General features: G+C 41.3%; 1 protein-coding gene across 2 annotated transcripts; it reads left to right on the top strand.

Annotated features, from left to right (window-relative positions):
- Nucleotides 1-28744: 28744 nt before the first annotated feature.
- On the top strand, nucleotides 28745-105147 carry CCND2 (cyclin D2). Of its 2 annotated transcripts, XR_012242938.1 has the most exons (6): nucleotides 28745-29268; nucleotides 31888-32103; nucleotides 41355-41514; nucleotides 65965-66113; nucleotides 96293-97269; nucleotides 97404-105147. XR_012242938.1 is itself a non-coding variant. In XM_073621253.1 (5 exons), the coding sequence occupies exons 1-5, from the start codon at nucleotides 29074-29076 to the stop codon at nucleotides 96446-96448; spliced, it is 876 nt and encodes a 291-aa protein (XP_073477354.1). In that variant the 5' UTR covers nucleotides 28745-29073; the 3' UTR covers nucleotides 96449-105147. The 2 variants fall into 2 exon arrangements, 1 of the variants encoding a protein (XP_073477354.1); XM_073621253.1 differs by having other exon boundaries at nucleotides 96293-105147.
- Nucleotides 105148-144179: the final 39032 nt, after the last annotated feature.

Here is a 144179-nt window from a genome sequence, read left to right as displayed (position 1 = left end):
TCAATTCTGGTGAATGGGATGGAACTTCATTGATGATAAAAAAAAAAGTTCAGCATGAAATACAAGCAATGAAAAAATGTGTTTGAGGAAGTTTCATTGTGGCATTTGCTTAAATGTTTTATTTTATTTCATAGTGTTTTGTTACTTCTTATAAGGACGCATTCACTTAATGTAAACTCCATGCAAAGTTATTGACAAGACTTTGAAAGGCATGGCAGAACCACAGCCCTTACCTGCCGAGGGCTACGAACCGCCTTTTTCTTGAAGGTTTGTTGTTGCTGATAATCTGGTAATCTGGTATTCTGGTTGAGGCTGAAAGATTGCCATTGTACTGCAAAACCATATGAGTGCTTAAAGTAGCCATTTGTATCACAACTGACCAACACAATGTAGAATTGGGTTCTGAGCTTTATCCACCAAAGGACATTGTCTGCATGGAGTTTGTATTTTATCTTTGTGGTTGCATATGTTTCCTGTAGTGTTTCTAACTTTCTCTCATAATCCTAAAACATACTGAGAGGTCAATCAGCTACCACCCAAAGTGGCTCTGCAAATGTGTACTGTGGTTGGCACTTTTTCCTAGCAGCAAAAGGGTCTTTGGTTCAAATCCCAACCATGACACTACCTGCCTACATCAGTTTCCTCCCACACTCCAAAGACATGCTGATAGGTTAATTGGATCCTGTCTAAATTGGCCCTAGTATGTGAATATATGAATATGAGTTAGAGACCTTAGATTGTAAGCTCCGTGAGGGCAGGGACTGATGTGAATGTACATATGTAAAGCGCTGCTTAAATTGACGGCACTATATAAGTACCTAAAATAAATATATGTGTACGACTGAGACAGGAACAATAGACTGTAAGCTCCTTTTGATACAAGACTAATAGGAATAAAAAGAAATTTCACTACGCTCTCTGTTTTTTAACTTCTCCCTACATGTTTGGCTGGATTGTCTTCAATTCACATAGTCACCTGGTAGCCATCCTCCAATTATGTGTGCCAGCTCTCCCCACCTGCTGTGGTGTGTACCTGCTTCTACAGCCTCCTGGGTTATGTGACATGGTATCTCCAGAGGCTGGGGGATCAGGGGCATGCCATTCTCACCTAGGCAGTGGATGAGGTGCTAAAAAAAAAAAAAAAAAGAGGTTTATATTGTGGAGGGGGTGGAGCGGGGGGTCTTTAGAGAGCTGAGCAGATCTATGGAGTAAAGGTCCACTTTAAAGTGTTTCTAAACTCATGAACAAAAATGTAATATACTGCAGCCTATGAGTCCTTTGATGTGGTAGCTGAGGTAATTTTTTTTTGTTTCTTCATATTTACCTAATGATCCTGTCAGTAACACACATCCGGTTCTAGGGGGACAGCACTCACTCACTGTATTGTATCTGTTTAGGAGCAGGGACAACAGAACAGCACCAGTTTTCCTCATCTCTATAACATAAAAGGTTGGAGGTGTCCTATAGTTACATAGAGCTGGGCAGGGCTGCTAAAACTACTTGGGATATCAGTAAAGCACAACATAGTCCCTTTAGTGGCAGGTAGCTATCAAAAGCATGCAGCTATGGCAGTAGAGGAAATAATTCTGGGAGTTCTTGCTTGAAATATTCTCTTGTTTATGCTACATTTGTGTGAATGAGCTGGACGTCGATTACATGTAAGAACCTCAGTAGGGGTTCCAAGTGATTCATTGCAGGAGCAGCCTCCTAAAAAGCTATGGGGGCCACAAGAAACCTCCAAAAACCTGTGAGGGGGGGGCCCAAGATTTTGAATTCCTAGGCACCTCAACAGAGTTTAATTTGGCAATGATGATCACATTGGAGTGGCCTCAATTAGTTTTGGGAGCCGACAGTCTCCCATAGCTTTCAATAGGGCTGCCTCCTGCAGCTAATCGCCAGGTACCCCCACTGGGGTTCTTGCATGTAATCAGTGTCAGGCCCATTCGCAAGTGTGAATCTGGCCTTAAGCTCCATTCAGTCTTCTTAGATGGCAAACCCTGCTGTACATTACCCATATTTGGAATGACTACCACCAGTCACCACATTCCATATCCTTGGAAAGATGAATACTGGACTGACCATTGACCTATCAGATGCTGCTGACAAAGAGGAGGCTTGGGCATCAATAGGTTGGTGGTGTACAGTTAAGGCAGTAGAGGAAGCTATGAAATTCTGGGAGCTTAAAATATCCTCTTCTTTAATCTCCATTCAGTTGTCTTATAGTAGATGCCAAGCCTGCTGTACATCACCCATATTTGGAATGACTACTGCCAGTAACCAAATCCCATACATTTGGAAAGACAAGTACTGGATTGGCCATTGAACCTCATCAGATACTGCTGACAAAGATGGGGCTTGGGCCTCTATAGGTTGATGTTGCACAGCTAAGGAAGTAGAGGAAGCTATGGAATTCTTTGCTAAGCTTGGTTGCCAAATCCTGCTGTTTATCACACGTAATAGGAATGACAACAACCAGTAAGCCCATCCCATATCTTTGGAAAGACCAATGAGACCAATGACTAATACTGGACTGGCCAAATAACCTATCAGACCCCAATGACAAAGATGGAGCTCAGGCCTCTATGACTAAGCACCTCGTCTAGGGTACACAATAAATTCAAGAAACTAAGATCCTGGTAAGGGTTTGAAACAACGCATCCTTGATGTTTATGTGTCTGGTGGCATCTTTTGTGGTTGACCTTGATGCTTTTTGGCTAATATAACATATCTGGCACAAGTCAAATGTACAAAACATGTTTTACTAACTTCAGATACTATATTCGAAAAGCATAAAACAAGCACATGCTAGACATAGTTTATGGATTAAATGTATGTTTTGCACACTACACATAACTTAATTTTATGCTGATCTCTCAAAGCTTGCGTTATTGTGGGCCTTGTATACCCAGAATGGCACTGCTAGTGGAGTATTTACACTAATTTTGCAAAGGTATTTTGAACACACAAAGTAGATCTTTATCTTTTGTGTTTATTGAGAAATATACACTATAGTACCAAAAGTAATGGGACACATGCCTTTACACGCACATGAACTTTAATGGCATCCCAGTCTTAGTTCGTAGGGTTTAATTTTGAGTTGGCCTACCCTTTGCTGCTATAACAGCTTCAACTCTTCTGGGAAGGCTGTCCACAAGGTTTAGGAGTGTGTCTATGGAAATGTTTGCCTATTCTTCCAGAAGCACATTTGTGAGGTCAGGCACTGATGTGGATGTGAAGGCCTGGCTCGCAGTCTCCATTCTAATTCATCCCAAAGGTGTTCTATCGGGTTGAGGTGCAGGCTAGTCAAGTTCCTCCACCCCAACTTCGCTCATGCATGTCTTTATGGACCTTGCTTTGTGCACTGGTCCAAATCATTTGGTGAAGGGGGGATTATGGTGTGGGGTTGATTTTCAGTAGCTGGGCTTGGCCCCTTAGTTCGAGTGAAGGGAACTTTTAAGGCATAAGCATACCAAGACATTTTGGACAATTTCATGCTCCCAACTTTGTGGGAACAATTTGGGGATGGCCCCTTCCTGTTCCAACATGACTGCGCACCAGTGCACAAAGCAAGGTCCATAAAGTTATGGATGAGTGAGTTTGGGGTGGAGGAACTTGACTGGCCTGCACCCAATAGAACACCTTTGGGATGAATTTGAATGGAGACTGTGAGCCAGGCCTTCTTGTCCACATCAGTGCCTGACCTCACAAAAGTGCTTCTGGAAGAATGGTCGAACATTCCCATAGACACACTTCTAAACTTTGTGGACAGCCGTCACCCGAAGAGTTGAAGCTGTTATAGCTGCAAAGGGTGGGCCAACTCAATATTAAACTCTTCAGTCTAAGACTGGGATTCCATTAAAGTTCATGTGCGTGTAAAGGCAGGCATCCCAATACCTTTGGTAATATAGTGTATCTATTATATTGTGTCTGGAGTTCAGCCTTAAAGCACCCTACTCAGTATTGTAATGTATACTTATCTTCCCTTCACTCTGTTCAGTGTAAAATCATCTTGTGTAAGTGAGTCTGTAGAATTGTAGCTTACAAAGATCTCTATGGCTCACCGCCTGACAGTGTTGATTGGCCCACCGCTATCATATGAAATAAGTCACATGCTCCCTCTTACCCAGAAGTACTGGGTATTTCTTTTAGCTCCTGGCGCTAAACGAAGCAGCAGAGGAGTGAAGAAAACCTAAGTATATGTGGTAGGCATTTTGGGATTAAAGCAAGCTTGTTGCTTTGCCTTGGATTGTCAAATCACAGATGTAAGCTACAATTTAATGGCATTTGATATGCTAAAACACTGTGGGGTTGATTTACTAAAACTGGAGAGTGTAAAATCTGGTGCAGCTGTGCACGGTAGCCAATCAGTTTCTAACTTCAGCTTCTTCAATTAAGCTTTGGCAAACAAACCTAATTTTGCAATCTCCAGTTTTAGTAAATCAACTCCAGCGCATCATACACTATTGCCATGTTTAACCACTTAGATATTGGGCACTTTCACCCCATTCTTGCCCAGGCCAATTTTCAGCTTTGAAAGAGCTTTTTTTGGTGGTATTTATTCACCATTGGCGTTTTTATTTTTTGCTAAATAAACAAAAAAGACAGAAAACTTTGAAAAAAAAAACATTTTCTTAGTTTCTGTTGTTAAAATTTCACAAATAGGTAATTTTTCTTCTTCACTGATGGGCAATGATGAGGCTGCACTGATGGACACTGATGAGGCTGCACTGTTGAGGCAGCACTGATGAACACTGATGAGGCTGCACTGATGGACACTGATGAGGCTGCACTGATGGACACTGATGAGGCCGCATTGATGGACACTGATGGGGCTGCACTGATGGGCACTGATGAGGCTGCACTGATGGACACTGATGAGGCTGCACTGATGGACACTGATGAGGCTGCACTGATGGACACTGATGAGGCAGCATTGATGACCACTGATATGCTGCACAGATGGGCACTGATGAGGCGGCACTTATAGGCAGCACTGATGGGCATTGATAAGCTGCACTGATGGGCACTGATGGAGCTGCACTGATTATCAGGGCACTGATTATAAGTGTAATCAATGTATTTACTGTGCCTCCACATATCGGCTCTGTCTCTGTGTGAAGAAAGGAGAGCCAAAAACCGGCAAGTCTGTTTACATTGTGACATCTGTGATTGGACACAGGTTAACACATGGTAAAGATTTGCTGCGATTGGCCCTTTAGCCTGATCTGTGATCTACTGTGTCCAAGGCACACAGTGATCACAGAGCACTCTTGGAACTGGAGAGCGGCACTGTAGCCATCTATCAGTTATAGCGTAAATGGAAAGCAGTTAAAAACAAAATATAATGCTTTCTATTGTTTTAATCTTTTGTTGCATATCAGTGTTGCTGATCTCTTGTAGCCTTTTTGTTGCCACTTTCTGCCTACATGCATTGCAGCAATGGCTGCATGGCATTTCTCAGGACAGGTTCCCTGATGGTGACAATAGTGGACCATGTCAGTGTAATCTGTGTGTTGTATGTAATATGTCCCATCAAAAGCTTTGTGAGAGGTGACGACACAGGAGGACAGTTGTCAGATAGAGACACGGCATTGTCACCATATAACTGGAAGCACCTGAACTAGGCAGGATCATCCGGTATTATTTTAATGAAAGATGTAATCGGCCAAGATTTAGACTTTAAAACTCATTTATGCTGAACCCAGCTCCTCACCAATGTTTTATTTTCCTATATACATTTCCATGTGTGTTACTTACAGCAGGAGATGAGCTTTAAATACTCACTTTCTGGAATGAAATGGAGTCTTTAACATAACATACTTCTATTTTTCTGGTTTACTGGTCCTTTCTACTAGAAAGTACAAGAAATGTTTTCACAGAGTGTTATTAGCTACCCAAGTGATTGCATACATTTTACACACTTTAAAGTGTACCTTTCATTAAAGTTCAGTCTGACAGACTTACTAAATCACATTATTTTTTGGCATTAAAAAAAAAAATCCCTCATTTAGGTAAAATGCTGCCCCATAGCACTCTTGTGTGAGCTAAAACTTGGGCAAAATATTGTAAGAGAAGTTACAGGAGTTCAAAATTCCAATATGAGTAGCATTCAAAATATAGTTTGTACATTGAGCATTCAGCCTATTTAATAAAATAAAGAGAAGACATTAAACTATGATATACTCAATTAAAGTGACACTAAGCCTCGTACACACGATTGGATTTTCTGATGGGAAATGTGTGATGACAGGCTGTTGGCTGAAAATCCGACTGTTTGTACGCTCCATCGGACAACTGTTGTTGGATTTTACACAGACAAATGTTGGATAGCAGGTTTTAAAATTTTCCGCGGTCAAATGTGTGTTGTCTGATTTTCCGAGCGTGTGTACACAAGTCCGTCATACAAAAGTCCAAAGTACAAACACGTATGCTTAGAAGCCAGGATGAGCCAGAAGCAGTTGGTCTTGTAAACTAGCGTTCGTAATGGAGAATTAACCTTTGTGACGCGGCAAATTATGAAATCTCGAAATGCAGCACACATTCTCTTCTTCTTTAATGGGATAATAATGAAGCTGCTTTGCTGGTAATACTGATGGAGTTATTGCAAACAAATTTTCAAAGGCTTTTTTTTCTAGTGATATCAAAAATAATATTATTATGCTTTTTTTTTTTTTTATTTGGGCAAGTTACCACAACACCATTATCCTGCAGTTTTTAAGATCAAAGAAACTATCTTGGTGTCCCTTGTCAATTTTACATTGTATTTTTTTTTAATGTAACTGCCTACTCCCAAACTGTTATTTGAAGTAAAACACATAGCCAAGTATTATTCTACACAATTTTTTTATTGTGCATTAAAAAAAAGAAAACAAATACACTTAGACATGCTATCTGCCAATAGAACGTAACCAAAAAATGCATTCTATGCATCCAAAAATATAGAAAACATACCAAATCAAATCATTATTATTCAACCAAAAAATAAAATAAAAGCCTCATGCATGTGTCCTGCTTCTTAAAATAGGGGGTCACCAATGCCAAGAGTTGGTGAAAGCAGGGGTCCGTCATCCGGGGATAATTCCGAAAATCATCCGGATTATTCTCCTGGAGCTCCCGCAGCAAAGGCATATGACATAATTGGTCACGATTAGTAAAGCAACCAACTTTTGGTCCAAGAACTCCTCCTCCTGTTCCTAGACTGGACTTGGGTCAAAGCAATAACTCCAAGACCAATAATAAATAACACGTTATCTCCTCCATTTCCGCAACATGTCTGGTTGACGAACTGCCGTTCATAAACTAACTGAAAAGCACAAAATTAAAAGCGCAAAATGAAAAGCGCGAATCGACACTCACCAAACTTCTACTAACACAAAATTAGCAGAAGGAGCCCAAAGGGTGGCACTAAAGAGCTGAAAAACCACGTAGTACATCAGTACGTTAGTGTTTGTTGGCCGACAATTCCTTGCCGTTTGGATGCACGACAAAATCCAGGCACACGCCTTCGGACAAAAGTCCAAGGTTTTGTCTGCGGAAAATCCGATTGTGTGTACGAGGCTTAAATGTTATCCTTATTCTTCAAAAATAATCCATACACATCCACTACTTATTGGCCCTCTAATCAATTTTTTATTAAATTATTTCCTATTGTGCTTCTCTGCTTTCTTGTAACGTCCTCTATGAGCTGCAGAACCTCTCCTTTGTCCCCCTCACTTCTGTTTGTTTGTAACAGGCAGTGCACCTTATTTGCGGTCATGTCCAATGCTCTATGTACACTACAATTCCCATATCCATAGTCCATTTCGGTGGCTGTGTTCCTACATACAGAGGGACCATGGTGAACTTCACCCTCTTAACAGATCCGATCACAGCAGCAAAATAAGACCCAGAGTTTAGTGTCACTTTGTTTAGTGTTTAGTTTACCCATTGGGATATGTGTGTGTGTGGGGGGGGGGGGGTGGATTTAACCATCCAATAATCACTGTGGATATTTCATGTCATTGGAGACTGCAGGGTGTCTATTGTATTCTATCAGGCAGACAATGGGGCTGATTTACTAAAGGAGTTAAAGGAACTTTAAATAAATAAAATAAATAAATAAACTTCGCTCTACCTATATAAAACTAAATTCTCTGTAGAAAAAAAATTAAAAATAAACTCTTACTTACTAGTCTGTTTAGTCCGGCACTGACATCCTTGCAGTTGATGTTCTCCTCGTGCCACTCTTTTGTGCTGCCATCTTGAAACTCCTGTGCCTATTGCATCCTGGTTCCCGCGAATGTGCAGACACTACAGGTTTCTCCAATGTTATTGGGAACTTGCAGAGACCTGTGGTGTGTCTCTGCATGTTGACATCGAAATTGTGCGGGACTTCTACCCCCTGAAAAACTGCTTCCTGTGAAGTGTGACGTGGAAATTCCAGGAGGCGGTGGGTGGCCAATCTATGTCATCCTGACCTAGGCAAAGAATAAGGAAGTACTGTGCTCTACAGAAATTTTTTTTTTTAACTGTCTGCAAATGTTTTAGAAGGAGGGGAGAAGGAAGCAAAGGTGCGGAAGTCCATTTCACAAGTTAAGGTCCACTTTAAGAATCTTCACGGAATTAATTGTGTCAGTGTTCACTGTTAAAGCGGAGTTCCACTCGTTTTTATGTTTATTAACCAGTTCAGCCCCGGAAGGAATTGCCCCCTTAATGACCAGGTCATTTTTTCCAATACAGCACTGCGTTGCTTTAACTGACAATTGCGCGGTCATGTGACGTTGTACACAAACAAAATGTATTTCCCTTTTTTGTCACAAATATAGCTTTCTTTTGGTGGTATTTGATCACCTCTGCAGTTTTTAATTTTTGCGCTATAAACAAAAAAAGACTGACACTTTTGAAAAAAAAAAACTATATTTTTTTACTTTTTGCTATAATGAATATCCAAAAAATAAATTAAAAAAAAACTAATTTCTTCATTAGTTTAGGCCAATATGTATTCTTCTACATATTTTTGGTAAAACAAATTCGCAATAAGCATATATTGATTGGTTTGCGCAAAAGTTATCGGGGTTTATTTACTAAAGACAAAAAGACAGTTCACTATACAAAGTGCAGCTGCCCTCTGCAAGTGCAGTTGCTCCAGAGCTCAGTAAATGAGGCAAGGCTTCACTTTGCAAAGAATACCCAATCACGTGCAAAGAAATAAAAAAAAAAAACAGCATTTTTGCTTGCACATGATTGGACAATTGCAGTCAGCAGAGTTTCCACTCATTTACTAAGCTCTGGAGCAAGTGCACTTACAGAGTGCAACTGCACTTTGCAAAATGCAGTCTTTTTCCCTTTAGTAAATCAACCCCATAACATCTACAAAATAGGGGATATATTTATGGCATTTTTAAATATTAATTTTTTTTTTTACTAGTAATGGTGGTGATCACCGATTTTTAGTGGGACTGCGAGATTGCGACGGACAGATCGGACACTTCTGACACTTTTTTGGGACCAGTGACATTTATACAGTGATCAGTGCTAAAAATAGCCACTGATTACTGTAAAAATGTCACTGGCAGGGAAGGGGTTAACACTAAGGGGTGATCAAGGGGTTAATGCGGAGTTCCACCCAAAAATGGAACTTCCACTTTAAGTGCTGGTGACCCCCTGACATGCCACCTTTGTAACTTTTTTGGGGAGGAGCGGGTAACCTGTTTTTACAGGCACCCAGCTGCCACTTCCTCCCCTGGTGCCATGGCACCTGAAGGAAGATCACCTCTCCCCCTCCCTCCCTGCATTTTTCTGGGACACGTCAGAAGATTGCCTGGCCATTCACAGTGCGCAGTCCAGCTCGCACATGTGCAGTGTGTGCCCAGCTGTGAAGCCACAGCCGGGGCCCACAGTTAGAATGAAGGTGCCGTAGAGAAAAGGGGGAGAGGAGCGAGGCTTTGTGCGCCCGCATCGCTGGACCATGGGACAGGTGAGTGTCTGATTATTAAAAGTCAGCAGCTACACTTTTTGTAGCTAAAGGTAAAAACAATGTGTCTGCGCTAGAAGAAATCGCTACGCTCAAAGTGCAATATTAATAAACATAAACAACATAGGTATTGATATAAATGTGCATGCGTGAAAATACCCCTAGGTGCTAAAGTATAAAGTGCACAGTGCTATGTAAAACACAGAATGTGAGTGATCAAACAAAACAACATATCAATTAAAATATCAAATAAAATGCAAGAGGATATAACAAATAAATGAAGTCCAAAACCGTGTATATCCAATGATATAAAAGTGCCCAAATAAATTAGTCCAAAGATTTGGTGAATTTCACATATCCTATCTTCCAAAGTGTGCCACCAAGAAACATGCTGTGGTGTCTTCCAGCCGCCCCCGCAGGTGTATATGCTCACCTTCCTATGTGTGACACAGCGATTAAACTATGTCGAACAAAGCCTTGGAGCCACTCCTGTGCTCATTAGGAACCAGCTGTGCAAACTCCCAATGTTCTCAAATGGAGATGGTTTATGCAAGAGAAAAAAACTCCATAGCGCAATATGTAGGTATAAAGGATTTTAATCAAATAATTAACTCCCCTAGCTGGGGTACTCACATATTGTGGGTGCGTAAGTGCACCATCCTTAACAAGCATAAAACGGTCAATCTCTCGGTGTGGCGTGCGGTGTGGCGTATGTAACGAAAAACTCCTTCTCTCTCTCTGCTGACAGCTCCGTCCAGGCCCCTCCCCTACGCGTGTTCGGCACCGGGACCACGTGCCTTCTTCAGGGGGAACACTTTTTGTAGCTGCTGACTTTTAAATGGGTGGAACTCTGCTTCACGTGTTCCCCAGGGAGGTGTTTCTAACTGTGGGGGGCAGTTTACTGACAGGGAGTAGAGAGGGATCAATAATTCTGATCACTAGGAACAGCAGATGTCCCTCTCCTCCCCTGTCAGAACGGGGATCTGTTTGTTTACATTGACAGATCTGAACCCCGTTCTGGCTCTCTGTGGAGCGATCGCAGGTGGCTGGCGGACATCGAGGGCCGTTGGCCACATGCATCGGCTCTGGCACCGGCTTGCTATTGCTCTTAAAGCGGCCAATGTACACCTAAGGCAATTGGTGCCGCCGGGCCAACATACCGCAGTATAATGACGGTGGCTGCTCGGTAAGCGGTTAAAAGTCAGTAGCTACAAAACATGTAGCTGCTGACTTTTAATAAACACATACTCACCTGTCCCACGATTCAGCGATGTGGCTGACCGAACTCTCGGTTCTCTCTCTCTCTCTCATCTCCCCAGCGCCGGCACTACAAGTGTGAGCACCCGGCTGTGATAGCTTCGCCTCCTCAATGGTGACATGTCCCAGAAGATTGCAGGGAGGGGTTGAGGAGAACTTCCGCTCGAGTCGCCCAGGCGAACTGAGTGGAAGTGGGAGTGGGTACCTGTCAAAACTAGGTACCCGCCCCCCCCAAAAATGATGTGGCATAGGAGGGGGGGGGATGCTTAAAGCGGAATGTCCCCTTTTGCTAATTAAAGTAAACATTCAACAATTTATTGTGAAAATATTCTTAACTCCTTTAGTAAACCAGTCCACCTGTCTTGGGGTGAAATAAGAGGATCAGCAAGACACAACTATACAGAACTAACAAGTGGGAAACAGCTTGCATATGTAATAAACACAATACATTTAAAAAAAAATATAGTTCAGGACATTCACAGGTATTTAAAAGAGCACAAATAATCCAAGGCTTTTCTCACTAATGTTTTGAAGGGTCACAAGCCTTGATAAAGGTGGTCTGTGACCTCCTGAAACATTGTTGAATAAAGCCTTGGATTATTTATCCTCTTTCAAATACCTGCGAGTGAGCTCAGTTTAATTTTTACTTGTTGGATATCTCTTATGCCGTGTACACACGACCAGACTTTCTGGCAGACTTGGTCCATCGGACAATTCGATCGTGTGTGGGCTCCAGCGGACTTTCTTTCCCCAAAAGTCCGACAGACCTAGAAATAAAACATGTTTCAAATCTTTCCGACGGGCTCGAGTCCGGTCGAAAAATACGCTCGTCTGTATGCTAGTCCGACGGACAAAAACCGACGCTAGAGCAGCTATTGGCTACTGGCTATCAACTTCCTTATTTTAGTCCGGTCGTACGTCATCACGTACGAATTCGTCGGACTTTGGTGTGATCGTGTGTAGGCAAGTCCGTTCATTTGTTCGAAAGTCTGTCGGAAGTCCGTCAAAAGTCCATCAGAAAGTCCGTCGGAAAGACCGTCGGACCAGTCCGGTCGAAAAGTCCGCCCATGTGTACGCGGCATTACAGTGCGCACCCAGGACTTTATTAATCTAAAATGTGCAGGAATCAGTTATTTTAATTTTTTATTTTTACATGTAGATAGAAGTTTTGTTAAAGATTAGCAGGCATTGCTAAGGCTATTTAAATGAAATGGCAAACCATTAAAAAGCATATAAACTCCTTTAACCACTTAGCTACCCGGCCATTGTCAAATGACATCCACAGATGGGATCTCCCATCCTGGGTGGATGTCATATGACGGCCTGGGCTTCCCGGCCGCCTAGGGGGCGCGCGCGCGCCGCCGGGGGACGCACGCGCGCGCCTGCCGCGTTGCTCGGGACCCAGTGCGTCCACGTCCTGTCAGTTGAGAGGAGACCGATCTGTGTTCTGTGATCTGTGTTCCCAGTACAGAGGAACACTGATCGGTCTCCTCCCCTTGTACGTCCCCGCCCCCTACAGTTAGAATCATTCCCTAGGAAACATAATTAACCCCTTGTGTCCCCCTAGTGGTTAACCCCTTCCCTGCCTGTCACATTTACACAGTAATCAATGCAATTTTATAGCATTGATCGCTGTATAAATGTGAATGATCCCAAAAATGTGTCAAAAGTGTCTGATGTGTCCGCCATAATGTCGCAGTCACGAAAAAAAATCGCGATCGCCGCTATTACTAGTAAAAAAAATAAATCTTTTTTTTTTTTTATTTAAATGCCATACATCTATCCCGTATTTTGTAGACGCTATAACTTTTGCGCAAACCAATCAATATACGCTTATTGCGATTTTTTTTACCAAAAATATGTAGAAGAATACGTATCGGCCGAAACTGAGGAAAAAATGTGTTTTTTTTTTTTTTAAATTGGGATATTTATTATAGCAAAAAGTAAAACATATTGTGTTTCTTTCAAAATTGTCGCCCTTCTTTTGTTTATAGCGCAAAAAATAAAAACCGCAGAGGTGATCAAATACCACCAAAAGAAAGCTCTATTTGTGGGGAAAAAAGGACATCAATTTTTTTGGGGTACAATGTCGCACGACCGCGCAATTGTCGTTTAAAGTGCGACAGCGCTGAAAACTAAAAATTGGCCTGGGAAGGAAGGGGGTGAAAATGCCCTGTATTGAACCGGTTAAAGATGAGCAAGGATATTATTACGTTTGCTTTATATATAGTATATTATAACCATCAAAAGGTGAATGTTTTAAAGTAATGACACCTTAATTAGTAACCATGCTTAAAATCTTCTGTATGTGACATCCTTAAAGTATATATTTTTTTTAGGTTTGGATAGAGTGGAGATGGATTAGATCACCTGTCAGTTTTTATTGCTCTCTATGCTTCAATTAAGGGAAATTCACCCTCTTTATTTGTCCTGTTTACCATTATCATTGAAAGTGAACAGAAAAAAATTCCCACATTTTGGGTTGTCCCCAGAAAAGTAATAGAGGGGAAATCTTCCAATGGGGACACTAGTTCTGGTGAACTGGGGTTCCCTAAGGGATTCTCTTAAGTTGCAGGGATTTACTCTCACTTCCTGTTTGTCTATGGGATAGGAAATGAAGGCAAATCTCTGAAATAGGACACAGATGGTGAATAAAATCTGATAGGGGTTATAACCCTTCCTTGCGCTATCCAAAAGGTAAAAAAAAGTTTTGGCCACAGTTCTACTTTAATTCCCTTATTGTTAGATGACAAAGACTATATAATATAAATATATTTTCTTTCATTTTCTTCATAGAAAACGTAAAAACAGGTCATATTCCAGTATCCTGCATCCACACCAGTCAAATATAAATTCTGTTCCTGCACTTTCCCTGGGTTATTTATCATTGTTATGCCGTGCCAACATATTATGCCACATTTTTCAAAGTACACAGAGCCATTAAAGCGTATCTGAACCCAAGAACAAAAATATGATATTTTGCAGATAACCAGTCCTTAGATGTGGTGGCTGCATTCTTTTTCCTTTTTCAGGCTTTTATTTTATTTCAACTAGTAATTCTGCATTTACACATTTACAGGGTTACAGGGTGACAATGCTGACTCTGTTGTAGCTAAGTTGCGACACCTTAGGACAGGACTACAAACAAAAGTTCATTGTTAGGGTTTACAGGCATACCCCATTTTTAAGTACACAATGGGGTTTATTTACTAAAGCTGGAAAGTGCAAAATCAGGCTCACTTCTGCATAAAAAACAATGAGTTTCTAGGTTTTATTACCAAAGCTTAATTGAACAAGCTGAGGTTAGAAGCTCATTGGTTTCTATGCAGAAGTGAGCCTGATTTTGCACTTTACAGCTTTAGTAAATAAACCCCATTGTGTACTTAAAAGCAGGGTATGCCTGTATATACCCTTTAATATTTACTGACATTAACAAAACTTACAATCTAGTGCCCTACCATACCCATACATGCATACCTATGCACACACTAGGGTCAGTTTTATAAAACACCAATTTACCTACTACACAAACCTCATACATCTTGATAATAGATACTAAAAGGAATAAACATAATACAACTAAAACTTTTTTAGTGGCTAATGATACTAATGTGTAATATTCTGATGTGGAACGTACTTCAAGTTACTGAAGAAAATTTGAACTCTCCTCCCTTTAATTCAAAATGATTCCATACCACATTGTGTGATCATAGCAGTGCGTTACCAATGACCACAAATCAATAGTCAAGTATTGTACCGTATTAGCCATCAATTAATGCAGAAGTAAGGAGTTTAAGTGATACCCTTTATTGATGAACTTATGTTGTTAAAGATGTAAGCTTTTGGGATTTCTTAGATCCCTCTATCAGACTTTATACAATTCATTGAGTAATGTGTAAAGCCCAACAAAGGGACCTAAGGAATCCCAAAAGCTTGCATCTTTAACCACCAAAGTTAGTCAATAAAGAGTATCACTTAAACGTCAAACTTTCTGCAATCACCACAAACAAGAATGCTCATTATGAGCCATGACAAAGTGATAATTATATTATTGGTTAGGGGGCTGCTTAGTATGCTGCCACAGAGGGCGGGATTCTTTCTTACCCACCAGAACAGCTTTTACTAAGTGATAGTGAAGAAGTGAGAGTCCGGCACCAAAGCATCTTGAATTTAAAGGAATCATTTTGTTTCTCCAATAAGACATAACAAGGAATCAATTCCTTGTAAAAGATTACAATCTTTTACAAGGAATTGATTCCTTTTTGTTTATGCCTTGTTGGAGAAATAAAACGATTCCTTTAAATTCAAGATGCTTTGGTGCCGGACTCTCACTTCTTCACTGAACTAACAAACAGCAAGTGCCATGTGAGTCCGGGCACAGGTGTCTGGATCTTATCCTATCCATATTGGAATTTGGGGTAGTAGCACCTTTACCTCTTCTTTGGATGCTTTTAGTAAGTGATAGCTTCCACCGTCATAGGATAATCATACACAACTGGTTGATATAGGTCTCCGCACATGCTGGATATAACTTAACAATGCATTTCATAGATAACTGCATCTATTGACAAGGAATCAGATTGATTACAGTCCACCCAACATATAAGTAACATACAAGTAACAAGCGAGAAGTTCTCTTTATTAAGTAGACATAAATTACGTTGTAAAGTTTATACAAATAAAAAGAAAAGGTATAGCTCACCATTTCTTGGATGGGTGGTTGCCTACTATTTCACACATCTAAACTTTGTATTTTTTGTAAAAGAACACCTATCTAGTAGGAGTAAGGGAGTATCTCTGGGATCTTAGGAGAATGTACTTAACAGAGGAGAATCATTTTGGCTGTAAAAATAACTTCCTTCCTTAGCTTTTTACGGATTTATTCATTATGGACTTTTGTTGAAATTTTTTTTAAGCAAATTGAGAGTAGTGTCCTACCTGGTAGATACCAATTCTTTGTAATAGACGACCAAAAACGTGTATTTGTATGATACAATTTAACAGCTAGATGATTCCAGGTATGTTTTTCATTAATTGAAGAAATTACCTATAAACCTTTTCAGGTCTTTGTATACCCAAAGTTTTGATGCATATTGAGCTAGCCATCACATTTACTCAAAATGCTGATTACTTTTTTTTATAAAAGAGTGGGGGTTTTTTTAGGCAAAAAATAATAATTTAGGAACTTTATTTACGTCCTGAGCATAAGTTACTGTTTGGCTACAATTGGGACAGTTATCTACTACTGCGGTTCCTTAGGGTACAAACAAAACAAATATATGACTTTGTGTGAGTGTTTACCACCCATCCTTACCTTCCATAACACAAACAATATGGATCCTATGACTTTTTAATAGTAGCTATGAGCTTGTGATCTCAGTTAGGAAAAACTTCACTTTTACTCTTTATAATGTAGCAATGTTGTCTCTTCAATAAGAAGACATTATTGTTATATATTTATGTTGTTTACACAATAGCAAAAATAACGGGTTAACATGTTTTAGTAATTTGGCATAGATAACTGGATTCTAGACTATGTTTTCTATGACAGCACAGTGATAATAAAATGATAACTGATTATGCTCCCAAGATGGTTGTGTAGTTGTTTAAAAACAAATGCTTAAATGGCCTCTTGCATCACTCTCTCTTGTATATTATTTTGTAGTGTGTATTGCACACTTGGCAACTATACTATTAAGAGAAAAGAAAATAAAAAAAAACATTAATCTTAAAACATACGGCAGCTGACTTATGTTAAGCACCATGATTTTGGAGTCAATGCAGACTTTTAGATGTTTAGTTAATACTGGTGTATTTAAGAGCATACTAAAACCAGTATTGTAGTATGTGGTTAATGACATGATCATGTTTACATCCCATTTTTTAAATACTGTTAAATATGTTTGCAAAAGTTATAAGACATGCACTGTATTCTTTAGGGTTTGCTTTTCTATTTCTACATTAGGCAGCCACTGTTGTTTGTTTGGTGACGCAAAGCAGGTTTTATGTATCATATGGTTATATAGTTTGTATGTAGGGAGACTGACACCCCAATGTCAATCCTCCTAGTGATGCCCCCTAGAGGTGGAAACAAATGAACACTCTTTCCCTACTTTGTGTAGGTAGAAAGATGCACTTTTATGTAGGAAAGGTTAAAGATGAACTTAGCCGAACTTATCTACTAAAATTGATCTGTTTTGAGAAAAACATGTAACTGAATGTTTTTTTTTTCTTAAAAAACAACACTTGAACTGTAAAAAACAAGAGCTGAAATGCTTGTATTGTTAACTAAACTTTTGTCAGTTGTTTAAACTGCTTTAATTTAAACAAAAGACTGTATAAATCTTTGTATTTTTTGCTAATTCTTCTTTAAAAAAAAAACAAAACATAAAGATCTATATGTGAAACATATATATATATATATATATATAAAGTGAAGCAATTTATCAAATCATAGAAATGTAAAAAAAAAATTGTGTAGATATACTGTAGAGATATATGATATAAAAAGTTAGAAAAAGGGTAAAATAATGCAACTATGCTGTCCATAAATATTCCTTTGTAGACAGTAAAGCTGCATTAGGGTTCGTATATTAGCATACTCTTCTATTAATTTAGACGTGTGTGTGGCATAAAAATGAAAAGTACCAAAAAAGGTCAATGCTACAGTAATTGTTAAGATGCTGATATCATATAATGTGCATTCAGATGATTAAAAATGTTTTTGAATCTCAGATCCCATAAAAGCAGACTAGCAAAATATTTAAGAATATTTTTACACAATTACACCTACTTTTAAATATTTTCGTCACAACTTTAATATATGAGTTTAAAACATATATTTTTTTTAAGTTTGTAAAAACAAATATAAAATAAAAATTTATATATAATTATATTTCCCACCATGTATTTGTTTTCTACACTATACTTCCAATATAACTAGATTGCAGCCTTTAGAAATGTGAAAATGTGTTTTTAGTTTACATTTTTTACCAGCATTTTCTAGACAGGCAAACATCTAAATTACAGGTAAAGGGGGGGAGGGGGGGGAACAGTTTGTAAGGTTAAAAGTTCATTTTTCAAGTTCCTTCCCAGGAAGTTTACAGAGCAGTCCTAGTGACCTTTGCTCACATGGGGCCTTAAGGAATGGCCAATGAAATGCCTAAAAAATCTTAATACAAAACATGATTTCAGGTCTGGTTTCTAAGCAAGACAAAAAAACATGCTAAAGATGAGGACATTTCCAATAATATAATAACTTATAATTGCTCTGCAACCTATATGATTACCATTTTTCTACACAATGAAATTTAAATTGTGCATTTTTTAAAGCTAATTTTTGCTAAAACCACACATGTATTCACAACATGCCATAAAAAATGAACTCAGAAACCTTCCTTTTGTTATTTTTGTAAAACATATCAAATATTTTAATTGAACTTTCAGCAATAATTAGATAATATGCTTAATTCGGTGAGTTTTTCCAAAATAAAAATGTTTCTTTTTGCCCTAGTCTTTAACAAATTATGTAAAGACCGGTTTATTTATTACACTTTAGTACACAAGGTGTTTTGAGGTGGAAATTCAGCATTTTGTGCTTATTCTTTTATTCTTATTCTTGTTTATTCTTTTATAGTTTATAGTTTATGAACTATAGTTTAAAAATAAACAAAAATGTAATCTCTTTACCAGTGAAAAAAGGACCTACATGTAAAACATGAATTATTTAATTGCCTGCTGTGGCATTAAGGAATATATATATATATATATATATATATATATATATATATATATATGTATATTATTATACAGGATTTATATAGCGTCAACAGTTTACGTAGCGCTTTACAACTCGAGGGTAGACAGTACAAATACAATACACTTTAATACAGTAGGAATCAGAGGGAATCAGAATATATATTTAATAGATTAAAAATAAAATGATTTAACTAAGATCATAAGTAATAATAGTTTTAAAAACGCTTTGCAAGTGGTTTGGAAGGTGATGAAGCATTTTGAGGAAATAGGTTTGAGGATTAAGATAAAACAGTATTAATTTTAATAAAACATTTAGTAATTTATAAGGTACACACAAATTCTTATGATTAAAAGGCTACTGTATATCAAACTACAACACCAAAAAAAAAGTTTAGTTTCTTAATCAGAAGTAGCAGTTAAAGTAATCAAGCATATTCATTTTTCTACCACTTTGAGCAACATTTAAAGAAGAAATGGAGAAGAGATTTTAAGATACTGCTATGATAGATCAAGTCAAAACCAGGGGTTTTCCATGTGCATTTGTCAGTAAATGACCCTATTTACCATTTCATAATGTACATTTTATCTCTGTGTGTTGAATAAAAAGAAACACCACAGCACAGGAAGTGGAGGAAGGTAGCAGGAACAAAATCTTCTTGTTTATTCAACTCAATTGAAAAAAAAAAAATATTTTAATACAACAGAGCAGGAAGAGCCTGGTGATGTGGCATGTTAAGAGTTAAGTTGTGGGGGAAGTTGCACAAAGTGAAAGTTTGCAATTAAAAGGAAGGAAATAAAAGACTTGCAGCACTCTGCTTTACCAGAGTTGATTATCCTTCAAAACAGACCTCATTAAAGTGCCTGACTCTTTATGTTTGTTTGTAATTTTTTTTTTTCCTTCCCAAAGGTAAAGAACCTATAAAAATAATGTGCCCTCACACAAGAACCTATTTTCTGCCACGCAGCTGGTGTTTAAACTTATTTAATTTAAATTAAAAAGCAATGATATTAACACCCTATTTAGTTATTCAATGATAACAGAGCCTTTAGCTAATAATTAGCAGTAAATAAATATATTTATATGGAAAAAATGCACAGCATATGTATAATATAGGTGTTTATGGACAAAATTAAATGAAAAAAAGTTAAATAATATCAGAATTTAAACAAAACGTCAGCTCTATAAACTTAAAATTGGTGCGCATCTGTCTAAAAAAAAAAGGTAAAATTTGGTAGGAACTTTATAATAGTCTTCAAAAACATTTTAGATTATTTGAATGGCACAGGATTTTAATTTATAAATAAGGCCTTAAGGAGGGTGTGGAAAGAAAAGTATGTTTCTCCAACTGGTGCATTTAGATAATATGGAATCTGACTGGTATTCAGGGTCACTAGACATGTTGTTAATTTGGCTAAGGATTTGGTTCTAGATATCCGTTGAGAGATCAAACCTTCTGCCACCCAGACAGCATGCTAATCACACCCCGGAAAGAGAAGCTTGTGAATGGGCTTTGCTTAAAGAAAAAAAAAAAGAAAAAGAAAAAGATGACTATCACCCTTTGTTATATAAAACAAGATATAAAATTGTCACTGCGGAGATGCACAAAGCTTCCCTTAGTAGAAATGTCAATGCTTACATAATAAAATAAGGAGGTAGTATTTTTTTGTGAATTTTCCACATAATGCATTAACTGCAGGAGTGAATAAATTAATCTTTAAGGGGGTTTTCTCTCTTTTTTAAACATCTGGGGGATGAAACACTGGACAAAACTGATAGCACATCTGCTGCCTACAAAGCTGTTAATCATCAGACTTCTTTACACATTGCCTATGGGGGATGTATATATCATTTATAACCCATTTGTAGGTCCTGTCAATGTCAGTTTAGCTATACTTAGACACTACCCCATGGGTAGTCATTTAAACATCATTTGTTTATGCAGCAAAACTACTAAGAAATCTTTTTTTTTTTTTTTTTTTTTTTTTTTTACAATCTTTAACAGTAGCAAGACCAATAGGCAAACTTGAAGACATATTTATTGTTCATAAGTATTTTTTTTTTAAATTATTATTTGTTTCTAATAAAATCTAAAATTGCAAATGCATCTGTGCAACACCCTACATTTATTCGATTTGTGTGTAAAATTATCAATTAAAAAATAAAAAAAAAAAAATAAAAAGAGAGAAAAAACACACACAAACTTTCAAGCTGGAATGCAATACAATAGTGTCTCTGAAGTGTTAAACAACCCACTCCCTGTATATAGGATCAGTGAGGCAATAGGAAAAAGGAAATGAAATGGGAACTTGAGAGTATTTTAGAAAAAAAAAAAGGAGCATGCTGTCTGAATAGGTCTAAGTTCATTGCATTTTGTTCATAAATGCAGCCTATGGGAAGGGAGGGGGGCAGTGGATGGTATGTTCCATTTTCTCAATGATGACATGCATTTATCAATGGATTGCTGGCAGGACAGGAGAGGGTTAACACATAGCTCAGATTAGATTGTGCTGTCAGACGTATAAGTTCCAGCTCTTGTAAACCACATGATACAAGGGGAAAACCTTTACAATGTGTGTTGTACAGCAAAAAGTACAAAATGCTACCAAGATTTCACGTATTTCATGTTCTTTGAACAGATTTTTAATGCTGAATGAAATCCCAGACATGGCGTAATAACTTTATTAATATATCATCGTGTTGCACATGTGAACCTGTGACGTTGCAGAAATGCAGCTCATTCAATAACAGATGGTAGATATCCATTAAATACTGTGAAAAATCAACATAAAAGGAAATCCCACAGTTCCTACTTTTTTCAACCAAATTTTTTTGGATGCGAATGTCAGGCATACCGCGTCGCCGGACATTCGCCACAAACTTTTGTTTTGCAATTCTTAGCCTATTATCTTCCTAATTTTTTTTTGTTTTTTTTTTCTCAACCTGTTAAGTGATTACAAATGTTGTATCTAACTGATAGCAAGTGTTTTTTTCCCCGTCGGGGTTACTGATATAGAGAGAAAGCTTTCTCCCAAAAAAAAAAAAAAAAAAATTGAGTCTGCCCAGTAACAAACATCGCGCAGTAGCAAGCTCAGTACAACTATTGGCTATGCAAATACAGAAGGGGGGAGTCACACGGCTGCCTAAACGGATTCTCACACTTAAAGTGGTATTTTTGCTTTTGCTCTGCAGTACAAGGGAGTGCAGAGCAAAACCAGGAGTTGAATATTTTCACTGGTTTTAATAAGTTACTTCTGTTCTGAGGAAAGATTTAGCTGGACATTTAATTAACTAGTGGTTTTTTTTTTTGTTTTTTGGGATTTTTTTTTTTTTTTTACGACATGCAGGTTGGCCTGAACAGGTATTAAACAAGACGTGTTTAGACCTAACAAATTATACACACCCGCTGTACAAATATGCACTTAGCATGGGTAATTCAGGGTGTCACTGTTTTCATTCATGGAATCTTATCAGTGAAAATGGATATTTTTACAATTAAAAGGCAGGGAGGTTCAAAATGGAAGAATGTACCATCAGTTTTTTTATACCTATAGATTCTTATTATTATTCAGTATTGATATAGCGCAAACAGTTTGCGCAGCGCTTTGTGGACAGACAGTACAGTTACAATACAATTAAATACAGGAAGAATCAGAAGGCCCTGCTCGTTACAGCTTATGTATATTTTCCTCACTGTATTTTAAATATATTTTGTATATTTTTTATCATTTTATTTTTTTAATGGTATAGTGCAAATAGTGTAGACAAAAAAAGTGATAGCAATATCATGGTAAAAAATGCCCTGAATTTCCTCGAAGTCACTATCATCCCCACCATGCTCGGAGTAGATAATAGCAGCTACTGACAGTCACAGTGAAATTTTCCAGGAATTATCCTTGACAGCCACAAAATATACTCTATATTTGCAATTGCAGTCTCATGGCCATAGGGAAAACAAAAAATCAAGGGATTTCCAATGCCAGCTACATATGCTAACCATTGTTAGCGCATGTGTCAACACACATTGGCATGTGCCAACTTTGCACATGTGTCTTTATTCTTGTTTTTCTTTTCCCTGATTGGCTTACAGGTAGTTAGAACCTTTCAAGGTCAAAATAGTAAACTTATTATGTGGGAATCCATAACAATATGACATCAATTTTTAACTAAATTTGACTATTTTGTGAACAGAGCCCTACTAATACCAAGAAGAACTAAGATAAGACCATCTAGGGGAAATTTACTGACATATGCTAACCATAAACTACACAAGTGGGCCTTGGGTATTTGGAGCAAAGATGGGTAAACCACCTTTGAGTCATCATGCTCCTATAAAGTTCAATGCTTTGTACTAAAAACTAAAAACCCACAAAACCCCAATTCATAATATTTTTAGTGTAACCTCATATTAGATCTTTATTTGTTAAAACAATTGTCTTCTCCAGCTAAAGACCAATCAAGAGCAGTGATAATGTGAAACATGCAGTGGCCATTGGCTACTAATGAACTTTTAGCTTTCATCAGTTTAGAGCACACAAAGCAATGCAAGATGATCACTGATTGGTTGCCTTGGGTCAGTGCATTGTTCTCACTAAATAAGACAGTAGAGTAGAGAGAAGAGAGTAGATTATCATGGTGGAGAATGTTTATTTATCAAAGTAATGTTTGAAAAGGAAGTACCGGTACATGTGGCTCATATTCTTAAATGCTGCCACACCACCCTGCTTTTCAGTTTGTCAAATCAGTGAGACAACACCGGTACCCCACACCTAAGACATAAAACAGATAAGCTGAACATGGATTCCATTGGCCACCAGTGATTCAGATGTTCGATAGTACAGCTTGAAAGCCTAATTTGAATCGTTTTGATATTAAGCCCCAATAATGCCAAGACAGTTTTGCTCTTGTGGGAATCATGAGAATTGAAACCCAAGCCATTTTTCAACAGCTGAGGTCACAGTTCATTGGTCTACACATTTTATCTTCTCAGTACGGGGGGGGGGGGGGGGGGGGCATACAGAGGGGAACACATTTTTAACAAATTTTTATAAAATACAAACAACTTTGATCATTTTTGGATCAGCATGTCTTACAATAAGATGAGAGTGTGGTTTAATTAATTCACAGTTTTTCAGATGGGGTGTACTTTTTTTGTTCATCAGTAGCCTTATACCGGAAATACAAGTAATGATAAACAATTGATTATTCATCTGATTTATAACAATAAGAAAAGCTGGATTCAAATTTGACTGGCTGTTTTATGTATTATCCCCTTTTGAAGAAAACCAATGTTGATAGGTTGAAATGCTTGATTGATCAATACAATCATTGCCTGGGTGAATTTATTAAATAGTATTGTTGGTCTTTGGTTTAGCAAATTCTCGTAAAAAATTATGTGCGCAAGATTTTTATAGGTTTTTTATAGGTTGGACTTGATGGACTTGTGTCTTTTTCCAACCTTGCCTACTATGTAACTATGTAGATATATATATATATATATATATATATATATATATATATATATAATCTAGAGGCATTTTTCTTGTTCTGGATATACTGTAGTACGGAAGGGATGAAACCCTTGTCATGTTTTTATTACTGTCTGTGTCAACACTGGGAAAATTGACCCTATGGGGGGATTTACTAAAATTTGGTGCAGCGGTGCATGGAAAGCCAATCAGCTTCCAGGTTTTATTATCAAAGCTTAATTGAACAAGCTGAAGTTAGAAGCTGATGGGCTACCATGCACACCAGATTCTGAGTGCTCCAGTTTTAGTAAATCTCCCCCTCATATGACCTGATGGAACCTGAACCGATAGAGAGGAAACATATAAATCTTAAAATGTTTATTTGTTTCTGGTCAGGGACACAGGGGAAATCTTCCAATGGTAACATTTGTACCAGTGCCCCACAGGAATATTGGGGAGATTTACTAAAACTGGAGCACTCAGAATCTGGTGCACCTATGTATAGTAGCCAATCAGCTTCCAACTTCAACTTGTTCAATTAAGCTTTGAAAATAAAACCTGGAAGCTGATTGGTTTCTATGTAGAGCTGCACCAGATTTTGCACTCTCCAGTTTTAGTGAATCCCCCCATTCTCTCCAATGGGATCCACACAGCAAAAAAAAAAAAAAAAGAAGAAAAAGAAAAAAACTTGCCAGGGATCTACTCTTTTCAAAACTAAAAGAAAAAAAAAAGTTGAGGCTTCAGATATATTGTAGGAATGAGTAAATGTTGGTAACCTTTAGCAACCAGATTAATAAATTGTCAGATAATTTGATTTCTCACTCATTCTGTTGCATTGCACACCTTCGCTGCTCTCAGTGCCACCTTGCTGAATAAGCCAACTTGTCTACAAGTAACGCCCATGTACTGTTTAGTGAACATATGTATGATTGATAAATGACATCCAGAGTCCATTTATGTCAGCCAGCATGCTAAAACACACGTGCACTGGTGTACATTGTGTGGGGGTATTGCAATGGATTTTACAACATATCACACTGCTTTTTTTCATATTCGTGTGTGACAAAATGACACTTCATTCAACTCTATGCGCTGTAGTATGTTGCGACGCATTGTAAACACGCTGCATCTTTATGCAGTGCACCTGTATGGAGCAAACAGGGCACCTAGAAAACAGCTGTTTTCTATGTGTCCGTGGGATTGATTTACTAAAACTGGAGAGCGCAAGATCTGGTGCAGCTGTACATAGAAACCAATCAGCTTCCAGGTTTTATTGTCAAAGCTTAAATAAACAAGCTGAAGTTAGAAGCTGATTGGCTACCATGCAGAGCTGCATCAGAATTTGCACTCTCCAGTTTTAGTAAATCAACCCCCTTGTGTTGAACCTATGTAGCACTATAGACGTGGTGTGAACCAGTCGTTATCCTCTAGGATCACATTGCTTGTCCATTGTGCGCTTTGTTGCATTTAAACATGAGGCATTTGGTTGTGCTGGTAAAAGCACAGCTCTGAAGAAGGGGGTCCGCCCCCGAAACGCGTTAGCGTGCATATGTGGGGCCGCAGAAACACTTGGATTTACTTGCTGTATACTTATGCACCTTTGTGAGTATGCATTTTATTGGTTGCTTTTTATATCAATAAATTCAGTTTTTACTTGGATAATGCACTAGGGGTTTGCGCCTTCCCCTTCTTTGTTTTTACATTGCTTGTCCATAACTAAACACATATTGGATTTTAAACCAATTTATTTTTAAACGTACCTATAACCATTTTTTTATATATAAAGTAGAGAGGGAGGTTGGATCCTTACACTTAAAGTATAACTAAAGGCAAAACTTTTTTTTTTTAGCTTTGAATAGAGTGGAGAGGGATTAAAACCCCTGCCAGTTTGTATTGCTGTCTGTGCCCCCCATTAAGGAGATTCACCCTCTCTATTTGATCTGGTTACCATTATCAATAAAAGTGAAAAGAAAAGAAAATCCCACATTTTGGGTTGTCCTCAGAAAAGTAATAGAGGGGAAATCTTCCAATGGGGACACTAGTTCTGGTGATCTGGGGGTCCCCAATGAATTCCAGTAATTTGCAGGGAATTCCTGTCACTTCCTGTTAGGCTATGGGACAGGACTTGAAGGGAAATCTCTGCAATGGGACCCAGACGACGAAAAAAAAAAATCTGACAAGGGTTATAACCCTCCCTTTCTCTATCCAAAATGGAGAAAAAAAAAGTTTTGCCTATAGTTCTACTTTAATCAGAAAATCGAATGAAAAATACTGCTTTTGAAGCAACCGTACGTCAATCTGCTAATTAGTACACAGGTTTCAAGAGCCGATCATGACAATTCATGTGAAATTATCCGATGGGACAAGCATGAAATTTATTATACCAGATTGTACAATTTTCATTTAGGGCTGGTTCACACCGCAAAAACGCACTCCAGATCTTTTCCGGATGCATTTCTGCATGGGTTTTTTTAAAGTGTTTTTGACACGTTTCGGTGTGATTTTGACGCATTTCTGGATGCATTCCAGATACTTTTTTTTGTTTTTTGTTTTTTTCACTGTACTGGGGTCTGATGCGCTTTTGATGCGTTCCAGTGCATTTGGGTGCATTTTTGATGCATTTTCCACGTTCCAGTACAGTTCAATGCAGCATGTCCTACTTTTCTTTTTTTCTGAAACTGACCACACTGATGTGAACAACGCCATTGAAAACCATATAACTTACTTTCCATGCAAAAAAAAAAAAAATGCACTGGACTGCATGTGGTGTGAACTGGCCCTTAAAGCAGAGTTCCACCCATTTAAAAGTCAACAGCTACAAAAAGTGTAGCTTCTGACTTTTAATAAACAAACACTCACCTGTCCCACTGTCTAGCGATGAGGCCGCCTGAAGCCTCGCTCCTCTCCATGGCGCCGGCATTATAAGTGTGGGTACCCAGCTATGACTTCACAACCTGGTGCACACTGCGCATGTGCGAGTCGCGCTGTGCATTGTGAGTGTTAGCAGTTTTATCTCTGCTGTATGGATCTATATTAAATAAAGGAATCATTTTTCACTGGAGTGCGACCATCCAGACTTTTTTTTTGTTTTTTTTGTTCTTTGCATATGGTTGCATACTGAGCCGCACCCACACCTGAAGAGGGAAGAGACCATTGGGAACAGACACCTGGAGCGGGTTCTCCTCTGGTGCATTGTGAGTGGCCGGGCAATCTTCTGGGACCTGTGACGTGTCCCCAGAAGATCGCAGGGAGAGAGGGGGAAGAGGAGAACTTCTGCTTGGCGCCGCTGTGCCAGGAGCGGAAGTGGGAGCTGGGTACCTGTGAAAACTAGGTACCCGCTCCCCCTGAAAAAAATGACGTGCCAAATGTGGCATGTCAGGGGGTAAGGATTTATTAAAGCGGAAGTTCCACTTTTGGGTGGAACTCCGCTTTAAAACAATACTAATACACTATTATTATTATTATAATACAGGATTTATATAGCGCCAACAGTTTACGCAGCGCTTTACAATATAAAAGGGAGTCAATACAGTTATAATACAATAAAATACAAGAGAATTAAGAGGGCCCTGCTCAGAAGAGCTTACAATCTAATAGGGTGGGGCAGGTGGTACAAAAGGTTGTAACTGTGGGGAATGAGCTGTTGGAAGTGGTAGGAGATTAGTTGGAGACGTGATAGGCTTTCCTGAAAAGAGATGAGTTTTCAGGGATCGCCTGAAGGTAGCAAGAGTAGGGGATAGCCGGATAGATGGAGGTAGCGAGTTCCAGAGGATGGGAGAAGCTCTGGAGAAATCCTGAAGACGAGCATGGGAGGAGGAGATGAGAGAGCTTGAAAGCAGGAGGTCTTGAGAAGAGCGGAGAGGTGGATTTGGGTGATATTTGGAGACAAGATTGGTGATGTAGCTCGACACTACAACACATTACATCACTTCCAAATTTGTATTCTCTCGTACGAGAATTTTCGTAACTTTAATAAACGCTTCATTTTCGATATGAGATTAGCATGCTGAAAAAAAAAAGGGGGGGGGGGGCGATGATTCGTCGGGTAATATCATTGTGTGTACTAGGTATTATGCAGCAAAAGTAAGAACCCCGACGTCTCCAAACCCCTCACCTAAATGTCTTTCTTTTCAAAACTTTTTTCTCTACCTCCCACCTAGCCTACCCCTTGCAAGGCAAAGCGACTCCCAAGAAGAGTTCTTTTCCTGCTTGCAATTGATAGCACCTACAAAGTGAGACTTAATTTTTTTTTTTTTCTGTATAAGGCAGATGGGGGCGTGGTTAAAAAGGGAAAAAAAAGTGTAAGAGCTGTCATGTGTGCCCTTATACTAGGGCCTCCTGCTTGCTGAGTGGAGAGAGAGAGAGAGGAGGAAAAAAAAAAACTTAAAAAGTCTGGCCAGCTGCTGTTCTACATAATAACACCAAGTGCTTGGGCCAGCCCTAGTGCAAGCTGCGTCACTGTGCAGCCAGGGAGCAAAGTGGGGAGACTGGTGTGAGCCTGGTGTGCACTGGAAACAATAGATCTCCCCCTTACCCCCCTCAATCTCCTCTCTCGTCCCCCCCTCTTGGGCTTGATCTGCACCCGTGGAAGTGGATCCAATACTGTCAGCTAGTGAGAAGCCGTGGAGGAGGCGGCCAGCATGGAGCTGCTATGCTGTGAGTTGGAGACTGTCCGCAGGGCTCAGACTGACCCCACGCTGCTCTTTGATGATCGGGTCCTACACAACCTGCTGACCGTGGAGGAGAGGTATCTGCCCCAATGCTCCTACTTCAAATGTGTCCAGAAGGACATCCAGCCCTTCATGCGGAGGATGGTGGCCACCTGGATGCTGGAGGTTGGTGGATTTCCATTTTTGACATCTCAAGAAAAAGAATTAAAAAAAAAAAAGTTTGCAGTTTGACAGCCTGCTGCAGATGTATGGAAGGATTGCAATGTGTATGTGGCATGCAGGATCGTCCCCAGGATCCATCCACATTGGCCATCCCTGCATACAGATCTGGGCTGTCATACACAAGGAAGGCATTCTGTGCAGGATGCAAGGATAAGCAGAACCCCCCCTTCTCTGTGCCTGCTGCTGGGATCAATGGCTGTGTTGTGGGGCTCGTGATCGGGGTGCTCCTTCTTTTGTAGGGTGTCTGGAAGCCTTTATATTGTACTGGGAATCAGGAGGGTGACATGGACACGTGTTGCAGAGTTTAATGAAACTCTTTGCAGCAGCAGGAAAAAAAAAAAAAAAAAGTTTTGTTGGCAGGGATCGGCTGGAGCTGATCGGACTTGTTGGGGGGTCCAAGGAAGGGACTAAGGGGTGCTGGGGAAAAGAGAGGTCCCCCTTCTACTTAGTCCACGTATGCACACACAGGCTTCCCCATGCATTGCCTTCTTTGTGACATGTTTCACCCCCCCCCCCCCCCCCCCAGCTCTAAACTGCTCCTGGGCACAACGTGGGAGATGTCTCCCTAGATGGGGGGTCACTCCTTGCCCCCCTAAAAAGGAAGGGGGGGTTGGGTACAGGTAAAGGGGGACCGACTTCATTTGCTAATATGACTTTTAACCCTGCCATCATTCCATGTGTAGGGGTGCTGAGTTTCTTAGGCTTACCTTTTTTTGGGGGGTGCAGTGTATAAGATCAGCCAGATCACCCTAAAGAGTTCATCCTCTTTTAATTAAAGGGCCGCCGGGGGGGAGGGGGGGCTTTAATAAAAAAAAATCAATGCAGATTGGGGGAGCTGTGAGTTTGATCGGTGTAGATTGGGGTGCCTGAGATTGTGGGTGGCCCGATCCTTCAGTAGATGGCATCTGGTCTGTGAATAGCGTGCATTGCTGGTGTAGGGCCGTGAGTTAATGAACCCGGCTGGTTTTGGGGGTGATCTTGAATTGAACCCCTTAATTTAAAAAAAGAGGGGGGGGGGGGCACCGCTGATTTAGTAGCAGACCCCCATGCAGCACCCCAGCCCCATCCCAACCTCACCCCCCCCTCCTCCTCCTCCTTCCTTCCTTCCATAGCAGCCATGCTCTCCTGCAACCCTGGGACCTCCAGCCCCCCCTTGCTTTCATCGAGACTTTTACCCCCAAAACGTGCCCCCCCAGTCCCCACAATTGTCGGTAAAGATGCAGGGGGGTCTGATCTTCCATCCCCCGCAAAAAGCGGGCGTCTAGGCATTTTTTAAGTATTTTTAAATATTTTTTGAAAAAATGACGAACTCAGAATTTGTCCAAATGGCTGGGGTGGAGTGTGACCTGAAATGTGTTTGTCTCTCTCTTTCGCCTTTCCCATGGAGCAAAGAGGGGCTGTGAAGGTGAACCCCAGTCTGGACACATCATAATGTAACATGTTAGAAACTTTTATATTAAAGATTTGTCTGATTTTCTGCCGTATTCAATGCATTATTTAACCATGTCCCCTCCCTTTCTCTCTCCCTCTTTCCCTTTCTTGCTCTTCTTTCACCCCCCATTCCTACCACTTTCTTCTCCATATTTTGTCATTTTGACCCTTTAAAACTCATTTTCCTCCCTTATTTTGTCATGCTTCCACTGCTTTTTGTATATTTATTTTATATTCTTTTTTTACTTTCCCTGATGCCTTTTCTGTGCTTGCCTCCATGTTGTCTCTTTATACTTCATGCTCCTCGTCTGTCTTTTTCAATCCATTTACTTCATTTGCTTACCTTTACACTTACTTTTCCGCTTTATTTTTATAAACTGTTATATGTTTGCCTTCTTCTCCCTGTACATGTTACCCCGTTGCTGTTTCACCTTTGCCCATATTAACTTTATCATTTTCCTACTCATGCTTCTGCATGTTTGCCTCCATCTTGCTTCTCTACCTGCATACTTTGCTATTTGGATACTTTGTCCTGTTTGTTTTTTTTCTTTAACCATTTACTCCTATATTATTCCTCTATTTTGCCTCTAATCTCCCCAATGTTTGCTCCATAACACCTTTCCATATTTCCATATTAATGAACTTTTTTTAACTCACATGTCTGCTCATGCTTTGCATCCTTGCCTCCATGTTGTAACTTTTTTGTTGCTTTATTATATATTTCTTTTATTTATATATTATTCTGTTATTATTCTTTAACATATGGCCTTATTTGTTTCTTTTCATCAATATTTCACCTTTTCTAACCTCTATGGCTTTAAATGATATAATTATTCTTTTAACCTCTACTTGTATCTATTTCAACACAATTAAATTACTTTTTGATTCTTTCATACCACCTCTCCATATTGTTTTGTTATTATTATTACATGTTTTGCTTTATCTTTCTTATTTCTGCATGCTTATGCCCTGTTTTCTGTGCACATTGTTTTATGTTATCTTCTTTTCCCCTTATATTCTTGGCATGCAATTTGCCCCTTTCAATACTTTCTTATCCTTTCTTGTACCCCCCCCCTTCCCCCCCCCCCCCATCTATACTGCCTGGCCCCCTTCTGTTCATTTTTTCCATAGGTCTGCGAAGAGCAGAAGTGCGAAGAAGAAGTTTTCCCCTTGGCAATGAACTATTTGGATAGATTTTTAGCTGTGATTCCCACCAGAAAGTGCCATTTGCAGCTTCTGGGGGCGGTCTGCATGTTCCTCGCCTCCAAGCTGAAAGAGACTATCCCTTTAACCGCAGAAAAACTTTGCATATATACTGACAATTCCATCAAACCCCAAGAGCTGCTGGTAAGCAGCCCCTGTTACCTAAAATAAATATGTACAGAATTTTTTTTGTCCTTCCATGGGAAAGGTATTTCTGGTTTAACTCCCTAGGAAACTTTCTTATCATGCTCAGGGTCAGCCCTTTAAACATTATTTTTTAAAGCCTTGCTTGCTTGGGATTATGATTTTTTTCCCCTAAATATTCTAGCACAAAACATATGTTCATATGTCTCTTTTTTAGGTATGTATTTATAATAGATGATGTGTATACAGTATATATTTTTTTTCTATTCTTGGGGAAAAAAGAGTGACTTTTTTACAGACATTATTTTTTTAACATGCAAACTTTTTAAGTTCTTTCTATATACCACTTTGAGATATGTGTTTATATAGATAAAACTTGGAGGTGAAAGCAGTTTTATTTCATATGGCGTTGGGCTCCTCTGACTCTTCTGCGGTATCTTCTGCCACCTAGTGGCAGAGACTGGATGGCAGCTATCCAGAACCTAGTGGGATGTATATTAATTAATTTATGTAAGACTCCGTCAAAGCATTTATTTAAAAAGAGAAGTCTTTGCTCTTTGTGACTTGAACAAAAGCAACCCTGCTTCTAAGCTCTCTCTAAGCTCTCCACCTAAATAATAAGCAGCCTAAGTCAAATAGTCTCTGGTCATCAGGAGCATTGTGGTTGTTTCATGTTATTAGGGGCTGCACAGAAACCTTTTTTTTATTTTTTTTATTAAGTAGACAGGCACTGTCTGCAACACTTTAAATGAGATATGTGTATGAAGAAAAAAGGACTTTATTAACTGACACTGATAAGAGATGAGCTGGTGTGTATCTAGTATTTACTTTTTGTGGTTCATGACTTTGACGTAATAAGTGGCCACACATAGATCCAAATATTTTTAGGTTTTCACATATGTGTGGATGTTTGAGGCATTGGGAGGTCTATATGTTATGTTGGAATTATGTTTAAGTTCTAATAGCAGTAAGCAGTCAGTCAGGTGCGAACTGATATTATCAGAGTTATCCTACAACAGATATGTTTTTAAATGGCTGTTATGCGATGCACATCCATTGGCGCTGCTTTGTTAAGGCTATGTTTGTGTGTTTTCCATATTTCAGATAAGACCTAGCAAGTTGTGCAGTAAATGCTTGAAACAAAAATAGCCAACTGGATATGTAGCGTGGCTGGATCTAATATTAGGTTTTATATGGATGAAGATACTATTTTCATAAGATCTTCTTGGGTCCTTTTATCCCTTTAACTCCTGGTTATATGTAATACATGTTGCTTCCATTATTTGCCTGATGAATGTAATGCAGTGCTTAAAGTGTTACTAAAGCCACAACAGTAAAATCAGTCTGTATATGCAGTAAAGCATGCTTTTTATACTTACTGTGGAACCTAAGGGGTTAATCCTCCGCATTGTGTAAAAAGGATAAAAACCCTGGCTTCTCTGATCCTCCTCTTCTTCCACTGTCCCCTAATAATTTCCTGATAATACAGAGTCTTTGTAGTCAGGTTGCACCTGCTCAGTTTGGTGTGTATTGCTAGAGAGTTTTTTTTTTTTTTCTTGGGAGGATGCATGTGATCAGTACAGGGCCAATCAGCACTGTCCAGACAGAGGGTTAGGGGTCTTGTAGTCTCACTCTCAGACAGAAAACTCCTCCTACATGCTTTAACCAGTACTTGGCTGGACACTGATAGAAGTAACAGTCAGTTAACTGCTGATAAGAAAAGCTATTTAGCAGTTTATATTTACTAAAATAATTGCATTTCCATGTTCTATGTACCGTGGGAGATCAGATATAGGTAATGCAGGGTCCTGGGTTTAATAACACTGTAAACTGTACTTGTCATCGGGCATGGATAGCTAAACTGGCTGAATGCATAGCATACAAAGCCAAAACCCATGTGTATCTCCCCACAGCTCCTCAGGGGCCCCAAAATTTCATTGCATACTATTGTGCAAATCTCAAACTTCTTAGCAAAAGTCGAAAGAAGCCTCACCGAGGTTATTACTAGTAATTACTAGGGGGAAGTGTGAGGGGCGGGCCATCCCTCGACTCATGCCGCTGAAAAAGTCGTGATTTACATATCATTGTACCCTTGGATTTTATTTGTATAACCCATTATGCTGATGGCTCTATTCATGGATGGGATGAACATATTTGACAAATGAGGCCAGTTACACCTGTTGTATCATAATGGCTACTTACACCTGATGACAGATGTACTTTCAAGAAGACCTCTACCTTCAACTCAAAATGGAGAAACAGGAGAAGCAGCCTTTTTGGACATAGTTCTTTTAGACAGAGATTTGCACCATGGAGGCAATGGGGTCTGTTCTGAGACAGAAACTATGGAGCATAAAATATTCATAGTGTGGGTAGGGAGAACTTTTCTAATTATACATACACTGTATTAAAAGAATTATTCATTAAGGCAAAGGGGGAGATTTACTAAAACTGGAGCGCTCAGAATCTGATGCAGCTGTGCATGGTAGCCAATCAGCTTCTGATGTCAGCTTGTTCACTTAGGCTCTAACAATAAAACCTGGAAGCTGATTTCTATGCAGCACTGCGGCAGATTTTGCACACTCTAGTTTTAGTAAATAACCTCCAAAGAGTCATTTGTAAATAGCTTTCTTGACTTCTTAAAGAGAACTGGTCGCATTTTCACTAACCTGTGAAACACACAGCACCTAGTACATCATTTATATTGAGAAAGCTCCATGCTTGTGCCCCCTTTACCTGGTTTGGACACTGTAAAGTCTTATCTGTATTGTCTGCAAATTCTTTTTCTCATCTTTCTCCTGGGATGCTGAGGCCATTGCCAGTGAAGCTGCATGCATTCAACTTTACAGTTTAAAAAGGAACATAAAACCAACACGAAGCCATGCTAATTTGCAGGTCCATCATGACTATGACTAAAGCAAGTCTTGAATCCAGACTGGACTTCACTGGAGTATTGCACACTAGGCGCTGTGTACTTAACAGGGTACTGAGAACACAACTGGTTCTCTTTAAAATTACCTGTTGACTCATAGATTGGATTGACTGGCTTTGAATTCCAGAGTCATTGTCCACACTTGCTGGGGTGAGTTACTGGAATCTGCACATCATCTTTGCTCTTTGAACTGCCTTAGTAAATAACACCCAACAGAGTGATAATTTTGTGCTATCTTATGTTGTGTGCAAAAGAGCAATTTTCTGTTTACTGTGAAGTTTATTGTATATGTAACAACAGCTACTCATATATGTACAGAGTGCATTCTGACTTGTAAAATACCCTTTTAGAGCTGTTGTTTGTTCTGGGGGACGTGGTCCCTTATGAGTAAATGCACATCTGCTCATTGCAGTTTTTTTCTAGCAACCCCGATTGATGTTCTAGAGCATGGGTAGGGACCTTAGCTCTCCAGCTGTGGTGAAACTACAAATCCCATCATGCCTCTGCCTCTAGGAGTCATGCCTGTGATTGTCAGGGTCTTGCAATGTCTCATGGGACTTGTAGTTTTAAAACAGCTGGAGGGCCGAGGTTGCCTACCCCTGTTCTAGAGTGATCTGATTTATTAATTATAAATAATGCATATGCACATATATATATATACAGTATAATGTAAATGTACAAGGTGCAGCAAACCATAGCAAGCAGTTTCAGTTCTGTGCAGTCTCAATAGTGAAAGATGAATTCTGATTGGTTGATGTGTACTACTAAGAATGTGTTTTCTTGCCATGAGCTACTATTTCTTCTACTTTAAGGCCTACTATCTCTGGTCTATTACTTGTCTTCATCTATTGTTGCACTACAAGTGACATGACAGGCTGTCATTCTAATTTTCACTATGTAGTAAAAGTTGGTTAGGAAGTAAAATTGCTGTCTGGGAACAAGTGTGCAGCCAGTGAAGTATTAAAACTTATGTCTGGCATTCTTGTTCCAGGTCGATGAGTCACTAGTAAAAGCAGGATCAGTTTGATAGATCTGGAGCCTTCTTTTAAGCTGAGTGCACACTGTTGCTGTGCCTTAACACACACGTGTTAACATCCATTGTATTAAGATTCATTTTAATGGGCTGTCTTAGCACGGCAAAAAAAAAAAATGCATGTACGTAGTAGTACTGTACAACACAGTAATGTGTTGTGGTGCGCTGCAATGCACATCCACTGGCATAGTGCATTGGGGGTACCAATAATGCCGCGTACACACGATCGGAATTTCCATCAGAAAAAACTTGGATGGTTTTTCCGACGGAATTCCGCTCAAGCTTGCCTTGCATACGCACGGTCACACAAAAGTTCTCTGAACTTTCAAACATCAAGAACGCGGTGACGTATAACACTACAACGGGCCGAGAAAATGAACTTCAATGCTTCCGAGCATGCGTCACATTGTTTCCGAGCATGCGTGATTTTATGCGCGTCCGAATTGCATACAGACAAAAGCATTTTCGGATAGGAACTTTGCCCGACCGATAAATAGAGAACATGCTCTCTATCTTTTGCTGGCTGGAATTCCGCCAGGAAAAGACTGATGGAGCATACACACGGTCGCATTTTCCGACAAAAAGCTCTCATCTGAGTTTTGCTGGCGGCATTTCCGATCGCGTGTACGCGGCATAAGAATAAATGGCACTGCAGCAAAACAACAAACATAATGCAGTATGCTTTAATGCACTGCAGTGCATTACTGCGCATTGTGGTGCTGTACAAGCATGTCTGTTGGCAATGGTGTCATTAGGAATGAATGGTACCATAGTTTGCCAATGTGCAAACCGCTTTTTTAACTTTTTTTATGGTAGTGTAAGGCTTCATGTACATAGGACGTTTATACAATCTCTCCTGAACGATTTAACTTGACAGTAACCCACGTTTAAAACGGCAGTTTGAAAAACGCCTGTAAACGAAACGCGGCTAAACGCGAGTTGCCTCTAAACTCAGCATCTGAGCCCATTTTTTTGCGTTCCAAAAAAAGTCACAACTGCCTAGAAACTACAGTAAACGAACCTGTGCACATGTACTGATAAGATAACATAGAGGAGAGTTCAGGAGCAGTTGAAAAAAAATGCTCAACTGCTCCCAAATGTCTGTTTAGCAGCAGCAGTGTACATTTTAAACATTCAGGGTTCAAACACACCTCTGCAATTTCCATGAGCCATTGAAATGCAGGATAATGCATGTTAATTGCAATGTATTACAACACACTGTAGTGCATTATCATACATTGTGGTGAGTTGTGTCATAAAAAATGCTGCATGTCTGTTCCTTGGTTCATTCCTGTGTGTTAAAGCAGCCAAATCTAACATGCAACACATGTTTGCATGTGCCACAACACACCTTAATACACAAACATTAGTAAAATGCAGAAGTGTGAATCCAGCCTCAAGTTTTAGAGGAAAAGTGTTGCTGTTGCCCATAGTCAGCTGTTTGCTTTTATTTTCACACCTGCGCAAAGAAGATTGCAATGCAAATAGTAATGAGGATGTGAAAAGTGCAGTAACCTATGGCGACTCTACTGCTGCCATACCAGCTGAAATCTGATTGGACGTCGTTTATCAGAGTCTGTTAAAAAAAAAGTCTGTTTCTTATTGCAACATATAAGAGCCCTCATTTTTAATTTCCCAAGCTGCAATGGGAGAAGAAATCCATATCAGGTTATTATAGACTTTCCTTAATCACTTGTCTACCGGGGCAAATTTTATATTTTTTCATTAATTTTTGTTAAAATCAGCATTTTTTTTCTAGACATTATTGTAAACACCCCAAAAAGAATATATATTTTGTAAAAGAAGAGACCCTGGAGAATAAAATGGTAGTAGTAGCAATTTTTTATGATGCATAACATTTGCGCAATTTATTTATAAAACACATATTTTCAGGCAAAAAATACACTAAAGGAATTTCAGTGAAGGCAAAAACAATATTATATCTAATTTTTGTTGATATAAGAGATGGGGTTGCGATGAGCAAATAGACACCAAACATGTCTAGTCTTAAAATTGTGCACACCAGTGGAACCCCAAAAAATGATGGTACCCAAAATTAGGCCACTTTAAAAGCCTTTAGGGTCTGTTCACACCAGGTGCAGTGGGACTGCGTTGGATGGCTATTCCAACACAGTCCTACAGCACCACCAGTGGAAAAACAAGGCAAAATGCCTTGGCTCCAGTGTGGCTGGTTCTCACAACTGCGTAGCGATGGAGAGGAAGGTGTGCACAGTGCAGCCAGTTAAACTCTGAAATGTCACTGTGTGACATTTCAATAAAGTTCATTTAAACAAAAGAAAAAAGCGTGAACGGTGTTATTGGGGGAAGTTGTTTCTTGTATCCTGGGCTCTCCAGTGGAATGGGAGAGTCCAGGAACCCTGGTGATTGGGGGTGGGTTGTGCGTCTCTTTGAGAGTCCTGTAAAAGTGATCGATCTAGAGCTGCCTAATCACTTTTACCTCTTAAAGCCAGGATTAAGCTCACAACTGCAGTAGCAGCAGTTAGCGTGATATAATCACTTACACAGAAAACACCCTTGAAGAGCCCCCCGCACTGCAAGGGTTAAATGCTTAGGTCTAGGTGAAGAGGAATAAGCTGTAATACCTAATTCATTGCTTCAATGGGCTTCCTTCATGGTGTGTGATGCCCCCCTGAAGCCACTTCTCTTCAGCACTTTGGCCTGTAGTCGTACGCTGATATCACATAAGGCAGGATTAATAGCCCTGCATTATATGTGGGACAGTGAGGGACCACATTGGAGTGCCACAGAGAAGAGGTGAAGTGAAGCCTGCTGGAGTGTGAAAGACTAAATCTTAGACTTAGCAAACAAGATATTTTCTTAAAATTACAGCTGCCTGAATATTTCAGTTTATTGTGTTGTGTTGATGTGGACATTCATAATTAGGTTGAAGTGTTTAGATTTTGGGACAGCTTCTCTAAAAACATATATAAAGCCATTTTTTTTTTAAATTAAGCAGTGTTAGAACCCCTTTTTATTGCTTTTTGTGTCCCTGCTGGGGAGAATTACCCTCTCTTTTTGTCATGGGGACCATTGTCATTGGTACAGATGTGGTGTGTTGGGAAATCCAACATTTTAGAGTTGTTACAGGAACAAGGTGGTGAGGGGCAAACTTACAAGGATCTTAGCCATCCTCTACTCTATCTAAGACTTAAAAAAAATAGGTTTGGTGAAACAGCCACAGTCTACATATTAAGTGCCATTGCCAATCAGCCAGGTGAGACTTCCTGAAAGACATAGACAGTGTAAATTGTATCTATACCCGAAACATTTGTAGTTTTGGATGGATTGGGGTACGATTAGTCAGGTTTTACTGCCAATGGAGGCTCTGTTGGAGAGATTTCTTCCCTTGTCTTGTAAAAAAAAATTGTCTCTAAAACAGGAATGAGGAGAAATCTCCCAACAGTAACACACACAGACGTAAAGAAGTTAAGTAGGGGAGTGCTAGCTTGTTATTGCCATCTTTTTCCTTGTTGCAGATTTTCCCTAGCTTCTTGTCTGGTAAAAGATTGTCCGTAGAACAGAAAGTGAGGGGGAAACGCTCTAACCAAGCCCCTGAAAGCAGTAAAACCTGACGAGTTCTGTGAACATGAGCTTTCCTTTAGCACAGAATTGGTCTGATTAGTGGTGAAACCCCAATCAAATGGCACGTCATGCCAAAATAAAAAGGTAAATCTAAGTAGAAGAGTAGCAGGGATTTTTACGGTGCAAAAAAAGTCCACAAAAAGTTATTGTTTAAAAACATATATATATTAATAAGTTCAAGGTTAAAAATACATAAAGAAATATTCACAATAATAATATTCAAATATGGTGGTCGGTAAAAGCAGGTTTGTATAGAGTAGATACATTGCATATTAACCCGGGTTAATGTGCAATGTATCTACTCTATACGAACCTGCTTTTACCGACCACCATATTTGCATATTATTATTGTGAATATTTGTTTATGTATTTTTAACCTTGAACTTATTAAAATATTAATATATATATATATTTTTTTTAAACAATAACTTTTTCTGGACTTTTTTTGCACCGTAAAAATCCCTGCTACTCTTCTACTTAGATGAGCTTTCCTTTTTTTATCCAAATCTAAAGGAAAAAGTTTTTGGTATAGAAACACTTTGGGGGAGATTTACTAAAATTGGAGTGTGCAAAATCTGGTCCATCTGTACATAGAAACTAATCAGCTTCCAGGTTTTAATGTCAGAGCTTAACTGAAAAATCTTAAGTTAGAAGCTGATTGGCTACCATGCACAGCTGCACCAGATTTTGCACTCTCCAGTTTTAGGAAATAACCACCATTATCTACTCTGAAAGAAAGCGAGTATAGCCATGGAAGAGTTTCTGACAGACATGGGTTCTAATCTCAATGTTTGTTTTTGCTGGTGAAGGGGCCACAACTTGTAAGTAATCTCTCTGAAGGCCAGTACAGCAATGGTGGATATCTTCAAAGACATGGGTTTTAATCCTAATGTTGACTCTCACTGGTGAATGGGGTTACTGCTTGCAGATTAGGGACTCTGAAAGCTAGTATAGCCTGGGGAGACTTCCTGAAAGGCATTGGTTCTATGTTGATTTTCGTGGGTGAAGGGGCTGCAACCTGCAGATGAAGGACACTTAAGGCCACTATAGCCATGGAAAGCCTCCTCAAAGATATGGGTTATAATACTCATGTTGACTCTCACTGGTGAAGGTTTAAAACTCTCAGGTTAAGGACTTTGAAGGCCAGTATAGCCTGGGATACTTCCTGAAAGACTTTTGTTCAAATCCCAATATCATCTCTTGCTGGTGAGGGAGTTACAACCTGCAGATTAAGTACTTTGAAGGCCAGTAAAGCCATGGGAGGCTTCCATAAAAATTCTGGATGTTATCCCAATGTCAACTCTTTGTAAAAAAGTTTTGGCTTTACATATATACTTTAAAACAAATGTAGTAGTCACAAAAAAATTGAGAAAATCTAGCATATGTTATCTGCCATCAGATGATTTAACTTAAGCTGGCCATACACCATATGATTTTCTTATTCAATTTTCTTTAGATTTACCTTCAATTATCTAGTGCAAGGGACTACCTGATTGCATACAAATTGAAAGTGTTTTGGTTTGCCCTACTATTATATGATTTTGGTAAATCTAAAGGAAAGTTGTACAAGAAAATTGTATAGTGTATGGCCAGCCTTAGTACTAATACTCAAGAATGACTATTGACATGCATGTAAGTTATGACTGGATAAAAGACTCAGCTTTGTGTTGGCATTATTTCTAGGAATGGGAACTGGTGGTCTTAGGAAAATTGAAGTGGAACCTTGCTGCTGTGACACCACATGACTTTCTTGAACACATATTACGGAAGCTGCCTTTACCTAAAGAAAAGTTGCTTATGGTCCGAAAGCATGCACAGACCTTTATTGCACTCTGTGCCACAGGTGGGTCCCATCCCTTTATATATGGCATTGGTCTATTCTGATTTTTTTTGCTACAACATAATGTATTTTCTATACATATTATTCTACTTTTTTTTTCTTTTGGTCATTGTCCCATTCAAACCCAAATGTTACTGCACAATTATTAGAAAGAATAACTGAGTGTAATTTTATATGCAGTTCGCATAAGTACCTGAATGTGATTTCTTTATTGGCCTCCTGCATTCCCCCTGCACACGAGGACTAAAAATGACAGGCAGAAGAACATCACAAGAGCATTTCGGTCATTGTTGCATTGCAGATGTGTTATAAGCGGGAAAGAGAGTGCTTCTCCTCCATCATTGGCAAATCAGGCTGAGGCCTTATTGGCTGAGGCTTTATTCCTAAACAAGCTGTGCTTCTGCTGCAGTGGAAGTCCAGGGCCTGGTTATGTTCTGGATATGTCTGCATAGCACTGCTTGTGAAAATATCATCTTTAAAGTATATCTAAAGCAATCTGTGTGTCATTGGTGAGATTTCCCTTTACTTCCTGTCCTGTATACTCAACAGGAAGTGAGAGGATATCTTTCCATTGTGAGGGAATTCCCCTTTTAGACCATTGTCATGGGAACAAGTGTCACCACTGGATGGTTTCCCCTCTATTCCTGTTCTGATGGCAACACAAATTTTAAGGATTGAGCTTCATTTCCAGTGACACTGGTGATAAGGACAATTAGGGTGAATCTCCCTAACAAGGACAAAGACAGCAATAAAAAAAACTGTCCGATGTTCTATCCCCTCACCTCTCTATCCAAATCCAAAGAAAAAAAAAAACAGTTTTGCCTTAAATTATACTTTAAAGGGAATCATTCACTGTTAAGCTGGCCAAACATTATACAATTTCATTTTTTAGTTTCCTTTAGATTTATCTTCAACTATGTATGAATGCTTACAAACGGAAAGTGTTTAGGTTTGACCATCTTTAGGTAAATCTATAGGACAATTGTACGATAGGATTGCATAATGTATGACCAGACTCATTTATTTATTTATTAAAATGCTTAACCTACGCAGTCTTACCCGAAGGCCTCATGTATTTCTAATACGCATCTTGAGTTTTTGTAGTAATGTCACTTGGGAGTCATTTTTTTATGTTCACTGCTGGGATAGTTCATGACTGTATATCATTTACAAACTTGCAGATTATATCTCTATTGGCTATCTGTATAATATGGAATGTGGTCAGCATTCCTGCTAAAAGACTGACAAGATAAGATCAATTAGACATACAGAATGTCTGTAGTTTCTTTACCAGACTGACCCTACCCAAATTGCATTTATACTGAAAATTAGAGCAAAGCATAGGTATGGTGTCATAGTTGTTGAGTCATACTAAAGTATTTATCAGAAAGCAGAACCTGCATATTGAGAAAATAAGTCTGACTAGATATGTGACTATAATTACAATTCAGGAGTGAGAGCAATGTTTTTTAAAAGACACATTGGTGAGATTATATGCAAAAAGCTTATCCCTGCAACATGAATGTTTATAACATTGTTGCATAGCCAAACTGAAGCACATGAACACTGTGGCCGACAAATGTCTGCTTTAATCTGTGATCCTGTTGGCTGTATGGTTACATAGGAATATGATGAAGCTGTTTATGTACACCCTAATGCCCCGTACACACGATAGGATTTTCCGATGGAAAATGTGTGAGAGGACCTTGTTGTCGGAAATTCCGACCGTGTGTAGGCTCCATCACACGTTTTCCATAGGAATTTCCGACACACAAAGTTTGAGAGCAGGCTATAAAATTTTCCGACAACAAAATCCGTTGTCGGAAATTCTGATCGTGTGTACACAAATCCGACGCACAAAGCACCACGCATGCTCAGAATAAATTAAGAGACGAAAGCTATTGGCTACTGCCCCGTTTATAGTCCCGACATACGTGTTTTACGTCACCGCGTTCAGAACGATCGGATTTTCCGACAACTCTGTGTGACTGTGTGTATGCAGGACAAGTTTGAGCCAACATCCATCGGAAAAAATCCATGCATTTTGTTGTCGGAATGTCCGATCAATGTCCGACCGTGTGTACAGGGCATAACAGTGATATTCTCTTATTTGCTTCTTTCTGGTTTGTTAAATGTACCACTGAAAGTGTTATATCTGATGAGTGTTAACACTTCACCTCTGTGAACTACAGGGCATTTGCCCCTACAGTATGGTGATGGAGAGAGGGGAAGTTGTTCAGGAAATCAGGAGCAAACAGCCTAGGATAGCATTCCTCTAGAGATACAGTACAGTGAGTGAGCATTGTTGGTTTATGACAGATATCGTGTTGTTGGCAGGATCACTGGGTAAAATAAAGGGGAAAAAAAGCTGAAATAAAAGGAAACCAATGTACCCACCACATCTAAAAAAATGTCAAGCTGCAATCTATTACATTTTTGTTTCTTGGGTATATATATATATACACTTTAAGAACATGCATGTATGCTCAGATCAACTTACAATACCTCCTTGGTCAGTTCACAATCTGGTCACATGGGGATCCTGTTTAGGTCAATGAAGTGAGTGATGGGGGGCTGTACTTATACTCTTGGTGTTGGGGAACACAATAGTGACCTGATAGCTCTTCAAACATGCCCAATGATTTTATTCCCCAAGAGTGCTGCTTCATTGACATTGGAACTGTGCTTAAAAAAGAAGTATGGGTTGGTTTGTTTTTCCTGATTTATACTTACCTTGGTTGCTCTATCTGTCCCCTGGCGCCTTTACATTGAGAACCAAGCAATCGAACATTGCCGATCGCTCGGTTCTGACAGTTCCCAGAGCAGAGAGCTGTAAACTGTCAGTCACAGCTCTCTGCTCTGATCCCTCCTCGCTCTTTGTAGTGCTGAGTTGTGGAGAGGCAGGGGCGGCCGTCTCAACCTCTCAGAAGCGGGTGTCAGTCCAGGCATCTGGCGGATCCAGACTCCCATTGTCGGGAGGACACAGAGCTGATATCCGTGACATCAGCAGAGAGCGGACTTCAGTCCTCTCTCTGCTAAAATCGTGTCACAGGAGTGCAAAACGGGTTGGACTCCTGTGATCCATAGGAGAAGTCCAGCCCAATGAGCTTTGCCTGGACTTCTCCTATAATCCAGGAAGCTGTTAACTGAAGTGTAAGTACTTTATTGCCCAATTTTTAAAAAGTTTTGGATAGAGTTGTATTAAAACCACTTTCAGTTTATGTTTTGCTGTTTGTGTTCCGTTGAGGAGATTTCCTTTCACTTACTGTCCCTGAGACACAATTGAAAGCGGGAATGAAATCTCTTCAAATTAAGAAATTTCTCCTCCTCGACAGTTGCCCCTAGAACAGGTATCCCCATTGGAAGATTTACCCTCGCCTTCTGTTGTGGTGACAACTGTAAAATTATGAATTTCCGCTTACTGTCTCTCTGAAAACGGTGACCAGGATAAATTGGGGGGGGGATCCTACAAGTGGGGTTAAAGACAGCAATAAAAAAGTAGGCAGGGGTTCTAAAATTGTCCATAGTCCTACTCAGCACAGAATGCTGAAAAAAGGTTTTTGCTTTCCAGAAATTTTAATGTCCATGGGCACCTTAAAGGAGTTGCAAAGGCAGAAGGTTTTTTTATCTTGATGCATTCTATGCATCAAGATAAAAACCTTCTTTGTGTAGCAGCCCCCCAGCACCCCCTAATTACCTGCCTGAGCCCCTTCTCTCTGCAGCGATGTCCACGATCCCCTCAGCCATCCAGGACATTCCTCCTGATTGCCTGAGATAGAGCAGCGGCGCCATCAAAGTCAGTCAGCCATTCAGGGGAGAGATGGGGTGGGGCCAGGTCGGGGCTCCATGTCTAAATGGATACACGGAGCTCTGACTCGGCTTGGGTGCCCCCTGTAGCAAGCTGCTGGCTGAGGGGCACTCAAAGGACGGAGGGCCTAGGAGCAGCAAAGAGGGACTTGAGAAGAGGAGGATTGGGGCTGCCCTGTGCAAAACCAACTGCAAGGAGGTAAGTATAACATGTTTGTTATTTAAAAAAAAAAAATGAGCCTTTACAATTACTTTAAGAAAAGTCCCAGTGCCTTAAGTCAACAGATACAGTAGATCTGCTTAGTGATAGTTTATTAGAATGGATAGGTGTGGCAGTCAAACTGTGCATTTTTCTGTACCACACCTAGAGTTTTAATCCACATAGAAGCTCCGGATTGCTCCACACACTTTAACTCTTCTGTTTTTAAACCGAGGAAACTATATTGCCTTCGAAGGAGTGGGGTAACTAGCTAGAACTCCAGAATTAAGAATCAATACCTAGTGGGCTCTGTTTTGGTAACAAATCTCTATTTGGAACAATGGATACATAGCTAGTGTAAAAAAGAAACAGATATGTAATTAGTATTGTCTAAAGCTGGCCATACATGGCTAGTTGAGGAACTTGCTGGCCCTGCTTAGTTTGCCAAAAGTCAATTGACCAATCGACTTTTGTCGAAACAGCCTGCTGGAACATTTTCGGACAAACAGCAGCTGCATCAAATCAGATGCAGCTGCTGTTTTGTTCATTTTGATAGCTGGTAGGGCCAGCTGTCAGAATACCCACAGAGAGAGATTTGTTCATCTACGCTGTATAGCAGGCTAAACAAAAACTACTAGTGTATGGCTAACTAAGAATCCTTCCTTAAAATTTGTAACTCAGAGGAACCCTCAAAACAAGTTTCAGGTCTCATGGTAACCCTGCTGATAAATAATGTATCTACAGCATTATTGTGAATGGTAAGTTGAGCTATAAGCATAACTGAAAGAATGAGTAATATAGCATACTAAGCATATTTGACACCCAGTCTGCTCTGTACAGCAAAATTGTTTTCAGCAGTAATCAAAATTGCGATCACTGGGAGGAATGCCGTTATACATTGGTGGTCAGTGAGGAGAATTCACCATACATTGATGGTCAGTTGGGCGAATGTTCCTTACATTGGTGGTCAGTGTGGAGAGTGTCCCTTGCCTAAAGAGTTCAGCGGGGAGAATGCCCCCCCCAAATTGGTGGTCAGTTAGACAATGCCAGTATTCCTTCCACTGACACCAACGATGGGGCATAATTCCTTCCACTGACAACAAAAATGGGGCACTAATCCTCCCACTGACGCCCACTATTTCTCCCCCTAATACCAAAGCTCGGGCATTGTTTACTCCCACTGGGCACAGTCCGGCCTCCCTAAAGTCTGAAGGACATAAAAAGTGGCCCTTTCTTTAGAAAGTTTGGAGACCCCTGCCCTATACAATGGTGGTCAGTAGGGAGAATGTCCCTTACATAAGGGGTCAGCAGGGAGAATGCTTCTCACATGTAGGGTCAGTGGAAAGGATGCCCTGTTCATTGGTGGTTAGTGGGGAGAATGTCTCTTATGTAAGGGGCCAGTTGGGCAAATGCTCCTCACATTTGTTGCCAGCTGAGAAAGATTGCTTCTTACATTTGTGGTCAGTGGGAAGAATGCATCTTACATTCGTGGTTGGGAAGAATGCTTCTTATATTGTTTTTTTGTGAAAGGAATGACCTTAATTGGTGGTCAGTGGAAAGAGTGCTCCTTATATTCGTGGTCAGTGGGATGAATGCCCCCCTTAAAGATTGCTAAAAAGACCAAGGCACATTTGTTAACACAATGCTGTATTAAAGTGTGGTTACATGAGTTGCATGTGGTAGTGATCACATAAAATTCAAACATTTTGTGATCACACAAGATTCATTGCTACTACATGCTAATTTACATTAAAATGACTCATTTATTTAATTCGTTTAGCAATCAATCACTACATTAGCAATTACATTGTTTTTAAATCTACACATTAAAACATAATATAATGCAGATAACTAGTTCATAGATTTGATGGCTACATTTGTTTGCCTTTTTCAGCATAAGTATAATTTCTGCAACCCCAGAAAATACATGTTGATCTTGCCAATATTCCAGTTTCCTTGTACCTTTTATATGCACTAAATTGATAACTCAAACAATGGTCTAGATTAGAAGTAGAAGTAGGAGTAGAAAAGGTCCCGACGTCAGTGGGATGAAAGAACACCTCATCTTTGGTGTCAGTGGGATGAATAACGCTCCATCGTTGGTGTCAGTGGCGGCAAGTGTGCCCCATCATTGGTGTCATTGGGAGGAATTGTGCCTCATCATTGGTGTCAATAGGAGGAATTGTGCCCCATCTTTGATGTCATTAGAAGGAATTGTGCCCCATCTTTGATGTCATTAGAAGGAATTGTGCCCCATCATTGTTGCCATTGGGAGGAATTGTGCCCCATTGTTGGTGTAATTGGGAGAAATTGTGCCCCATCATCTGTGTCATTGGGAGGAATTTTGCCCCATCTTTGGTGTCATTGGAAGGAATTGTTCCCCAACTTTGGTGTCATTGGATGGAATTGTTCCTCATCATTGTTGCCATTGGAAGAAGTTGTGCCTCATCGTTGGTGTCATTGGGAGGAATTGTGCCCCATCTTTGCAGTCATTGGGAGGAATTGTGTACCATAGTTGGTGTTATTGGGAGGAATTCTGTCCCTTTATTGGGGGGAATTAAGCCCCATTGTTGGTATCGTGGATGGAAATAGTGTGCCAGGGGCCAGATAAAAGCTAGCAATGAGCCGCATCTGGCCCCCGAGTCGGAGTGTGGAGACCACTGGTCTAAATCAAGAGGGCAGCCTCAGGTGAAAACACTGCTTGTCTATAGATACAGTACACGTTGTCAGCGTTTTTACCCTAGGATAGAATGTGTGCTACTGGCAGAATCACAACGTGAAAATAAAGGGGAGACAAATCAGAAAATGAAAATGAATGCAGCCACTACATCTAAGAACTGGTGAGCTGCAATATATTACATTTTGCTTGTGGGTTTGGAGACACTTTATTTACTAGTGATTATGTTAGCATGACTGAGCTACTTAAAATAGCCCATGTAGCTGTAGCCTGTTTGATTTGGAGGAACTGCTTCTTGCTGCCTGCAGCAGAATGATGACATCATTATCTCTCAAGAACTATTTTTTTTAAGTGAAAAGTAGAGCTTTTTCTAATTATAACATTGCAAGATGCACTTAAACTGCAGAAATACTGTTCTCTCCCCTTCAGTCTATAGTTTTATGTAGATAGTGGTTTGTCTTTTTATGGTAAGCCAGTAGAGCTCATGAAAAGGTGCTGCAATTGCCACGAGACTGTAAAGACGCATTGATGTATATGTAAAGTGCAGGATGCATGTTACACTTTGGTTAACGTCAAAGTCTAAATATGAACGCTTGCTGTCTTAAGTTCAGAGAAACACAGACCACATTTACATGTCTGCAGGCCATAGTGAGTATGTTGTACCACACAGTCCCTCAAATGTTACACTTCTAGATCAACAGAATAAGAAAATGCTCTATTTTAGATACTCTATTTCCAGGTGAGCCTAACTTTCTAAGAAAACCCATCCAATCCAATAACTGGAATTTGGACTCTATTTTTCAAAACAGTTATTTTTACTGCTGCTGTCTACTTATAGTAGTAAAAACAGCATAAATCTTCCATTTATTTACATTAAGGTGGTGTGTTTGCAAAATGCATGCCTTTAGTTAGCTCTGTGCATTCATGTATTTGTGATATGCTTTGCATATATATATATATATATATATATATATATATATATATATATATATATATATATATATATATATTTATTTATATATATAGTGCAATTTTTCAATTTATCCTAATCTGTAAAGATTAATTCCAAGCCAAAAAGTAGTGAGAAAATATCTTCCTAGATTCCTAATCAACAGTGATTACCTTTAGGACCCCCTCACACTTTTCCAATGCATTGCGGGCAGCTGGGGGGAGTGATCCGCAGCGCTGTAAAAGTGATCCGGTGGCTGTACAGCTGCTCAGGTCACTTTCACTTGAAAGCCTGTCCAGGACGCCCGCGATGTCCTCACCCGAAGCCGATCTGTCCCTCGGCTCTCGGGTGGAGGCGCCGCCATTTTCGGTAAGGGAATCAGGAAGTGAAGCCTTGCTGCTTCACAGTCTGGTTCCCTACTGCGCATGCGTGAGTCCCGCTGCACGTCCTCACTGGTCCCTGCTGTCTTCTGGGATCTGTGTGTCTCCCAGAAGACAGCGAGGGGGGGGGGGGTCAGAGGAGGGGCCGGACATGGCATAGATCACTGCGGAGCCTGTGGTGATCTATGCCCAGAAGTGGGAGCAAATACCTGGGTTATACAGGTATCTGCTCCCCCCTCCCCCCCTGAAAGGTGCCAAATGTGACACTGGAGGGGGGGAGGAGTCCGATCAGCAGAAGTTCCATTTTTGGGTGGAACTCTGCTTTAATGTGTTTCTGCAGTGACAGTGGAACAGGGATAGAGGTGAAATCTTGAATTGGTGACAACTGTCTAAGAGATTTATCTTACTTTGGAAAGATCTTTTCTCACTTCCTGTTTTATCTTGAAACTGGATGTGAAGGATAATCTCCCCTACAGTACACGCACAGAAACAAAAATGTAGCGGGGTTTAACCAACTTTAGCCAAGGTTTTGGCTCTACATATAATTTCAGTTTAAATTAACTGTTGTGGATTGCTGTTTATTGAATAAGGCTGAAACAGATACACAACTGTCCAAAAATGTGAAATATAACATATGCTTAATTTCTGTGTATGGCCATTCTAAAGGGTTTCCCTCAATCGCTGTGCATTCTTTGTGATTGTTAAATTGTATAAATGTGCTTGCCATTCCTATATCAGCTGATTTACTGTCAACAAGCTGTGTTTTTTTCCATGTATGACTTTCGTGGTTTCATAAAAACAAATATGGACTGGGAGGTTTGTCTTCTACTAGGAAATTTGCCCACTGGAAATGAGTATAGCCTTCCAGGAGAATATCTCCTGACAAGGCCTCTATTAAGGTAACATTATAGACACTCATAGCGTTAACCGGTTCAGTGCCCGTGTGACATCCAGTCACGTCACTTGGGCCAATGGTCTGGAGAGCCCCTTGATGTTTATTGAATGCGATCAGTGTGTTGCTTGAACACTTGAAGGGATCCTCTGTAGATGCTGAAAGGGTCTTCTCTTTTAAGAAAAACTTGCTAACATTTTGCCCACGTTGGGTCCTGTTTTCAGAAGAGAAGCCAGCAATGACAAGGCAAAGATGGATTAAATTAAGCTAAGTGGCAGCCCTGTCCTTCCTTCATCAGCAAATTTTAAAAACATGGGGTAAAAATGGAGACAGAATAGTGAAGGACGGCTTTTTTTTTTTTTTTTATAAAGAAATGCATTCTGTGTCCTTTGGGCCTAACATAAATAGACGTCAAAAGCGTAGCATACTCTGCTTTATCCTTATCTCTTTCTGTTGTCTATTTATGGCAGGCTCAGTAGATAATGGATAAGGCAGATAATGTGTTGTTGCATAGAGAGCAGACGTAATATTTTAGCAAACCGTCATCCTCTACATGTAATAGCTGTAGGCTGGGTGTTTCATTAGTTGCAAGTGCAATAGATTTTGCTTTAAAGCAAGTCTAATGTTAAAAAAAAGGTGTAAAAGAAGGGTAATGTTATTTATCAGGCCTGTTACCAGAGACTCTGAATTTCGCTGCCTGGCAGAACTAACCCGGCTTCAGCACCCAATGTGTTTCCAATGCTTGTGTCCCCTGCTGCAGGCTGTGGTCCACCCACCCGTCACATCAGCACCTTTGCAGGAAAACAGTAGTAATGTAGCTCCCAGTAAGTGGAACCACAAGCGGAGGGGGGGGGGTTGTTAGGCGTCCCATTGACCCAGAAAGACTATACAGAATGTAAGTTGTAACTTTGCTCCAAGTATACCTACTAATTGCTGGATTTTTTCACCGGAGGTCAGCAGTGGAGGCCCCTGTATAACTCTCATTATTGCATTCCTTAAAACAAAATGAAGTTTGGCTCTATTTTGGTAAGCAGAAAGGTCTGATAAGTCCATATTAGGACCTGTGTCAACAGATTGTTTTCACTTTAAATGGCATTTGCATACCCATAATTAAACAGGTCAGTAATGGGTCAAAAACAGGTCAAATGCACCTGTCAATAAATTCTGAAATATCTCAGAAGCATCTTAAACTGACGCCATCAACACAATCCCAAAGCCCATTGTCACAGGCAACAAGTGCCCCCATATCAAGCCCCATTCATACACAGAACCACCCCCCTCCCCCCGCCCCGCTCTCACCTCACTCCTGCTGGTGTATCTAAGCCAATGAGGAGAGAGAGACCCGGGAGTGCCACTGCTCTCATGCACATCACTGTTTCAAGATGGGGTTTGAGACCCAGTTGTCCTCTGCAAAATTACTCTTCCTCACCTACTCTTATGCCGGGTACACACGACCGGACTTTCCGGGAGAAAAGGTCCGATGGAATAATTCCATTGGACATTCCGATCGTGTGTGGGATTCATCTGACTTTTTCTTTAGAAAATTCTGACGAACCTAGAAATAGAACATGTTTTAAATCTTTCCGACGGAATCAATTCCTATCTGGAAAACCATTCGTCTGTAGGCTATTCCGACGGACCAAAAACAACGCAAGGGCAGCTATTGGCTACTGGCTATTGAACTTCCTTTTTCTAGTCCCGTCGTACGTCATCGCGTTCTAAACGATTGGACTTTGGTGTGATCGTGTGTAGACAAGTCCGTTTCAGTGAACTCCATTGGAACACCGTAGAAAAAAACGTCAGAGTTCATTCATTAGACGTCTGCAGCATAAAGTCTAATTATTCTGTAGTCCAAGATAAGAATTAGGAGAGCTAGAATAAACAGGAAGTGTGCAGAGGACACAGGACAGCTCTAAATTGCAGACAAGATCAACAGGTTTTTTTGCACTTCTCAAACATATATAACAAAATGCTTCCAATGGTCCAATACACAGACCAAAACGAGTAAATAGGAGAAGCTCCTTTTTAGCGTTTACATACATTTCAAGGTTTTATTTACATGCAGGGGTATAGCTGTCTCCATTATCTTAATAAGAGAGACCAGACTACCTTATATGCATGTGAGTATTATGTGGCAGTAGTGTTGGCCTCTAGGTTGATCGGTGTCTCTGTGGACAATATTTGGGCCTGGATTTGTAAGAAATATTTTTGGTAGAGAGAGGCTGGCCAGATTTTCTTTTTTTTTTCTTAGGTAAGCCTTTAGGGAACAAAATGTATTGGATCCCCATCCCAAACTTTAGCTTTGTAGAGCGTAAGAAAGGTTACAAAGATTAGATCTACTGTCAGCTTTTTATTGGTGTCTGTGCCCATTCCATAAACAGGATATGTATTATGTATGTTACAGCTTTGCCCTTCATAGCCAAGAGGTGAGGAGACATTTCCCCAACTGGGTAAAAAAATCTGACAGAGGTTTTAACACTTCCCTGCTCTATCCAGGACAAAAAAAAAAAAAAAAGTTTTGTCTAGAATTCCATATTTAAAGGGTAACTCCATTTTCATGGGGAAAAAAATAGCAAATAAAGAAAAAATAATATAGCATATACAATTGCGTCACAAGTCTCATTGTAATTGAATGTTATTAAAAATAACCTTTCCTTTTCAATCTGCAGCTCTGTCAATTTCTGTTAAATGCAATGCAATATGGCTACCTGAAGGTGTTCTGTAGACAGAATGTCTACAGAACACCCCCCAGAAACATCATTTCCTGCTTATGTGATTGGCTCACTGATATTTCCCAGAAGTCCACAGTAAGATACAAGTCAGAACAAAATGTCATTTTTGGTGAGATACTCCCAACAGGAAATCACGTCTAAAGGGACGTAGGCCCAGCAGTTCTCCTTATTAGAGGCCTGCAGGCACAGCAGCTGATTGATAATTAAGAGGCCACTCCTATTAGATTACCTTACCACATGGACACAGACGAACACACATAGATTTCTTAAGAATAACAAAAGTTATGAATCTGCAACAAAATTTGTTATAATCCCTGCAATGTACATAGATCACCCAGAGGGGAATGTTTTTCTCTCAACAAAAGTGGAGTTACTCTTTAAAGAAGGATTCCAAGTATGACATTTTTTTCTTGGACCAGTATCACTATGCATATACCATACCTGTGTGATCCTTTTGGAAGCTATAAATCACTGTAAATCATTCTCTGAATGGTGCCCGTGCCAAGCAGCTGACCTGCTACGTCATTTTTGTCCAATTCCCAGTGTTTCGTTTTCAGGGTGGCTATGTTGCTTCTCCATAGATACTGTGAAGAAGTGAGTGTTGTCACCCTAGGACAGGAAGTGTGTTGCTGGGCAGATCACCAGGTGAAAAAAAGGAACAAAGCCTAAACTGATACAACCACTGCATCAAAGGACTGGTAATCTGCAATTATATTTCTGTTTTTATGTTTAGATTTGGGCTTGGAGAGGGCACAACAGGTCCTCAAAATCTGCTGCACAGGTATTGTAAAGTATTCTGCAGCTCAGATGATACAATATTACTGCACTAAAGACACAATACTGTGCCCTTAGCCAAGAACAGAGATGGTTTAATCTGGGTATCATGACTCATCAGTTCATGTTTTTTTTAACCACTGGGTTGCTTTTGCTATAGCTAAATGTGAAATGATAAATAGTTCTTGCATGAGACAAGCCTGCATCATAAAAAGGATGTCATATAGCGCTCTTAAAGGTCAACCCACACACAACATGTGGGGAGGTTTTTAATAACACTCAGAACTGTATACAGGTACGCCGAAGTCCAAGTCTCAATGGAAACTCTTTACATAAACTATAGGAAGTGTCCTTGTTGCCCAAAGCAACCAGTTGGTGTTTCGCAGTAGTGGTTGCCATGGGAAGCAAATATGCATTTAATGCACACAGCTTGTTGTGTTCATTTGTTAAAGATTCCAAGCTGCAAAAAAAAAAAAATGACCAGTGTCCAGCCAGAGCTTTCCAACAGGAAGTCAGCCGTTCCTTCACAAATATCTCTCCCCATAATTACCGTTCTTAACACAGCGGTCTTAAAGTGTATGTAAATCCCAACAAGGAACTCCTTTTGCTGTAGTTCAGCACAGTGGCTATGTGGTTTGCATTTCTGCCTAGCAGCACTAGTGGCATCAGTTCAAATCCCAATCATGGCACTACCTGCATGGAGTTTGCATGTCCTCCCTGTGCCTGCGTGGGTTTCCTCCCACACTCCAAAGACATGCTGGTCAGTAAATTGGTCCTAGTATGTGTATGTATGAATGTGAGTTAGGGACCTTAGATTGTAAGCTCCTTGAGGGCAGAGACTGATGTAAATATACTATATATATATATATATATATATATATATATATATATATATATATATATATATATATATATATATATATATATATATATATATATAATTTTTTTATTACAGATACTTATATAGTGCCATCAATTTACGCAGCTCTTTACACACATATATATATATATATATATATATATATATATATATATATATATATAATCACATACACACACACACACACAATATATGTAAAGAGCTGCGTAAATTGACGGCGCTGTATAAGTATCTGTAATAAATAAATGTCTGTTCAAATAGTGCAAGAAAGACCAGATGATTCTACCAGAAACTGATCACCTCCTGTGCTATCGCAGTTTCCTGCACTGTTTCCATTCCTCTTGTAGGACTCCAGAACAACCCCCCTCCCTTTGGTATTGAGATGAGCAGAGGGGTAGGTGTTCTGTAAACTTAAAGAATAAGTGATGGCAAAACTTTTTTTTAGTTTTGGATCAATTTGAAAGGGATTAGAACACCTGCCATCTTGTTATTGCTGTTATTATCACGATTAGGGAGATTCACTCTCACTATTTGTCCTGGTGACCCCTTTTCACCCAAAGAAAACCCAAAGAGGGAACATCTTCCAATTGGCATGCTAATTCTGGTGACCCTGGCGCCTACTAGGAATTTCCTTCACTTTGAAGGAATTTCCACTCACTTCCTGTTGTGGCTATGGGACAGGAAGTGAAGGGAAATCTCCCCAGTGGGACACAGTTGGCAAAAAAAAAAAAAACTTTACAGGTAAAACCCTCCCTTACTCTATCAAAAATGAAGACAAAAAGTTCTGCCTTCAGTTCTACTTTATTTATTTAATACAGGTATTTATATAGCGGTTGTCAATTTATGCAGCGCTTTACATATATATTGTACATTCACATCAGTTCCTACCCTCAAGGAGCTTGCAATCTAAGGTCCCTAACTCGCATTCATACATACACATACCAAGGCCAATTTAGACAGGGTCCAATTAACCTACCAGCATGTCTTTAGAGTGTGGGAAGAAACCTACACAGGCACAGGGAGAACATGCAAACTTCAGGCAGGTGGTGGCTATGGTTGGGGTTTGAACCGGTGTTCTGCCGAGAAAGTTCCCCTCGGCAGATAATGACCCCCCTGTACTGCGCAGGCGCAGCGCTTGCTACGAACAACAAGGGAGCCGGCGAAAATCTCCGAAGCTGAACAGCTGTGAGTCAGCTGTAGACGGCGCCTGCGCAATGAGCAGGACATTATGCCCAACGCTGCTGCACGCTCCCGGAGCTCGTGCTACTCTAGAGGGGCGGGTGTATTACTGTCATATCGTGGTAGGGGGCGGATGCTCCAGAAGAGGTTGAATATTAAATTAAAGGGCAGAGCTGTTTGCACAAGCATCGGGAGTGTGCGGCATTGTCTGGTAGCATCGGGAGTGTCTGTTAGAATGTGGTGTTCATTGCGCAGGCGCGTGGTGTTCATTGCGCAGGCGCGGTGTACAGCTGACCCTCAGCTGTGTATGTTCGGCTATTTTCGGCGGCTCTCCACCAGGGGAACTCTTTTGGCAAGCTTCGTACTGCACAAGCGCTGCGGGGGAACTTTTTCAGCAAGCTCCGTACTGCGCAAGCGCTGCGCATGTGCAGTACAGGGGGGTCCTTATCCGCCGGGGGAACTTTTTCGGCAAGACAACGTCGACCATAGTGCTATAATGAGCTTTGTCCTCCTAGGACAGGAAGTGTGCTGCTGGCAGGATCACCAGGCAAAATAAAGCAAAAAAGCATGAAAAAAGAAAAGAAAACGCATGCAGGGAGCACATCCAAGGAGTGGCAAGCTGCAATATATTACATTTGTGTTCTTGGGTTTAGATATTTAGGGTGGTCCTAGATAACGGAGGCAGCTGTATTTGCATGTATGTTAAGAACGCTCCCATTATTCAGTTTGTTATTAAATACAAAGGTTTGGCTCTGTCAATTGATCATGTTTGTTAATAGAAAGGGGGAAGAGCACCAGACCGACAACGCCTATCATAGGCACTAACAATAGTGATTGGGGCTGGCTTTCTTTCAATCCTGATTGATTGCTACTTATAGTTTCAAAATCAGCATCAGCACTTGATATGACTGAAGACAACTTGAACATGCATCTGTCCACCTCTTTCACAGAGGTGTTCGGTCATTCTGTTTTTGACTTGTGATTAGACCAAAAACAGACTAAAGTGTATCCCTGTGAGAGGCCAGATGTAAACGCAATTATATCTGATTACATTCAGGTCCATTCAGATTAATTCAGGGTAATCAGACAGAACACAAACATGTCAAGGCCGTCCATAGGTATTGCAGCTGCCCATTTTTCCTCCATCTTGTGACTTAAAAGACAGCCAGCGATTGGACAGTGATGGGAGAAGCAGAAGACTGATGAGCTCAACTCATTGTCACACATATTCCTTGTTAGCACATAATGACTGCTACACAACTCACTGGCTCCTTGTGCTGCTTCTCCCCCTCACAGCCTGAGCTCTGCTGTACAGGGATTGCAAGAGGCTGATACCCAGTCAAATTTAGGTACTTACACTGCCTGTATTTTACAAAATACATTTTATGATGTATTAATAGATACAGGGCTGCATTCATTTGTGTCCTTTCATCTTCCTGGACTTCAGCTTTAACGCTAGCTATACACAATAAGACTTTGATAGGTTAGTTGGAGCAATTTTGAGCATAATGCTGTAATATGGGGGTCATCCAGTTGTCTTTAGAGCTCCTCACACAATGTACGTTGGGGCTATGCCGTGAGCTATTTCCAGCGTGGGTTCAATACATAGACAAGGAAAAATGGCTTGTTTGCAATAGTGTCTCTTCATACCACACACTACTTTTTTCATCGCAGCAGGTTGCAATGCGAACCACCTCACTGCATTGCCTCTGCGGTGAATAGAACTGTATTGGAATGTCACTTGTGACATTTCAATGGAGGTCTGTTGAAAGATAAAAGTAAACAGTGTGATGTGCAGAGATCAATGCATCGTCACTGTGACTCTCAACACACACTGATGGCTGTGTGATCAGTGCGACTCGCAAGGTTGCATTGATCAGATCCTCACGTGTCATGTCTCTTGCAGTGCTGTTTCATTCATTTCCTCTAGAAGGAAAGGTGTGGCACAGTGTTAACCAAAACTTGCAACTTGCTCTGCAGATTTTTTTTTTTTTTCACGCAGCCTGCCAAACTGAGACCTACATTAGTCAGGCTTCTTGTCCTTTTCCTGGAGTACTGTGAAATATCTCAAATTCAGCATCAAAGTGTTAACCAAAAATGTATTGCTCTGTGCTGCTACATTGCACTCAATCAGATTTACCAAATATGATGAATGTGAAATGCCCAGTTATGCAACTGAACATGTAACAGAAGGTGTGATGTGTATATGCTACCTATGCACGCTCAAATAAACAGTTTAATCCCTAAAGCAGATCTAGCATCAGATATGTTTTTATGTAATATTTACATGGCAGGTAATGTCACACTTTCAGTTATTTATATAGTCACATAGAGATCACAGTACTCCCCGTTAAGAATGTCTTCATCTGCTGTACCCTCCAGAAGTACAGAGCCAGCTCTGATCTCTGTTCAGGTGTTCCGTCAGATTAGGTGACCCATCAGATTTTGTAACGGAAGTGACTGTCCGTCACGGCCATCTTGGTACACCCCACACTCGGCCACACTAAGCCTACATTCTGAAGACATCTTTTTATACCCACAGAAATCTTGCATTTCACGCTTATATTTACTACTAAACTGAGCTTACTGATCTCACACGTTTACTAATCTGACAGAAGACCATTGCTTTTATAATTCAACTTTAAAACAGTGTCACAGACTTCAAAATACTGTATTTAACGATATAAGCTCAGTTTAGTGGTAAAAAATAAGTGTGAAAAGCAAGATTCCGGTGGGTGTAAAAAGATGTCAGCTTGGCGACTTCAGTAGAGTTGCCACCTCATCCCTTTAAACCCGAACACCTTTGAATTACGCAGGTTCTGAGGCTAATCAAATGCAGATAAGGCACCAAGTGAGACAAATTGCCACCTTAATCAGCCACAGAACCTGTGTAATTAATATGTGTTCGGGTTTAAAGGGATGAGGTGGCAACCCTAGACTTCAGACTGTAGGCTTAGTGCGGCTGAGTGCAGGGTGTACCAAGATGGCCGTGATGGAACGTCACTTCCGTTACAAAATGTGACGGGTCGCCTAATCTGACGGAACACAGGCATCATCCAACCGCACTATCTACTTCCTGGACTGAGATGGTGGCTCAGAGAGGACATGACCATTTAAATGGGAAATCCAAAATGTTAGAAGAAGTAAGTCAAAATCTTCAGAGACAGTTAAAGTGACAACTGTCTAAAAAAAAAAAAAAAAAAAAGAAGAAAAAAGATGTCCCCTCTCTTTGAAGAGCTTTCCACTCAGAATCTGCTGGCCCTCTGGGCCAAGAAGTAAAGGAAAAATCGCTTCTTATAAAGACGTGCTGTATGTGTATGCACCTCAGCGCCACCTAGTGGCCACATTGATGATGTATTTTATTACTGCCCATAATAAAAGCATATTCATTTAGAAGTGGAAACAGCCTAAAGAATATTTGTTTCTGCCAGATTTGCACAGAACAAATGTACCGTACATGCAGATTTACTGGATGAATGTCCATGCAAATATTTTTTTATAAAGACCTCTTAGTGCAAAGGTCCGGTTTATTGTCCTTCTGACTTATTGGTGTCAGTGGGAGAAATGGTTATGGTGGCCAACTGTTGGTGTCAGATGGCAGAATAGTATCTTATATTAGTGGGAGGAATAGTGCCCCAAGGGCCAAATAAAGGCAAGCAAAGGGTCGCATCTGGCCCCCAGACTAGTGTATCCAAGTGACACCTTTATTTTTTTTTTAGAACAAATTAGTGCTAAATGTTAGTGGTAGTAAAGGCAGAAGGTTTTTTTTAATGTATTCTCTACATTAAGGTAAAAAACCCTCTGCATGCAGCTCCCTCCTCAGCCCCCCTTTATACTCACCTGAGCCTGATCTCCATCCAGCGATGTGCACAAGAGCAGCAGCTCTATCCCTCCTCATTGGGTCAGACACAACATCAGGAGAAATCACAGCCAGTGAGGAGGGAGCAGGGGCAGGATCAATAGATACACAGAGTGGGGCTCGGGAGTGAACATGTACGAGTGCCCCCAAAGCAAGCGGCTTGCTATGGGGGCACTCTGCGGGGAGGGGGGTGGGGTACCAGGAACACTGGCGTGGGACTTGAGAAGAGGAGGATCAGGGCTGTTCTGCAAAAAAACTTTGGACAGAGCAGGCAAGTATGACATGTTTGTTTTTTTAGTTTAAAAAAATGGAACATTTAAAATCACTTTAATGGATATCTCCTGCTTTTATTATCACAAGAAAATTGGCCATACAATAGCAAAAGCAAATAGATATTTTTTTTAACCTTTAGTTGTATATTTCTTGCCATTACCTTGACCCTTCACTAAAAAAAAGAACCCAATATAAATTCCCCTCCTCCAGACATGCATGGGGATATACGTTTGTGGGCATTATTTGTGGTTTGTACCCACAAATTTATAGTGTGCATTTTGCCTTAAGAGAGGTCAATTAATCCAAATTTGTTGTCACACTGATCCTGTGATGGGGAACCCACCCCACTGTCTCTCAATCATCACTCTGTGACAGTGGCAGTGACAGCGTGATCACAGTGCTGGGCATGCACGATCCAGCACGCTTCCAATACAAAATAATGGTGCATATATAGGTGGCAGCATGAATTAAGGCCCACCCCGTGCTGCCACAAATATGCATAGGGCCAGTGGGAAGTTAAACACTGGTTCTTATGGTAATGTTTTCATGGATGTGGGAATTTTTACCCAGAAGTAGACACAGATTTTACCAGTCTCCAATTTTGCTTCTTGAAATGTACCAGTTTTGAAACTTTAATTTGAAGCGTTTGCTTAGCAGAAATTTGAACTTAGCATTGCAAACCACAAATAAATAGCAATAGACTGCCAGTGTTTGTCATCTGAGAAATTCTGAAATATTCATGTATTTAACATGGGCATCAGCCTAAAGTAATAGTATTAAAAAAAGAATTTGGAAAATGTATGCCTTTTTTTTTTATAGTTGACCCTGTGCAAGGAAGGCGCAGGCATAAGGAGAACATACTGTCTTGTGTGTCTACCTTATTGTACAAATCTATTTAAAGCTGAACTCCAGGCAAAACAAATATTGTCTACATACAAAAGGGACATATTAGCATAGGCATGTTAGCTGAATCTTGGTATCCTTTGTGTGTTTCCTTCACATATGGGCAGTAATGCAGCATGAAATAACTCCTGCACTGCCTCTATGCAGGAATTTCCCATAATAAGGACCAGTCACTGCTGCTCTCTTCCCATGTGTGGGGTGACTGGTCTTGTATCCGCCCCTCCTGTAGTTTTCTGCAGGCAGCCTGTAGTGGGAGGAGCTGCTGGGCCCCTCCCACCGCTCTGCTTTCTGCTCAGTCTATGTACAGCATAGTGATGATGTCACTGTTTCTTTTTTCAAGGTAATATCTGTGTGTGTAAAGGCATTTGGTGAAGACAAAGTGGATTAACTGTATATCCCTTGTGGTTATTTAAGAATATATTTAAAGTAGAAGTTCACCTGAAACCTAACTAACTCTAAACCTACTGGCAGCCACATTCTAAAACCAATCTATCTAATACTGCAAAGAAGAAATCGCTATACATGCCTTTTCTCAAGCCATTCCAGTCCAATCTTCAGGGGCGGATGCTGTGTGCAGGAGAGAACTGACAATGGCTGTGAAATGCCTGGGGAGTGACCTCACCCATAGACTTACTATGGGGCTTCCATTGTCAGTTGCCTTTCTTCCACATACTGAAGCCGCCGCTTACAGCTCAGCGTGGGACTGAACCAGAGCGGCTGCAGAACAGGTAAGCGATTTTTTTCTTTACATGGCTAGATAGATTAATTTTAGAATGTGGCTGCAAGTAGGTTTAGAGTTAGTTAGGTGTTGGCTGAACTTCTACTTAAAGTTTTTGTGCCCCGAGTTCAGCTTTAAGGTGTATGCAAACCCTAACAAAGAATGTCTCTTATTTGCTGCCTTTTGGTCTGTTAAGTATACCATTTAAAGTATATTGTTATGGGGATAAGTGCAACAAAAAAACCTGCTGATCCTGCCACAAATCTAGTGCATTTTTCCCGGTTCTCTTTGTAGACTACAGAACACCTTTCCCCCTGTGTTATGAAGAAGAAGAGAGGAGTATGTGTTCTGTAGACCTAAAACACTTCCTTCCTAGGCTGACAATGCCGCTCCTCCATAGATACAGTACAGTGAGTAAGGCTCAGTTCATACTGCCGCGACATACAGTGCGACTTCTTTGAGTTCTACTTTGATAGAAGTATAGAATAGAAGTCGCCTTAGTACAGGAACTTTTCTAAAGCTGGAGCCACTTCAGTAGTGCTAACTAAGACAGCTCTCATTGACTAACATTGAAATTGGTGGTGGAGGTTGGTGTCCCAAGTTCTCCTTTTCATATTAGCAATAAAACTTGGCATTCCCATCCTGCAACCTTCTAATTGGACAGTGAATGGACATCCCTACACCAATGAGATCATTCCTGTGCTCCAAATGTATTTGAACATTTCTCAATGCAAGGAACACGATGTAATAAAAACTATCTACCATGGTGGTTAGTTTGCCGCCTTGCCTTCCAATATCACATTTGACTACAAAGGTAGAAGTAGCTTGTAAATACACATTTTTTTACATTAAATATTTATTAAAACTATGAACTCCATCCATAAATTTAAAAGGCGTAAGTGAGCAGTGAGGAGGTGGGCGCGTCAAAAGTTACAACATAACTTTTAAAAACCACATTTAGACTTCATTCAAAGAGCCGTATTGGCAGCAAAATCCTTTCTAAAAAGTTGTCCATATGCTGTATGCATGTACTGTAACACTTGTGCTAACATTTACAGTACATACATGCAGCATACATAGACCCTATTGGCCGCTACTACTGCTTTAAGCTGAATAGTGTACCCAGCAGCGTTGCTGACCCCTATGCTACTGTATACAAAACAGTATGCTGTACACTGCATTTTTGAAGCCTGTGTGAATGAGCCCTTAAAAATATACAGTAATAACAAAAATGGTTCATGTAACAAATTGGGTTTATACATGGCTTAGTGTATAGATATCCCATCCATGCCCAATAGCTTTAACCTGTAGAGCATGCCTGGGCCTTCTACTGCCCCCGGGCCACATCTGGTCCTTTGACTGTCCCTTTCCGGCCTTCAAGGCCTCCACTGTCAGCCTTACTAAGGAAGCTGACAGGCTCAGAGAAGCATGCTGACAGATGTCCATGTGGAGAGCTGCAAGTACTGGACCTGTGCTTATGTAACCTGGACCGGGGCTCAGGGAGATAAATGGCAGAGCTGCAAACACTGGAAGGAGAGAGCCTGAGGAGTTGATTGGTACAGCAGGGAGGCTCGATTTTGGTAGGAGAGCATCGGTATGTCTCCTAGGCAAATGCATTGCCAAGGAGATGTCCTGACGCTCTTTCGTCACTCGGCTACATGACCAAGTTCTTCCTGTTAGTGGCAGAACCAAACCTGCACACTGCAAACCTCAGGAGACATGCACCTGTTCATCACTCCAGGTCAGGATCTGCAGAAATCCTGGCTGTACAAATCTCAGGCTCTCTCCTTTCAGTACTTGCAGCTCTGCTAGTTATCTCCCTGAGCCCGTCAGTCATACATCAGTACTCAGATTGGCAGATCAATGAATGAACCCCTGGGCCTGTCAGCTTCCTCGCTATTTTTGCCAGCCTGCTCTACACTAACATTGTGACCAGCAGAGGACATTTCTTCACTACTGCTTCTAATAATCATGAGTGGACACACTAATTTATGAGCCGTCTTACCTATTATTCCTAGCGCCAGATGTTTGTTTATTTACCTAAAGTGTTAAACCCACAACAGTAAAATCAGTCTGTATATGCAGTAAAGCATGCATGTTATACTCACTGTGGAACCTAAGGGGTTAATCCTCTGCATTGTGTAAAAAGGCTGATTGATCCTGTCTTCTCTGATCCTCTCCTTCTTACACAGTGCCCAATCCATCTCCTGATAAGACAGAGTCTTTGGAGTCACTCTGCACATGCTCAGTTTGGTGTGTGATGCTAGAGAGTTTTTTTATTTCTTGGTAGAGTGCATGTGATCAGAACAGGGCCAATCAGCACTGTCCAGACGGCGAGTCAGGGGTCCTGCAGCCTCATAGGACAGTCAGAGGAATATGAAAACTCATCCTACAGCTTTAAGCAGACACTGATAGAAGTCAAAAGAATTTTATATACTGCTGATGAGAAAAGGTATTTAGCAGTTAATAGTTACTAAAATAATTGCATTTCCATGTTCTGTGTACAGTGAGAGACCAGATATAGTGAATGCAGGGTCCTGGGTTTAGTAACACTTTAACCCTCCCTGGTCCACAAATAATACTGAGCAGAATTAAGTTTGGACTGTTGGTTTGGCCTTCCTCAGGGGTAGGGGTAATATTACTTCAATGTCCAATTAGCAGGATGGGGAGATGACGATTTTTTGCTTTTGTGTAATATAGAGAAGTGATGTATCCCTTCTGCCTGTGCAGCCTGGCCAAAGTGTGTGAATCAGTTCATCCCTCTGTCACTTCTGGGGTGTTCTTTCAGAAGAGTTGTTTCAGCTTTGTAATATTGCTCATTGTGCCCAATAGGTATGTTAAAATGATGCTCATGATGGTAGGAGACTGCTGCTGCTGGTTTTTATGGTGCTTGCACTGCTATATTTTTTGTAAAGACAGGTCTGCTTAAAATGGATATAAAAATGCTGCTAACTGCTTTCCTGAGATTATGTTGCCACAGCACAGAGGTTTTGCTACCATGCAATTAAATACTGCACAGTGCTGTTAGACGAATGTGTTTTCATGCACTTGGTGCTGGAGGGGAGGTGTTTAAGAGTTTTCAGGAGGTGGAGAAATTCTCTTTTATAGTCCAATGAGCAGGCAGATGACAAAGGAAGGTTCGAATGGAAATTGTGGTGTTCCTCTACAGGCTATACAGTTTGGCAAAGGTGTTTGAATCACAAGACTGTCTGAACAGAAATACATGTATTGTATATTGGCAGGTAAAACTGTTACAATATATGTATTTCAACTCTATATATGGCTAATTGGCCAGGGGTCTGTTTTAAACAGCCATTGCAGTCACTGAATATGGATATATGGTAATAGATTTCGTTCCTTTTCAGACTCCTAGGTGGCCTTTTATAATGTTACTCTTCCCCCACTTTCCTCCATTTCGCTCATTTTACACATAAATAGAATGTCTGCTGATCCGCTAACTCATGTGCACAGAATAGGCCCGCTAACCCCCTCCGCATCTTTTTTTTTTGTGGGTACGTCAGGCCGAATTTTTATCAGCGTGAAGGTCACTCACATGACTCTCAATAGCTGGAGATGAGAAGGGAACTCTGCACAATAGGAGCCACACTCCCCCCTTAGGAGACACTTGCCGCACCAATCGCTGCCTTTAATTAACATGCTAAAAATAGGAGCCACTAATACAAATTGCAGCCTGTTGCCCAACAAAAGCCTAGGCCAGAGCAGCCTTTGAAGGCCAAGTTTATGGTGCTTGCTCTGGAGGTTACAGAAAGAGAGAAGAGAGTGAGTCTTTTTTTTTTTTTTTTTTTGATGCTGATTCCCCTAGTCACTCTGGGCCTCCCGCCATTTTCTGGCTGTCTCATTTGCATTTTGAATGACATTAAGGCCGCTAACGAGGTTATTGAGCATTGCAGTGGTCTCCTGTGGCCACACGTAGAGCTGGACCTACAGCAGTGCGAGCTGGCATAGTTTCTGTGACTCTTTATGTGGGATAAGAATTGGCTTCATCCTATAAATGTACGTAGAGCACACAAAATGCTTGACTTTTGCAAAAGGCACAACAGCACATACTTCCAGAACAAGCACATCCATATAGGCGAGGGGTTGGGGGGGGCATAAAAGTATGTATATGTGTCTGTAGGTCAATGTCCTTTGTAGCTCAGTGCCACCACAAATAATGCGTGCTTTGGCACAGTCCTGCCTGCTCCTGACTGTCTGGCCTGTTCTCTTGCAGACTTTAACTTTGCCCTGTACCCACCATCTATGATAGCGACTGGAAGCGTGGGAGCCGCAATCTGTGGGCTGCAGTTGGACGACACGGAAAACGAACTCTCTGGCGATAGTCTGACGGAGCACTTGGCCAAGATTACTAACACAGATGTGGTGAGGATCCTGTTCATCTCCATATTTTTTTTTCCCCCCTTGATAATTTTTAAGTGTGTACAGCATCCTTGGAAAAAGAAGGTAACACAAGCATCTCTGTGAAAAAAAAAAAAGCTTTGGAATTCCCCCGAAGTTTTGGATCTACATATTATATTTGCAGATGTGGTTTTTTCGATCACTGAAACTGTTTGATAGTTACAAAAAAAAAATAAATAACTGCACTTTTAGAGGGTTGGGTGTGGGGAAGGATTGAATGTACAAGAGATGGTACCCATGCTTGTTGATATATATATTTTTTTAATGGCTAATATATATATATATATATATATATATATATATATATATATATATATATATATATATATATATATATTTATTTATATATATACATTGCAGTGAACATAAGATCTGAGAACCCCTATACTGGCTATACACTTCAAACAACAATATATTTTTATTTTTATTCTTTATTTTGTAAATCCTGTACAACAGACATTGCAGAACATTAATAAGAAGGTACTATTATAAATTCAAGAATAATTAGATTGAACCTATTGGACAGTCAATATACACACAAAGTAAATATATAGGAATACCAATAAAAAAAAAGTGTACTTGGCATAACATAGCAGACATATTCAGGATAAATTGTCCCATCCCTTAACTAATAAATTCCTTGCGTCAGTATTTTTTCGAAAAAGGATCAAAGTAATGATGTCTCTACCAGTGCAGAGCAAAGTTAATGCAAATGCATCATCACTTGATCATACATCTCACTTAGCACAACTAATTACCCAAAGACATGCTTCCTTATCCAAACGATTGTTAAGTCAAAAGATCATATTGTCACTTGTATGGCCAGCATTACCTGACTTAAAGCGGAGTTCCACCTTGAAAACTTTTTTCACATTTTCAGTCTTTTATTAATAATAAAAAACATTTGGAGTGAAAACATTTTTTAAACTTACCAGAAGTGCCTGTTGCTAGGTGGTGGTTCCTAATCTGCCACTTCCGGCCCCGCGGCGCTCCGCATCACTTCCTCCCTTGCCTGTGCTCCTGGGAAATGTGAGCCATCATTTCCCCAGAGTCAGTGGGCAGGACTGTGTGAAAAAAAGGAAATGACGCGATTTAAGGCGGTTCTATCTATCTTGCCATAACAACGGGGCGGGACCTTCCTCCGTCGCCGTCCGTTGTTTTGGCAACTTGCTAAACAATCGGCGCTACGGCCGCCGGAGCATTGCGGATGCATTACCCAGCATGCACCTCTCGATCGGTTATCCAGGAAGAGCTTGAGATTGGGCTTCATATGCCCACACTCATCATGGCAATGGCCTTAAGAGGATCAGCTAAATAATAAGATTAAAAAAAAAAATTACTATCCACTAGCATATACACATATGGTTTATGTGTGTTATCAATGCAGTGTGAGGGGATGCCTGGAAAAAAAAATTAAAAATTTTGGTGGCTGGAACTCTGCTTTAACCTAAGAACTATTTGTTGATGGAGAAAGTTATATGGCTGTGTGGAATTGCACTGTGTGCTATGGATTGTTGTTCTGAGCATGACACTGTCTGATGCTAAATTCCCTGATACAGGGCCAGACCACTATGGATTATTCATTTTCAATCACATAAACAAGTACCATATATATTGTTTGTTATCTGTATTGTTACTTTTATCTGATCTAAGCCTGCATTCTCATTTCATGAACGCGTGAAAAATTGTGCATTTTTGTGCCTTTCTATTTGAAGAGGCTGCCCTATGCACACAAATGCAGCAAAGTAGCTTATGCATCTTTTTGAGCATCAAGCTTTGCACGCGTTTTAATTTTGCATTTTGCTGCGTGTGATGCATGTTTTTTCTAAAGAAAACGTGTCTTTTCCGTGGTCGGGGTGCCATTAATAGTGAATTGCAACACAAGCACAACAGCGATGACTTGATTATTTGCAGGTAATTGCTCTGTAAGTGGTCGCCATTAGCTTCGGAGCTGTCATCACCCCATTGCTTTCCATTGGGCTTCCACCTACAGTGAATCACTGGGTCTCCTGCTAAGTCTTCCTAAGTACGAATGAAGTCTTACTTACACCTTTAAAGCTCCACCATTGGATCCATTTAGATTGAAAATGATAAGGGTAAAAACAAATGAAGTATAATACACTATAAGCCCCATTAAAAACATTTGGAAATGTTCAATCCTGGTGTATCAGTATTTCTTTCAGTCTACCTGGAAAAACAGTAATTAGCATCTGAACTCCACAAAGATCCATTTTTCTTCAATGTGATTGAAGTGTCTAACAACTAAATTCTAAAGTGTTTGGGCAGTGCAAGACTAGATGGTTAGGCATTACAACTTAAGCTGGCCATAACATTATGCACCTGATTCTGAGCCATAGACACACAGGACCCTTTCCAAATGCCGACCGCGGCCGCCACGGAGCTGTGTGAACCGACTCCATTGAGAGCCGGCCACATTCTCCTGTCATGCGAATTGGATGCAGGGAAAACTCCCAGACACTGCAGCTCACAGTGGGAGGGTTTCAGTAGAAGAGGAAGAGCTGTCTCAATCCAGAAAGCAATGGGCAGGACTAGGTGTGGCCGGGGGCTGATTGACAAGCTACAGGCTTGTATATCTGCTTCCCATCCCACTGTAGTGCATGCAGCCTACATGAGAGTAGCAACTCTGCTCTGAACTCAGGAACAGTGCAGCATTGTTGCCACACCATCACAGGAAGCTGAATTAGGTGAACTTCGCTGGGTGGACTAACAGGTATTTATAGGACTTTGCAGTTACAGATTTTTTTTTATTGGGAGTCCAGCGCTGAATAGGACTATCAATCTGACACTGGGTTCACACTTAGCCGCAGCTCACAGCAAGGGTCTGGTGCATCCTTGTTCTCCATTTTGAGGATGAATCAGGCCTGAATTTTTGCCTGAATTCAGACCTGAAACTGAGCCAAAGACGCACAGAACCTCTGTGCAATGCGCTCTGCAGCCATCACGGAGGTGTGTAAACCGGCTCCATTGAGAGGCGGGCATGCTCTGCTGTCACGCAAATTGGATGTGGGAAAACCCGCATCCGATTAGCACTAGTGTGAACCCATCCTAACATGTCATGCACTGGAAGGGGAGGTGTTTAGGCAGATTGGAACAGGCAGAAGAGAACACTTAGTATGTGTTCATGCCCTTCTACAGTTTTTTAAGTACATAGACTGACACAGGAAGCTGCAACAATGAGATGGTGTGACACTGTGGGCAGAGGCGTGTAAATCGCAAAATGAGCTGAACAGAAGTACAATTGTTTTTGGTAAATAACAGTTCATGAATGGGAGTTCTGTTTAGGGCTTAGTTTGTGCCTGAAAAATGTAATTTGTTATTGAGATGTTATTGGCATATCAAACGTATTGCTTACTGTATTGTGTAAAATGGAGCCATGATCTGTGTCTATTTCCGATCGTGTGTATGGGGCTTAAGTCTTTTGTTGTACAGGCTCCTCTTCTGTACTGAAATGACTTACTCTGATTTTACTGCACACTGTGAGCTTCTCACAAAGTGCAATAGAACCTGCAGCAAGTCAGAGAGCCTGCCTCATTTCCTTACTGGAGGACATCCGGTATCATTCAGCGCTTTCCTCCCCAGCCGGGCTTTCCCTGGTCTGCCCCTTTCATTCATTAGATTTCAGGTTTTTTGATTATGGAGGTTCAAAAATGACATGTGGGCAGTACCTAGGATGGTCTGCATAGAAATACAGCCAGCCTGAGGCAGGGTGCTGTGATGTTTTCAGGAAGCTATGTACAGCACCCTGAAACAAGGTTGGGAGTGTGACTTCATTGCCCGTAGACTGACTCAGAGTCATTGAACAGGGAAGATTAGCATGACAAGCACTTTTATCTTTCATGTTCAGGCGCTGCTTTAAATCTGCTTTATAGCACCCCCAGGACCCTCAAATTCTAAGGTGCTATGCATGCCCAATTTACAGTGTTATCTGCTTGATAGCTCTACTCCTGCCTCTTCCAATTGGATGAGCCTTACTGTTGGTTAGTAAAACGGCATATCCCAGTGATGGGCATGCACTGTATATGGCACTTTGTTTTCTGTGCTGGAACACTCATAGTTGCCAACATTGTAAAAAAATTTATAGGGACACTTTTTTGTCTGTAGGCGGAGTCTCATAATTAGGGGTCGGGGCACTCATTTTAAGGCGTGGTGTAGAGGAAAAATGGGTGTGGTTTAAACTGTATGGTTGGTGTGGCTTAAATGGGCGTTGCTCGAAGGGGGTGTGGTCCGAGTCTGAGATAAACGAGGGATGGAGGGAGAAAGAAATAAATAGGAAGGGAAGGAGAGAGAAGGAAGGAAAGATGGAGGGACAGCAGGCCCAGATCCTACACCACAATAGAAATATGTGTATTCCATAAAGTTTAACAATCAGCAGATAAAGATACCCCAAACACCTAGTGTTGGCGCTTCAATCATCCCGGCACCATGGTTGTTATGGTGTCAGGATGATTGAAGAGCATTTTTTCTATTATTACATTGTAATATAAAATGAAATCATTCAACTCACCATAATGCAGAATTAGTGGGAGCCCTGAGTGTGTCACCTGCCACGTCGCCTGCCACCAAATGCCATCAGGTGTTCCCAGCAGAGTCCTTCCTTACATCAGGCATCCCCAGCAGAGTCCCCCCTTACATCAGGTGCCCTAGCGGAGTCCCCCCTTACATCAGGCGTCCCCAGCAGAGTCCCCCCTTACATCAGGCGTCCCCAGCGGAGTCCCTCCTTACATCAGGCGTCCCCAGCAGAGTCCCTCCTTACATCAGGTGTCCCCAGTGCAGTACAGTCCTTTGATCCTGCCTCTCACAGACCGGTGTGCCGAAATCGGTTTTCCCAGAAAACCTGTTTTCCCCTGGCTCTCGGCTGAGATCGGAACTCCGCCCCTCCAGCCTCCAGTCTAGCTCCTCCTAATCTTAAAATGAGACGGCCTCCAATTGGGACGAGGGTCACAAAATCGGGATTGTCCCGGGACTGTTGGCAAGTATGAACACTGTGCATGTCACATCATGTACATACAGTATAGTTATATTAACATAACTGCAAAAGGTGGCGCAGTCCAGCAAGACTCCCTCCTGGCTATCTGTAATAAAGGTTATGTAAGTCTAAAGTGATATTAAACCCAAAAGCAATCATTTATTATATTGCAGCTTACCAAATCTTGGATATGACAGCTGCATAGGTTTCTTTTTTAAGGCTTTCTTTCCATTATTTTCGTCTGGTGATCCATCCAGCAAGTCAGCTGTTTTTTTACAAAAGAACAAGCTATCCAGCAGAATGTATCAGTTTACAAGGATGAGGCAAACCACTTAACACTGTCAGGGGTTAATAAAATGACCAGTTTTTGTTTATTCATGAAAAATCTTTATCTCAAAAGGAAAAAAAAAAACTGCTGATTATAAAGTGTGAGCTGGAGTTTGTCCTCAAGTTCTTAGTGTATACGAATCTGCTAATACATTTACATTCCCCCAGACTGACAATGCAGCTGTCTGCTGTGCCTCATGTTCTCATTCATTCAGAGTGGTGTCTGTATAATATAGGAGGTGTGTTACTGGCCAGATCACCAGGTGAAAACAGAGGCCAAACAAAAGCCAAAAAAAACTAATGCAGCCACCACATCTAATGATCGGTAAGCTGCAATATAATTTTTTTTTAGGTTTTGGGTTCAATACCACTTGAAGGATAAGTGCATGTTAAAATGAAGTGCAGTTATTTTTTTGCCCCTTAACCCTGACCTAAACCAACCTACCCTCCCCTCTCCAAAGATGCATTCTTGCTTTGATTTGATAGCCGCGGCCTTTATTGATTGTTTACATTCTGGACACTTCAGCACATTACAGCCCAATAGATTCTATGGGGCTGTCTCCCACATCTCTGACTTCAGGACACAACCCCTAGGAGTCTATGAGGTTGTAAAACACAGACTCAGCCAGGAGAGTGAAGACTCACATCACTGGATGTGAACAATCACTGAAGGCTGTAGCCATTTGATTGAGGTAAGTACTCTGTGGAGTGAGTTAATTTAGGTCAGAGGGGCATTTTGTCTTTATTTATTACAAGTACTTACAGAGCGCCAACAATTTATGCATATATATATATATATATATATATATATATATATATATGAGCAGTATGGTGGCCTGAATTTGTGGGAGGAGTCCGGGGGGTATTTAAGCAGACCACTCACCTGTGGTCTTTGTCGGTTCCAGTGCGCGATTCGTTACGTCACCAGGCTGACTCTTCCCAGCTCATTTCGTGTTTGAGTCTGTGGTCCCGAATTCAGTGTGTTGCGGTTCGATCGAGTCTTGCTCACTGTCGCAGGTAGGATTCGTAACCATTTCTCACATCATGTATAGTTCTTGCGATTCGTTATGTTCCCCATTTCATGTTTACGTCCGTTGCAGCGGAACTTACTAATCATTCGTATGTCTCCGAGCGCAGTAGTTAAATTTAGTACCAACCATGAGATAAATTTCTCAGTGCATCAAAGCACACCGTTACACTGCACATGTCGAGTCACAGGCCTTTAATTTCACTAAATCATTTCATGCACTCCATAGCCCGATTCAAATCTAGTTGCGTCGGCGGCACAATGATATACTATACTTAGCCTGCATCCAGAATTTTTGTTCTTATAGGACCCCAGGAAGCCATCCTTATTCATAGCCCATACAGTCAAATCCATCCTATGCGGCATCCAGAAACAGCAACCCGTAGCCAACTACAAATGCTTACCTATCACAAGTGTCATCTTTAGGGACGCATCAACCATCCTTTCAAGTTCTCCGTTTGGGCTTCTACCCAGCCTGGTCATCCAAGCGGCCAGCTACCTGGCCTTCTACAGCTTTCTGCGGCCTAGCGAGTTTATCTTTAGTGGCTGGCACCGGTAGCCAGATACTGTGCAGACACTACCTGGCTCGCTTTCGAGATCATTTCGTTCTTCACCTCACAGTCTCCAAAACCCAACAGGCAAGCCCTAGGATCACAGTCAAGTTCTTTCAAACCAACAACGTCTGGTGCCCAGTAGCGATACTCGACCAGTTACTATCTCACCTGCCCAGACAGCCAAACTCTAGCCCATTGCTACCTTTTCCGACCAGCCCCCTGAGTGGCAGCCAATTCATCAGGCACGTTAGAATCCTACTGATTAACCTAGGCCTTGACCCCGGTCGAAACTCCGGACACTCCTTCGTAAATGGAGCGGCCTCGGCCGCATCTCAGCATGGAGCACCAGACAATGTCATTTTAGAAATTGGGAAGGTGGAAATACGCCTGCTTCGCTCGTTATATTCCGAACCCTTAGGTAGAAATGGCACAAGCCTTTACCAATCTCGCTCAAGAGTTACTCCCCTATCCAAGTTTTTTGCCCCCTTTCTTGGCATACTGACCAGCAGACCAAGGCACACCTCAGGTCTGTTATGTTGTAAGTCTTGTCGGGTGTTTATGTGGTTCATATCGGTCGAAGGGCTTTGACCATAAATAAGAAGGCCAGTATGGTGGCCTGAATTTATGGGAGGAGTCTGGGGGGGGGATTTAAGCAGACCACTCACCTGTGGTCTTTGTCGGTTCCAGTGCGCGATACCCTCCCTCACATTCCCCTTTTTCAGGGCACTCCTCAGCACGGTTCTATCCACAATCATCCATTATTTATCTTGGGTATGCCCCCTTTCTTGGCATACCGACCAGCAGACCAAGGCATACCTCGGGTATATGTTATGATGTAAGTCTTGCGGTTTATGTGGTTCAGTATCTCACAAAATTGAGTAGTACACTCCTCACAGTTCCAGTAATCCATGTCCGTAGTCTGCTTGTCTGGCCTTCTTGTGCATCATCTTTAGAAGAAGCTTCCTTCTGGGACGACAGCCATGCAGACCAATTTGATGCAGTGTTTGGCGTATGGTCTGAGCAGTGACAGGCTGACCCCCCACCCCTTCAACCTCTGCAGCAATCCTGGCAGCACTCATAAGTCTATTTCCCAAAGACAACCTCTGGATATGATGCTGAGCATGTGCACTCAACTTCTTTGGTCGACCATGGCGAGGCCTGTTCTAAGTGGAACCTGTCCTGTTAAACTGCTGTATGGTCTTGGCCCCTGTGATGCAGCTCAATTTCAGGGTCTTGGCAATCTTCTTATAGCCTAGGCCATCTTTATGTAGCAACAATTCTATTCTATTTTTCAGATCCTCATAGAGTTCTTTGCCATGAAGTGCCATGTTAAACTTCCAGTGATCAGTATGATAGAGTGAGAACACCAAATTTAACACACCTGCTCCCCATTCACGCCTGAGACCTTGTAACACCAACAAGTCAAATGACACCAGTGAGGGAAAATGGCTAATTGGGCCCAATTTGGACATTTTCACTTAGGGGTGTACTCACTTTTGTTGCCAGCGGTTTAGACATTAATGGCTGTGTGTTGAGTTATTTTAGTACAGCAAATTTACACTGTTATGCAAGCTGTACACTCACTACTTTACATTGTAGCAAAGTGTAATTTCTTCAGTAGTGTTAAATGAAAAGGTATAATAAAATATTTATAAAAATGTGGAGGGGTGTACTCACTTTTGTGAGATGCGTTGTGTGTGTATGTGTATATATATATATATATATATATATATATATACACACACTGTATACACAGTATGTTATTGGGATCCATGCGTCCAGCGCCCCGCATGTAGATTAGGGGGTCGGACGCATGAAATAGGGAGGCAGTGCCCCTGCGCCCCATATGGACAGGCCACCACTGGTGTGAACCCAGCCTCACTTAAAGAGCTTAACCGTTAAAAGCTTAATTTCATTGTGGAGTGCTATAGGAATGAGAGTCTACTGATCACATGACCTCCCCACCACCCCTCCGCCCCGCTAACTCCTTAATGACCCTTGAACAGTAACCTCGGATTCCCACAATGCAGTTTATTTACAGTCGCTTCTAATTTTAGATGACCCTTTCTCACTGAATAGGCAAACAGTTCTTTCAGATAAGTTCAAATAAATGGAAATGGGCCATTAACTAGCAAGACAAGTGTTTCCTGTTTAAAAAAAAAAAAATTAAGATTTTGGTGACAAAGAAACCGTGTCAGGAATGTCACATGGAGGTTTTAACCAATCATGAGAGTGTTTTACTGTAAACCTGAGGTAATTTTTGTACACCTACACTGTTTCAAGATCTATACTCATATAATTCATTCTCAGATTGCTGCAGAGAGCTACACCCATGAGGTCATGAAGGGGGAAATCGAGAAGAAATTTGTTTAGAAGCTTCTGATTCAGAAAAAGAAAAACCTAACTATTGAGAACAAGATGATTCATTTTCTGGACATTCCCAGTAGATTAGTGTGCATCCTGTGAACAAAACATGAAAAATGGACCTAGCATAAACACAGCTTTTTTTTTTTTAAATAGAACTGAAGGCAATTTTTTTTTTTAAATTTTGGATAAAGTAAGGGATTGTATAACCCTTATCACTTTGTTTGCCATCTAGTCCCATTAGGGAGATTTCCCTGCACTTCCTGTCCGATAGCTGCAAGAGAAAGTGAGAGAAATCCAGGTCACCAGGTTTCCATTCTATTCATGCTCTGATGACCACTCAAAATTTGAAATGTACTTTTCACGTTCACAAATAATGGTAAACAGGACTAATAGAGAGGGTGAATCTCCTTAACGGGGACACAGTCAGCTCTAAAAACCTGACAGGTGTTCTAATCTCTCTCCTTTGTTCATTGATAGACATTGCTCTTCTATTCTTTGCATATAGGGTTTTATAACCTGACAGGTGTTCTAATCCCTTTTCACTCAAAACCTTAAAAAATATTTTGCCTTAATGGTCCAATACCTAGAGCAGTAGGCTAAAGAAGAATGCACCATGCTTAAAATGCATAACACGTGATAATCTTTTCTTTAGTGTTCTTCTGGTCACCTCTGTACATTTATACCTAAAGTCAGCTGAGGAAACGGACTTTCTCGGAATTCTGGGAATGTGGAGGGCAATTAAAAGATTAAGGTTCACACATGTCTGACCGCAGTTTCAGCACGATTTTTAAAAGGAATTCGATGCGTTTTTTTCCAGATGCCATATAGGAGCAAATTTTTATTTGAAATCGCGCCTGAAACGGACTTAAAAACTCCCAGGACTCTTTAAAACTGCACCGCAGCCGGCTCGCAGATATGTAAACTGGCTTCATAGAGAAGGCAGACAGTTGTATCAGCGGGGAGCATCGATAATTTAAAAAAACTATTAGATAAGCACCTAAACGACCACAACACACGATATACAATGTAATACTGACATAAAATCACACACATAGGTTGGACTCAATGGACTTGTGTCTTTTTTCAACCGCACCTACTATGTAACTATGACGTGATTCAAAACGCATCCAATTCTCATATATGTGAACCCAGTCTGTCGATATGTAGAGTTCAGACCCATACACGCAGCCATATACCATCTACGGAGGATCTTGCTGGCTGTGTACACTCACCAACCACTTAATTAAGTACACCTTGCTACTACTGGGTTGGACCTCCTTTTGCCTTCAGAACTGCTTTAATTCTTCGTGGCATAGATTCAACAAGGTTTTGGAAACATTGCTCAGAGATTTTGGTCCATATTGACATGATAGCATCATGCAGATTGGATTGAGTTCTGGTGACTATGGAGGCCATTGGAGTACAGTGAAGTCATCATGTTCAGGAAGCCAGTGGTGAGATGATTTGAGCTTTGTGACTAGCCTGAACCGTTGATACAGGGGAGGATGGATCCATGCTTTCATGTTGTTTACACCAAATTCTGATCCTACTATCTGCGTGTCACAGCTGAAATTGAGTCTCATCAGACCAGGCAACATTTTTCCAATCTTCTATCGTCCAATTTTGGTGAGTCTGTACGAATTGTAGCCTCAGTCACTTAAATCCCCTTTCTTCCCCATTCTAATGCTCAGTTTGAACTTCAGCAAGTCGTCTTTATAACATCTAGATGACTAAATGCTTTGAGTTACCGCCATGTGATTGGCTAATTAGCAATTTGTGTTACCAAGCAATTTAACAGGTGTACCTAATAACGTGGCCAGTGAGTGTATATACATAGAGTGCATCAAAGGTTAAGTAGAGTTTTGCCATGAAATACATTTTACTGCAATGCTGATGGATATGTAAGGCAGATCACAAGCGAATATATTTAGGAAAGGCGGCTTATGGTAAAACACACTAAAAAATGAGTTATTAGAGGCATTTTCAGTTTTCAAATAAAGATAGTGCTGTAGAACACCAAAGCTAGCCATACAGGTTAGTGTAGAAGGAGGAATCCATTGATTTCACTTGTTCAGTCAAGATGAGTTAGGCTCCATTCACACTAGCGCGTTTTTTGATGCATTTTGCAGAAATGCATGGGAATTTTTTAACATGGGTTCCTAAGGAACATGTTCACATCAATGCCTTTTTTTACCTCTGTGTTTTTGGAAAGGGACAGGGACTTTTTTTCATGCAAAATGCAGCGTTTTGCATGTAATAGAATTCAATGGACCAGCATCAAAAACGCAAGTGCAGCATTTTTGCAGCGTTTTTGATTCGTTTTTGGCTTTTTTTTTTTTTTTAGACTGTATACAGTCTAAAAAAAACTGTAAAAAAAAAAAACACACGCAAAAAACGCAGCAAAAACGCTGTAAAAACGCTGCTCAAAAACGTGGCAAGCATCACAAAAAAAACTCCAGAAACGCTCAAAAGCAACATGCATAGATGTGAATCGAGCCTTAGGCCTGATTCACACCTATGCATTTTATAGTGCTTTTTGCATTTTGCAGATTTGCACTACAGTCCATTTAACATGGTTTCCTATGGAACACGTTCTGTAGCGCAAATCTGCAAAATGCAAAAAGCACTAAAAATGCATAGGTGTGAATCAGGCCTCACTTCCAGGCCTGCGAGTTCATTCATCTCATTAGATGCGGAAATTATTTTTGAAACGGTAACCTAAATAGTATGTCTTTTCTGAAGTCTTCTGCATTTTTTTAAATTTAAATTCCACTTTTAATACTAATATAAAACTGTCTGTACTATATGAAGGTGTAGTTAATCAACTAAAGTATCTCAGATGAAAATTTTATGTGTGCCGGCATTAATTCTCAGAAAAATTAGCAGGAAACAGATTACGTATTCACAGCAGCAGGGACTGGCATAGGGAGAGATTTCAGGAAAAAAACACAGCAAATAGATCCTCATTAAACTTTATCTGAGCAGTTGAGGGCTACAAGATGTTAAATTCTGATCATTCTTGGAACGGGCTGAATTTTTAATTGGCAAAATGTCTGTATTTCTTTTTTGAATACTGCGTCTGTCACAGGACTGTGAAGACAGCACAGTTCATATGAGGTAAAATGCCTATATTGCTATGACCGAGACTGGCAGCTAATGAAGGATTGTCGCTCGCCTGGCTTGTGTTATCACAGTTCTGCTGACTTTTGAAAAGTCCTTCAGTTTCCAAATGCTGTTTGATGTTGGTAAATACTGTACATGCCAAAATGTATAATGGGGTATTATAGGTTGGTGCCTGGAGGGAACAAATTAGAAGGGTTCTACAGGGATACTGAAAAATCTTTTGTATTTTTCTTGTTGTAATACACTAGAGATCCACCCCATCTGAGAGTCACCCCATCCTGGAGGAATTCATTCTTAGAACAGAGAACCTTAAAGAGACCCTATTGTCAGATTGTTAATTTTAGCAAAAAAATAAGTTTAAATGTGCAATTACCATATTTTAGGCATGTTATTTACCTGTAAAGCCTCGCTTGTGTAGCCACCCAAATGGCTTGAGATTTATACTGGGTGCCACCCTCTTGGATGTGATGTCAGCGACCCCACCCCACCTTTGCGTCTCCCCTAGCTTCTTTTGTTTTTTATTGTTTGTTGATAGTAATTTTTTTTTTTGGTTTAACCCTTTTTTTTGAAAGGCTTCACTTAAAAAATAAGTAGTCTTTTTAGTAGTAGTTTGTTTTAATTTCTTTTGGGGGATTTCTTTTAATTTTATATTGACCTGGCCTTTTTAAGTTTGGGGTGCTGAAAGCTTAGCATTATTTTTGTTGTCAATCTGTTCTGGTAACGTAAAAAAAACCCACCTAACCAAGACCAAAATCATTGTACATCAGAATAACCTTACACTGTCACTGATATTCACTGCACCCCCCTCCATCACTATAGGTAACAAAAAAGTTAGGCATATACTGGTTAGGCCTATTATCCCTGATTAAAACTGACTCCTACTGGCCAGTTTAACACTGCTGTATCCTCTGCAGTATCCTAATTTTTGTAGTAAAACCTTAGCCTGTGCTCTTTGCCTCCAGTAAATTTCAGCCTAGCCTTGCTCATTAAAATTGTCCTGATGCTGGCCAGTTTTACACTGCTGCCATCTGTGGTCTAGCAGCAGGAGGGTTTTGCAGAAAAAAAACTGGGGTAGACCCCCCCCCCCACAAAGTATGTCTCAACGTTGAGGGACAAGGACCTCTTCCCCACCTCAGGTGATCCAAGAAGGAAGTGGGACGTATTTGGGGCTTATGATAGAATTAGGAAGCCCCTTTTGTTATAATGAGATAACCAGACATCCAATCCCTTATTGGAATGTGTACATAAAACATAGTTACATTACCACCCATCCTTCCTTCCCACCGTCAAACGACATGATTCAGTCTTGTTTGGATTTGGCATGACTGTGAATGGAAGTTCCCATCTGCTATTTTGGCTCTAGATCTCAATGGCGCACAAAAGCAGTGCTATCACCACATTTGATGGCAGTTTTTTTACTTCCTCCAGCCCCATAACGGTAGGTCTGTACCTCTGTATGGATCTGGAGCTGGGGGCGGAGTCACATTTTTGTTGCAGGTTCTAATGCAAAAATAAAATAATAAACTTTTGCAAAAGGTAGACTATGCCTTTAAGTAACATCTGTCATTCGCAAAAAGGAAGCATGACGGCATTTGGGGGGGTCCCCAACTCCAGGAAATTCTGGCCTTTCGAACAGGCCGCTGTGTTAGTTTTATTTCTTCAAGAAGTACAGCCACAGAGCGATCAGTGTGTGGGCCGTGTCTTCCTGTCAGTGACTCATTAAAAAATGGACAAGTTAAGGTTACAGTCAGCATTAAGCTGAATGATCAGCTGCCTAGCACTTAACTCCTGACTTGCTGGCAAAGAGAAAAGGTTATGTGATCGAGGAATCAGCTGTAAGACGGGGCTTAGGGCCTACCTCATCTATTTCTCCTTGCCAAGCCAGAGCCTATCAGGCTTCACATGCAGAGCTGTATTTATGTTGCTCAGCAGGCTTTATTTTGTTGGAACACAACAGCATTCTGTATTACTGACTCATTGGATTCTTAAATAAAGTCAGCTGCAGATCTTTCAAGAGACTCCTTTCCGTTCTGCAAGAAAATAAGAAAAGAGCAGCCAGATTAACTGTGTCATTGCCTGGCTCTGATGCAGAATCTCCCAGTAGTCAGCAGAAAAAAGAAAGTTACTTAATAATTAGTATCTTCTGTTGGCACAGTTACAGTGTTTGGTCTTTGGATGTTCTGAAAGTTAAATGCTGTGAACACTAAAGGTCACTGCATACATGTTCAAAGGGGCATGCTAACATTTGCAGTGCCCCTGCAGGTTTCCAGCAACCTTTTGATTTCTTTTATATCACTTGAGGGGCAAATCCACTTTGCACTCCAAGTGCACTTGGAAGTGCAGTTGCTGTAGATCTAGGGGGAAGATCTGAAATGAGGGGAAGCTCTGCTGATTTCTATCGTCCAATCATGTACAAGCAAAAATGCTGTTTTTTATTTTCCTTGCATGTCCCTCTCAGATCTACAGCGACTGCACTTCCAAGTGCACTTGCAGTGCAAAGTGAATTTGCCTTTAGTAAATAAACCCCTTGGTGTCATTCTACTCACAAGTAGGCATGCATACATACATAAAGTGAATCTGTGACCAGACTATGATTAATCAAGTAATACCATAATCTTATTGCGCTTTAGGACCATCCCTCACTTACCTCTGTAGCTGCAGGAACCGTGGCGCAATCCATCTTCAAAGATCACAGCAGAAGCACTGAAGTAATCCAAGTCCTTTTCTCAACAGCTTAGCTCGCCCTGATTTCCTTTCCCAGTGCTTCGGCTTTGGGTCCATATCCACCACAGCACATATGCTTTGACACATGAATAGTGTGCATTTTTGCCTGCCTTGCAATGCATTTTTCACGCGTGTTGCATTTTAAAAAAATTGCTTTTTATTTTACCTAACATGAGCTGAAGTGTGTGCAGTTAGATGTTGCCAGCTTCATTTTTTTTAGTGCACACCAACGCTGAACAATAGAAAACAAGGCTTTACACCTTGTCCATGTACTAGGAGTGTAGTGAACAATGCAGCCCAATGCATGTTGTGCGAATGTGCACTCTGTATTTAGATTAAGGAATAAAAGGCTGCCAGGCTGCTGAATAGCCTGCTGGGAAAGGGGAGCAGGATGAACTGAGTTGCTGAGAAAATTTAAACAGCTTTGAGAACTTTGATGATGAATTGCTCAACAGTGCCTGGAGCTACAAAGGTCAGTGCAGGTGTGTTTTAAAGCTCATTTACAATTTTTTAAGAACACTAAGAACACATAGCTATTTGGATAGCTCTTCCATGGTTTTGAACACATCAATCACCATACTGCCTTCTTTGGAGAACTTCAGACAAAAGTTACCAGTTCCACCAGCAAAATGACTTGATATCTTAAGCTGAAGGGTTGACATTAGACTTGCAGTGGAGGTTCCTGCTTCATAAGCTAATAGCGGAGGGAGGTGCTTAGGTAGACATGGTGGATGAGGACTCAAGGTAGAAGGTTGTTGATTTGGCGAGTATTTATTGGTAGTCGAAAGCGGTGCAAGATGTGGAGTCATCACTCCACACATTGCACATTGTTTGCCGGCTGTGTAATTCTTTTCCTCCAGCTTTATCCTCTGGGGACATGAAGCACACCAAGGATGGCCAGATCACGAAAGTATGAGAAATACCCTACACATCTTTTGGCAGATAAACCAAGACTATATATATTTCATCTGTGTATTTGGCCAGGGTTGCCCTTTAAAGCCCAGACTTGCTCTGTATGTGCTCTTCTTCCTCGCTAGTGTCAGGTCGTATTTTGTATGCAAGGAAACAGCAGACAGAATAGCCCGGAGAGAGAGAAAGGGATAATGAGATAGTTTCCTAAGTTATTTTTGCCTGCTTTGGCAGCTGCTGCAAGTTCATTCAGCTTTTTGTTCCCCAGTGAGTGTTTTGCGTGTGTGGTTACAATGGGGTGATGCAGATACACTGCAGGCTGATGCTAGAGTTCCGTTGTCCCATTCATAAGTCTAGAGAAGGGTGCAGTGCTTGTGAGAGAGCCAACTAGCAGAGGAAGTAAAGGGCCCCATCTAATGAGCGTCAGTATACATACTTTTGTTTCCGCCCCATGATCTACTAGCGAGCTACAATCATCGGGTTTGATGCTTGTCCCTATGACAAGCACAGCAGATGCCTTCTCTCTTAAAGGACAAAGAGCATTTATTGCCGGCTACAGAGATTTGTATCAAGATAAATTTAGTTTATTTTTAGCATAATTAGCTTTTTGGCAAAGACTAAATACAGGGCCCCAGATGGCTCAGTTCAAGAAAGCGGAGTGTTGAATTCATCAACTCAAAAAAAATTTAAAAATGCATTCAGATTTACAGGGCCATAAAAGCCTTGCTTTTCATACATACAAACATTTAAAGCACATATACATATAAACAGGGCTACTTGGAACTGGATATTGCTAAAAAGTCTATATATAAACACGGGGCACACATTATCCACTCATATCATGCAAAATAATCAAAAAGCACACAAAAGGCAAATTATTTATACCACACAGGCCAGCCAGGGACAGATCCTGACAGCCTGCTAGTTGATATGTTTGCAAGATAACAGCTGGCTTTTTATACCTTGCAATGATGTTTATTGCTGCATGCACAAAAGTGAGAATAGGTCATAAGACAGGACAGGCCTTGTCTGTCTAAATTATACATCTGGCCCTTTCACACTTAAAGAGTAACTCTACTTTTGTTGAGAAAAAAAACATTCCCCTCTGGGTGATCAATGTACATTGCAGGGAATTTAACAAACTTTATTGCAGATTCCTACCTTTCGTTATACTGAAGAAATCCCTGTGTGTTTGCCTGTGTCGGTGTGCAAAAGTGAGTCTAATGGGAGTGGTTTCTTAATTATCAACCAGCTGCGGCACCTGCAAAGCTCTAATGAGGAAAATTGCAGGGCCTGCATCCCTTTAGATGTGATTTTCTATTGGGAGCATCTCACCAAAAATTAAATTTTTGCTGCAGGAGATACCTGAAAGCTGACTTGTATTTTAGTGCAGAATTCTGGTAAAATCAGTGAGCCATTCACACAAGCAGGAAATTACATATCTAGGGGAATTCTGTACACATTCTAAAATCAAATTAAGTGTCCGTGAACCACTGCCATGAATCTTCTATCAGTGTGAGTGATGGGAATCCCTGCGATCTGGGTGAGAAAACATCTTCCACCACCACCAGGCAAACAATCTACTCACCAGAGGGAGTTGACACCCGTTACAGGTAGTAGACTGGTCCACAGCCTGATATGCTCCAATGATCTATCAGAGAAGATTGGCACCCATTACAGGTGGTCAGACCAAGCGCAGATACCAATAGAAGTGTGCCTTCTAAAGGGAGACTGGTCCACGGCCCGATAAACTCCAATGATTGGTCATATGTTTAAAAGATAACAAGAAAAAGGGGCTCCTCATTGCGTAGTATAAAAAATCCCTTTATTCCATAAAAGGCATCGGCATAAAACATAGTAAACACACTTTGCCCGAATCAAAAAGCATGCAGGTATGCCGTCTGCATTCCACCTGCGTTCCTACTAGCGTAAATTATGTATCATGTGCCCTACGACTGACTCGTTTCGTCAGTAACGTCTGACATCACGTATGATTTTTTTGCATTTTTTTTTTTTATGTATATTTGAGTACTTAGAGTGCGGAATGAAATTTACTTGATTTCTTTAGCACAATATGACTTATGCCACAATTGTATATGCTATATTATTTATTTATTTATTTTTTTGCTATTGTTTTCCCCCACAAAAGTGGAGTTACCCTGTAAGTGTTTTTACTTGATGCATTTCCATTGAAATCAGTGGAAATGCGTGTCAGTGCATTCTGACGTATCAGGAGAATTGATATGCAATGTAAAATGTATACATTTCCACTGATTTTAAAACACGCAAGTGTAAATGGGACCTCCAGATATGGAAAAGCATCTTCCTCATGATAGCTCTATTATTCTTACGTGACATCAGGTGCTGCTCACCTCTCCACCATGGCCAATCAGAGAATGCCTTATATTCATTGAAAAAATACAAGGCTATCCTGCAATAGCTGACATGCCCTACAAGCGACTCTCTCGTTCCAGCAACAGACAGGAAGTGACTGGTAACCGTGCAGAAAGACAGAAGTGATTATTCTATGTAGCACAAGCTACCACAACAGTCGGTTAGGTTACAGTATGCCCAGCAGTCACACTGTTCTGCATTGGAAATAATTTGTTAGAGTCAAACTGACCCAAACAAACTGTTTAAAGTGAAAGGAAGCCTAGTTCTGGTTTAATCACCCAACTAATATTTTGGCTGTATTACTAAAGTAATAAAAGCTATTTACTTGTAATGCCGTGTACACACGAGCGGAATTTCTGTCAGAAAAATCTTGGATGGTTTTTCCGACGGAATTCTGCTCCAGCTTGGCTTGCATACACACGGTCACACGAAGGTTCGCTGAACTTTCGACCGTCAAGAACGCGGTGACGTAGAACACTGCGACGAGCTGAGAAAATGAAGTTCAATGCTTCCAAGCATGCGTCGAAGTGTTTCCAAGCATGCGTAGGAATTTTGCACGTCGGAATTGCTACAGACGATTGGAATTTCTGATCGGAACTTTTTCTGGCCGAAAAATTGAGAACATGCTCTCAATCTTTTGCTGGCTTGAATTCCGCCAGCAAAAGTCCGATGTGGCATTTACACGGTCGCATTTTCCGACCAAAAGCTCTCATCTGTCTTTTGCTGGCTGAATTTCCGATCATGTGTATGGGGCAGTTTAGTAAGTGAAGCTGTGTTCACGATGAATATCCAATCATACTAGGGAATCTTGAAAAAAAAAAGGCTTTTACTTTTGCATTGCATGATTGGGTGATTCAAGTGAAGAGTCTTTACTCCATGGAATTGATGAACATTTACAGTTTTTATTAATGTTGGCCATCAGCGCTAGTGTTTTTTATTCTTCTTCTAGTATATTGCCTTATATTCCCATGCTATATCAATGACAAAAGTTCCCCCATTTGCCATTTTTGGGAAGATAAAAATATATCAAAGCAGACTCCAGCTGGGACTTATTTTAGCCTGAGAAACATCCTTGTGAAAAGGGGGTTATGCTAAAGAAAGTCGTTTGGATATATTTGTATTGTTTTGTTTATCTGAGCTGGGAAACACTGGCAATTTATTTTACTGACATTAAAGCTAAACTCCAGGCAGAAATAAAAGACACAAATTGATGAAGCTCTTTAATTATTAATACAGTATCAAATGTATTTGTTCTTTCAAATTATTTTTTTATTGAGGTTTTCAATAAGAACATAGGAATATAATACAACACAGTGACCATTCTTTGGTCCAGCTTAGTACTTAGCACTGGATACAGACAGGAAGAATGAAAAAGTTTAAGAGCTCAAAAACTGTCAAACCTATGCATAGCCACCGGTTCATTAATCAGGTAGTGGAGCCATTGGTAACATATAATGGCCAGCCATAGACCATTTGAATCTCAGCCAGGAACTGGCTGAGATTTAAACCATTAATGGGCAGGCTGAATGCAACAAGTTGATAAATCGATCAACTTGGGTACAACGAGCCTACCAGATTTACTTGTGATTGTCGCTAGCGGCTGCTATAGCCAATAGCAATCATCACTTTCTTCTCCCAGCAGGGACAGCTTCCACCCCCAAGAGAATACAATGTCTCGGCAGGAGGGATTCCCTTGTCAGCACTGACTGTGTTGATGGGGGAAGCGTGCAAATTTCTTTTTTGCAACCCGTGGTTTAGAGTCAGGTTTCGGAAAATATGGTAAGGTTTAAAGCAGAACCAAATTTAAAAAGTAAAAAATTGTAAGCAGATAGGCAGGCTCTGTCTTTCCTGCAATAAAACAAATGTACCTGTCTGATCGCAAGCTTCTTTAGAATGTACACTGAGCTGCGCATGAGCAATTCAGTGTATATTCTCAACATGACAGTGCCATTATGAATAAACTCCGATGCACATGCCTGGGTGTTACATCCTCCCCCACTGGCCAATCACAACAGCCAAAGTTCCCACACCCAGAAGAAGATGTCACCATTAGTTAGGCAGCTTGTGCATGTTGCATTGCTAGAGGGAAAATGAGTACTTGCTGACTTAAAAGCATTACTCAGGAAATTACGCAGGAAACGGTTAGAGCCTCTTCAGATTTTTTTGTGGTCCATCTTCCTATTGGGGAGATTTCTCCTTATTTCCTGTCTGGTCACAAAATGTGAGGAAATGTCTCCAACGTAGGCACACAAAAAAAATGCATGTATTAAAAACATTTTAGCTTCTGAAAATGTTTTCCTAATGACAGCTGCTCCCCCCAGTTCTTCAGTTCTTGTAAGTTGGAGAAACTGTTCATTACTTGGGTAACAGAAAAGAAAAGTCCTGACAGAAATTTTAACTTTTCCCCACTCTATCTAAAAAAAAAAAAAAAAAATGTACTGCATGGCATATGCATTATCCTGAATATAGTAATAATATAATGTTAAGCAGAAGCCAACTTCTGATTGGTTGCTATGGGTTATCCCACAGCTTTTCCTCAACTACTTATGCATAAGGTCAAGTTTATCAGCAGACAAAATGGCTGCCCTCTCCGCTGACAGAAGACAGGCCCTTTTTTTATGCATTTTATGGGGCCTGAGCCTTCCGCTGTAACATAAAGCAGTAAATGTCCCTACAAAATAATTAAATGTCCCCACAAAAGGACTAGGCTTGACTGATGCGAATGAATGAATTTGTTCAGTCTGTATAGTGGCGCTGACCTTAATAAACTTTAAAGAAAAAAAAAAAGTGAATTGTGTTAACACGGCACTTCAGAGCCTCTGTGATACGGTGAAATAATGAAGCACTTAGCAGTAATTTGAGAATGTCAGGAGAAAGCAAATCACATTCACGACTTCACAGGCCCTGCCGCATGCTTTCCTTGTGATCTTGGAAAAGGATATTGAAGCCTCATAGCATTTCCCATGCACTTTGTTTAACCCTCTTGTGGTCCCTGGGGAAGGGCCAGAGCTGTACTCCTGCCTTTGCTTGGCAGGTTAAATAGCCACAACACTGGGCTCCACCCACTTTACAGCAGCATTATGTTTTTCTGACATATTGTAAAGCGGGGTGTTAAACTCTCTATTAAAAAAAGAAAAAAAAAATATTTTATGTGCTGTTCTACTCCCTGTGTTGATGGGCTTTTGTTCACTTCAGACATGTTTTGCATTCACATACTAGTCAATGTAAGTGCAAATCCTGTTGTAGCAGGTCAGAAGGAAATCAACTGCAGGTCAAATGAGTTCTCGATTATCTCACAAGTGTCCTAAATTGATGGCATCAACATATTGCCTAAAGCCGGCCATACATGGGTCGAATTCCAAAATAATTCCAGATAGCAAGGATAACTTGCCACAAATGTGTGACAGTGTTGATTTGCAAGTCTGTTAACTTGCTGCACATTTTCACTGGCAAGTTTTACACTTGCAGAGCACAAGACACTTTTCCAATTTGTAGCAAATTTGCGTGGCAAGTCTCTAGCAAGAGCAAAGTTGCAGTGATGAGTCATTCTGCAAGTCTACAGCATGAACATTCAGTCACAGTGACCCCTGTGGTGGGATGACTATTGCACAACATAACAGAACCAGAACTTGCAGCAGACTTGCAGAATGTTTGCAAGAAAAAGATGATCTGGAGTCATGCAATGCGGACTTGCTGCAATTGTGCAACAAACTTGTGAAGCCTGGCAAGTCTAGCAATAGTTTAGCAAGTCATTTTCATATTTGCAGCACAATTGCTTGCTATCTGGGATTTTCATTCGAAAATCGAAACTAAGAATTTTTGTTCAGCCGATTTTCGTGCGGCCATCAAATTTCAACAATCGGGCACGATGGAAATGTTTTGAAAAATGAACAAAATTCGAATCAATGATGGGAGAATTGTGCGAGGAATATAGTCGAAAAAAAAAAAAATGCGCATGAGCTGTGACCTGTAAAAAGCCCGTTGACATAGGCCCTTAAAGTGAATCTAAGCTAGGGGTCTCCATACTTTCTAAACAAAGGGCCAGATTACTGTCCTTCAGACTTTTGGGGGGCCGGACTGTGGCCATTGGGAGTAGAAATTGTCCTGGCACCAGTGGAAGTAAACAATGCAAAACAATTCCTCTCTCAGTATATGTAAACATGTACTAGGAGGAAGAATAGCGCCCCATTGTTGGTGTCAGTGGGAGGAATAGTGCCCCATCTTTGGTGTCAGTGGGAGGAATAGTGCCCCAATGTTGATGTCAGTAGCAGGAATTATGCCCCATTGTTGGTGTTAGTGGAAGGAAAGGTACCCCAAAGGTCGGATTAAGGTGAGCAAAAGGTTTGGAGACCACTGATCTAAACCAAAGCTTTTTTTTTTTTTTTTTTTTTAAAGGATGTTGAAGGCTAAGAACTGTCAGGTTTTGTTTCTGATGAGGTAGAGAATAAAATCAGCACTCCACTTATAAAGTCCAGAATAACATTTTATTTAAATTCATCAAGAAATCGTTCCTCGTGGGTCACTTTTTCTCTCACCATGGCAATAATATTAGGGTTTGTATTACTGTCTGTGTCCCCACTCGGGATATTAAACCTATTTTATTTGTCAAGAAGTGATGGGAGATCTTTCAGTGGTGCAAATGAAAGGGAATATCCTTTTCGATTTGTAGGGCCTTCTTCTTACATTTCCTGTTAGGTCTCCAAAGCAAGAAGTGAAGGCAAATCTCTCCACTGGGACACAGCAAAAAAAAAAAGTGAAATCTTTTCAAAAATTGAAAATTAAAATAAAAGTTTTGCCTTTTAGATATACTTTAACACCAGCCTAGTCCAAACACCACTAACATTTCTGCAGTTAGTGCAGGCACTCCCACTGTCAGCCTGATTTTAGATGGTGTGAGGAGTTTATGATAAAGATATGCAAGTAAATGCTTAAAGCACAGACTGAAAATAATATCCCCTTACATATGTGGAATTTTTCGGTGCACTTTACATTTCCTTGAAGCGCTTATTTAAATTGGACCTTGCAGTAAAATGCAAGGTCTGCTCAAATTACCTGGGCCCCCACCCCTTTCAAATAAGCCAATGTAGGTGCTAAACAGTCTATCTCAAAGTTTTTACCCCAGAGGAACCATTGAAATAATGTTCAGGTCTCAGTGAACTCCTGGTAAGATTAGTCTATCAGGGGATCATTGGGTAAATTACCTTTACATTGGTGGTGGTAAGTGGCAAGTATGTCCCCCTTACAGGGATGGCCACAATGACACCCTTGCAGTCATGCTGCAGGCTCTGTGAAATAGCAATGGACCTGGAACTATGCAAATACCTTCAGAGAGGATGTCAGTGAGCCACAGCTCAAGGAACCCCTAGCCACCCCTAGAAGAACCCTACGGTTCCACGGACTCCTGTTTGAGAATAGCTGGTGTAAAATGTACCTGTAAAGAAAAACGTTAATAGATACCTTACCCTCGCTGGGCATGATGTCATCATATTTCTGGGTATATTTCTGGGCAATACAGTGCAGGTAAAATATCTCAGAAAAGACAGCCCCTTGTTTGAGCATCTTCTCTCAAGATTTTGCTGTTCTGTATTCTCTAGGATCTAGCCGGAATGAGTATAAAGTTATCTTTGCCCAGGCATTGCAGGCAGGAGGCAGGGTTGAGGTTAGTATAAACCCTAAGTTTTTGCTTTACAGATACATGTGACAACTATTCATAGTAGGTGCTTTGTAAAGGCAAAGAAGGGGGGGGGGGGGCAATGTAAGCAGAACTTTCAGTTTACTGCAAGGTCTGCTTTAAATCTTTTAATGCCTTAGTTCACAGAATGACCATCTTTTTATATCTCTCAGAAAGTCCAATGGCAAGATATTCCTGCTGGAATCTATAATCTACCCTCCTTTTACTGATGAATTCTTCATCATAAAGGAACCTATAGCAGGGATAGTCTGAGTTCCTTCTAGTGGCTATAAAAAGTGGGTGGAGCTCAGAACACCCTGTCACGACTACAATAAGTGGGTGGAGTTTGAACTTCTAAAAATATGATGTGAAAAATCAGGTACAGAAATCTTGCCAAAGGAATACCTGACATGGTTAGGAAGCCCAAATAGAAATATATCCAAACCTAAAACTATTTTTTCTTTAACTTTTGCATTGAGAGATTTGTATTAAAACCCTGTTATTTTTCTTCCTATTGGGAAAACTTCTCTTTGCTTTCTGTCTTGGGCATACAGCAGGAAGCGAGAGGAGATCTCTCCAAAGTGAGGGAAACTCTTTGACAGTTGTCACCAGAACAGGTGGCCCTATTGTAAAATCTCCCCTCTTTTCGTGTTCAGGTGACAATCATAACGTTTTAAATTTAACATCACCTTTTGTCTCCGCGAGAGTGGTCATAGGGCAGAAAGGTTAAAAGTTAACACTTTACCACTCTATCCCCCCCAAACAAGTTTGAGCTTTACATACTGTAAATTTCAAGAACATCTAATGATAAAGCATTATTGGCCTTTCCACTACAATTCCCTCATCATGGGTGCTACCAATGTAACATATATAGCTCTACACAACATATGGGTGTTTTTGGAATATTCTACTAAAACCACATAAGACGCATCATCCGACAAGGAAATAAGTCAGTGGGGAAAGGCGTTTACAGTGTGAGCCACCGGCGGTGTATGTGCTATAATTCAGCTTGTGGACACGGCTGATCACTCTGAATAACACGTGTGGTTTAAAATAAACCTTTGGCACACAGAGAATGCGCTGGGCAGACTCAGGCCCCAACCATTTAACCAGAGTTCAGCGACTCTGATGACAACCGTGTGCGCTTAGCAATTAAAAGCTGGCAAAGGCTTGCAGACTTTTAATTCAGATACAGCTCATGCTGATCATTTCCTGTCCTCCAAGAGGAAATTCCTGATGGAACTGAGGAATCATTTTTTTGTTTTTTTTCTTCACCACAGAAAGAATTTGTCATACTTTTTTCTTTATTTCTTAATTTCAGTTAGGAAAAATCAGCAATCAGTATAACAAATGTTTTAGCGCTGTTGTGTTAAGTTGTGACAAATGTATATTCGTTTTTTTTTTTTTTTCTTTTAAAGAAATCAATTCAGATTACGAAAGTATGGAGCGTTTTGCAAAGTTTGGGAATGAACTGTGGTTTCATGAAACACGGCTAGATTGTAGGCCTTTAAAGCTTAACTCCAGCCAAAAATAAAACGATAAAATGGAAAAAACCCATTTAAAATTAAAGTATCATAAACTAACTTTTTCTACAATATTCATCCCCAGTCCAAAGATTGACCCCACAGTATTTTTCTCCACTGCTAGATTTCCTCAGTTTGATGTCAAGCATCATTCGGTCCACTTCCTCTAAGCTTCCTGGTCCCACCCTAGCCTCTGATTGGCAAGTGAAAGGAGAAGCAGCACGATGAGCTAAAAACTCTCAGTCGCTGTTTTTTCTTATCAGCATTCTTCTTGTCAGCATATGAACTGATTGACTAATTTTACTGCTTCTCAAATTCCAGCCCTGCTGTACGAGCCCTTTCACACGGGGGCGGTAGCGGTAAAGCGTCTTAGCGGCTCTTCAACGCTGTTCAGGTGGAAACGGGGCACTCTTAACTACCTAGAAGGTTTAAAAAGGGTTAAAATGCCCGTGTAGCACCGCTGTCGAATCGCTTTGCAGGCGCTGCCCATGCATTCCAGTGGGCAGGGGCAGTGGAGGAGCAGTGTATAAACCGCTTGCAAACCGCCCCAAAGATGCTGCTAGCAGGACTTTTTCTAACATCCTGCAAGCGCACCGCCACAGTGTTAAAGCACTCGGGCTTTCACACTGGGACTGCAAATGAGGCAATTTTTAGCGCTAAAGTGCCTGAAAAACCCCCCAGTGTGAAAGGGGTCTACAGGGATTGCAAGAGGCTGATACCTGGTCTGCAGTGGGTGTGTTAGCAGGAGGCAGAGAAACAGCAGTATAGTGATCTTCCCAGTGAAGAGCTGTGCTTGGAGGGCATGGAGGAACTGAACATAAATAAATCTTTCCAAAAGTGACCCTAAACTACCTGGGACTCATGAAATCATCCCCCTTTAAATGTTGATTTCAGAGTTTTCAGATTTCTTAGGATCAGAGTGGCATTTGGCAGTGTGGCCAACAAAAAAAGTAAAGAGTAGTGACTGACTGTTAGTGTCTTTTAGTGTTAGTGACTGAGTAGTGAAATGTTAGTGTCTTTCTGAGGCACTACAGATTTTGTCACACTCATAGCATCAGAGGAATCTTGACAGGAGGTTGTAACTCTGCCTGGAAACACTATTAAAAGCCTGAGGGCTCACTCATACTATTGCAGTGCACTAACACAATGTGCAGAAATAATTATTGTTTACATTTCTGCAGTGCCATTCATTGTGAAAGGCACTCCAGTGCACCTTGTTAACAGGTATGCTGCCAGAAACGATCTATGCCCCATTTCCGTTCATTTTGGTATTTTAGCAGCCTATTCAAATGGGCTGCCTTAATGCAAGGCATGCTAATGAAGTACAATAGTGTGAATGAGCATCAATGAATTTGCAGTGTGGGCTTGAACAAAATTCATACTGAGGTAAAGCAAGTGGAATGTCTGCCCTAAAGCACATGTAAACCTAATTACCTAAATCTCATACAAGTTTTATACGTTAATGTAATTTCAAAAATGCTGTTCCATATTTTTAAGTCTGCAGCTTTTATTTAAATAGTAATTGGCCCTTCTACAAAGGGAGCCATGCTCATGTGCTTCCAGTTAAAGGGTACTAATGCTGTGCTCCAGTTTCCTGGGTTGTTACCACACCAGTTTCTAGTAAAGGCTGCAAGTGGCTTTTTCAACATACATGGTCAACTGTTCACAGTTGACTGGTCACAGGCATGGTCAACTGTTGTCATCATCAGGAATCCTACCCTGAGAAATGGCATGCAGCTATCACTGGAGTGCATGTTGACAAGACATTGCTGCAAAAAAAGCTGCAGTAGCAGCAATAGATGAAAAGAAGAGAAAACAGCAATTGTTTATGATACGGTGACTTAGCAAACTAAACGTCATTCACTTAGGGTTTATATCTATGTGAAGAAAATTAGCAGTAATTCCAGTCTAGCATCAGATGCTCAGTGAATGATTTCTACCTGTTGCCTGAAGTTGCCCTTTAAATATTTAAGAAACACAAGACACCACCGGGTTTCAGAGCTTTCCGTCCCCTTGGTTCCTAATCTTTGTTAAACTAGCAGTCTGGGGAGCAGTGCACACAGTACTGTTCCCACGCTAGTTCACAAGATCCATTCTAGTTTCAAATAATACTGAAGAATCTGTGGAATTCCATTTATCTTGTACCATGAAAGTTGATGCAGAACATGTCAGCTGCTTAACCCCTGGAGCACCCAGAATCCTCCAAGCACAGAAGCACAATACATTGGGGATGCTGCCAGCACCTTAGGGGTTACAAGGACAAGCAACCCCAGAGATGGGTGACAGCAGATTTAAAAACCACAAGAAACCTAAACAGTTTCACTTGTACAGAAAAAAACACACAAAAAGACATAAAAAAAACAGACATTTGGCAGGTAGGACTGCTACCTAAAGGGCACATAATGAAATACAGGTTAAGTTAAGGTCTTGGCAGAGTGGACAAAAGGTATCAAAGGTTTGCGACTCAGAAAAATGTACACTGTTCTGTAGAAAAGAAGAGAATATTCTTCAGGAGGGGGCTTGCTTATGTGGCATTTCAATAGAATATTTGGTATTTTTTTTACAATATACATCTCTAAATCCCTTTGATGCCCTGTACACACGGTCGGACATTGATCGGACATTCCGACAACAAAATCCATGGATTTTTTCCGACGGATGTTGGCTCAAACTTGTCTTGCATACACACGGTCAAAATCCGATCGTTCTGAACGCGGTGACGTAAAACACGTACATCGGGACTATAAACGGGCAGTAGCCAATAGCTTTCGTCTCCTAATTTATTCTGAGCATGCGTGGCACTTTGTCGGATTTGTGTACACACGATCGGAATTTCCGACAACGGATTTTGTTGTCGGAAAATTTTATAGCAAGCTCTCAAACTTTGTGTGTCGGAAATTCCTATGGAAAATGTGTGATGGAGCCTACACACGGTCAGAATTTCCGACAACAAGGTCCTATCACACATTTTCCATCGGAAAATCCTATCGAGTGTACAGGGCATTAGACTGTGGATTAAAGATAACTGGATGCTGTTGGCATTAAGCTTCATTGTTGGCATTTCCTTCTTAAAAAAAAGCAAATATATCTTCAACTATCTGATTATTTGATTATGCTTTGTGTATTACTTGAATGAGATGCTGCAAATTTGAGCTTGTTATGATAATCATAAATACCCGTGTCATAAGACAATATAGAAATATTATATATGGTTCCTGTTTTTAGACTTTAAGTGAGAATTTCTGTAACCATAACAAGAACCTGAAGTATGAAAGTTGTGTCCACAAAGGCAAGCAGAAGACAAAGGACTAGTCACCAGTACTGCCACTAAGCTCACTGCGGCTGATCGTTTCTCCAGTAGTGGCTTATTTGTTCTGTACTGCTTGTGTCACACTGTCACGGGGACCGTTATATTAGAGGGGAAAGATTTGCTTCCTCATGTTAGAGCTGCCCTCTGATGACTAGGGATCTGGTGACTGCTGAGGGATTATTTAAGGAGCAGCAGGAGAGGTGGGGGAAGCTCAGAACCACAGAATGAATAAAGCAGATGCAGGGAGATCCTTGCACTGCAGGTTCTCAGGTACAGCTTCCTCTCCAGCAAGGAGAACAGTGAGCAGCACAGTAGCGACATAACAAAAATCTTACTCCAAATCTTGTAAGATTAGCAGTCAAAGGCAGCAGTATATTAGATGATCTCACACTGCAGATATACTGTATACCTACGAGGCTCAAATAACTGCTTAGCCACTGGAAGTGCATTGCTAATTTTCAGGGTAAATTTAGGTAAAACAACATATATCTTTTAGGTACTGCTTTGGCACAATTAACATTTCTATAGGCTCCTTATAAGATAGAAAGTCTTCATTTTTTAAGTTCAGGTCCACTTTAAGGGGGATTTTCCTATTTTCATCAAGAAAGTAGATAACTTTTCCACACACCATGTACCAACATACCCTCCACATAGAGTGGTAAAAATCTCATTCACTCCTAATTGTCCAGTAGGTCAAAGGCAACTGAAACTCTGGGAGCTGTTTGGGTTCAAGCAACACTAAATCGCTTAATTTTGGAGACATGAAAGGCAGCAAGTCTTCGAGCATTAGCTTTGTCACTAAAAAGTTTTCAAAAATCATTACATGTATTTTTTTTTTTAAAAAAGCCAGTGTACCTAAATTTGACCTGGTATTAGTCTCTTGCAGTCCCCTATGCAGCAGCCCTGGCAGTGAGAGGGGCAGGGCAGGGAGCCAATCAGGTGTTCTGCATACAAATATGTTGACAAGAAACATGCTTAAAGGGACCATGGGCAGAGGGATGACTTCATTGATGAAGTCAATGTGCTGCTCTTTTATTGTCCAGTTAGTAGTCCTGGGGTGTCATCCACCTGTGATGTGTGTGGGGCTGTGTAAATCTCAGAAATGGATCAACATAGCTGGTGGCTGGTAAAAACAACTCTTGTGTGTCTGTCATCTGTGTATTTAGCTGTATTTAATCTTTTTTAACCTATATATATATATGTATATGTTTTTTATTTACTGCACAGGATTGCCTTAAAGCATGTCAAGAACAGATCGAATCTGTGCTGGTCAGCAGCCTCAGACAAAACAGACAGCAATCACAGCAAAGAAACACATCTAAGACCATAGACGAATTGGATCAGGCCAGCACCCCTACAGATGTGCGAGACATCAACCTGTGAGGACTCCCGCCAAGCGAAAGAGTCTTTCTTTGTTTTCTCCCTTGTTCTGTATTTTTAGAACAACCCGTTTATATCTGCTCCCACTTAGGAAAAAAAATATTTAAAAACTATTTTAAATACAAAAAAAAAAGAAAAAAAAATGAATTATTATGTGTTTGGTGCCTGTCGTGTCCATTTAGAAGGGAATCCCACAATATATTTGATAATTGCTGTTCTTTATTATTATTATATTGTTTAAAATTAAGTGCTTATATAAGCATAAAACCTAGCTAGAAAATTGTAAGTCTGCATTTGTGGGATAAAACTTTAGATGTTCCTTTTTTTTTTTTTCTACGTTGTAGTTGCTTACACCTCTCTCGCTAGACGTCGTAGAGGGAGTGAGCAGTTATTTGTGGTGTGTTTTTCATGTGTAGATTGCAAAGCAAAAGACTAATGGATTCTAGAGACCGAAAATCAGAACGATCCCTAAAGAGATTGAAGCAGTTTTCCTATTTTTGGAACGTTGATAATTTGGGATCTGTTCTGTTTTCATTGTTATCTAATGAGAGGTGCTTTCTCAATCTCCTGTTTAGTTTTTGTTTACTTTTGCTATGGTAGCTGCTACCGAAAAAAAAAAAAGATGCTTTATTTTTTGCAAGCCTAAGGCAGTTGTTTTTTTAAACCATTGTTTTACCCCTTTTACTTTTTTTCCCTTCCTTAGAGAATATGTAGACATTGAGAGGGGGTTTACAGCCTACTGTGGATCACAAAATTGGTCAAGTCCAACTCCACCTTTGAGACTGTAAGGCAGGGCAGAGAAATCACCCTGTTTTGGTCTTTAGGTCTTTAGAGCAGGGATCTCCAAACTACGGCCCTCCAGCTGTTGGAACTACACGTCCCATGAGGCATTGTAAAACTCTGACATTCACAGACATCACTAGGCATGATGGGAATTGTTGTTCCTCAACAACTGGAGGGCCATAGTTTGGAGACCCCCTGCTTTAGAGTATCAGCTGTGTCCAGTGAAAACTATTCAGGATGTATTTTTTTGTCAAGAGGCAACCAAAGGCACAGCTGTGTCTATGAAATTAGATGTTTATATTGGCAAGAAGCTAAGAGAAGAGTGCTTGGTTTAGGCCAGGGTTTTCCATAGGTATAGATACATAACCAGATGGAACACTGGCCACAGAACATACTTGAAAAGTCTTTGGTAAAAAATGCTACTTGTAGAAGCTATTTCACCAGCAAGCCCAAAGATTTATGACGAATGGCCATTGGAATGAATTAACATTCAAACACTAAACGCGCCTAGTGTCAACGCATGTTAGACGCGTTAACACTCTTCAATCGTTTTTTCTGCCAAATCATTGCTGCCCCCATACGGTGGAGTTTTTTTTTTTTTTTTTACTGTCTCTAAATGCCCTTGACTCAAAAAGCCTGTGTGTACATAGACACTAGGCAAACATGTAGGGGCATTTAGAGGTAAGAGCAGTATCAAAAAACATTGTGTGCATGGGGCCTAAGACTTAGTACACCTTTTATTGTGATGTGCCTGAAATGAATTTAGTCAATTTAAACTGAAGGTCTGGTTGGTCTTCAAATTATCAATCTCCTAATCTAATGAAGTTGAATTTTTTGCCCTGCCTTACAGTGTAAAAATGGTCGGAAATGTGAAGTAAAATGCCTTTCAAGGCAAGCAATATATGGTCCAAGCAAGCTGAAACAAAAAAATATAAGGTACTCCTTGTCATTCTAAAACAAAACACGGCTCCTTTGCATTATAGGAGCTTTTTCTCCAACACTGCTAAGGGGATATCACACCTTTTTAAAAGCATTTAGCTATTAAAAAAAGAATAAATTGCGAAAATCCACCATGATGTAACAGGAGCTGGTTGGTCCATCATCTCCTTGAAAAGCCCTGAACTTCCGACAGTAGCATTTTTTATAATTGCTAAATGCTAATTATAGCTTATTTTGTGGAGATATTCCCATTTAAATATATCATTTTCTTTCCCCACTTCCACTGTTGTATTCCACGGCCGGTCTGCAGTTGTCTTTATTGTAAACCATTTCATTCGAAAAAGCACTTTGAAAATAGTTCCTAAGGGATAAATGGGATGGTTTATGAAAATTTTTGCTGACCCCCTACATTTTATTCAGCCTCCGTGACCCCCACAACAGCCTGAAGGCATTTTGGTGTTGCTGGATTTTTCAACACCTGCAGTTGGATGACATTCCTTTAAGAACATTCCGGATGTATCAGAAACTAAAGTATTGTTTTCTTTTGTTCTATTATGACCCTGTAGGATGTTAACCCCTTTGGTTGACCTTATTGCTAGTGTCGTAAGCCCTGCAGGGTTCAACTCATTTTATTTTAGATAATTGTGATGAAATTGCTGGTGAAAAAAACGGTAAACATCAAGAAATTTTGTTGCATGAAAAAAATTTGTGCCAGTGTACTTGAATTCGTTTTTGTTTTTTATTTTTTTTTTCTTGTGGTTGCTACAGCAATTTGGCATCATTTTATTTTAATTTTATATATGTATTTTTTAATGCTGTTGCAACTGTTTTCATTGCTGTTGCACAATGTTATGATACAGTTGACACATTTGTTAAGCTGTTTGCAATTTGAAACAAGTCAAAAATCGAAACACAATTGAAAATGGGGTTCACCATGTATTGGCTATAAAAGCTGATACGAGGAGAAAATATATATATTTTTTTTGTTTTGTTTTGTTTTGCGCTGCTATGGAGCTAAAATTTGTTTCATTCTTATTCACATTAACAGTACTTAGCTGTATTGTTTCACTGAGTGTGCTGCTATTTTATAAACATTTTTATAATATATTATTTTACTGCTTAAAAATTTTCCAATCCTGAAGTAAGTAGATGGTTAAGTGGACATATAAGGATTTTTGATTACTGGAAATGCCCTTGTATAGTTTTTTAAAATTGCTTCTAAGAGCGTTAATGACTTTTTTTTTCTGATCTCACCCCAAAAAATTGGTAGAGTTACCTCAGGTTCACTGGATTCAGTATGGTTCATACACCTTCAATACCTCACACTTTTTCAGTTTTCCTCTGGGAGCTTCGTGCCATGGTACAAAGCAGCTGGAAACTGCATTTGTACTGGAGATCTTGCTATTCATTCCCTTTTCAGTTTGTACAGTTTTTACTTAAGGCTCAGGCAGTTGTCCTGTGATGCAAAAAATGAACATGCCACAATAATAGCTTTGATCTGCCATCCATAGCTCCCAAAAACGAAATAAAAATGTTTGGGGCAGTATTTATAGAAAGTTAGATATTCCAAGGCAATTTAACGCATATCCTCCACACCTTTAGAAGCAGAGACTGACAATTTTAAACCAGAGCATGATCTCTGGAGTGTTACTAGAAACCAGTAACATCAAAAGAACTATCAGAAGAACAATGGTTCTGGCGAAAACATAGCAGACTTTACCCTACTGTTATGTGAGGCATGTGTATATTTTATAGGACCAAAAAAAAGGCCTATCAAAAAAAGAAAAAAAAAGCGAGCCAAAATTGAAGCAGTGAATTAACTATAAGCAAATAGTTTCTCTTTCTAAAGCTAGATCCATAAAAAGGTTAATTTCAGTTGGCTACTAGAAGTTAGCATAATTTGCATTGTTGTCTGCTTTACTGTACAAACTGTTTTGTTTGCCAAGGCACAATGATTGTGTAATAAATTGTAGCATGTTCATTTTTAAAGTGCTTGTAAAGGTAAAAACATTTTTTTCACATTAATGCATTCTCTGCATTAAGGTAAAAAACCTTTTTCATGTCAGCACCCCCCAGCCCCCTTTAAATACTTACCTGAGCCTGACCTCAATCTAGCGCTGTGCAGCACTGTTCTTCTCCCCTCTACTCACAGGAGACTTAGCAGAGGCTTTGGCTTATGCTGCTGTCAATCAAATCCTGTGAGCAGAGAGCAGGGAGCGGGGCTGAGCCACACGTGTCAGGCTGTTCTGTGCAAAACCATGGCACAGAACAGGTAAGTATTATATGTTTATTATTTTAGAAAAACCAATAAACCTTTACAATCACTTTAAGTGTATTTTTGCTGACCTGATCTGTTTGAGTAGTCCACCCACTTTCCATTAGTGAAAAGGAATCTAGTTATGTAGAGCATTATTATAGAATAAGGCCACAAATTGGATAATGTAAGGCAGTGCAGAAAAAACAGAATCTTTGCAAATACTATGCATTGTCGGTTTTGCGCTGTTACCTGATTAAGGTAGAACTTTGGCCAGGCTTTAGATGCTCAAATATTTTCATTTTCCCTAATAGGCTTTTAAACAAGCCCTCATTGACCTCTGTAGCAGCAGGCACTATGAAGCAAATCATCCTCAAAGTTTATTTCAGAAGCATGTCAATTTCACTTTCTCTCAGCATCCTGTTACCCCTGCCAGGCTTCTATTCTGTAGTTTAAACAGAGGGCAGGTGACCTGGAAGAAGGAGGTGAGCAAAGTGCCAAGACCCCACTTAAATGACTTTTCTGCTTCTGGATCTTGAAGATGAATTGCTCCACAGCATCTACAGCTACAGAGTCAGTTTTTGTTTTAAAGCTAATTTGCTGCTTATTAAGAATTTGTAAATATTTGAATGTTCATAGTCTGTCTACAGCAATTTACAATCATCTGTGGAATGGTTTCATACACAGAACATTTGAAAAGTCACAGATGCTTAACATATACCACAGGACACAATGAATACTTCATGGATCTATAGAAGTGTAAAGGAACATGACATGCAAAATGATGGCTATTTCACTGGCCTGCTTTGCATGATCAAATTTGCTGAAAAGGCAGATGTGTACCCCACATTTGAGATCGTTAAGAAACTGAGAACAGCATAAGCTTTCCAGAATTGTTCATTTATTTTCTCACCATTTTTTAGAGTTTGGCCTTCAGTAAAAATGGTCATTATCACCTTTAGAAAAGAAAAAAAAAAGTTTCTATTATTTAGATGTAGGAGTTAAGGGAACGACATACCATGTATTTAAAGCATGTGAAGATACTCAAAATCTCACGCTATGATGGGTATATATGGCATTTTCACAAAGCGCTTTGGTGAGCATAATCACTGATTTTTTTTTTAATTAATCAAGAATGAAAACATACAAATGATGATTAATTTACATTTGTGCATTTCTGGATTGCAAGAGGTTTAGTTATATACTCGTTTAATAGTATGTAGCCATCATACAGCTGCTAAACAACCCAGAATCCAGTCTTGCAATGTAAACATAAACTCTAAAGATATGCTAGCATGATGGTTTAAGGCACAGAAAAAGCCTTGTAGTTGATACAGACTGGTTCCAATCAATTTTGTATGTCATCCCCCCAATCCCCCTTATACTCAGTCCCTGGACACATAGAAACTTTTTGAAACTTACCAGTCATTCATTATTATAATAATAATATGGGACCTAAAGGGTATTATATTAAAGTGACATGAAATGTGTAAGCTTTATGAATTTATGGTTATTTACGTGAAAGAGGTAATGTGGGTAGTTTTAGTTTGTTCTGTTAGACCACACCTGTTTATTCTGGCAGCCAAGATGTTGTTTAGTGGTAGTAGTCCATAATACTAGTTCCTTGTGACTGTCAACCAGACTGAAGGCTAGCCTGGCTCACAAAGGGCATCAGTTGTCTGAAGGAAATACCTGTTTTCGTTGCCAATAGTGACCAATCATGTTTCCATCTATTTTTTCATAGAATGAGAGCATTTGGTAGCTATAGGCAACAGAGAACAGTTCCTTCTTAAAGTAAACATGTCATGAGAGTACTATGGGGCTACCATTGCTGACCTTCCCTTCTGAAAAAGTCTATTCCCTTGGATGTCATGTTAATTTACTTCAGTGCTTTCTAAATCCCTGATCTGGAACAAATAAGGTAAAAGGTTCTGACTTCACTTGCTGCATACCTATTCAGGGCTAGTAGTTTAAAAAGTACCAGAGCAAGAGATGGACAGAGTGGAATGATTAAAAAAAAAAGGTGGGACTGCAGTGGAAACTGCCCAATATTTCTCTCATGACAGGTACTCATTTAGGAAAGGAAAAAAGGAGACTGTGGATGACTGCCAGAGCAGTGTGCAGGTGGTGGCTTAGTGTAATGTCACCAGCAAGATACCTTTGTAGGTTTTGCTGTAAAGAGTTAGGAAACGTTAAGTGCATTAAAGGCAGACAGGGACCCGCTGGCTGTTGGGTGAGCTGGATAGGCACAAATGGCTGCAGCGTAGCTTAGAAAGTTACATAAAAAAGGCTAGTGATTGTGTAGAAGTTATAAGTTTAAACTTTGAAGTAAAAAAAAAAAAAAAAAACTGAAAATAATTTTGTGGGTTTGCCATCTCTAACTATGAAATAGGTAATACCACCTGCACTTGGTTGGTGATTTTAAACAGTGGGGTTTGTACCCCAGTTTTTTTCAGTGACCACTGTAAACACATGTGTGGCTCCTACAGCACTCAAAGCTGCTGGCCTTTTTTTCTGTCTCAACCTGGCTTCGGTTTCATAAACCCATTGGAAGCTACCCTTGCCAATATAAGCTGATAGCTGATCGCCGAGTGGAGAGGTGTTCCATTTCATAGTTGAATGGGAAAGGCCCCTTTAAAATGTACCATTTTACTCCACCCAGTAAAGGCATTCATATTGTAAACTGTTGTACACATCTTGTGACATCATAAAGGCCCAATGCTGATACATATTAATTCAGAACTGAGATAGCATAATTTATTATGGATAAGAAGAGAACAATTCTTGATACCCACAGCAATGAATCAAATCCCCCCGTTTGTCCTCATAGTAGCATAATAAATGGAAGAATCTGGTTTCTATGGGCAACAAACACAGCTCTTGCTCAGCTGAGGACCACGATAGCTGCCTGCACTGTTTGAAGGCAATTGGTACAATTTCAATTTGCCAAAGCCTCATCTTCTAAATGGAGGTTGTGTCTGAGGGCTCAGATAAATTGCTAGTGTGTACTGCTGCTTCAAATGAAATCATTTTTTCCAGGAGACCTTGGGGTTGATTTACTCAGACTGGAGAGTGCAAAATTGTGTGCTGCTCTGCATAGAAACCAATCAGCTTCCAGGTTTTATAGTCAAAGCTTCATTGAACAAGCTGAATTTATAAACTGATTGGCTACCATGCACAGCTGCTCCAGATTTTGCACTGTCCAGCTTTAGTAAATCAATCCTCTTGTGCATAACATTTGACATAAGAGAAGAAACAAAAGTCATATTTATTAGTGATGGAGGGAGTTTTGTAAGTGTTTTCTTCATAATGTTTAACTTCTAACTGGAGTGACCTATACACAGAAATTCCAGAGCTAATTCTGTGTAAATTATATGTATTGCTACAATTAGCAGGAAGAGAGAAAAAAATGAATAAAACAAAAAAACCCTCATATGATATCACACTATTTATTGTTTATTGAATGGCAGCAAAATGCCAAATTCCTTGCACTTTTGGGTAATGAAAGCTGTCAATGTGTATCAAAAGCTCGTTCACATGAGGGAATGGGGGCAGTTGGGGTGGGGGTGGGTTGGGGGGGGGGGGGGGTGCATGTGAATGCTCAATGTGTTCCCATTCTGCTGTTTCCAAAGTTTAATATTTGTTAAGTAAATATTTTATCTGTGCCTGTTGTCCAAAGCACATTAAAAGACACCTATTGTTAACCATAAGCTATGTGAATGCAGTTTCTTTGGAGAAATGTTTAATTACTGCAAGCAGGAAATGGATTAAAGGACTGGAAGTTCTGGGGGCCTAGCCTCAGAAGAACTTCCAGCAGCAAAAAATCCTTCCATTTATGCTGTTCCCTAATAAGTCTTCTCCATAAGAGACAACCACAACCTTTTGCCATTCAGCAGTTAGTGCCTATGTGGCATATTTTAGCCATTTGGGCTGTGAGAAAATTAGTACACAAAGTCAGCCTCTAGCTTGTTACGATGTCCATTAGAGTGCGTTCAGCTTTAATGGACAATAGAAGCAGCCATTTTTCAAGCTTAACCAATGTTTTCAAGAGTGAGGCCTACAAAAAAAAAGAGTCAGTGTTAGCACTCTTGTTGGGAATGCAAGTTATCCCTACTGAGTCTGGTTCAGCCAATCAGATTGTTCAGTTGATGTAAAAACCATAGAAATAGTGCCAATTGGTTGTGCTAGTTTTAAACAAAAGGCATAAATTAACAACCAAATATTGTAAAAAAAAAGATAATGCTGCTGGTCTTTTTTCCTCTGTCCTCCACATCCCATTGGCCAGTGGATTTTCGTTTTCCCACTGTGTACCTCAATCACTCTGCACAGTCGTGTCAAATTTTTGTTTTATTGCGTTAATCAAGTGTGATGCCATATAAAGTCAATGTTATTCTCTCACAATGTACTTTTAAGATTAAAAAAAAATACATAAGGAGTGGACATTTACATGGTCAGGGATCGATAGAAAGTGTCAAAATAAATTAAATAATGTTAAAATTGAACATTTTAGCAAGTTTGTGAGATTTCATGTGGTGGATAAGACTGATGCTACATAGTGTTGTTCATTACATATGGAAAAGGTCTTGTCTGTTCAGTGTTAAAGTTGTTGCTTTTGTATTATTAACATGTTAATTGACTAGTTTGCAATGAAAGAGATGGATTCTTGAAATGTGTTCGGAGGGAAATACGTATGCTGTGTGGGTAATAAAATTCACCTTGACCTAAACTGACTCCTTTTTCTTTTATTCAAGTTCTGTTACTATAAAAGGGATCGCTACTTAAGCAAATAAAAGAAATTATCTCAACAAGAGGGTTTTGGCAGCATGTAAGCAATCTTCAGATGGTTATCCCAAAAGGGAAGATAGATAAATACTTGTCTATTATATCACCTAACAGCTAAGGAATGTGCTAAGCGCTCTTGGAAATAAAGATGAATTTCCATGAAGGCTAACAGTGCATAGTAAATGGTTGCAGTAGCTCATAGCAACCAATAATCTCCTAAAGTATACCAAAATACAATACCTTCCTCTGGATTTGGATTGTGTAGTTAGAACCCCTTTACAGTTTGTATTGCTGTCTGCGAGAGCTTCACTCTCTTTAACCACTTGAGTACCAGCCTGTAATACTCTTCCTTACCAGACCATTTTTCAGAGCTGTGATAGTTTGACAGTTACTTGATCAAGCATTTTTTTTAGACAGATAAGAGTTTTCTTTTGGTGGTATTTAGTAACTACAACATTGTATAATATAAAGGAAAAATGAAAAACAGTTTATCTTTCTTTTAAAATAAAAATGCAAGGACAGTTTGAAAAACCCGAAAATGACCTCATTTTGGAAAGTAGACACCCCAAAGTTCATCTTCTCTTTGCCATAATTATATTTTTTGGGAAAATGAAGAAACCTACTGGTACCGAGGGGTTAGAACATGGAGCTAGTAAAATGGTGCACTAGATACAGGTCATACAGAGAGGGAGGAGGTGGTGAAGGGGTTATAGTACAGATCACATACAGTGGGAGGATGAAGATGAAGGGGTGAGTATGCAGGATAGAGGAGGTGAAGAGTAATATACATATCACATTTTTTTACTGCTATTGCTGCCAATGTGTACAATGCTCAGGAACTAATTAATGAGTCATTCATTCATTAGTTCCTGTTTCCTCTATTCGGGCTCACACATGTAAACACATTAGTTACATCTCTGATCACTGTGATTGGTCTTTCTATAACCATCATCAATCACAGTGATCCCAAGGTACATAGCACAAAGGGGGTGATTTACTAAAGCTGATGCGCACAGAATCTGGTAACCAATCAGCTTCCAGGTTTTTTTGTCAAAGCTTAAAGTGGTTCCAAAGGCAGAAGGTTTTTTATTTTTTATTTTAATGCAGCCAACCTCAGCCCCCTAATACTTAACTGAGCCCCATCTCGATCCAAAGATGTTGCACAGTGGAGCCAAACCACGGTTCCGTGTCTGAAAGGACACACAGAGCAGCTGTTCGGCTCGGGTGCCCCCATAGCTAGTTGCTTGCTGTGGGGGCACTCGGCAGGAGGGAGGGCCAGGAATCCCGGCGAGGGATCAGAGAAGAGGAGGACCTGGGCTGCTCTGTGCAAAAGCATTACACAGAGCAGGTAAGTATAGCATGTTTGTTATTTAAAAAAAAAACAAGACTTTAAGGCTCCATTCACATCTCCGCGTTCCGAATTGCTGGCGGAATTGCTGCAATTTTGCCCGCGATTCGCAATAGCAGAAAATTGCGGGATGCCCGCGTGTTCCCGATGCATTGCCCATAGATTTTAATAGTACCCCAAGCGCGATTTCACCCGACGAATCGCGGTAAAAACATACATGAGCTGCTTTTGGGCGACGGGCGTCCCGCAATTCTTTTTGCGGTATTTTACTGCGATTGTCGCTCCCATACGCCTAGATGTGAAGGGAGCCTGATATCACTTTAATTGAACAAGCTGAAGTTAGAAGTTGATTGAACAGCTGCATCAGATTTTGTGTGCATCAGTTTTAGCAAATCTCCCCAAAGTGTTTGTGAACCGAGTCTTCTTCTGACATTCAGCCCAGGTTCACACTGAGCTGCGGGAATGAAGCCTTCGCACGATTTCACTCCCTCATGTCAGTCCTGATTTCGGCAGCGATTTCACAGACATCTGTGCGGGTTTCTGCACAGATGTCAATGGAAATCGCACCCCAAAATCGCTAAAAGTAGTACAGAAACTACTTTTTGAAATCTGTGCGGCGGCGCAAATGCAGCGTCACAAATGCAGTGTCGCACCAATTAGGGCGGTGCCACTGTCGGCAATTTCCGCCGATTTGACATGCAATTTGACATGTCAAATTGCATGTCAAGATGCACCAATGTGAACCAGGGCTCACAAGTTGAAAGACCGCCCTCTGTTTTATCTGTGGTTTTAACCCTATCCCACTCTAAAAAAAAGGGTTTTAGATTTAGATACTTGCCCTCCAAAAAAAAGGTTTTTTTAAGAGTATGTACAGGCATTATCCAAATCTATTCCCCTAAACTTTCCTCCAGTGTAAAGCTGCACAATTTTGGATAAAATGAAAATCACAATTTTTTTGCTTGTAGTAAAGATCACAATTCTGAAGAACTTTTTTATTTTTAAGATTTACAACCCCTGAACATTAGGTTATCAAACAAGATAGCAATAAAATAAGACATAATACTCTTTGCTTCAATCACATTTAAGGAAATGTAATGAATAATAATGTAATGTGTAAAGAAATAAAAAAATTACTATTAAGTTATATTATGGTCTTTTTTATTTAGTACTCGCCAATACCAATTACCGATACCTACCACAACTTTTTTGTTTACACCTCAGCTGTCAACAATGGTACAAAGCATTGAAAAGTTATTTTACAAATGAAATACCGTATTTATCGGCGTATAACACGCACCCCAAGTGTAGGAGGAAATTTTAAGGAAAAAAAACTTACATTTAAAGCGGGGTTCCACTCAAATTTGTAACTTAATCTTACCCCCTTCAGTTAATTGCATAGATGTTCAAATGCCGCACGAAAAAAATGTTATCGCTGTAATTACCTTTATATTGTACTTTATTGTGGCACTTCCTGTCTCTCCTCCCATGGGAGTAGGCGTGTTTATTGCCTTTCCCCGGCGCCGCACTGTCTCCTGGGAGCTTAGTGTCGGGCTTCCCAAGATTCAGTGCGGAAACAATGATCATGCTTGTGAACAAGCTGTGAATGAACAGCATTCACTGCATCCAGGAAATCAATGCTTGTGGGCTTCACATGCCCACAAGCAAGATGGAAACAGCCAGCATCACATTTTTTAAGTTATTCTTCCGTACGAAAACAGAGGCGGAAATATTACACCCAAACTGTGAGTATTATTTTGGGATTAGCAAAGTGTCTCAAGTGTCTCAATGACCTAAAAAAAAAAAAAAAAAGATTGGTCGCCGGACTCCCGCTTTAAATGCCCATAAATGCAGCCTTATCAGTGTTGATCTGCAGCCTTGCCAGTGTAATTGCAGCCTTGTCAGTGTAATTGCAGCCTTGTCAGTGTCCATCTGCAGCCTTGTCAGTGTCATTTGCAGCCTTTTCAGTGTCCTTTGCAGCCTTGTCAGTGTAATTGCAGCCTTGCCCAGTGTAATTGCAGCCTTGTCAGTGTCATTGCAGCTTAAATATGGTGCCGCCGAGATACACAGAGCCGGTCCTGTGTATCTCGGCTCTTCTCGGCTCCTCTCGCAGTCCCACCCTATGAGCAGGACTGTGAGCAAAGCCGAGCCGAGCGCCGCCGATATACATACATAGCCGAGTGTATTCAGCTAGTCTCGGCTCCACTCACAGTCATGCCCAGTCCCTGTTTTCTGTCCATCATAGGGCGGGACTGGGCATGACTGTAAGCGGAGCCAATACCATCCGAATACACTAGGCTATGTATGTATATCGGCGGCGCTCGCTCCTCCGCTCAGAATCGGCGGGGATCGGCGTATAACACGCACCCACAATTTTCCCCTGGTTTTTAAATTTTGCTCTTTTTTCAATGTGAAACATAAATATATATTAAAGGTATAAAAATATTAATGAACAAAGGAAACAAAAAAAAAGGTTTAATTATTAATTATATAATCTATTATTAAATCTAGTTTATAAAATAGAAGAAATTAAGAAAAAAAAATCAACAGGAAAAAAATAAATGGAGGAGAATAAGGAGTTAATAAGGCTGATTATAGTAAATTAAGGGTTAATAAGGGGTTAAACAGAGAAACAATTTATTAAAAACCCAAAAAAATTTTCATTTTTTTTTACTTGACAAGGTTACTTTAACCACATCAATGCACTTTCACCCTCTTCCTGCCAGGCCGATTTTCAGCTATCAGCGCTGTCGTACTTTGAATGACAATTGCTTGGTCATGCAACGATGTCCCAAATTAATTTTTAATAATTTTCTTCACGCAAATAGAACTTTCTTTTAGTGGTATTTAATCACTGCTGGGTTTTTTATTTTTTACTATAAAAAAAAGAAAAAAACCCCAAAAATTAAAAAAAATATAAATTTTCTTAGTTTCTGTTAGTACATTTTGTAAATAAGTAATTTTTCTCCTTCACTGATGGGCACTGATAGGCTGCAGTGATCAGGCGCCACTCAGGGGCGGATCCAGGGGGGGGGCAACAGGGCAATTGCCCCCCCCGAAGCACACACTCACTGACACTCTGAATGTTATTGTATATATCCTGCCGCAGCGCCGCTCCGGCCGCTGTGCCGGGCCGAGTCTCTCTCTCTCTCTCATGAGAGAGACTCGCGTGTGGTACGGGCGGCGGCGGTCAATAACACTGAAGGAAGGAGGTGGGTGGAGCCTCTTCCCCCTGCACTCGTTGCTAGACGCCAGGCGGCCCTGGCGTTAGCAACGAGTGACGTCATCAGCGTCAGTCACACTCTCAGCCGAGCCGACCGGCGGCCGGTGTGAGTGTGACTGTGACACAGCCTGGAGCGGCGCCTCCAGGCTCCTACATTACATAAAGCAGACTGAGCAGAGTGAGTCTCAGAGAGAGCAGACAGCAGCCTAACTCAGTGAGTGTGGCTGAGTCTGTCTGTGACACAGGCAGCCTGGAGCAGCGCCTCTGAGGAGTCTCTAACAACAAGTCAAGTGCACTGCAGCAGCAGCACACAGCACACTGGCAGGCAACGTGGCAATCCGCAAGGTGTGGCAGGTGACGTGGCAAGTGCAATCTGCAAGGTGTGGCAGGTGAGGTGGCACGTGGCAATCTGCAAGGTGTGGCAGGTGACGTGGCAAGTGGCAATCCGCAAGGTGTGGCAGGTGAAGTGGCAATCCGCAACGTGTGGCAGGTGAAGTGGCAAGTGGCAATCCGCAAGGTGTGGCAGGTGACGTGGCAGGCAAGCGACAATCCGCAAGGTGTGGCAGGTGACGTGGCAAGTGGCAATCCGCAAGGTGTGGCAGGTGATGTGGCAAGTGGCAATCCGCAAGGTGTGGCAGGTGACGTGGCAAGTGGCAATCTGCATCTGGTGGCAGGCAAGTGACAATCCGCAACGTGTAGCAGGTAACGTGGCAAGAGACACACTCAGGTCTCCCACTGATTCTGCATTATGGTGAGTTGAACTATTTCATTTTATATTACAATGTAATTATAGAAAAAATGCGCTTCAATCATCCTGACACTGGTGCCGGGATGATTGAAGCGCAAACATCAGCCGTTTCCCCAATAAATTGCCCACAATGAAAACGCATTTTCTGGCAGTGCCCCTCCCGAGACTAGACTCTGGATCCGCCCCTGGCGCCACTTATGGGCACTGGTTAGGTGGCACCAATGAGGAGGCACTAATATGCCACACTGATGGGCACTAATAGGTGGCACTGATATGCAGCACAGATAGGCAGCAATGATATGTGGCACTGATAGGCAGCATGGATAAGCGGCACTGTTGGGCAGCACTGATGGGCACTGAAAGGCTGCACTGACTGGCATCACTAATAGGCACTGATTGGTGTCACTGATGGGTACTGATTGGTGGCACTGATTGGTGGCACTAATATTTAGGGCACTGATGATCAGTGCCCTGATTACCTGCCCTACTCTCCCCTGCGAGTAGATACCGCAGATTGGCACTACCGATTAATGGAACTTCCACATTTACATGTGACTGGCTGTGATTAGACCCAGCCATTCACATGGTTAAAGAGCTGTGTCATTGGCTCTTTACAGAGATCGAGGGCATGGCGTTGCCACGATTGCTGAGCTGTATGCCCCCTAGGGGGCGGAGGGATGGAGCCAAATACAGGGCAATATTATGCCGCGTACACACGACCAGACTTTACGGCATACTTGGTCCGTTGGACAATTCGATCGTGTGTGGGCTCCAGCTGACTTTTTTTCCCCAAAAGTTCAACAGACCTAGAAATGAAACATGTTTCAAATCTTTCCAACGGACTCGAGTCCGGTCGAAAAGTCCGCTCGTCTGTATGCTAGTTCGACGGACAAAAACCGACGCTAGGGCAGCTATTGGCTACTGGCTATGAACTTCCTTGTTTTAGTCCGGTCGTACGTCATCACGTACGAATCCGTGGGACTTTGGTTGATTGTGTGTAGGCAAGTCCATTCATTTGAAAAGTCCATCGTAAAGTCCGCCGGACAAAGTCTGCTGTAAAGTCCGCTCGTGAGAAAAAGCCCGCATTAGATGAAAACCTGTTATGCCGCATATACACGGCCGGACTTCCCGACAGAAAGTCCGATGGGAGCCACCAGTCGGACATTCCAACCGTGTGTATGCCCCATCAGATTTTTTTTTCGACGGAGTTTAGCCCGTTGGCAAGTCCAGCCGTGTGTACGCGGCATTAGAGTCTGCAAAGAGACTGGGGCGGAAGTTCACCTTCCAGCAGGACAATGACCCTAAACATACAGCCAATGCTACAATGGAATGGTTTAGATCAAAGCATATTCAAGTGTTAGAATGTCCCAGTCAAAGTGCAGACCTAAATTCAATTGAGAATCTGTGGCAAGACTTGAAAATTGCTGCTCACAGACTTCCTCCATACAATCTGACAGAGCTTGAGCTATTTTGCAAAGAAGAATGAGCAAAAATTTCACTCTCTAGATGTGCAAAGATGGTAGAGACATCCCCAAAAAGACTTGCAGCTGTAATTGCAGTGAAAGGTGGTTCTACAAAGTAATGACTCAGTGAGGCTGAATAGAAATGCACGCCACACTTTTCAGATATTTATTTGTAAAAAAAGTGAAAACCATTTATCATTTCCCTTCCACTTCACCATTATGTGCCACTTTGTGTTGGTCGATCACATAAAATCCCAATAAAATACATTTTCCTTTTTGGTTGTAACATGACAAAATGTGGAAAATTTCAAGGGTTATGATCACTTTTTCAAGGTACTGTACCTGTGACATCAGCATAAAAAAAATTAGGAAGGTGGTGGTCACTAAGAGAGGAAGGACCCATAAAAGTTGTCATAGCCTGGCAGAGGTTCTAGTAACATCTTTAGCACTGATGGATAGGTTTTCCATCACTTCCTGTACCAAAAGGAAATCTCTCTGATGGGATCAGTAAACCTGACAGAGGCTCTTTCCCATTAGTGTAGTATAGTGGTCAGTGTAGTATGGTGGTCAAGTGTAGTGTAATATAGTGGACAGTGTAGTATAGTGGACAGTGTAGTGTAGTATAGTGGTCAGTATAGTGGACAGTGTAGTGTAGTATAGTGGTCAGTATAGTGGACAGTGTAGTATGGTGGTCAGTATAGTGGACAGTGTAGTGGTAAGTGTAATATAGTGGTCAGTATAGTGGTCAGTATAGTATAGTGGTCAGTGTAGTGGACAATGTAGTGTAGTGGTCAGTATAGGAATCAGGTAGGTCAGTACTATTGTATTTGAAGGGACTCAGGGATAGCTAAAAGTCCGCAGGTTAGGGGGGGGGGGGCGCAAATTACTTGCCTTGCCCCGGGTGCTGACAACCCATGCTACGCCACTAGGAGAATGACCCCCTAAGTGTACCCAGAGCAGGAGAGTGACCCCATCAAAGTACCCAGATCAGGAGAGTGACCACTCCAGAGTGCCCAGAGCAGGAGAGTGACCCCCTAAGTGTACCCAGAGCAAGAGAGTGACCTCCTAAGTGTACCCAGAGCAGGAGAGTGACCCCCTCAGAGTACCCAGAGCAGGAGAGTGATCCCCTAAGTGTACCCAGAGCAAGAGAGTGACCTCCTAAGTGTACCCAGAGCAGGAGAGTGACCCCCTCAGAGTACCCAGAGCAGGATAGTGACCCCCTAAGTGTACCCTAAGCAGGAGAGTGACCCCCTAAGTGTACCCTAAGCAGGAGAGTGACCCCCCTCAGAGTGCCCAGAGCAGGAGAGTGACCCCCTCAGAGTGCCTAGAGCAGGAGAGTGACCTCCTCAGAGTGCCTAGAGCAGGAGAGTGACCCCCTCAGAGTGCCTAGAGCAGGAGAGTGACCCCCTCAGAGTGCCTAGAGCAGGAGAGTGACCCCCTCAGAGGGGCTGGCACTGCCTGGCTTGGGGAGGGGCTGGCACTGCCTGGCGTGAGGAGAGGCTGGCACTGCCTGGCGTGGGGAGGGGCTGGCACTGCCTGGTGTGGGGAGGAGTTGGCACTGCCTGGTGTGGGGAGGGGCTGGCACTGCCTGGTGTGGGGAGGGTTGGCACTGCCTGGTGTGGGGAGGAGTTGGCACTGCCTGGTGTGGGGAGGGGCTGGTACTGCCTGGTGTGGGGAGGGTTGGCACTGCCTGGTGTGGGGAGGGGCTGGCACTGCCTGGCGTGGGGAGGGGCTGGCACTGCCTGGCGTGGGGAGGGGCTGGCACTGCCTGGCGTGGGGAGGGGCTGGCACTGCCTGGTGTGGGGAGCGGCTGGCACTGCCTGGTGTGGGGAGGGTTGGCACAGCTTACTGACAGAAAAACAATCCTTATCCTTCCTCCATTGATTAGGACTAAGGATGAGCTCCGGCGTGTTCGCATGGCGCACGTGCCGAGCCCGCCAGGAAGTCGGCACGGCGCAGCGCTAATCACAGGCAGGGAGACATTTCCTGATCTCTGCAGCCGCACATCGGGAAATGTCTCACTGCTTGTGATTAGCGCTGCGCCGTGCCGACTTCCTGGCGGGCTCGGCACGTGCGCCATGCGAACACGCCGGAGCTCATCCCTAATTAGGACTAGAGTAACACTGCCTGTCCCTATCCCCTCCCATCTCAGTAGCTCCATAATAAGGATCAGGGCCAGACAGGTGATAATGTGATGGTGAGGGGGCGGGTGCACTCTACTTACATTTCCAGAAGAAATCCTTCTTCCTCTGGGGCTGGGATAGGAAACTTCCCTCTTGTCCTGATCTTGGCTCAGCCCACAGCAGCTCCATAGAAGCTCCATAGAAGCGCCATAGAAGTGCACACAGCTCCTGTCTGCCTGGTGGTGACGAGGAGGAGGGGTGGGCGTGGCTTCCATGCAAGGAGAGAGAGAGACTAATTCCTTCCTCCACGGCTCGGCTGGGCTGAGAGCTTCTCCCTCCATCCTTTCCTTAGTGCGGCTGGCAAGTACAGTACTGAGATCAATCCGTCACTAATGATGCCGGGACTCACTGAAGATCAGCGGCTTATGCGGCCAGAGCTGCAGTATCCCTCCTCTATATGAAAGAGTCCCCAGACTTTTTTTCTCACACAGAGCACACAGGTAAAAATTTATTTAAAAGAATTCCGTGACATATATTAGAAATTCAAGTGTGTAGATTTTGGGGGTGCTTTGAGGGTGCTTAAACAATTTTTGAGGGTGCTTTAGCACACCCAAGCACCCACCTGGCGCCGCCCCTGTGTGTCCATTTACATCAGGCTACCTCCAATCCATCATGTTTAGGTCCTGAAAAACAGAAAAGGATGCAGTCTTTGTCCGTTTTTTTTTTTCTGGACCTGGATGGACTTGAAGGTGGCAGGTATAAGCGGATAAAGGGAGTAGTTTTTTCTTTTTTTTTTTAACCACTTCAATACAGGGCATTTCCAGCGCTGTAACATTTTAAATGACTATTGCGCAGTCATGCAACACTGTACCCATATGATATTGTTATCATTTTTTTCCCCCACAAATAGAGCTTTCTTTTGGTGGTATTTGATCACCTCTGCGGTTTTTATTTTTTGCGCTATAAACAAAAAGAAGAGCGACAAGTTTGAAAAAAACACAATATTTTTTTACTTTTTGCTATAATAAATATCCCAATTTAAAAAAAAAAAAAAAACACATTTTTTTCTCAGTTTAGGCCGATATGTATTCTTCTACATATTTTTGTTAAAAAATATTATCACAATAAGCGTATATTGTTTGGTTTGTGCAAAAGTTATAGCGCCTGCAGAATAGGGGATAGATTTATGGCATTTTTATTATTTTTTTTTTTTACTAGTAATGGTGGCGATCTGCGATTTTTATCGTGACTGTGGCATTGCGGTGGACATATCGGACATTTTTGACACTATTTGGGACCATTCACATTTACACAGCGATCAGTGCTATAAAAATGCACTGATTACTGTATAAATGTCACTGGCAGGGAAGGAGTTAACACTAAGGGGCAATCAAGGGGTTAAATGTGTTACCTAGATTCTAACTGTGGGGGGAGGGGACTGACTAGGGGAGGAGACCGATCGGTGAACACGCGATCTGTCTCATCTCCCCTGATAGGACGTGGATCTGTGTGTTTACGAGCGATCACGAGCGCCCAGCGGACATTGCGGCCGCTGGCACGCGCATCAGCCCCTCGGTGATGCCGCGGCGCGCGCGCCTCCTATACCACCGGGAGGTTGAGGACGTCATATGACGCCCGCCCAGGATGGGAGATGCCATCTGCAGATGTCATATATCTATGGGTGGGTAGGGAAGTGTTTAAATAACGAGTTGCATTAACTCATTTTTAAATTTAGGTGAAATTTGAACAATTAGTGAGGATAGGAAGAAATAGAATAAAAACACCCAGGTAAAATTTTTACAATATTTTTGAAGCAAGACTGTGGTGCACACGAGTCAATAGTCCCATGATAGGACCCAATCATGGACTTTTAAGTTGTCCTTCTAAGACTTTTTATCTCTTTGTGCCCAGAGATTGGAAGGGTAGGCACAATTGGTCTTTTTCTGCAGACACTCTTCTGTGTTTTATTTGAATAATCTTATGTAAGAAAGGCATAACATGTGCAACTAGCTATGTGTGGAACGTACAACCCCAACCTATCTGCAGAAAAGTGCATGGGCTGAACCTCACTCATTGATATCAGCCAATCTGAGTTATACTGTATTAAGGTCAAATTTTTCATTCTTACTAAACAGATTAGCTAGACTCTAGATTTCACCATAGCAGTTTGCATATTGATTCTTCATCTTGAAAGGGGCTTTAAAAAAAGAAAAAGGCTTTTAAGTTTCCTCGTCTGAAATTTATTCTATGAAATGAAAACTACAAAAAAAAACTCTCATTCTGAAAAATGGAAATACCTCTGAAAAAGAGAAGCAATCCTTCCCCTTCAGTAAATCTCTTCCCCCCCTCTGTCTGAATGCAAAATGACTCAAGAAATCCCCTTTATAAATTCACAAAAAACAGATTTCCCACATGCTAACTAGGGATGATTGACAGCTGAAAGGCCAATGGAAATCTTTGATGTTTCGTATGTCTAGGCTGCTTAGATGTAAATTATATATAACTTATAGCCTGTTCCCACTGAATTGTTATAGGGCCGAACAAGATACAGCTAATGCCGCATACACACGAGCTGACTTTTCGACGGACTGAACTCCGAAGGACTTGTCGACGGAGTTCAAACAAAACAGACTTGCCTACACACGATCACACCAAAGTCCGACTGATTTGAACGTGATGGCGTACGACCAGACTAGAATAAGGAAGTTCATAGCCAGTAGCCAATAGCTGCCCTTGCGTCATTTTTGGTCCGTCGGACTAGCATACAGAAGAACGGATTTTTCGATAGGACTCGAGTCCGTCGGAAAGATTTGAAACATGTTCTAATTCTAAAGTCCGTCAGATTTTTCGACAGAAAAGGTCTGATGAAGCCCACACACGATCCAATTGTCCGAGGATTCGTTCCGTCGGACCTTTGCTGTCAAAAAGTCCGGTTGCGTGTACACAGCATCTCAGAACAGAGATCCGCAGGAAGTGCAGGTGTGTACAAACCATTTAAACCATGTAAATATTAGATTGATGAGCACCCAAGACCTGCATCCCCAAGTGATGACCACCCAAGGCCTGTAATAAGCACTTGTGAACATGTAGTGGTGACCTAAGACTACACTGGACAGCTTGCTGTACACTAATGCCGCGTACACACGACCGGACTTTCCGGCAGAAAAGGTCCGACGGAATCATTCTGTCGGAAATTCCGATCGTGTGTGAGCTTCATCTGACTTTTTCTTTCTAAAATTCTGACGGACCTAGAAATAGAACATGTTTCAAATCTTTCCAACAGAATCAGTTCCTATCGGGAAAACCGCTCGTCTGTATGCTATTCCAACGGACCAAAAACGACGCAAGGGCAGCTATTGGCTACTGGCTATTGAACTTCCTTTTTCTAGTCCCGTCGTATGTCATCACGTTCTAAACGATCGGACTTTGGTGTGATCGTGTGTAGGCAAGTCCGTTTCAGCGGAACTCCGTCAGATAGACCGTCGGAGTCTATTCTGAAAGTCCGGCTTTAGCGGTAAAGGGCCGGTCGTTTTAGCAGGACTTTACCGCTGTTATAGTGGTGCTTTGGTGCCACTTTTCAGGCTGTAGCAGGGCGCTTTTAACCTCCAAGAAGGGGTTAAAATGGGGTTAAAAGGGCCCTTGATTCAGCGTTTCCGAATTGCTTTTCAGGCGCTTCAGAAGCGGTACCCATTCATTCCAATGGGCAGGGTCGGTTTGGGAGTGGTGTACTGCCCCAAAGATGCTGCTTGCAGGACTTTTCCCGTCCTGCAAGCGCACCGCCCCAGCTTGAGAGGCAGTTTTCAGGCACTTTACAGGCGCTATTTTTAGCACTAAAACGCCTGAAAACTGCCTCAGTGTGAAAGGGGTCTAAATAGCTAACAGGTTGTAGCTGAACCTGATACTTATATGTGTTTGCTGGACATTTAAAAACCAAGGGCATTAAAGAGTAACTCCACTTTTGTTGAGAAAAAAAACATTCCCCTCTGGGTGATCTATGTACTTTGCAAGGATTTTAACAGAGGTTGTTGCAGATTCCTACCTTTTGTTATTCTGAAGAAATCCCTGTGTGTTTGTCTGTGCCCATGTGCACAGTGAGTCTAATGGGAGTGGTTTCATAATTTCAACCAGCTGCAGAGCACTAATGAGGAAAGCTGCTGGGCCTGCACCCCTTTAGATGTGATTTTCTATTGGAAGTATCTCACCAAAAATAAAATTTTTGTTGCAGGGGATGCCTGAAATCTGACTATATTAGTGCAGACTTCTGGGAAAATCATTGAGCCAATCACACAAGCAGGAAATGATGTTTCTGGAGAGTGGTCAGTACACATTCTGTGTACAGAACACCTCCAGGGAGCCATATTGCATTGCATTTCACAGAAAACTACAGAGCTGCAGACTGAAAAGGAAAGGTATTTTTTTATTACATTCAATTACAATATGGCTTGTGTCACAATTGTTTACGCTATATTCATTTTTCTTTGTTTGCTATTTTTTTCCCCACAAAAGTGGAGTTACCCTTTAATGAGGAGTTGGCTCTTCCACTTTGCAGCTATAACATCCCCCATCCCTCTTGGAAGAGTTTAGAGTGTGTCTGTGAGAATTTGTTTCCATTCCACTAAAAGAATTTGTGAGGTCAGGTAATGATGTTTAATGAGAAGACCTGGCTTGCAGTCTCCATTCAGGGCCATGTCACACCACATGCAGTCCAGTGCATTTTTTTTCTGCAATAAAAATGCATGGAAAGTAGGTTGTATGGTTTTCAATGGCATAGTTCATACCAGTGCGTTCCAGTTCCATAAAAAAAAAAAGTAGAACGTGCTGCATTTTTCCTGCACTGGACTGTACTGGAACGCTATAAAATGCATCAAAATGCACTAGAACGCACCTAAACGCACCAAAAATGCACTGGAACACACATGTCCTTATTTAAAGTTAAGACAAAAGAGGGGGGAAAAAATGCACTAGAACGCATCAAAACGCGCATGCAGAAAAGCATCTGGAATGAACTGCGTTTCTATAGCGTGAACCGGCACTCAAATTCACCCCAAAGGTATTTAGTAGGATTGAGGTCAGGGCTCTGTGCAGATCACTCAAATTCTTACAATCCAAACTCTTGAAAATGTATCTTGACTTTGTGTACACAAGCAGGAAATGATGTTTCTGGAGAGTGGTCAGTACACATTCTGTGTACAGAACACCTCCAGGTAGCCATATTGCATTGCATTTCACAGAAAACTACAGAGCTGCAGTTTGAAAAGGAAAGGTATTTTTTTATTACAATATAGCTTGTGTCGCAATTGTATACGCTATATTCATTTTTCTTTGTTTGCTATTTTTTTTCCCCACAAAAGTGGAGTTACCCTTTAACCACTTAGCAACCGGCCCATAGCCGAATGACGGCTACAGGGCGGTCGCTTAACTCTGGGAGGGCGTACTATGACGTCCTCCCAGAATCCTGCTCTCGCGAGCCCCCTGGGGCACGCACCCGAGAACATCCGTGACCACCGGGTCCGGAGGACCTGGCGCATCACGGATCATGGATCACGGCCGCTAATCGCAGCCGTTTACCATGTGATCGTTCCGTCACACGTAAACAAACCGGCGTCATGTCATGTCTCTGTGTACCGATCAGTACAGAGGGGGAGGGATCGGATGGCAGCAGCGCTGTGGGCTGGATGTGTAGTGCCCACAGTGCTGCTCTGTGACAAATGCAGTCACATCCATCCATCCATGCTCAGCCATCCCGCCATGCTCAGCAATACCCTGCACTACTCTGCAATACCCCACAATACTCTGCAATACTCTGCACTACTCTGCAATATCCTGCAATACTCTGCTATACCCCGCAATACTCTGCAATGCCCTGCAATACCCTGCAATACTCTGCAATACCCTGCAATACTCTACAATGCCCTGCAATACTCTGCAATACTCTGCAATACCCTGCAATACCCCGCAATACTCTGCAATACCCCGCAATACGCTGCAATGCCCTGCAATACCCCGCAATACTCTGCAATACCCCGCAATACTCTGCAATGCCCTGCAATACTCTGCAATGCCCTGCAATGCCCTGCAATACCCTGAAATGCCCTACAATGCTCTGCAATACTCTGCAATACTCTGCAATACTCTGCAATACCCAGCAAAACTCTACAATACCCTGCAATACTCTGCAATACTCTGCAATACCCTGCCATACTCTGCAATACTTTGCAATACTCTGCAATACCCCGCAACACCTCTCAGTACTCTGCAATACCCCGCAATACCCTGCAATACTCTGCAATACCCCGCAATACTCTACAATACCCCGCAATACTCTGCAATACATCACAATATTCTGCAATACCCTGCAATACCCCACAATACTCTGCAATACCCTGCAATACTCTGCCATACCCTGCAATATCGTGCCATACTCTGCAATACTCTGCAATACCCTGCCATACTCTGCAATACCGTGCCATACTCTGCAATACCCTGCCATACTCTGCAATACCCTGCCATACTCTGCAATACCCTGCAATACCCAGCCATATTCTGCCATACTCTGCAATACCCAGCCATACTCTGCAATACTCTGCCATACTCTGCCATACCCTGCCATACCCTGCAATACCCTGCCATACCCTGCAATACCCTGCCATACTCTGCAATACCCAGCCATATTCTGCCATACTCTGCAATACTCAGCCATACTCTGCAATACCCAGCCATACTCTGCAATACTCGGTGATTCCCAGCCATACTCTGCAATATCCAGCCATACTCTGCCATACCCAGCCATACTTTGCAATACTCGGTGATACCCAGCCATACTCTGCAATACTCAGCCATACTCTGCAATACTCGATGATACCCAGCCATACTCTGCAATACTCAGCCATACTCTGCAATACTCGATGATACCCAGACATACTCTGCCATACCCAGCCATACTCTGCAATACTCGATGATACCCATCCATACTCTGCCATACCCGGCCATACCCTACAATACCCTGCCATACTCAGCCATACCCAGCCATGCGCAGCCATGCTCAGCCATACTCGGCTGCACTCGGCCTCTGTATGTGGTCAGGCTGTGGAAGTCTCACACATGTGATATCGCCGTACTCAGGAGGAGTAGGAGAATATATTTTGGGGTGTCATTTTTGGTATGTAAATGCTATGTGTTAGAAATATTGTATAAATGGACAACTTTGTGTTAAAAAAAATGCATTTTAACCACTTCCCGCCCGCCGGCCGTCATACGACGTCCTTGACTTTGTGCGGGGATATCTGAATGATGCCTGCAGCTACGGGCATCATTCAGATATCAGCTTTTTCAGCCGGCGATTCCCTACACCATAAGAATGATCATAGCGGCTGTTCCACTGCTTGATCATTCTTACGGGAGGCGAGAGGGGACGCCCCCCCCCGCCACCCTCAGGTGCTTCTACCGACTCACTGCTACGATCAAAACCAGGATCAATTTTTTTTTCTATTTCAGGCTTCCCAGCCTGGAGGTGAGATGTGGGGTCTTATTGTAAAGAGGACCTGTCATGCCATATTCCTATTACAAGGAATGTTTACATTCCTTGTAATAGGAATAAAAGTGATCAAAAAATAATTTTTTTGGAAAAAAGCATCAAACTAAAATAAATAAAGTAAAATGAACAATAAAAAAAAAGTTTAAAGTGCCCCTGTCCCTGTGTGCTCGCATGCAGAAGCGAACACATACGTAAGTCCCGCCCACATATGAAAACGGTGTTCAAATCACACATGTGAGGTATCGCTGCGATCGGTAGAGCGAGAGCAATAATTTTGGCCCTAGACCTCCTCTGTAACTCAAAATATGTAACCAGTAAAAAATTTTCAAGCGTCGCCTATGGGGATTTTTAAGTAGCGAAGTTTGGCGCCATTCCACGAGCGTGTGCAATTTTGAAGGGCAACATGTTAGGCATCTATTTACTCGGAATAACTTCATCTTTCACATTATGCAAAAACATTGGGCTAACTTTACTATTTTGTTTTTCTTTAAGCACAAAACGCGTTTGAAAAATTGCTGTGCAAATACCGTGTGAGATAAAAAGTTGCAATGACCGCCATTGTATTCTCTAGGGTCTTTGCTAAAAAAACATATATAATGTTTTGGGGTTCTATGTCATTTTCTAGAAAATAAATGATGATTTTTACATGTAGGAGAGAAATGTCAGAATTGGCCTGGGTGTTCCAGAACGCATGAAGGTGCTCCCTGCATGTTGGGCCTCTGTATGTGGCCACGCTGTGTAAAAGTCTCACACATGTGGTATCGCCATACTTGGGTGTTTTGGGGTGTAATTTGTGGTATGCATATTCTGTGTGTGAGAAATAACCTGCTAATATGACAATTTTGTGAAAAAAAAAAATCTTAATTTTGCAAAGAATTGTGGGAAAAAAATGACTTAAAAAAACTCATCATGCATCTTTCTAAATACCCTGTAATGTCTTCTTTCCAAAAAGGGATCATTTGGGGGGTATTTGTACTTTTCTGGCATGTTAGAGTCTCAAGAAATTAGATAGGCCGTCAGTACTTCAGATGTGATCAATTTTCAGATATTAGCACCATAGCTTTTGGACTCTATAATTTTCACAAAGACCAAATAATATACACCGATTTGGGTTATTTTTACCAAAGATATGTAGCGGTATAAATTTTGGCCAAAATATATGAAGAAAATTACTAATTTGCGAAATTTTATAACAGAAACGAAGAAAAAATTTATTTTTTTACAGAATTTTCGGTCTTTTTTCTTTTATAGCACAAAAAATAAAGAACCCAGCGGTGATTAAATACCACCAAAAGAAAGCTCTATTTGTGTGAAAAAAAGGACAAGAATTTTATATAGGTACAGTGTTGCATGACTGAGTAATTGTCATTCAAAATGTGAGAGCACTGAAAGCTGAAAACTGGTCTGGTTATTAAGGGGGTTTAAGTGCCCAGTGGTCAAGTGGTTAATGAGGAGTTGGCTCTTCCACTTTGCAGCTATAACAGCCCCCATCCTTCTTGGAAGAGTTTAGAGTGTGTCTGTGAGAATTTGTTTCCATTCCACTAAAAGAATTTGCGAGGTCAGGTACTGATGTTTAATGAGAAGACCTGGCTTGCAGTCTCCATTCAGGGCCATGTCACACCACATGCAGTCCAGTGCATTTTTTTTTTTGCAATAAAAATGCATGGAAAGTAGGTTATATGGTTTTCAATGGCATAGTTCATATCAGTGCTTGCAATTCCAGTGCGTTCCAGTTCCAGAAAAAAAAGTAGAACGTGCTGCATTTTTCCTGCACTGGACTGTACTGGAACACTATAGAATGCATCAAAAATGCACTGGAATGCACATGTCCTTATTTAAAGTTAAGACAAAAAAGGGGGCAAAAATGCACTAGAACGCATCAAAACGCGCATGCACAAAGGCATCTGGAATGAACTGCGTTTCTATGGTGTGAACTGGCCCTCAAATTCACCCCAAAGGTATTCAGTAGGACTGAGGTCAGGGCTCTGTGCAGATCACTCAAATTCTTACAATCCAAACTCTTGAAAATGTATCTTGACTTTGTGTACACAAGCATAGTCAAGCTGGAACAGAAAAGGGCCCTCCCCAATCTGTTGCTAACAAACTGGAAGTGTACAATTGTCAAAGGCTGGGTTCGCTGCAGGTTTACCTGCATCCAATTCGCATGACAGGAGAGTGTGCCCAGCTCTCAATGGAGCCGGTTCACACATCTCTGGGGGAGGCTGAGGAGCAGATTGCACAGAGGTCCTGTGCGTCTTTGGCTTCATTTCAGGGCAGAATTCAGGCAAAAATTCGGGCCTGATTCGGCACTGAAACGGAGAACAGAGATGAACCGGAACCCTGCTATGAGCTGCATCCGATTTAAGTGTGGACTCAGCCTAAAATTTCTTTGTTTGCTTTGTAGCATTAACAGTACCCTTCACTAGAAACACCTGAACTCAATCATTTTGTGTCTGCATACTTTTGGTCATATAGTGTAGCTCAGATAGTCAGAAGCGATGAGCTGGACGTACCTGGGTTTGGTGTGGGGTGGGTTTAGTGAACTATACTTAAGTTCAGATGCCAAATCTGAACCCTATTAAAGTCAAAGGGAGCTAAAACTTAAAAATCAGTAATGGCCATTTTCTAGAGTGACTAATAGGAAAGTGAATGTCAAACAAATAGCATGGGGGACAGGGCATTGCCTTGTGGGACTTATACCAAAGCAAAAATAAAACTTTTACCTATTCTGTTGGGAGCAGACTTTTTCATCATGCTTAACCACTTCCCGACCGCCGCACGACTATATACTTCCTAAGTTTGAACGGGGATATCGTTGTTATGGCAGCAGCTAGCTGCCATAACCCCGGTATCCCCGTTTTCGTGCGGCGGCCGGCTTTCAGATAAAAGTGGTCCCTGCGGCGGATTCGCCGCGAGATCACTTTTATCGGTGGCGGGAGAGGCCCCCCCCCCACGCCGCAATCCGGTGCCCTCCGCCGCTTACCGGAGCCGTCGGTAGCGGCGGAGGCGATCGCGTCCTTCTGCGTGGTGTGTCTGGAGACGAGTGAGGCCAAGATGGCGCTCACTCGTCTCCATGACACTGCTGGGCGGAAGCGACGTCAAAACGTCACTTCCGTCCACGCCTCTTAAAGGCATATTTTTTCAAATGTAATTTTTCTAAATGACTTTTTTTTTTTTTTTTTAAATTGCATTTTAGTGTAAATATGAGATCTGAGGTCCTTTTGACCCCAGATCTCATATTTAAGAGGTCCTGACATGCTTTTTTCTATTACAAGGGATGTTTACATCCCTTGTAATAGGAATAAAAGTGACACAATTTTTTTTTTTTTTAAACAGTGTAAAAATAAATAAAATAATTTAAAATAAATAATAAAAATAAAAAAAAAAATTTTTAAAACCCCCCTGTCCCGACGAGCTCGCGCACAGAAGCGAACGCATACGCGAGTAGCGCCCGTATATGAAAACGGTGGTAAAAGCACACATGTGAGGTATCACAGCGACCAGTAGAGCGAGAGCAATAATTCTAGCCCTAGACCTCCTCTGTAGCACAAAATATGCAACCTGTAGAATTTTTTAAACGTCGCCTATGGAGATTTTTGAGGGTAAAAGTTTGACGCCATTCCACGAGCGGGCGCATGACATGTTGGGTATCAATTTACTTGGCGTAACATTATATTTCACAATATAAAAAAAAATTGGGATAACTTTACTGTTTTTTTATTTTTTTATTCAAAAAAGTGAATTTTTTCCAAAAAAAGTGCGCTTATAAGACCGCTGCGCAAATACGGTGCAAAAAAAAGTATTGCAATGACCGCCATTGTATTCTCTAGGGTGTTAGAAGAAAAACCATATATAATGTTTGGGGGTTCTAAGTAATTTTCTAGCAGAAAAACCTGTTTTAAACATGTAAACACCTAAAATCCAAAACGAGGCTAGTCCTTAAGTGGTTAAAGTGATTACATTACAATTTATTTAAATAGCACACCACAAGCCCTTAAACTGCTTGTGAAATGCCGCATCTGTACAATGTATGCAACCTAAATTCCTGGTAAATTTGCGTTCCTTTGTTCTGTATGTAAACAAAGTGGCCTTCATATATACCAGACCCTTATCCTATATGAGGGTGTGGTATAGATGCTAATTGAGGACCCCGCGCATTGTGGGGTTCCCCCTACAAATACATTCCAGACCCTTATGCCCTGTACACACAGTCGCACTTTCCAACGGAAAATGTGCGATCAGAGCTTGTTGTCGGAAATTCCGATCATGTGTGGGCTCCATCGGACTTTTTCCATCGGAATTTCCGACACACAAAGTTTGAAACCTGGCTATAAAATTTTCCGACAACAAAATCCGTTTCCGACCGTATGTAGACAATTCCTACGCACAAAGTGCCACGCATGCATTCGTAATGGATATAGCACTTTCGTCACGCTGCAATGTTTTAAACTGTTTAATGCAGCGTACTCTCTTCTTCTTTATAATGCTAGAAGAATGAAGTTGTTTTGCTGCTCATATTCACCCACACTTCTCACAAACATATTTTTTGATTATTTTTTGTGTTTTCATGAATATAATATTTTTATTTGTCAGATCCACGGAAAATTTTTTTTGGTTTTATGTTTTTATATTTTGTATTATTTGTTGTTTGTTTTTTTAATCCAGATCTCCTGTATTTTTTTTTGGTGATCTCCATAATTGTTTTGGGTGTGTTTTGTGTGTCAAGTTACCACAACACCATTATTATCTTCTCTTTTTTAATCTCAAGGAGGTTGCTTGGTGTTGGTGTCCCTTGTTAATTTCACATTGTATTTTGGAAATGTACCTGCCTACTTACAAACAAACTGTCCTTTTTGAAGGAAAACACACATAGGCGAGTATTAGTTAAAAAAAAACCTTTATTATGGGTCATAACCAAATAAAGAGGAAGGCAACACTGGAGAAACTGCTGAAATTGGTGAAGCCTTTGGCCTGCAGGGCACACATCAACCATTTTCTGGCAAAATTGGTGGCCTGTGGTCATGCAAAAGCATGCATCTTTTGTCAGACCAGACTGAACGCAGGCCATCACTTTCTTGTCTTCCTTCCACTCTTCCTTCCAACCTGTGGCTGTGGTGTGGCAGGAGGAGGAGGATGATGCAACTCACACAGGTGGGTATTGGGTGTGATTTGGCCCCTCAACCCCTTATTTAATGTTTTAAAAATGATTTCCTCACACATGATGCGTTGCCCCTCCTCCATGTCCTGCAGTTTTGTGGCAGCCATGGAGGCAAAGGCCTCTTCACGAGTGGGGGTGGCTCTGAGGGCCGCAGAAGCCTCCTGAATCAGCCTGAGAGATGACTTCTCCATGTTCCTCCCCTTCCTGGGTCTTTTGGTTGGAAGGCGGAGGGGAGGAACCCGCGATTCTGTGAGGCTCCTACTGGGCCCGGCCACCTCCTGGCTGCCACTAACCCCTGCCTCCTCCTGGCTGCCACATTCCACAGCCTCCTCCTGTGTACCACATTCCACAGTCTCCTCCTGGCTGAGGTCTTCCTGTGTATGAAAAAGGGACATAGTTTTAGTTTTTGGTTCATCAATCACACACAACTTTCAGCTCATGACTGTTTGAGCCCAGCATTTTTCATTCTTATCACAATCATTTTTGGCCACTACTGTCTATTGATATGTAAACGCCTTTATTAAATCAGCAATTAGTGATCAATAATACCATCTAGTAAACATCATTTATTTTTGGACCAGAAATCTGTAGAACAATGCTATACCTGGCTCAAGCTGGGCTCCTCCACTTCTCCCTGGCTGGAAGTGGAAGGGGAAGGAAGAGTGAAAGGAAGGGTTGAAAAGGGATTCCCTGACTTCAGTCTGGTCTGACAGAAAACGAAGTCTCTCATAGTACCACAGCCTGGGTACATAAACGTCATCTGCTGCAGCTCCTGATCTCTGTGAATCCTGGACCTTCTTGTGCTCTCTAAGATAAGTGCTCCTCAGGCCACCAATTTTGGCTTTTAAATAGGGGATGGTTGCTGTGGGGACCACCGCTTCACCAACTCCAGCAGTTTCTCCAGCGCTGCCTGCCTCTTTTGTTTATGATTATAATGTGGGTGTTTGACCTGCCACAGACAGGGCAGCTCCCTGCATTTGTCTATGAACAGTGGTGGAAGTTGTGATCATTGAAGCCATCCATTTTCTCTGCAAGACACAACACAAGACAAACCCTAATGTCAGGCTAAACTGTCCTAAAATGTTGTCCCAATATAGGCCTCAATCTATAAGCAGTATAGGCCCAAGTTAAAATTGTACCTTCGTTATCACGATCGGTGCTTCCGATACTCCTTCCTCCGCTCACAGATCGTACGTACGACGCATGCGTGTTACACTTTATATACACTGCGCATGCGTGAAACTCCGACGGCCCCTGATGTTCTTTCTAATCTATTCCCCGCCCCTTCTCTTTTGGCGCAGTGGGGGAGAGCACATGGTGGAGACACAGCAGGTGCATGATAATAGCAGCAACGAGGAGGAGGAAAGCCCGGAGCCAGAAACGTCACGATCCCGCAGGAGATTTAAGGCCTCAAATATGGCCTTTGTAGAGATGGTGGACATCTTGAAAAGAGCCGACTATGATGGGAAGTATGGACCTTACCCCAACCCAAATGTGAGAAAGGCCAAGATCATGGCTAAAGTTGTGAAGAGTCTGCACAGGAATTTTGGGGTACGACGATTCAAGGATCAACTGAGGAAACGGTGGTCGGATCTCAAATTAAGGGAGCACGATCAGTATAGAAGGATCAGGAGAGTGCTGAAAAAAAGTAAGTAGTTGTCCTGTGTTCCTCTTCTTTCTTTTTTATTACGTTCGTGCTGCTCCATGTGCTTTTCTTTACTGTTGCACAGTTTAAAAATGCAACTTTCATGTCCATGGGCACATTAATTGTTCGTAGGAAACATTATTCGTTCGGCCACTAAAATACGATGTTTTGGCCAGATGCAGTTCAATGCATTTTTTCTGGCCTACTTCTATTAAAAAAAAGTTTGTTGTTGAGATGGGTTTGTAACTAGAATGAAAAGCAAACTAGATTCTGTGTAAGGAGAGGACACTCAGCAGCTGTTTACACATCTGGACGCAGGAGCACTAGTGTGGGACACCAGAACAAACTTTTTATTAGGGTGTCCCACACAGGTGCTCCAGTGGATACTATAGGGGTGTCTCCATCTGTGAAGCTTACACAAAACAGGTAAGTATTCCAGCTTTACAAAGGTAAAAAAATAAATTCTTCAGCTTGGAACTCTGCCAAAACAGACAATTGTACCCTACTTCCAAGCAATGTTTCATATTCCTATTTCTGCCCTCAAATATCTGTGTGCTAAATATACCTATTTTTTTGCACATAGGGGAGAAAAGAATCAGAGGACACCACTCAGAGGAGACCAGGGACCCCCCACCTCAGGAAGAAGGGGAAATCCTCTAAACCCAACCAGGGGAGGAGGAGGGAGACGTTGTTGAAATTGGCGAAATTGTCACCACAACAGGTGAGTATCTGAGACCACAGCTTCAGGTAATAGATGTATGCCTGCATATTTATAATACATGGTGTCTTTTTTTTTTTTTTTTTTTTTTTGGTGATGGGGATGTTGTGGAAGAAGGTCATTTCACCAGTGAAAGTGCACAGATCCTCATCGGGGAGATAATGGGGTGCAATAGGGATTTAGAAAACCTAAAGGAAAACATCAATGATGTGCAAAACAAAATGAAGAACATCATTGATGTTTTAGGGAGAATCTAAAACACCCAAAAATCCCTAACTTTTTTCTCGTATATTTCTTGTTTTATGACAAATTTTTTACATATTTGAAAAGCCAAATTTTGAAGATGCACACAGTGTGTCAACATGTGCTATCTGCCATCACGGAAGATCAATGTACGCGTTTTGTGGGTGCAACCCCTTCCTCGATAATAAAGTAGGTGAGAGGAAGGGGTTGCACCCCCAAAACACGTCCATTGATCCCCCATGATGGGAGCTAGCACATGTTGACATTAGGCATAGGATCAGGAGGGAAATCTCCATTTTGAATCCCAATGTGTGTGGATCTTCAAAATTTGGCATTTACAGGGGTGACGTCACCTCATCTGATGAAGGCAATATCAAACACAGTTTGTACATGCTCATGTCTGATATTGCCTTCACTTTATCAAAGTTGAACTTTGTAAGTTCCAGAGTTGTGTACTGTTTTATGGTTTTAAACATGCCTGTTTTAACTATAGGCGATTTCTACTTAATGTGACCTAAAAAAATGTAATACAACAAACATGTTGGTTTGTTAAAAAACCCTTTTATAAACGCACATGTGATTGTGCTTTAAGTAAAAATTTTGATAATCAACAATGTGTGGCTTCTTCTTTCAATGCTCAAGAGCAGTTTTTGGAGTAAAGTTGTTTTTTTCAGTGACAATGTGGGTTATTTACTAAAGGCAAATCCCCTTTGCACTACAAGTGCAGTTTCAGTGCAGTCTCAAGTACACTTGTAGTGCAAAGTGGATTTTCCTTTAGTAAATAACACCCAACATTGCTTTATAATTTTACACAATCACGCCATTTTCAGGACTCCCCAAATTTCTGTCATGGTGCTGAAAATGATGAATATTTTTGTCAGTGATGCATTACATACATTAAAAGCAAAAACAAGGTGTGTGTGTAGCAGACCCACAACATAATAATAATAGTTAGCCGAAGAAGAGATTGTCACCTCATGTCTCAAAGAAATTTTGTTTGCACTGTTGAAGAAAAAAGCCAAAAATAATATACCATTGAAAGATAACCAAGAAGACAGCTAAAACAAAGCCAAGCAGTAGATCAAAGCAAATATTTGTTCAGTTTCAAATATATTTTTATTTTAAAAATGTCTCAGACATTGTCTGGCATATCAATGGCCCCCCTACCCGCAAAGTATTCAAAGTATCTTAAACGGACCTCGGGGGCACTCTGGGGGGGCAAGCCAGGATGGCCAGTTTCCAGCGCCATCAGGGTTGGTTCATTCAGAATTCCGGCCTCAGGCCCAACTGAGGCAGCATAGTTCACAGAATTTCTCTTTAAAAAGTTGTGGAGAACACAGCAAGACAGGATGATGTGATTGAGTTTATATTCAGCCATGTGTATCAGTGTAAGAAAGAGGTGGAACCGGCTGGCCATTATTCCAAATGTGTTCTCCACCACTCTTCTAACTTTGGCCAGCCGGTTATTAAAAACCCTCTGGTCCGGGGTGAGGGTCCTCATAGGGAATGGCCGCATAAGATGGTCCCCCAGCGCAAACGCTTCATCCGCAACGAAGACGAATGGGAGTCCTTCCGCATTGTCTTCTGGAGGTGGCAAGCCTAAGCTGCCATTCTGGAGATGCCTATAGAACTCAGTCTGGGCGATGACTCCACCATCCAACATCTGGCCATTCTTCCCCACGTCCACATACAGGAACTCGTAAGTAGCCGACACCACCGCCAACATCACAATACTATTGAACCCCTTGTAGTTGTAATAGTATGACCCCGAGTTGGGGGGTGGGATGATGTGGATGTGTTTCCCATCAATTGCCCCTCCGCAGTTGTGAAAGTCCCACCACTGGGCAAAGTGGGAGGCCACAGTCTGCCATTCCTGTGGTGTGGAAGGAAACTCTTGAGTGAAACAAGAAAAAAGAATTAGTAATTTTGCACATAAACATTGAAAGCAGATTAGAAACAAATATTCTTGGGCAAAATCACTATAACATTTATTTTAGGGAGTATTTAAAGACAAAAGTATAAGGTCCACCTATCAGATTCCTCACCCCCCTCTGATGGCCCATTGTAAAAATTTTAGGGGGGGGAGATGTTTTGGACAGGTAACCCTCTCCACTTCATTGAGAGATGAACGCATACATAATGTGTGTTACTTTGGCCAGCCCCTCCTTACTTACACTATTGGCAGCCCACTGGACAGGTAAGAAGTGTCATATTACAAATATATAAATACACACTGCACAAATGGAAGCACATTTTTACATTCTGCAATTACCTATCAAGATAATAATAGGAGAAAAAAACTTTAAACAGTACCATTTGAAAGTATTCAGGCAGACCCTTTCACTACATGCTTTGGTGAATTCATACAGAAATCTGACCACAAAAGAGGTAGGTATAATGTGTATGGGTTTGGCAAAGTCAGCAGATAGAGGATTGGTATCGGTTGACTTAGTGGTTGGGGGGAGGGGGGGTTCCAAATGTTTTTGGGACCCCCAAAAAAATCTCTGGCACTCTGCATGAATTTAAGGACACAAATAGCATTTGTACACATTTTAGGGGGTGTTTAGGGTAAAGCACTACAATGGAGCTGACAAAATACATTGTTAAGTGACTAGACTAACATGCTGGGGAGGTAAGTGAAGGCAAATATGCACGAAGGACAAAAAACTTAAAAAAATTCCAGCATGCATGAGGACAAAGGAGACATACACAGCATATTACAATCATGGTAATTAGGGAATGATGAAAGAAATACAATACATTAGCAAACATTAAATACATATAATGAGATTTTCAAGGAGAACACTTACCTTAATATAGTCCTTCTGCAGGACCTGAATGATGGCAAAACAGGTCTCTGGGATAATGATCCCCAGAGCCTGGGGGGAGATGTCTGTCAAGAACTTAAGGTCCTGCAGGCTTCTCCCTGTCGCCAAGTACCGCAACGTGGCGACGAGCCTCTGCTCCGGAGTGATGGCTTGTCGCATGCAGGTATCCTGCCTGCTGATATAAGGGGTCAGCAAAGCCAACAAACAGTGAAAAACAGGGTCCATCATCCTGAGAAAGTTCCTGAAATCATCAGGATTATTCTCACGGATCTCATGGAGCAAAGGCATGTAAGAGAATTGGTCACGCTGGAGCTACCAATTCTTGGTCCATGAACTCCTCCTCGCCTTGTTCATGGACTGGGCTTGTGTCAAAGTAAGAACCCCAACACTAAGCTCCAGCACAGCACGAACTCTACGATGAGTACGTACACGCAACATGGCTTCAAAACGGTCGGCTGGTCAGAACGAAGTAACAGAACGCACTGAAGAACAGCAAGGCCTGTGAAGAGCGACCTGAAAATCATCAACGAGCAGACAAGAACTCACTGAATAATCAAATATGAACTCACTGCACGCACTGAAGACCAGATACAAACCTCACAAGCACAAACTGAACAGCAGAAAAATGATCTGAAAACCCCAAGTCTGAAAAGCGCAAATTGTCTCTCACCAAACTTTTACTAACACGAGATTAGCAAAAGGAGCCCAAAGGGTGGCGCGCTTGGTATTAAACTTCCCTTTTATAGTCCCGTCGTACGTGTTGTACGTCACTGCGTTCTTGACGTTCGGAAATTCCGACAACTTTGTGCGACCGTGTGTATGCAAGACAAGTTTGAGTCAACATCCGTCGTAATAAATCAGATGGATTTTGTTGTCAGAATGTCCGATCAATGTCCGATCGTGTGTACAGGGCATTATTCTTGAAGTGAGTCTGGTAAAGATGTTATTTGGGAGCCCTCACAAAAAAAGTCCCATAGCAAAACACCTTGTCCCCATGTTGATGAAGGACCCTTGGCCAGTAGTTGTCTGCAGGCAGGAGAATGATTGGATTCTGGAAACCCCTTTTATAATGAAAGGGGCCCACAAATATCAGTCCCTGCCCCTCCCCCACGCCATGTGATTGTTTAAGGAGTATATACTACCCCTACTCGTTCACAAAAAAAGGTAAAAGGTAAATAAAAACACCACATTTTAGTAAAGTGAAAAAAAAAAAAAGTCCAAAAAATCCATTCTCAATCACAATTGTCCAGCAATTCAGATCCTCGTCAATCATGATGAATGACACCCGCTGGAAAAAATGACCCACTTGCACATCCGATCCCATTGCTCACTCACTAAGGATGACAATTCCGTATCTGTTCATAGATTGTAAACAAGGGGGAGGGGTATACAAATTACATCTTTGACCAAATATAAACATAGGGATCTCCCTCAAAGAGTAATGCCCCGTACACACGGTCGGATTTTCTGATGGAAAATGTCCGATCGGAGCGTGTTGTCGGAAATTCCGACCGTGTGTGGGCTCTATCGGACATTTTCCATCGGATTTTCCGACACACAAAGTTTGAGAGCAGGCTATAAAATTTTCCGACAACAAAATCCGATCGCGTCAATTCCGACCGTGTGTGGCCTGTTCCGACGCACAAAGTGCCACGCATGCTCAGAAGAAATTCCGACACGGAACAGCTCGGTCTGGTAAACTTAGCGTTCGCAATGGATACAGCACTTTCGTCACGGTGCAATGTAAAAAATGGTTTAATACAGCGCACTCTCTTCTTCTGTATAATGTGAGAAGAATTAAGTAGTTTTGCTGCTCATATTCACACACACTTCTCACAAACTTCTTTCTTTATTATTTAGCGGGATTCCCTTAATATATTTTGATTTGTCATATCTGACAACATTATTTTGGTGTTGGATTTTTTTTTGTTTTGGTTTTAAGGCAGATATTTTTGGTTTGTAATTTTTTCAAGGTTGATCTTTGTTTTATTGGATTTTTATTTGGACTCCAGAATATTTTTGTGTGTGTTTTGTGTGTCAAGTTACCACAACACCGTTGATATGTTCTATTTAATCTGTAGGAGATTGTTTGGTGTTGTTGTCTCTTGTTAATTTCACATTGTACTTTAGAAATGTACCTGAATCCTCACCAACAAACTGTCCTTTTTGAATGAAAACACACATAGGCAAGTATAATTTTCCTTAAGAAAAAAATTATTAAGGGCTCACAACTAAACAAAGAGGGAGGCAACACTGGAGAAACAGCTGAAATGGGTGAAGCCTTGGACCCCCAGGGCAGACATCAACTATTTTGAAGCAAAATTGGTGGCCTGAGGAGTCCTTATCTAAGGGAGTACAGTCTGGTCCAGAAGTCCCAGAGATCCGGAAAGCAGCAGATGACATCTGTGTCCCCAGGCTGTGGTCATACGAGGGACTGCATCTTTTGTCAGACCAGACTGAACCCAGGGTCATCAATCTCTTGTCTTCCTTCCACACCTCCTTCCACGCTGTGGCTCTGGTGGTGGAGTTGTGGCAGCAGGAGGAGGAGGATGGTCCAACTCAATCACGTCGGTCTTGGGTGTTAGTTCCCCACTCACCCCCTTATTTAGGACTTTATAAAGAAGGTCCTCACATAGCTTGCGTTGACCCTCCTGCATGCCCTGCAGTTTTGTGGCAGCCATGCAGGCAAAGGCCTCTTCAGGAGTGGGTAAGGCTCGGAGGGACGCAGAAGCCTCCTGAATCAGCCTGAGTGCAGAATCCTGCATGTGAGTCGCCTTCCTCGCCCTTTTGTATGGAAGGTGGAGGGGAGGAACCTGCGATTCAGTCAGGCTGCGACTTGTCCCAGGCTTCTCTTGGCTGACATTTAGCCCCGCCTCCTCCTGGCTGCCACTAATCCCCACCTCCTCCTGGCTGCCACATTCCACAGCCTCCTCCTGGCTGAGGTCTTCCTGTGTATGAAAAAGGGACATTGTTTTAGTATTTTTTTCATCAATCACACACAATTTTCACCTCCTGACTGTTGCAAATTGAATGTTAACAAATATAACAGACTATCATTCTGAGCCCAGCATTTTTCATTCTTGTCCCAATTTTGGGTGCCCACTACTGTCTATTGATATGTAAAACACTTTTTTCAATCATCAATTAGTGATCAATAATAACATCTAGTAAACATCATTTCTTTATTGACCAGAAATCTGTAGAACAATGCTATACCTGACTCAAGCTGGGCTCCTCCATTTCTTCCTGGCTGGAAGGCCCAGGTTGGACATCGGAAGCCTCAGCTGGGGTGGAAGGAAGAGTGGAAGGAAGAGTGGAGAGGGATTCCCTGACTTCAGTCTGGTCTGACAGAAATCGCAGTCTCTCATAGTACCAGAGCCTGGGGACATAAATGTCATCTGCTCCAGCTCCGGATCTCTGGGAATCCGTGACCTTCTTGCGCTCCCTAAGATAAGTGCTCCTCAGGCCACCAATTTTGTTTTTTAAATAGGGGATGGTTGCTGTGGGGACCACCGGCTTCACCAACTCCAGCAGTTTCTCCAGCGCTGCCTGCCTCTTTTGTTTATGATTATAATGGGGATGTCTCACCTGCCATAGACAAGGCAGCTCCCTGTATTTGCCACTTTCAAGCGCCATCAGGGTTGTTTCATTTAGAATTCCGGCCTCAGGCCCAACTGAGCCAGCATAGTTGGCAGAATGTTGGCGTTAAAAGTTATGTAGAACACAGCACGCCAGGATTATATGATTAAGTTTATACTCCACCATATAGATGGGTGTAAAAAATAGGCGGAACCTTCTGGCCATGATTCCAAATGTGTTCTCCACCATCTTCTGGCTCTGGCCAGTCGGTAATTAAAAACCCTCTGGTCCGGGGTGAGGGTCCTCATAGGGAATGGCCGCATAAGATGGTCCCCCAGCGCAAACGCTTCATCCGCAATGAAGACGAATGGGAGTCCTTCAACATTGTCTTCTGGAGGTGGCAAGTCCAAGCTGCCATTCTGGAGACGCCTGTAAAACTCCGTCTGGGCGATGACTCCACCATTGGACATCCGGCCATTCTTCCCCACGTCCACATACAGGAACTCGTAATTAGCCGACACCACCGCCAACATCACAATACTATTGAACCCCTTGTAATTATAATAGTACGACCCCGAGTTGGGGGGTGGGACGATGTGGACGTGTTTCCCATAAATTGCCCCTCCGCAGTTAGGAAAGTCCCACCGCTGGGCAAAGTGGGAGGCCACAGTCTGCCATTCCTGTGGCGTTGAAGGAAACTGTTGAGGAAAACATAAAAAAATTACTATTTTTGCACATAAACATGGCAAGCAGATTAGACACAAACATTCTTGGCCAACCTCCAGATAACATTTATTAAGGGTAATTTTACAACACCAAAGTATAAGGTACACCTATCATATCCCCCCCCCCCCCTCATGGGCCATTTCTAACATTATGGGGGGGGGGATCTTGTACAGGTAACCCTCTCCACTTCATTGAGAGATGAATGCCTAAATACAGGGTATTATTTGGAACAGCCCCTCCTTAGTTACACTATTGGCAGCCCACTGGACAGGTAAGAAGTGTCCTAATACAAAGATATAAATACACACTGTACACATTTGAGCACATTTGGACATTCTGCTATTACCTATCAAGATAATAATAGGATACCAAAACTTTAAACAGTACCATTTGAAAGTATACAGGCAGGCCCTTGCACTACATGCTTTGGGGAATTCATCCATACATCTGCCCACAAAAGAGGTGGGTATAGTGTGTCTGGGTTTGGCAAAGTCAGCAGATAGATGATTGAGGATAGATAGAGAATTGGTATCAGCTGACTTAGCAGTTGGGGGGAGGGAGGGTTAATAAAAATGATTTGGGGACATTACAAAAAAAACTCTGGCACCCTGCCTGAATTTAAAGCACAAATCACATTTCAAAACATTTTAGGGGGTGTTTGGGGTACAGCACTACTATGGAGCTGATAAAATACATTGTTAAGTGACTACATGAGGTGAATATAGGGGCAGGAGAGCATGCTGGGGAGGTTAGTGAAGGCAAATATGTATGTAGGACAAAAAAATAATTACATAAAAATCCAGCATGCATGAGAACAAAGGGGACATTCACAGCATATTCCAATCATGGTAATTTGGGAATGAGGAGAGAAATACAATATATTAGCAAACATTCAATACAATAAAATGTGATGTTAAAGGATAAAAATCTTACCTTCATATACTCCTTCTGCAGGACCTGGATGATGGCAGAACAGGTCTCTGGGATAATGATCCCCAGCGCCTGGGGGGAGATGCCTGTCGAGAACTTCAAGTCCTGCAGGCTTCTGCCTGTCGCCAAGTACCGCAGGGTAGTGACGAGCCTCTGCTCTGGAGTGATGGCTTGCCTCATGCAGGTATCCTGCCTGCTGATATAGGATCAGGATTATTCTCACGGATCTCACGGAGCAAAGACATATGAGAGAACTCTCTGAAGCAACCAATTCTTGGTCCATGAACTCCTCCCCACCCTGTTCATGGACTGGACTTGTGTCAAGGTCAGGACCCCTACACCAAGCCCCCCGCACAGCACGAACTCTATGAGGAGTACGTATACGCAACATGGCTAGAAAACGGTCGGCTGCTCAGAACGAAGTAACAGAACGCACTAAAGAACAGCAAGGCCTGTGAAGAGCGACCTGAAAAACAGTAACGAACAAACAAGAACACAATGACTATAAGTCACGCGGAACTTGCTTGCACGCACCGAAGAGCAGATACAAACCCACAAGCACAAACTGAACCGCAGAAAACGATCTGAAAGCCACGAGTCTGAAAAAGCGCGAATCGTCTCTCACCAAACTTTTACTAACACAAGATTAGCAAAAGGAGCCCAAAGGGTGCCGCGCTTGGTTCTGAACTGGCCTTTTCTAGTCTCGTCGTACATGGTGTACGTGACCGCGTGGTTGGCGATCGGAAATTCCGACAACTTTGTGCGACCGTGTGTACGCAAAACAAGTTTGAGCCAACATCTGTCGGAAAAAATCCTAGGATTTTGTTGTCGGAATGTCCGATCAATGTCTGACCATGTGTACGGGGCATTACAGTGTTGGAAAAATCTTCGGCATCTGAAATTTCCTGGATTGTAGATGCCTGGTCCCTCTCTGCTGTGTGTGGTTCAATCCAGGACACAGTAGTGTAGGGGGTGGCAGATTGAACCACATGCTTAGCGAAGTAAAGGCATCCAACACACCGGTGTTCTCAGTATAGATCAACACCGATCGGTCTCCTCCCCTTGTGAATCCCCTCCCCCTTCAGTTAGAAACACTCCCTAGGAACACAGTTAACCCCTCAATCCCCCCCTAGTGTTAACCCCTTCCCTGCCAGTCACATTTATATAGTAATCAGTGCATTTTTATAGCACGGATCGCTGTATAAATGTGAATGGTCCCAAAAATGTGTCAAAAGTGTCCGATATGTCTGCCACAATATCGCAGTCACAATAAAGATCACAGATCGCCGCCATTACTAGTAAAAAAAAATAAAATAAATAATAATAATGCCATAAATCTATCCCCTATTTTGTAGACGCCATAACTTTTGCGCAAACCAATGAATATACGCTTATTGCGATTTTTTTTACCAAAAATATGTAGAAGAATACATATCGGCCTAAACTGAGGAAAAAATTTGTTTAAAAAAAAAATTGGACATTTATTATAGCAAAAAGTAAAAAATATTGTGTTTTTTTCAAACTTGTCACTCTTCTTTTGTTTATAGCGCAAAAAATAAAAACCGCAGAGGTGATCAAATACCACTAAAAGAAAGCTCTATTTGTGGGGAAAAAATAATAAAAATTTCATTTGGGTACAGTGTTGCATGACCACGCAATTGTCATTCAAAGTGTGACAGCGCTGAAAGCTGAAAAATGGCTTGGGCAGGAAGGGGGTGAAAGTGCCCTGTATTGAGCTGGTTAAAGGAGTTGTAAAGGCAAAAGGTTTTTTTATCTTAATGCATCCTATGCATCAAGATAAAAAACCTTTTGTGTGTAGCAGGCCCCCCAGCACCCCCTAATACTTACCCTGAGCCCCTTCTCTGTCCAGCAATGTCCACAATTCCCTCAGCCATCCAGGACTCTTCTCCTGATTGGCTGGGGCACAGCCGCGGCGCCATTGGCTCCCGCAGCTGTCAATCAAAGTCAGTTAGCCTATCCGGGGAGAGAGGGGGCAGGGCCAGGCTGGGTCGGGACTCTGAATGGATACACCAATCTCTGAATCGGCTTGGGTGCCCCCATAGCAAGCTGCTGGTCTATGAGGGTACTCGACAGGAGGGAGGGGCCAGGAGTAGCAAAGAGGGACACGAGTAGAGGAGGATCCGGGCTGCTCTGTGCAAATCCACTGCAACAGAGCAGGTAAGTATAATATGTTTGTTATTTATTTTTTTTTTTAAAGCGAGACTTTACAATCACTTTAACCACCCCGGATGATTTGGCTGCTCAATGATCCGGCCATTTTTTGCGATACTGCGTCGCTTTAACTGACAATTGCGCGGCCGTGCGACGATGTACCCAAACAAAATTGACGTCCTTTTTTTCCCACAAATAGAGCTTTCTTTTGGTGGTATTGATCACCTCTGCAGTTTTTATTTTTTGTGCTATAAAACAAAAGAAGAGCAACAATTTTGAAAAAAACACAATTATCTTTTACATTTTGGTATAATAAATATCCCAAATCTTTTCCTCAGTTTAGGCTGATATGTATTCTTCTACATATTTAAAAAAAAAAAAATCGAAATAAGCGTCTACAAAATAGGGCATAGATTTATGGCATTTTTATTATTATTTATTTTGTACTAGTAATGGCGGTGATCTGTGATTTCTTTTTTTTCTAATACAAACGTTTATTGAAGAGTAAAGCATATACAATACGTGTCAATTACATCACAAAAGGAGAGCGCGTAACAGAGTATAACAAAGAGAGAAACAAAGGATACTATGTCAAATTATGATGTTAGCTTGCCAATTGGGTACACTGTAGTCAGCGATCATCGATATTGTTACACCACTGATGCTTACGTGGGTAGGATACCTGATAGGGGAGGTCATGGGGCAAGGTAAAGTTATTGTGTGTCTCTCCGTTATACCATGACACTTGTGCTATAAGGGTATATGCTAAAGAGCATATACGTGATCTGTGATTTTTATTGGGACTTTGATATTGCGGCAGAAAAATTTGGACGCTTTTGACACATTTTTGGGACCATTGACAATTATACAGTATGGGGACAGGGATAGTGGTGCTTGGTGTACTGTGTGGGAAGGGATCTGTGACAGCTCTGTGTGTAAAATCATCCTTAAACACAGAGCTATCACAGACCTTGCAGATTCCCCCGCACCCCAGCACTGAGCTCTCATTGGGCTCAGCGGGGAGAACTGACACAGAGACGCGTGTCTCTGTTTACACTGTTAAAGGCTGTGTTTGAACACAGCCATCACATGATCAGGAGCGCCAATCACAGTGCTCATATCCCGATCCCTTCTTGGCTGTGTCCTGTGATCACAGCCATCACAGGATCACACTGCAGCGCAGCCTTGATGTCCACTCAAGAGCGACGATAGGACCACCTGGCCGTTTATGTACAGTGGCCGGGTGGAAAGAAGTTAATACACAAATAGCCCACTTATCCAAATATAAGACCAAATTCAAGCTTTTTGGCATCAACCCAACTTGCTGTGTTTGGAGGAGGAAGAATGCTGCCTATGATCCCAAGAACACCATCTGCACAATCAAACATGGAGGTGGAAACATTATGCTTTGGGGGGGGGGGGGGGGGGTTCTGCTAAGGGGACAGGGCAATTTCACCACATCAAAGGGACAATGGACGGGGTAATGTACCATCAAATCTTGGGTGAGACCTTCCTTCCCTCAGCCAGCGCATTGAAAATGGGCCCTGGATGGGTATTACAGCATGACATTGACCCAAAACACATGGCCAAGGCAACAAAGGAGTGGCTCAAGTAGAAGCACATTAAAGAGGAACTGTAGTCTGCTCACATAATTTGTAATAAAAACATCTTTGCCATTCTGAATCTTCCCTCCATACTGTGATTCTGTACTTGCCAAATATGCTGCAGAAATCTCCCTCCACTAAGAATGGCTGCATCCATTTTAAATGTGGGCAGATGAAGTTGCTGCCTGTTCACTTCCTGGATTTACACAGACACACAGAGGCACACCTCCAGTTCTGCAGCTCTCATTTGCCCTCCTATAGATCATCCCCCCTCCCTTTCTGGCAAACTCTTACCAGAGTGAGAGAGAGAGCTGTGCATGTCATAAGCCTAGGCTTTTTACCAGACAAGAAACAGGAAGTGGGCTGGTATTTACTGGCAGAAAAAAAAGTTTTACTATCAAAAGTTAAAACAACAAGGGCAGAAGATTTAATAGATGGAATGATGAAAAAATTACTGAAATTCCGCTTTAAGGTCCTGGAGTGGCCTCCAGACCTTAATCCGATAGAAAATATGTGGAGGGAGCTGAAGGTTCGAGTTACCAAATGTCAGCCTCGAAACCTTAATGACTTGGAGTGGAACAAAATCCCAAGAAACCTCTGACCTCTGCGATTGCCAACAAGGGTTTTGCCACTAAGCATTAAGTCAAGTTTTGCGATGGGGTTAAATACTTATTTCCCTCATTAAAATGCAAATTAAATATAACTTTTTTGAAATGTGTTTTTCTGGATATTTTTGTTGTTTTGTCTCTCACTGTTAAAATAAATAGACTAATCATGTCTTTGTCAGTGGGCAAACGTACAAAATCAGCAGAGGATCAAATACTTTTTTCCCCTCACTGTAAGACAAAATAAAAGATAAAGCAAATTAAGTTATATATCCAGTGAGTCTGCTCAGTTCAATACCATGGAATCCTTCACAGATTAAAACTGCCATAGTCGATTATATTCTGTAGTATAAGATGTATGTCGCGGGGGGGTGTATTGGGGGGGATGCAATTGCAGAGCCCTTCCAAAAAGTTTGATTTTTTTGAAGAAGGGACCCAGGAGCGATATGGGATGGGGACTGGGGGAGGGGACTAAAGAAAATATATAAAAAAAAACAAGAATAAGAGGAAAAAAAACTGAATGGATGAGAAAGAAAAAAAGAAACCTTTAATACACTGTTGTGTACCAGTGTATTTGCTTCCACTACAACTATAAATTTGTAAGAAAAGTCTAATGCCCCGTACACATGGTCGTGTGACCGTGTGTATGCAAGACAAGTTTGAGCCAACATCCGTTGGAAAAAATCCTAGGATTTTGTTGTCGGAATGTCCGATCAATGTCCAACCATGTGTATGGGGCATAAGACTTTGCAGTTAATGTAAAGTGGGCCCACTGTTTCCAAATTTTTTTTTTAAAGCAAGCTTCCTATGAAGCTGTAGGTTCCTCCATGTGTATTATATCAATTACTGTTCTAATCCAATGGTGCAGAGTGGGGAGAGAAGGAGATTTCCAATATGCAGGTATGCAGGCCCTCGTCGCATTTAAAAAATATCTCACTAGAGAATGTTGATATTTTTGTTTGGAAAGAGGGCTAAGGTGTAGCAAACACGTGTCATGGACACGGGAAAGGTCTGTAAGATCTTCAGTCAAAGTACATACATCCAGCCAGTAAGGACAAATTCGAGGACAAGTCCAAAAAATATGATAGAGTGTTCCCCTGTGTTCCCCACATCACAAATAAAGGGGGGTCGACAATAGGAAACACTCTGTGTAGTCTCTCTCCAGGACTCTACACCATGTAGTCAGGACCTTATATCCGGATTCCTGCAGTCTTGAAGAAGTAGAAGATCTGAGTATAAAATAAAAAATAAAGTAACAAGACAATTTCTTAGAAAGTACAATCAATAAACAATAAAGCCTATAAAAGCGAAACTGAGCATAAGCATCGGAATGTCCTTCCATCAAGATATTCATAAATATCACACCTCAGAACACTAAACCAAGAGGTCTCGACATAAAATATACTTGTTGGAAATACCGGTGAGGTTGACAAAACGAAATAACATAGAAGGATACAAATCGTTAGTAGCAAGGTCAAGAAATATATTTCCCAATTCGTTAGGGACTGCCTATATAAAGTCCCAATGAGCCACTTTGACCTGTAGTACTGGGAATGATTATGCCACAGGGAAAAGGTATAGCGTAGGAAACAAGGGAAGGGGATGGGGAATGGGAATGGGAAGGGGAGGGGAAAGGAAGGGAAAAGACCAGTAAAAAAAAAGAGGGGGGGGGACCCTTGTGCATATTCCCATAAGTATCACCAATATAGAATTATATGCACTATCAAGACATCTTGTATTTATAAAGAAATCAGATAAACAGAAAATATTAAAGAGAAAAAAGGAGAAGAGAGAAAAGAAAAGGAAAAGAAAAAAAGAGAAAAGTTGAAATAGGGTCAGCAAAGGTGCATTAGGTTGAAGATATATATCGTATCCACAGATCCCATGTCACGTCAAATTTCTGAGTAGAGTTGCGAAGGATACAGGTGAGTCTATCATAAACCATGATCCAGTTAATTTTATTCTTCACGGATCAAGGGGAACCATCGACTGCTTCCAATATTTTGCAATAGTTATTCTGGCTGCTAAAAATATGTATATAATTAGCTTCATCGATTTTTTAGGGACCTTATCAGGAAGCCTTTGGAAAAGCGCTGGCTCCAGGGATCTATGGATATTATCCCTCGTCACAGAATACACCAGGTTAATTGTTCAAATCCAAAATCTGGTGACAACATACACATACCACCGAAGGAGGGTTTTGTAATTAGCTTCAATTAGTGTCATATTAATAGATACTTTAGATAAGGCATAAGCAATATCTTGCCAGTCAGATAATTCAAAAGTGGTATTCAAGTCCCGTTCCCAATGAAGGAAGTTTAGTATTCGGGTC

The sequence above is a fragment of the Aquarana catesbeiana genome, linkage group LG03, assembly GCF_042186555.1.
Source record: "Aquarana catesbeiana isolate 2022-GZ linkage group LG03, ASM4218655v1, whole genome shotgun sequence".
In the NCBI taxonomy this organism is placed as follows: Eukaryota; Metazoa; Chordata; class Amphibia; order Anura; family Ranidae; genus Aquarana; species Aquarana catesbeiana.
This window is presented reverse-complemented; position numbering and strand designations above follow the sequence as displayed.

Coding starts and splice junctions, on each gene's coding strand:
- CCND2 (XM_073621253.1), top strand. CDS start 29,074: ATGGAGCTGCTATGCTGTGAGTTGGAGACTGTCCGCAGGGCTCAGACT. Junction 29,269..31,887: donor TGGCCACCTGGATGCTGGAG/GTTGGTGGATTT, acceptor TTTTTTCCATAG/GTCTGCGAAGAGCAGAAGTG. Junction 32,104..41,354: donor TCAAACCCCAAGAGCTGCTG/GTAAGCAGCCCC, acceptor CATTATTTCTAG/GAATGGGAACTGGTGGTCTT.